A 144,179-nucleotide genomic window follows, 5' to 3' on the forward strand; every position below is an offset into this window, starting at 1 on the left:
AACCACACACTGATGTTTCTCTCTCTCTCTCTCCCCCCCTTCCTTTCCTTTGCCTAAATATAAGTCAAGTCTTTTTTAAAATAAGTAAATAAAATATTTTAAATAAACATATAGACTTTATTGTGAGTTGATGAAGGCTTTGTGTATAGAACTAAAGATAAAATAGGGAGGTTAGTAAGAAGCAAATTCATGTTTAAGGCATGTGTTTGAAATGGTAGGGAAACGGCTAAATGGAAATATCTAACAAGTAGGGAAGCAGTACTACACATCAGCAGAGAAGTCAGGGCTAGAGATTTGGTTGTCTATACCAAGTACAAGCTCTAAGTTTTTTTTAAGAACTTGCAAGAGAATATCAAAAGGTCAATGACTAAACCTTGGAGAAAGGCAATATTTGGGGAGCAAGAAGAGATGCTAGTTACTCAGAACCAGAAGAATGCAGAGGTTGGAGACCAAGGGAGATGCCTTTCAGGAAGGCACTGACACATCCAGTAAGTCTTGAGGCCAAACAGAGAAAGGAATTAAAACAACAGGAAGTGATAGACAGTAGGGACAAATGAGTTTTCAGATCTCAGGCACACAGACCCTGAAGTTAGACAGACTTTGGCGGTCAGTTCACCAGCTCCTTCACTTACTACCTAGGTGGTCTTTGACAAGTTATTCAGTTCCTCTGATCTTCCATTTTTTATCTGTAAAATGGAGATAACGACAGTAACTATTTCATATATTGGTTGTAAGAGTTAAATAAGGAATAATTAATAAAATACTTAGCAGAAGATTAAATCATAATAATGTTTGTAAAGCTCTAAGCAGTGTCAGGTACCTCGCAAAAACTCAGTACTGTCATGATGTTTAAAGACAGTATGGGACTAAGTGGCAGTGGCAAATACTGAAGGAAGGCAGCAGGGGGAAGGAACAGTGGGAATAACTGAGGAAAAAGCTGGAAAAGTTACAATGGTGGGGGACACTTTGGAAAAAAGGAATCTCTCTGCCTCCAACACAGGATTTTGTGTTGTAGCCCATTTACCTTATATTGCCTAATCATTCATTGCTGTGGACTTTTTTCAGTACCCAGGACATGTGAATGGACTTGACCAGATACCTTACTGATCTGCTGTGAAACTTCCTTTTGCTCCTGCACTCTACCTTGATTTAATCCCAATACAAGTCATACCTTAATTCAGAATATCTATTTAAAAGTCCAACATATGTAATGGATTTACTAACTAAGATTTGTCCATATCTCCCTCTGTTATTCTGAAATTAGTATGCCATGATCACTAGGTAACTTAGAGGATGCTGACAAGGGTGCTATAATACTTTGCCCATATACCATTTTGTATGTTTATAAAGTACTAAAAAAAGTAATTGTCATAATATGAAAGCACTTAGGGGGGATTTAAAATTTCTAACAGAATAAATTTAAGCTGTCACAGAGTTCAGATGTTATTGATACCATCTTCCACCCAACTCCCAGGAAGAGGCAAATCATTAAAAACATGGATTTTGAAGCCATGTTGCAATCCTAGCTCAGTTTTTCACTACCTCTGTAACTTTGTGCAAGTTACTTAAGCACTATGACTCTCAGTGAGACTATCTATAAAAATAGGACTGATAATATCTACCTTTCAGGATTGTGGTGAGAATTAAACACAGTCATATATACAAAGTGCTCAGAATGTGTTGAACAAGGAAAGCATTCAACATGTGTAGCTGCCCTTCCTTAGATTCTGATGTGAAGATGTCACTTGACTTCTTTGTGCTTCAACATGTTCAACCTGCAAAACTGGAGATGTAATAAAATATGTAAGTGGTACAAGGATAAGTACAATTATGTAGGAAACTTAAAAAACAACACACGCACACACACACACAACCCTTCCTAACTTTCTGCATTAGTGCCTGCTGGAACATGGTGAGGGTGAGCTTCAGGCCTTCCCTGGACCACCTGTTAATACTATCAAAAGTGTGTGACTTATGATAGACATTTTCCCAAAGTGAGAAAAATGTATGTACTTAATATTTTTAAAAAAACAGCAAAATCCTGAAAGGAAATGAGTGAAGAGGCAGGGGACAAATAATAAAGAATATTTTTCTTTGGTGGGTGGGGTGCAGGCAAGAAGGCCCAGACTGGAGGGAGAGCAATTGGTTCTGGTCCAGGAAAGGGTCTTATCCCTCCAGCTGACAGGGAAGGATGAAGGGAGCTCCAGGCCCATTTGGGAGTTGACAAAGAAGAGACAGGAATGGTGAGGAATTTATAGACAGTTGAATTTAGACTTTGAGACTTTTTTGTGAGTGTGGGGTGCTCTCACTGGTAACTGCCACCATGAAACTGTGCTCTACTTGCCCTGTACCCCAGCAGAAGACCCTTTCTTGACATAGGTTTCTTCCTCCACATTATCAGACATTGTCTAAAATAGGATCCCATTATTTTAGGGTGCCAACCAGCCATTTTTCCTAGTAAAGGGCCTTTCATTATATATAGTAAATTCTACAGTGAGATACATTTTTTCAAGGCAGCAGAGTAATACTAGTCAAAGTGAGTTATGTTTCTTTGTTTCATGTCGAGAGGACATTTGTTCACAATGGTTTTTCATGTTTTAAATAAATACTTGGACAAATTTTTAAAAGTGTGTGACAACTGCTCTTTCTTCTTCAGGGATCTGAAAGGGACCCAGAGTCCAGAGATGCTAGTTAGAAAGATAGGCTAACTTTCTAGGGCTGGAATGGCTAACCTACCTGAAATGCTCAGAGAAATGCAAATCAGAGACTATGTGGTGGGTAGATCCGAAGAGGTCCAAGGATCTCCGTGGAACAAAATGTTCAAGTACAGGCAAAGTCTTGCTTACACTCTTTGTTCACCCTTTCTTTAGTTGGCCTCACTCTAGACAAGGTTCCTGGCTAAAGAAGACAGGTATATATGTTTACTGCTTGGTCTTGACTGCAGCCCACGTGCAAGTCAGTCAGGTCCTTCCTTTCTCCACCAGACTATTTCATCAGTCCCTCCATCCCCCTCTCCTTTGGGCAAGCTCTTCCCACCACATCTGTAGGAAGGCTTCACTAGGAAAGGCTGCTACTGAACCTGGGCGGGGTGCAGGGCCCCGGGAGGTCTGGAAGAATCTGATGGAAGAGTTGGGAAGGAAGTCAGAGGACAGGGGTACTCTAGGCTAAGGGCGACCTTGTGCAGCCAGCATCGAGTCTGTCCGGACCCTGTTGCCACCGCTGCCAGCCTTTTGATCGCGCCCCCCCCCCCCCCGCCCGTCGGCAGGGCAGTTTGGCGCAGTCAGCAATTTTCAGTACAGTAACAGTTAAATTGGGTTTTCCAGACTCTCCCTGTATCCCCTCACTTTCGTAACCAGTAAATCCGCTTACAGACGGCAAAGAGAAAAACCAGCAAGTGTCCCACAGCGCTGCCACCAGGTAAGTCATTTCCTGGTGCGCAGGCCACAAGGAACTCTGAAGGCAACCGCAGCCAACCCCCTCGCATAAGCGTGGCTCCTCCCAGGAGCCCGCTGGCCCAACCCGGCAGCTAGTCTCTGAATGCCTCTCTCTCCACTCTGTTAGGGGAGCTTCTCTAGAGACCTTCTTCAGAAGCACTCCTCGCCCCATTCCCCTTCCCTTCGTTCCACCCTCCCCGAGACCCATCTAACCACCTGCACTTCACACTGTCCTGTTGGTGGATTTGGCTAAACCTCGAAAGTCACAAAGAAATTAGCTTTAAAGTGTTAATACCTACCCCTGGGTGCTTGTGATTTAACTCTTTCAACTAAAAGAATATATTTTAATGGTAGAATTGCAGGCATCAGAACCACAATGGTTTGAAGATGAGGGTTTTCTCAAATCGCAACCTTTTATAAAAGGCAGCCCTATTTGGGGCCATAGGCTTTTTTCAGGCATTCCTTCTCCCTCTATTTGATATTGCACCCTAAAAGTATTATGCTATTATGGCAAGGTAAACCTAGTTTCTTAAGTAGACCCCAGGCAAGGCTACTAAATACTAAAACCTCAGGGAAAGAATTCTTTTCTTCAACTACAGAATTCAGAAGGAGGCCAGAAACCACTAGTTCATTTACCACCTCATGTACATTCATTCAATGATTCCTCTAATTTTTCAAGGGTGCATGAGGCCAGCCAAATGGGTAAGAGAACATTGAAAGATGCACACATGTATGTGTTTGAAAAAATGTTGCTTTAATAGAGTAAAATTTACAGCACGTGAACCTACATGTAATTACACTTGCCATTCCTGATAGTAATTGGGCTTAAAAAGAAAACTCTCTATAGTCAACATTTCAGTTATTTATTTATTTGGAGCATAAGAAGCCTGTTATATGCTAGGCAATGCATTAGCTCTAGTGAGTACAGCAGTAAATTAAACATGGACCAGTACCTCAAATAACAGCAAACATTAAGTCACCTAGACCAAGGCTCAAAGCCCAGATCTGCCACTTATAAGCTGTGTGAACTTGGGCAAGTTGCTTAATTGCTCAGTGCTTCAGTTTCCTCATCTGAAAAAATGTCCATAATAATTGCACCTGCCTCACAGAGTTGTGGTGAAGATTAAATAATTTAATACATACAAAGTGCTTACAATGGAGTAAGCACACACAGTAAATGTTGCCTATTATCCTTCAAAATAATTTTATATACTATGTGTATTTACACACATGCAGATACATGCATATATACCTTTTAAAAAGGCAGGGATCCTTTGCCCATTCTAAAGCCTGGAGCTGGCAAACTGTGGCCTTTCTAACTGCCCTCCTGGCTCTTAAGCAAAATATGAGCTCAAACCACTGCTTTGGGTTTGTTAGCCTGCACAGCTCTGTCGAGTGAGAACACACTAGATTGCACTTTGGTTCTCTTTTCCCTTTCTGCTCTTTTAGTTGCCACTTACGGGAATAGCCAGCTCTACTCTTTTCCTTGCCTCTTCTTTCCCTTTCTTCTCCCCCTTCCCATCTGCTCCTTTATCATTTCTTTTTTAAGATTTTTATTTATTTATCTTTAGAGAGGAAGGGAGAAAGAGAAGGAGAGAAATATCAGTGTATGATTGCCTCTCATGAGTCCCCTGCTGGGAACTGGCCTGCAACCCAGGCATATGCCCTGACTGGGAATCAAACTGTGATCGTGTGGTTTGCAGGCCGGTGCTCAATCCACTGAGCTACACCAGCCAGGGCACATTTCTCATCTTGGCTTTCTGTGTTTCTCCTAGCACAGAGCCAGGTGCCAAGTAGGAGCTCAATAAAGATCTGATGAGTTAAACGGACTACCACCTTGTCTACTGAAAGGGAGAGAGCTTATCTTCACTCATCCTACCACCACCTATTCTGAGCATCCAAGCAAACTGATTTAAAGCAGGTCTATAATTGGAGAAGGAAGACCCTAAAGAGAGAAAAGAAATTAAGGAAGCTATAATGTAATCATTTAGCTACTAACCCTTTTATATTTATTTAATCTGATGAAGTATGTTCTTCTATAAAAGAGAAATCATTGCATATGTAAGAGGGGAAAGAACTATCCCATATTAAAGAAAAGGTTAGACTCTTCAACCAAAAAGTTAATAAATGGATATGTCATAGGTGAGAAGCAGTGTTGTTGAATACAATAAGAACTGAAAACAAGGTAAACTTTGCTTAACTTTATCAAGCAAATAAAATCACAACAAAATGAAATGTCTATAAATTTGTCATTCTTATTTTGGTCCAAGCAAAACATTTCCAAGAGGCTACAGCATTAGCTCTCAGGAATGACATGTATTAAAATCACTTGGCAGTTAGGGCTGGTTTGGTTCCATTAACCACATTCTTCATGTATGCTTTCCTTTCATCTAGGATTGTGATAGAGGCTCTGAGGGATACACACACAGACCATGTCCTTGAGATTGTGTAACCTGGTGGGAAGATAAAACACATAAAGTGAGAATACATAAAAATGGGCTTTGGTAATTCTAGGAAAGCAGTGATCTTGGAAGAGAATGTGAGAAGTGACTTAATGCATAGGATTTGAATAACCTGAAAGGAGATTGAGGCTGAAGCATGAAAACATAAATGAGCAATATGTGTTGCAGGTCCATGAGGAGGCAGGTCTAGCTAGATGGGGGAGTGGTCTGGAGTCACTGGAAATGCAGCTGATCAGATCAACAGATTCAGAAAGATGATGAAGGTCCTCAAGTGCTGGGATGAGGGGTTTGGTCAAGTTCCTTTAACAATGAGCTACTAATGAAGAGTTTTTTCATGAGATGTTTCCAGGAGAGAACTCTAGGAGCCATGCGTAGGATGGATTTTAAGGTGCAGTAACTTGGAAGCTGAGAAAGACTGTTGCAGTCATCAAGATGGGAGGTGCCAACTCTATGAACTATGGCAGGTGACACTACATTCTACATAAATAATTTATGTAGATTTTACTACATAAACCATATTAAGGTTTATTTCTCTCCCTCTCTTTCTCACTCCCTTCCTCTCTCTCTAAAGTAAATAAATAAAATCTTTAAAAAATTTAAAAAGAATTCCGCATTCAGTATGATCTGAAATTTGTGAATAAACCTTAATATGGTTTATGTAGTAAAATCTACTTCCATGATAGATTTTTTAAACTGCTTTTCAGTTTAGAAAGTCCTCTTCCATCCAAATTTCAGAATAACCATCTTTATTTTATTTTAAGGCTTTTACAACTTGATATTTTTGACTTTCAACTAATTCATCTGGAATTTCAGTTGATGCGTGGTAGTAAGGCTGAAATTTGAATGGGCATCAACTGGGGTGCTTGTTACAAACCCAGATATTCCTGAGCCTTAGCCCCTGAGATTTGGATTCCATAGGTCTTAGGTGGGGCTCAGGAACCTTCATTTGTTACAATCACCCAGCCAATTACATTGCAGATGAGCCCCATCCACATTTTGAGAAATTATTTATAGAATAATTTGGATTTTCTGCCTTTTGACCCAGCAATTCCAATGCTAGGATTATATCCTAAGAACCCTGAAACACCAACCCAAAAGAACCTATGCACCCCAATGTTCATAGCAGCACAATTTACAATAGCCAAGAGCTGGAAGCAACCTAGGTACCCATCAGTAAATGAATGGACCCATAAACTATGGCACATTTACACAATGGAATTCTATGCTGCAGAAAGAAAGAAGGAGCTCCTACCCTTTGCAACAGCATGGATGGAACTGGAAAGCATTATGCTGAGTGAAATAAGCCAGGCAGTGAAAGACAACTACTATATGACCTCACCTTTAACAGGAACCTAAACAACAAAACAAACAAGGAAGCAAAATATAACCAAAGACACTGAAATAGAGAACAGGCTGACAGTGACCAGAGGGGAGAGGGGAGGGAATTTCGGGGGAAAAGGTGAAGGGTTTACAGGAACATGTATAAAGGACATGTGGACAAAAACTAAGGAAGATGGAAATGGGAGGGAGGTGGGGAGCATGGGTGGGTGAGCTGGGGTGGGAGTAAAGGACAGAAAACTGTATTTGAACAACAATTAAAATAAATAAATTTAAAAATAACCTCCATATAACAAAAAAGTAATTAAATTAAATCATAAGCAACAAACAAACAGAAAAAGATATACAGGTATGGAAAAGGGTCATTTACTGTATAAAGATCTTACATAAACTGATATGAAGAACACAACCTCAACAGAGACCTAGGCAAAGACATGGAGAGATGATTCCCAGGAAAACAAATGTAAGGTAGGCGTGCCCTCATTGGGACATAGCCACTTGAATCTCCTTTTCAAATGAATTTTCTTCCTCCTAAACTCTAAGGGTTCCCATGAGACTTGCAACCGGGGAAGTAATGGGCAGTGGCAGCTCACCCCGGGCTTACCTCCTGAACCTGTCTCCAAAGCCCCCTTTCTTTGACTTTCTACTGAGCTGACAGCAGTAGCCCAACCTGGGGTCTCTTCTCCTGCTTCTATCCTAAGCTATTCCTTGTTTCACTGTTCCCAGCTTTAAAAAATGTACTCTCAAAATAAAATTTTAATAAAAGGAATATAAGGTAAAAAAAAAGAAGTGTTTTGTTCTACCTCACTGGTAAGGACAGAGCATGCAAAGTATATCAAGTAGATAGTATTATTTTACCTATCAAACTGGTGAAGATTTAAAAAGCACTGATAGTCCTCAAAGTATATAAACAGTAAGGCAGGCTCTCACACACTGCTGGCAAAGTTGGAAATTGATACAGCCTTCCTGGAAAGCAATTAGAAGGAAGAGCCTTTAAAATTTTTATAACATTTGCCCCCACAATTCCATCTCTAGGAATCTATTCTAAGAAGTAGAGATGTAAACAAAAACACATGTGAAAGTGTTTCATGATTAAAAATAAAAAGCGTTTTTAAGGCCCAACATTAGAGAAATGGGGAATGGTTGCAAAAATACGGTCTCTCCATAGACTATTGCAAAGCCACTAAAAATTACATTCATAGTATTGTGTTAGAAGTTAGGATGTCATTACCTTAAGGGTTTGAGGGGTGGATGGCAGAAGGCATTATGGAGCTTCTTAGAGCTCATAATATTCTATTTCTTCATCTGGGTGCTGTTCATACAGGTGTGTTCACTTCGTGAAAATTTATTGAGTTGTATGCACTCTTTGGATATGCATACTTCTCTGTACGTATGTTATATTTCAATAAAAATCTAGCTTAAATTTTTGTCTTTTAAATGTTTGTAATGATCTGCAAATATGTGAAGAAGGCAACTGTAGGGTAGGTGGAGGCAGTCTGGCTTCCTCACCCAGGTGTCTGCATAGCTAGGGGAAGCAGTATTCCCATAGCCTTGGAGAGGCCTGAAAACTGATGTTCCTATAGCCTTGAGACTGGGTCTGATAAACTGTTCCCATAACATGAAGTGGGCTCGCATGCACAGAATTATGTTATGTTATGTAATGTTCTGGCATCTTGTGAGCTTCGTTCCCCTCTAATACTTAAACAGGTAGGGACTCCCTGCTGGGGCCGATGATGATGAGAGACACAGAAGGGGACAGGTGCCATGATGGGTGCCACACTGGGGAGCACGGGCCATGACATGAGACATGCAGATAGACACACAGCTTGCAGCATGTGTGGGATGTCTGGCATAAAGGCATGCCAGACATCCCAACGGCTCTGTGAATATTTTTCTGTCTGCATGAATACCATGAACCTGCCTGATTTTGAATGGTGGCAACACAGCATCCTTAAGTGAAAAGGGTAGATTAAAGAATTGTGCATTCAGCCCTGGCTGGTGTGACTCAGTGGATTGAGTACTGGCCTGTGAACCAAAGGGTCACCTGTTCGATTCCCAGTCAGGACACATACCTGGGTTGCAGGCCAGGTCCCCAGTAGGGGGCACATGAGAGGCAACCACATAGTGATATTTCTCTCCCTCTCTTTCTCACTCCCTTCCTCTCTCTCTAAAGTAAATAAATAAAATCTTTAAAAAATTTAAAAAGAATTCCGCATTCAGTATGATCTGAAATTTGTGAATAAAAATGCATTCAAAGGCAATATGCCAACTGTTTAATCTAGGTACTGTTTACTTTAGATAGTGAGCTTGGGGGTGATTCATTTGTCAGCTTATTTTCCATTTCCACACTTTCCAAACTTTTACAATGGACAGGCATGACACTGATAATATAGAAAAAAGTAAAATATCGGAGAAAAAAGTAAGTTGATGAATCTTGGTGAAAGTCCCATAGACCAGACTGTGAAACTGAAAAGTAGATTTTATCAGTTCCCATGGAAGTGATTTAGACTCTTAGAGACTAATCTACACTAAGAGGTTTTATAGGAAACTGGCTTACAAGCCAAGTGCTGGTGAAGAATGTAGTTTCTAGTGACTGAAATAATCTTATCTCCTATCTGGGGTTATACCTACCAGCTATTAATGTACCTGTGAAACCAAACTAGAAATCAAAAAAGGTCACTTGCAATTTGAGCATATGGAGCTGAATAGTTTTGAAGGCTCTTTGAGTAGGTTATTTTAGGGTTTGCAGGGGTTTAAGATTTTATTTATATACTTTTTTAGAGAGGGCAAGGGAGGGAGAAAGAGAGAGAGAAATACACCAATGTGTGTTTGCCTCTCATGTACTCCCTACTGGGGACCTGGCCAGCAACCCAGGCATGTGCCCTGACTGGGAATCAAATCGGTGACCCTTTGGTTTGCTGGTGGGGGCTCAATCCACTGAGCCACACCAGTCATGGCTGACTAGGTTATTTGTAACACATCTACCAGATCACTGTTCCTGTTACTTGAACAGTACTGGATAAACACTGACTCTCCCATGTTCTTTTTTCCACCATCTCTAACTACTTAACAGAATCATCTATCATTACAATATTACCTGACTCCTTTCCTCATTATATGTTACAGTTGCCAAACAGCTCATCTTATATGAATTGCATTCTAGATTGGTAGCTCCTAGGTGAGATGCTGGAAAGCATCTTAATTTCATCTGCAATATATCTACAAATTATATTTCCAAAAAGTTACTTCAGAGAAGAATTAAAGATGGCTAGTTTCATCCACTGTTGAGCTTTAAAATTTTTTTCAATTGAAGCATCTATCATTTCTTGATTTATGTGTCTAATATTTTGTGAAGTATAACTCTTCAGTTTGGAAATACATATTACTTTTGGGGCCCTTCAGTTTATGCTAAACATCAAGGGTTTTGTCAATAGTACTTAAGAGAATGGCACTGGCACTTAAAAATAGGAAAGTCAGAAGGGGAGTCTTTCAGGAGAGGGAGATGATAGTGGAGCATCAAGTGAAAGACCAGTGGGCATGTGGAGAAAGTGTTAACATAATAGGAAAGCTCTAATGTTTTATGTGGGAGGTATTACCCTGGAAACTGTTACCAAACTATCTAGCTACCTTTATGTTCTGGTTGCTAGGATAACAGATACATCAGATTTACATGGCTGGTGCTGATGTTCATTTTTTCACTTAATAAGGTACCAACACTTTGCTTTTTATAACGTTGAAATTTGCAACTCAGTGTCAATAGCATTCCAATTATGGCTGCTCATCCTTCAGAGCTATATATAGAGAAATAACATGGGGCACCTATCCCATGTTCTGCTCCACACCAAAATGCCATCAGTGCATGAACTTCAGCTTCATTCCTGGATTCAGCATCAAGGGCACAAATTCTAGAACTACCAAGAGGCTATAATTTCAGTCCTCTCCAAATCTCCATCCTCAGCCACTCTTCTCTGCTTTCTTACCTTATACTATGCACTTGTATATTTTAAGAGCCATTATTAGGTTCAGTGGAGTGGTAGGACTACATTGTTTTCAAGGTGTCCCCCCTTATGTTCAACAATTCTGCGAAGGAACTGGTAGGTGAAATACTTTCTGCTCTATAGCCATTGAGTTGTTTAAGATGTACTATTTGGTTTCTGATCTTGTAAATAGAATATTTTCTAAATAAATTCAATTACATTGGAAATGAAAGTGATTATCCAGACAGCCCTTATAATAAATACAGATTAAACATTTATCAAATCCTTACTCTCTGTTCTTTGCATTGAGCTCAGTGCTCCATGTGTGCTATCCCATGTAAGTACCTTTTACAGATAAGAACATCAGTAACTGTATTTTACAGATGAGGTAACTGAGACTTAGGAATCAATAGCTTGCCCAAGGTCACATAGTAACTGGTAGAACTAGAACTTGAATTCAGCTGTCTGATGCCTGTGTCTCCACTTTTAATCTTTTAATTTTTAACCAGCAGTTCTCAAATATAACTGCATGTCAAAATTCCCTGGAGGGCTTGTCACAGCAAATTTCTGGCTCCCATCTCCAAACTTTCTGATTCATCTGGTTCTGGGCCAGGGCCTGAGAATTTGCATTTGTAACAAGTTCCCAGGTGATGCTGATGTTGCTGGAGTGAAGGACCTTCACTCTATAGTCTGTGGCCTTTAGTCACAGGCAAGAGAGATTACAGTTATAATGAAGCACCCAAGGGTTGCTCTCTCCTCATGGCTCAGTAATCAGGCATCCTGGGGGTAGGGTAAGTGGAGGCAGTCTGGCTTCCTTTGCCCAGGTGTCTGGTTAACTAAGGGGAGCAGTGTTCCCATAGTCTTGGAGGGGCCTGAAAAGTAGTGTTCTCATAGCCTTGAGACTGAGTCTGATAAACTGTTCCCATAACATGAAGTGGACTTGCATTTGCAGAATTACATTATGTAATGTTCTGGCAGTTTTCTGGCTTTGTTCCCCTCTAGTACGTAAATAAGTAGGGGCTTCCCACTAGTTAGACACTCAGTTTGCAGCATGCATGGCTCGCCCACCCATGAATAAAGGCATGTCAAGCATCCCTATGGCTCCGTGCATTTTCTTCCATCTCTGAGGCAAGATCGGATCTGCTTGGCCTTGATCAGTTGCAACACACCAGGTAAGTTCTGAGGTGTCAGTTTCAGTTACTTTTCCTGCCTCTCCAGGAAAGCCAGACAATTGGCTAGAAACACACCATGGAAAAGAACACAGCACATAAGGAGTGCTCACGAAACATAATATATGTAGAAAGAGCTGGATACATCTGGGTTAAGCTCAGATTCCAACTTAGTCCCGACAGCTACAAAGAGCTGATGCATGTATAGTATCATCTTGGTTTTCTTTTGGAAACAACTCAAAAAGCTAAAGTTGAAGAGCAGTGTTCACTGAGTTTAGCTACTTATCAGTTGGGGTTATGATATAACTGACACATTCAGCCTGATGCCATGTAGTGTCTTGATTAGCACTAATTGTGAAGCTGAGGAAAAAGCCATTACTGAGCAAACTCTTTTTAGGGATTGTTGTTTAAGCTGTATGTTGCCTTCAGGAGACAGAGAGAGGCATACATTGAACATAACACCCATCCCACCATAACCTTGTTTCTCTTTTCACATTTCATGCATTTTCCACCACGTGCCTTGTACTTCCCTGAGATAGAGTAGGTTTTGAGGCAACAAAGCAGAGTGCAGTGCTCATTAGTGTGGCTGCACAGTAGAATCTCTTGGAAAGCTTTTCAAAAATACATGTACTGGGGACCCTACTCCAGACCAATTAAATCAGAATCTCTGCAGATGGGCCTTGCTTATATGCATTAAAAACAAATTTGCAGTAATTCTAATGTCAGACAAGGTTAAGAATCAATAATGGTCCTAAAATAGGCTCTGCTGTTGTGCACACTTCATTTCTAGCTCTGCCATTCATGAGAAAATGACCTTGGGCAAATAGCCTAACCTCTCAAATTCTCAATTTTCCCATCTGTAAAATAGGCATAATAATAGAACCCACTGGACTTGTTTCATAGGGCCATCTTGAGGATTCAATTGAGTGGTGTATATAATGCACTATAATTCTACAATGTCCAGCACGGAGTCATCACTTGCTACATGGTAGATACTGACAAAATTAAGGCATCACATTTCAACCTACAGAGCCATTCATGAGGCTGTGACCCTATGGGAGGTCTGGGCATTGTACCAAATCTGCTGTGGATCTCACAATCTTTCAGTTAGGACCACTGTGACAAGGCAAATGACTCTGCAGAACATCTACCTTGCAAACATCTGCCATAACAAATGGGGAAAATGATTTTTATTTGGATAAGACACCAAGTATAAGCAAACCAAAAATAAAGTAACATTAATACTCCAAGAGACCAGCCCACAAGGTAACTCAAGGAAATAATAGACCACTTGGTGTTTTCAGGACATATTTTGAGAACTACCAAATAATCCAAGATGGTCTGCACTGTAACTGATGGCCTCACTAGCTGTTACCCTAGAATTTCTAGAGTATTCAGGGGTAACAATCCAAAAAACCTTCATACCTGTTGCCTAATGTCTTACAGGTTCACACATTTATATTAACTCTTCACCCTTTGTAGGCATGTGAGTTCATGATTCCTAGTGCAGAAACCACCCAGAGAACTTGACACTTGAAGCAAAAAGGTACAAACATCCAAGTGGTAGGAAGGATGTAAGGAAAGAAATGTATCAAACAGAAATTCTCAGGCCCTAATAGACATTAAAGAGGACCACTTCTTTGTAGGGACCAGTTATTAGATCTCAGTTAAGTTTTAAGTCAAGTTTAAAAATCTAGTATTCTATTTCACCTCGAGAGCCAAATAAAGATAAAATTTGCAATCTCATGGTGAGTCTCTGTTAGCAGCCAAAGATAAGACACATGAGACTCATATTCATTGCACCCTGGTCAGTGTTTTTCAAAACAGATAAGGTTCACATCTATAAGCATAATTTACTAATGTAATGATAAAATGATCCATGGGAAATGTAGAAACTCCGGGTGAGGGAGATGCAGAGAGAAAATGAAAGGAAGCTGCTGGAGAAAAGACAAGGCACTCATTACCATCCCCACCTGCTTGTGGAATGGGATTCCCTTTTATTCTTACAGAACATAAGCAGCTATGTATATATCTACCCTATACAGGAGCCCCACCTTCTAGTCCCAGCATGTGGTCTTGTAATCAACCAGATCAAGGGTTGTCCACGTGGAGTCTTGATGCATGATCCAATAATTAGTGTTGAAGGAAACATGTTTTTATTTACAGGATTCCAACCTCAGGTCGGGTGGAGGGGTGCTGAGAGTACTACTGCTTAGAGCCCTGTTCTCCAACTAGATCCAGCATTTCCCTTCCTCCCCACAGGCTAAAGCCAAAACCATGCCCAGAAGTTCCCCATATCCTTATCTGCTTTTAAGCTGGATGCACAAACAGATCTCCATCCTCTCTGGAAGGTGCTCTTGTGTGTTTCAGAGTCACCATCCTCTTGCAAAAGCTCTACTCTTCAGGATCTGAGGTGTGCTGTTCTCAGCCTCCATGCTGTGGTTCAGGGAAACATGTGCCATGTTACACTGGGTCATGGTGGAATCCAGGGAGGCACACATCCTAAGAGAGCGGCTTCTTCATGAGTCCTTCAGAGAAGCAGAAGTCTGCATTCCTGGTCACAGTTCAATTCAGTTCAACTCCAAGCATCTCCCACAAATCTATGCTTGGTTAGGCTGCCCCCCACCCACAGCTCCATTGGCTCTCTCCTTACACCCTTTCCTCTTACGTAGCTTCTACTACTTCACTACAGACCACATGCCTGCTGCTCTTCCTACACCAGGCCACATGGTGGAATCCCCTTCTCTTTCAGAGTGCCCTAATTTTAAATGCTCAGCCAAGAATTTCTTGTGTGACCTCATATCCAGCACCTCCTATGATGTGCTACTTTTGCCAGTCCCCCTGTATCTTTCATCTTCTTGCAGCTGCCATCTTTTTTCAGGGCAAGAGTTCCCCATGACACAGGGACATCAGCCTCCCCTGGCTATGTCACATCACTATACTTTCTGAAAGTCATGTACATCTTTTGCCTAGGGTGGGAGCAAAGCTATCAATTTATCATTGTTAGGCAAAGTATCTTAAACCATATCATCCACTTGTCCTTCCCCCAATCAAGGTTTGTGGGGAATATTTCAGAGGATCTCTGTGCCATACCCCATTACAGCCTGAGTCTGGTGGCTACAAACAAAACCATCAATAGCACAAGAGTCTACACCACCCCTTACCCCCCTCACACAAGCACACCCCACTCAGTGATAGGTTGGATGCAAGGAGCTGCAGGATCCAGGGGTGAACCCTGATGATCCTAAAGCACAAGGGTTCACCTTTACCCAGGTAGAATCTTGAGCTCTTGAGATGAGTAGGGGGAAATATTTGCGTGAAGGAATCAGAACAGATAAGGAGTGACAAGGACAAGTAGAAAAACAGACAGGTGAGGGAGGGAGTGGGAAAATGACTGCCTGCTCTATCACTCACTTGAGGTAGGGAACTTTATTGGGTGAAATTGCTCTTTTACTACAGTCAAAGACAATACTAGGTTGCTTCCATTTACAAGTGCTTAGTAGTGTTCTGGGTAAAGAATATTATTCTTAACAACTAGGTAAGCAGGGCTTCTGTTCAGGGCTTAAGGGACTCATTCTTTAGAGCAGGGGCATCCAACTTTTTGGCACCTCTGGGCCACATTGGAAGAAGAGTTGTCCTGGGCACACATTAAATACACAAACACCAATAAAAACTGATGAGCAGGAAAAAGGTCCATACATAATTTTCATGATATCCACCACCACAGACAAGCAAAAAACGCATCACGTAATCCTAACTATGCAGCGGCTCTTTCAATAATCTTTTAAAATCATTGAGCAGGTCCCAAGTTTGTGATCACTATATAGAAAATGTACATTTCTAAGTAATAAAACTAAGTAATGTTTTAAGTAAATTTACAATCTTGTGTTGGGCCACATTCATAGCTGTCCTGGGCCACATAAGGCCCACAGGTCTCAGGCTGGACACTCCTGCTTTAGATGATCCATGGTATTGCAATTACGCAAAAATTAATTCATTAAATGACACGTGGGCACTTGCATCACTCAGGATCCAGTACACAACACATAACCCTAAACCTATCATGTCATGATTAACATCATTCAACTATAAGGGCAATATTTCACATCTCTTGCCCCATGTACTTGAAACAAAAGGCAAATACATCCAAGTGACATGAAAGTTTGTCAGTTATACTGCTGCTGATGTTAGACGCCGCTTTGACATGCAGGGAGAACTTAAGCAGAAGTGTTTAGTAAGAGAAAAAGACAGATTGATTTGTCAAGTTCTTCCTCTCTCAATAGTGATAGACTCTCCCATAACAATGATTATTTCCCAATAGTAACAAGCTTTGGCACTGCTTCTCTTTGTGTTCCAATTCATGGTTCCTTGACAGTGTGGTAAGTGGGCAACAATTTGTATTCTTTCCCTAGGCCAGGGAAATGTTAGAAGCTGGCCTGTAGCTAACACAGTAAGCTGTGAAAGAAGAAGTGTGGTATAACTCCTGGAAGGGAGACAAAAATCATCATTATTTGCAGCTGATTCAGTTGTCTATCCAGAGAACACCCAAGGGAATCAATTGAATCATAGATTTAACAAGAGAGTTCAGAAAAGAGTTCAGCAAAGTGGCTGAATACCAATCAATAATTTTTTGTAAGCCAAAAACAACCAGTAAGAGATATAATACAAACAGAGAAAAAAATTCCATTCATGATGAAGAGAAAATAGCATAAAATCCCTAGGAATAACTTTAAAAAGTGAATAAGCTATACAAACAAACAAACAAAAAACCCAAGTATATCTGTATATCTCTCAGCAACTGGGATTTGAGTAAATGGAAATTGATGCCATATTTCTGGATGGAACATGTATGAAGGACACATGGAAAAAGCCAAAGGAGGTAGGATTGAACGTAGGAGCTGGGGATGCTGGGGTGGGGGAGAGTTCAAGGGGGAAATGGAGACAACTGTACTTGAACAACAATCAAAAATAAAACTAACAAAATGATAATAAAGTAAATAAATAAATAAAGGAAAAAAGAGATCAACTTTTAAAAATTAATTATATGTTTAATTCAATCCAGTCAAAAGTCAAAGTTATTTTACCTTGATAAAGTTATTTTAAAGTTGACCTAAAAGAATAAATATGGGAGAATAGAAAATAATTTTTGAAAAAGAAGAATAATGATGGGAGACTTGGCTTATAAGGCATTAAAATATATACATAAGTTATAATATCTAAAACATTATAGTGCTGTCATAAGAATCAACAAAGAGATCAGCAGGACAGAAAAGAAAGCCTTGAGACTGACCTAGTAAAAAGATAAGAACCTGATATACAATAAAGGAAGCATCATGAACAAATGAGGACTGAATTAGTCATCAGTATTAAATGTAAAAAAAATCACACAAGATAGCTTTAAGAAAATGTAGGCAAATGTTTGATCTTGAGAATGGGAAAAACTTTCTAAGCATAAAATATGGAAAAATCATAAAAGTATTGCTAGAGTTGACTCCATCAAATTTAGTGGCAAACAAAAACTGGGACAAAAATTTAAAACATGACTGATGTCAGTATGATATAAAGAGTTCTTATGAAATAATTTAAAATACCAATACTCAAAATAAATGGAAGATATATATATATATGTATATATGTATATATATATATATATAACTAATAAATGTATAACAATGTTTTAACACACAAATATTCCATGAAATACAAATTTTTAAATGAATGAAATTAGTGAAGGTGAAAAATTGAAATTCTCAATGCAGATCTGATATGGTGAAGCACACACACACTTCTATACTGCTGATGGGAGTGTAAATTTCCTTTCTGAAAAGCATTTAAGTAATATGTATTAAGAATTTTTTACACCCTGGCCACATAGCTCAGTTAGAGCATTATACTGATACACCAAGGTTGTAGGTTCAGTTCCCAGTCAGGGTACATATGAGAATCAACCAATGAATGCACAAATAAGTGTAACAACCAATTGATGTTCCTTTCTCTCTCTCTCTCTCTCAAATTAATAAAAATTTAAAAATTTTAAAAAGGGCCTCTTAAATATTCATATCCCCATTTTTGCTGGGGTCCACATCAGCCTCATGGTTGCCTTCAAAGGGCCAAATGTACTTTCAATTCCTTTTTTAAAAAATTTATTTATTCAATTGTTGTTCAAGTACAGTTTTCTGTATTTTACTCCCATCCCAGCCCACCCCCACCATGCTCCCCACCTCCCTCCCATTTCCACCCTTCTTAGTTTTTGTCCATGTGTCCTTTATACTAGTTCCTGTAAATCCTTCCCCTTTTCCCCTGAAATTCCCTCCCCTCTCCCCTCTGGTCATTGTCAGCCTGTTCTCTATTTCAGTGTCTATTTGTTTATATTTGGCTTGCTTGTTTGTTTTGTTGTTTAGGTTCCTGTTAAAGGTGAGATCAAATGGTATTTGTCTTTCACCACCTGGCTTATTTCACTCAGCATGCTTTCCAGTTCTATCCATGCTGTTGCAAAGGGTAGGAGCTCCTTCTTTCTTTCTGCTGCATAGAATTGCATTGTGAAAATGTGCCATAGTTTTTGGATCCATTCATTTACCGATGTGTACCTCGGTTGCTTCCAAGTCTTGGCTATTGTAAATTGTGCTGCTATGAACATTTGGTGTGCATAGGTTCTTTTGGATTGGTGTTTCAGGGTTCTGAGGATATAATCCTAGCATTGGAATTGTTCGGCCAAAAGGCAGATCCATTTTTAGTTTTCATGGAAAATTCCATACTGTTTCCCATAGTGGTTGTACCAGTCTGCAATCCCACCAACAATGAACTAAGAAATCAAAGGCATTTTTGTATACCAACAATGAAACAGCAGAAGCAGAAGTCAAGACAAAAATTTCTTTGATATAGCAAAAAGAAAATAAAATACCCAGTAATAAACCTAACCAAGGAGGTAAAAGACCTGCATGCAGAAAACTACTCAAAGCTGAAGAAAGAAATCAAGGAACACACAAACAAATGGAAACATATACTGTGTTCATGGGTTGGAAGAATCAATATCATCTAAATGTCCATACTACCCAAAGCAATTGACAGATTCGATGCAATACCTATTAAAGTACCAATGGCATATTTCACAGACATAGAACAAACACTTCAAAAATTTATATGGAACCTATGCATCCCGATGTTCATAGCAGCACAATTTATGATAGCCAAGAGTTGGAAGCAACCTAGATGCCCATAGGTACATGACTGGATCAAAATGCTATGGTACATTTACACAATGGAATTATATGCAACAGAAAGGAAGAAGGAGCTCCTACGCTTTGCAACATCATGGATGGAACTGAAAAGCATTATGCTGAGCAAAATAAGCCAGGCAGTGAAAGACAAATACCATATGATATCACCGTTAATAGGAATCTAAACAACAAAACAAACAAGCAAGCAAAATATGACCAACGACACTCAATTACGGAACAGGCTGACAGGGTCCAGAGGGGAGAGGGGAGAGAACCACAGGAGAATAGGGGATGGACTCACATGAACAAGTATAAAGGACACATGGACAATAACTAAGGTGGGGGGCGGAGATGGGAGGGAGGTGGGGAGCACTGTGGGGTAGGGCTGGAAATGTAAGACAGAAAACTGTACTTGAACAAGAATTAAAAATAAAAATAAAAATAAAATAAAAAATAATAAAAAAAGATTTAAAAATGTATGTGGAACCATACACAATCCCGAATAGCAGCTGCAATTTTGAGAAAGAACAAAGTAGGACGGATCGCAATACACGATACAAAACTGTATTACAAGCTCTCTGTGATCAAAACAGCCTGGTACTGGCATAAAAACAGGCGTATAGACCAATGGTACAGAATGGAGAGCCCAGAAATAAACCCAGTCTCTACAGGCAATTAATATTCGACAAAGGGGGCAGCAACATAATTTCAACTCTTTAACAGTTAAGGAGTAGTTACAGTTATACAGTCCTAAAATTATTTCGGCCCTTTGAAGGCAACTGCGAGGCTGATGTGGCCTCTGGTGAAAATGAGTTTGACACCTCTGTCTTAAATGAACTAAAGGAACAGCAGCAGAATACTGAACAACAACACAGGTTTAGGTTGAATACCCCAAAAGGTGACAGCCCTGATCTGAATTCAGGGAACTGCTTCAGTCCTTTCTCCATTTCCTTATGCATAAATGGCAAGAATTAACAGTAGTAAACTGACAATATATGCAAGTCACTGAGCATACTTTCTGGCATCTTCTTAGTAATAAGTAAATGTTAGCTCTTAATATATATTTCATATATATGAAATAAGAAGTTTGTAATTTGGATCCATTTTACTTCTAGAAATTATCCTAAGGAAAAATTCAGGAATTCAGAAAAATTATTATATACAAGAATATGCATCACATCTTCCCTTGCACAAGGAAGAATCATAGAAACACCAATATTTAACAAGAAGAGAGCAGTTAAATTAATTATATTACATGAAAATGATGCTGATGTATTATGTAATCATTTTAAAAGATTTTGTTTTTAAACACGGTCTAATGATATGGCAACATACTAATACGTGAAAAATGGTATAAAACTGACTCTATAGTAGGTCAAATTTTGAAAAAATTATTTATATCTATTTTGTACTTACAGAGATACTTAAGAAAAAGGTAAATTAAAACATTGACCAAAATATTAACAATGTTTATCTTACTCCATGTTGGGATCAAGAGTTATTTTTCCTTCTACTATTTATTACTCAGTATTATATACCTTTTATAATGGGTAGTATTATTCCCATTATCATATAATTTGAAAGGGAAGAGTATGTACTCTGTGTGTGTGTGTGTGTGTGTGTGTGTGTGTGTGTGTGTATAGATCAGTTGCTGGACTACATAAATGGACTTCTCTCTTTTTTTTAAAGATTTTATTTATTTATCTTTAGAGGGGAAGAGAAGGAGAGCGGAAGAGAAATATCAATGTATGGTTGCCTTTCGTGTGTCCCCTGCTGGGAACTGGCCTGCAACCCAGGCATGTTCCCTGACTGGGAATCAAACCACGATCATGTGGTGTGCAGGCCCGTGCTCAATCCACTGAGCTATGCCAGCCAGGGCTGGACTTCTCTAAGTGCTCACTTTACTGCAACAGTCAATGCAGGACATTCAGAAGACAAATTATTTTTAAAAATTGCATTTTGGTTTATTCTTTCCAGTCTTTCCTGAATGTAAAAAAATTCCCTCCTCTCTAATACACCTTACTTTCTTCTACACAACAAGCACATTGGGAACAGGGTCTATAACTCATTTATTTGTGTATTCCTACAGTTTCTAATTCTTTGTATGCACATTGTATATGTTATAGGCTGAATTATAATCAGAAAAGGGTCTGAAATTCTCCCACCATACGATATATATGATTGCTAGTCTTAAAGTATTACCACTCCCAGTGATATTTGCATTTAAAATCATCAGTTTTTCCCAACAAAGATTTAAGATCTGGTGCACAAAAGGTGTTGCTCTAGGTACTATGAGAATGTGTGTGTGTGTGTGTGTGTATTTCCTACCTTTTAAATGCTTATAATCCAAACTAATTACAGACTGGATTTGGAAGCCAGAAGAAGGAAGAAGTGAACTACATCCATTGAGGAATCAAACATTAGACACTTGGTAGGCAATTGACTAACATGGAATTCTTACAACAAATCTTTGAGGCAGAATTTTCACCCATATTTTATAAATGTGGAAATGGAGGCTCAGATAAGTTAAGTGACTTATCCAAGTTCACAGATTTAATGGCAGAGTGGGGATTTAAATCCTAACCCTTCTGAGTCTGACTCCAGACTGTTCTCTTCTCCTTAATGAACGCTGCTTTTCAAAAAAGGTGTGTGGGCATGTACATATAATTACAATGCTAAGCAGTATCAGTTAAGTGCCATACTAATGATGTAAATTGTTATACAAAAAGGTGGTTAAGATCCCAGGCTCTGGAAATAATTACTTCGGTTTGAATTCTGGCTTTCCATTTATTAGTGTAAACTCTTGGGTAAGTTACTTATTTAACTTCCCTGTCCTTCAGTGTTCCATGAATGAAATGGGAGCTCATACCTTGCTCACGGTGTTGCTGTAAAAGTAACTCTGTTATACAAGTAAAGGGAAGTGTCTAGCATTTAGTAAACAGTCAATAAATATTGGTTATTATTTCAGGAAATCAGAAGAAGAAGAAATCAAATCCAGCTGGGAATGGATCAGGTAAGGGTTTATGAAGGAGGTGATATTGAAGAAAAGATTGAATGTTAGTGAAGAGTGGTGGAGTAGGGAAAGGTATGTAGTGGAGGTGGGATAGCTCAGGTTTGTATGGGGCCACGAGTAGATAGGACATGAAGGGGTGGCATGTGGCAATAAGAGCTATTGGAAGATAAACTGAGGGTCATAAATGCCAAGCTTAAAACACTGCAGTTAAACTACTGGGCAATTCTGAGGACTAACTATTTGATAAAGGGAAAGAAAAAGAAGAACATGAGAGAAGTTAAAAAAAGGACTGATAATTAGAGGATTACATAGATGAAAAATGAGCCTGATGGGAAGTGGTAGAAATGAGGTCTTCCCTAATCCTCAATTCAGAGGTAGCTCAAGGAGTGAGCTCCAAACCTAACCTACCTTTTCCCCATTTAAAACGTGAAGTTTCCATCTCAGTTAAGGGATTCTTCTAACTTTGAAGACTGTGATTTTGGCCCGTGAGGAGCGAGCGTAGGGCATTAGGACCCAGCGATTGTTACAGTGGGAGAGGTAGAATCTCAATCTTTCAATTTGTCTTTCAAGCTCCCTCCTCTCCCTTTGTCATTCTAGTTGCCTGCTGCTTCCGCAGCTTCCCTCTAGCTTTCTGTGTTAACTGCTAGCCTTAGACAGACACACAGGGTGGGCAAAGCAGAGGATTATTTGGGACCCACCTTGGTGACTCCATGGCGTCCCCCAGAACCGTAACTGTCGTGGCCCTCTCAGTGGCGCTGGGACTCTTCTTTGTTTTTATGGGGACTATCAAGTTGACCCCAAGGCTCAGCAAGGATGCCTACAATGAAATGGTAAGTGAAGCAAACGGGTGATGAGGAGCGCACCCCCAAGGGATAGCGAATACCTCTCCCCTTCTTTCCTTCGGAGGCCACGGTCCCATCTCCTTGACCCCCACCCCCACCTGGACCCTTCAGTCTCCTCAACAACTTTGCGGCTCGGAAGGAGCAGCTGGACAACAGCGATTTCATTTGTGGGCCATGCTGAGCAACTGTTCTGGAGCCACTGAATGCCAGTTGGGGGAGGGGTTGCCCAGCGAGTACCCCACACCCGCAAGTAATGCAGAAGGCTGAGACCTGCGTAATACCTGTCAGTGGCAGTAACCCTTCCCTTCTTTCAGCATAACCAAAGTTGGGACAACCAGTCTGCAAATTTGATTCCTTCCCTTGGAGCTAAATGTTTAGCAAGCTGGAGAGTTTATTTGTCATCAGGAAGAACAAAGGGGAAGAAGGGAAAGGGCTGCGGGAGAATGGGCTACTAAAATGAACAGTTTTTAGGGGAAGGAAAATGTACTCCTCATCGCAGGTGGAGAGCTGATGGTATTCCCTTAGCAGCCTGCGTGTGTGTCTTTATCCTTGAGATAAAGCAGTCTTGGCCCAAATAAGGTCACCAAGAGCTTGCTTCCTCCTCTTCTCTCAGGGGGAGAGCTGGATGTTTTACTTTGATTTGTTTTGTGTGCTAATCTGCACAATCTGCAAAGCCTCCCTTTTCTCTCTAGTAATAGCCCATAATTCCCACCTTGCCTCCTGTGGTTGCCCAGGGCCAGGCCCTCTCACAGAGTTAGAATTACAGAAGGTGACTGGTCAAAACATCTCCTCTGAAACCTGGGGGCTGGGCTGTTCTTCCCAGTTGGGTGCGAAGAGGACTTGTTCCTTTGCTGTGGAGTATGAGGAGATGGCAGGTGATGTTTCCAGCACTCTAGCCTCTTTCCATTCCATCACTTTGCCTCTTTATTTTCCCATTCCAGCTGAAGGGAACCTGCTTCTCAGTGTGTTTTTTTTGTTTGTTTTTGTGCCAGAATGCCAGTAATAAGAGGGAGCCCATTACTGGGCTCTCAAGATCAAGAAGGAAAGGAGCTTAGGGGAGGAACAGGAAGGGAGAGAGAAAAGAGGCATGAGGAATTCCTCTTTAGGGCTGTGGCAAAGAGGAATAGCTGCACAGATTGATAGGAATACACAGCAATCCTGAAGCCCACTGCAGAGCCTTCCAAGGCCCCTCAACGTGAGCTGCAAATGACTGGAGACTGGCAAATTATAAATGCTCAGAAAATGTTAGTTGGCAGGTCTGGCTTCTATCTCAGGGTTCCAGGTGGTGCTTTCCATGTCTCCCTCACTGCAGGATCACCCTGGGGTGGGAGAAGGTGGGCTGCTATTCAAGGGCCTAGGTCTAGTCCTAGTGGCAAATTCTAATGTGTTTTTTTTCTCCTTTCTCCTCCTCCCAACATGTTTGACCAGATGAAATTGAAATCAGGTCAAAATGAGTATCCAAGGTAGCCTGTATTGTGTATGTGTGTGTGGGGGGCGGGGGTGGGGGGGGCAGGTAGCAGAAGCCACCAAAGGCAGAGGGACTAGGTCGAAGGGAAAATGCCACTACATTTTGTCTTGGCAGTAGTAGTGTGTGGTATTAGATTATAAATAGATGAATATGGTCTTACTTTACTTTTCACATATTTATATATTTGTGTGTATGCACCTTAGGTATTTTTAAGCTTTCTTTTTTCTTGGGGACACAGTACCCTTCCTCAGTATACTCCCTGTCTCCCAGACCCTGCTCAGCTGATTTACAGCACCCCCAAGCTTCACTTCAAGCGCAGTGTAGGCTCCAACTAACATGGAGTCACTGGGAAGCTTCTACCAGCTTGGCAGGAGCTCACAAAGAAGACCAACCACAAATGGGTTTACAGTAGGTTTCTTCCTAGGGAGTGGAACTGTCTACTTCAGTTGAATAAAAGGCAGAATAAACATATATGAAGACTTCATATCATACAAAGGAACACATTCAAGTAGGTATAATCTAGTATAGCAGTATAGAACCTTTGTGTGTGTGTATTCACAATTCCATGCTTCTGTGCTCAGGGCCATCTGGAGGAAATGGAAGAATTATATTTAGCTGGGAAGTAGATTTCACAGTAGTATGAAGCTTGAGGGGGATTTTTAGATTACCCTTTTCTAGGGTCCCCTCCTGCATTGAGCACTAGGCCTCAGGCTGGAGATGGCTATCTGGGATAGGGCCCACTGAATAGTGCTCAGGCTGGCCCAGCTTTATTCTTGAACCCATAGTAAATAGGTAAAATTAAGTTTTTCAGTTCTAGTCCAAAGAAGGTATTCAATTTATATTTATTGAATGGATGGATAAATGAATGAGTCATTGTAGCACTATTTTGGCTGGTCATCACCCTTCAGAATTCTCTGGTTGACTCTCAATTATAGTCTAGAAGCTATTTCTGGATTCCTAGAAGGGAGCTACAGCCCCTCAGGATCCCAACCCTAGATCAGCTGACATATTATCTGGGATTTTCTGTTTTCCATTTAGGAATGATTCCTCTGCACTGATGGAGTTAGTCTTGTATTGAACTGCAGGGCTTTTCTTATAAGATCTCAAATGTTGTTGAAATATTATTCTTTAAAACATTTCTGTGAGGTAGATGCATTTTATTATTTATTCTTATTTTACAGATTGTTAACTGATCCAAGATCATAGGTAGGCTGTTGTTGGAGCAGAGATTAGAAACCAAGTCTGTGACCCAGCACTCTCAGAAAAGACATTAAATGGTTACAGCTTTTTGGATGTCAGGACTTACAACTGAAATTTTTAAAATATTTTATTTATTTATTTTTAGAGAGAGGGAAAGGGAGGGAGAAAGAGAGGGAGAGAAACATCAATATGTGGCTGCCTCACACATGCCCTCTCACTGGGGACCTAGCCCACAACCCAAGCATGTGCCCTGACTGGGAATTGAATGAGAGACCCTTTCATTCGCAGGCCAGCACTCAACCCACTGAGCCACACCAGCCAGGGAAAAACTGATTTTTAAACATATCTGGCATATTCTCTCTTCTTTTTTGTATCAATTCAACTGCCCCAATCCATACCTTGGGGTTTCATTTTACTTTGAAACCAATTTTTCAAATTCAGATTCTTTCCATTTCTGCCAACTTTTTTTTCTTGTTCTAAAGCCATTAGTGCTATGCTTAGGTGTTATCACCTCTCTGAATAATCACTATTAAAAATCAAACAGAGAAGCAACTATGAATTTCTTTCCTGTCTCTCTCCACTGGGGAAGCCAAGAGAAATTATTGGAAATTGAGTCATACAGGTTTGGGTTCAAATCCTGACATTCTCAGTGTCTCGGTTTCCTCATCTGTAAAATGAGGATAATAATACCTACCTCAGAAGTTTGTTGTACATATTAACTGACATTACATGTGGAAGCATCTGGTTAGCTGTTCAAAAAATGTTGAGTGACATGGTAGTGATAATAAATTGTATTTTATGTAGTGGATTCCTGACTAAGTTGAGGGATTGAAATCAGGCATCTAGACTAGTTTAAAGGATTAAAATCAGGCATTTAGAAGAGCAAGATGTTATTTTCATTTGTCCTGATGAACAGACGATGCAATCAGCTAATATTGACAACTCCACACTTGCTGCTGGGTAATGCACATTGGATCCCATGAAGAATTTGCAGGCACCTCTCTTGAATAGCCCATTTTGTGTGTGTTGTGCCATATCTCCTCCAGATTTAGCAAGTTGTCATTAGAATATTCTAAATTCCATGTGAATTCAACAAGACCAACCACTTCCTCAACTAAATAAATGCCTTCATTAATTCACTTGAAATTGGGAGAGAGCTCTTACAACTGCTGCTAAGCAGTTTCCTGTGCAGTGTTAAGAAAAATATGAATGGTTCACTTGCTGTACATTTAGTATTAAGCTCTTTCTAGGAGACGTTCCATCCTATAAGCACAAGGGGCCACACATAGAATAGTAAGAAAACACCAAAAATCCTGCCACAATGAAGCCAAGGGATTTTTGGCCTTCAGAAAGACAGAGCAAGTCTCTGCTTCTTTGCATCCCCTCACAGGGAGGGTTTGTTGATTTGATTGATATGCTTAGCTATAGTTAAAGTGCCCTCTTGTTTGTGTAACCCTGGGGAAACACTCCAGATATGTTTGGGCAGTTTATTTAATGTCTGTAGGTAATATTTTATGCCTCCAATCACTGCCACTAATTGTTTTCCAAATAGGTAATATGATAGTAATTCACTGATGCTTATACTGCTTTCTGAGGCTTCATAGTACATTTATTCCCTCAAAGAGGAAGGTGACCCTGAGATGTAAACTGACTGCTTATTTCACACAGCTAGCCATCCTAAGCTAAACTACATTGGTGCTTATGCCAGGGAGCGTATAGCCCCTTAGTGGTCAAGAACTGTGCTTGTTTCAGAATGATTTTTGACTGACAGTAGAAGTCAGACTCTTTTTGCCCTATAATGCAATCAGGGTGATGTCCACCTTTGTTAGTAGGACCAGATTTCAAGCTTCCTCTTTAGGTGAGCATTATATGACAATGGTTATATATCACATATTATATATAATATATTTTATATAGTGCTTTAAAAGCATTTACCATTCATATACATATTTGGCACTTAAACATGTGATAGCTTTTTATTGCATTTAAGACATGAGCTTGCTCTAGCTGTGTGGTTCAGTTGGTTGAAGTGTCATCCTGCACAAAGATTGCGAGTTTGATTCCTGGTCAGCGCACATACTCAGGTTGTGGGTTCTATCCTCTGTGCATATGGGATGCAACTGATCCAACTGATCAATGTTTCTCACATCAATGTTTCTCTCTCTCCCCGCCCCACTCCTTCAAATCAGTAAACATATCCTTAGGTGAGGATTAAAAACAAAAACAAAGGATCCCTGAGTCACATGTGGCTTGTTCTCCAACAGAGATTCAGGGAAATCATACTTGAGTCAGTAAATATTGCAGCACTTATGTAGGCTTTATGGCTGAATTTTTTTAAATTAATGAAGTTTATTTTGGGGAGAGCAGTTATAGGTTATAGAAAAATTGAGCAGAAAGTACAGAGTTGCCATATACCCGCCTTCCCCCTATTATTAATATCTTGCATTAGTGTGGTACACTTGTTACAATTGATGAGCCAATATTGATACATTATTATTAACTAAACTCCCTAGTCTACACTAGGTTCACTCTTTTGTGTTGTACATGAGATTTGATGAGTATTTAATTATATGTATGAAATTTTTAGCAGTACCCTCTTCTGCTTTCATATAGTTTTTTCCCTGTAAAATTTATTGAAGTATAACATACATACTGAAATGTACACATTAAGTGTACAGTGCAAGGAATTTTCAGAATACTCCTGTGTAACCAGTACCCATATTAAGAAACAGAACATAATCAGCACCTCAGAAATCCCTCTTATGGCCTCTTCCAGTTACCACTTCCCCAAGGGTAATTTGTATCCTGACTTCTGACAGCATAAATTAGTTTTACCTGCTTTTGACCATTTTATAAATGGGATGATGCAGTATACCAGCCAAATTATTATTACTTTTACTTAACTGGCATAAGTGAATTAAAGTGGACCAAACCACTTGCCCCCATTCCCATTTTATCCTGGTATCTGGTTTGGATCTATTATTAATTATTATCAAAGATAAATATTATTAGACAGTTCTGAGCTGTTCAAGTTTAATGTCATTAATATGAGATCATGGACCCTGGGGCGTTGTGAAGAATAAATGACAAGCCCTGGCCGGTGTGGGTCAGGGGATTGAACACCTACCTACAAACTGAAAGGTCAATGGTTTAACTCCCAGTCAGGGCATGTGCCTGGGTTGTGGGCCAGGTCCCCAGTTAGGGGCATGCAAGAGGTGACTGATCCATGTATCTCTCACATATCAATGTTTCTATCCCTCTCTCTCTCTTCCTCTCTTCTTGTCTCTCTAAAAATAAATAAATAAAATTGTTAATTTTTTTATTTTTTAAAAGATTTTATTCATTTATCTTTAGAGGGAAAGGGAAGGAGAGAAGGTGAGAAATATCAATGTGTGGTTGCCTCTCGTGGGTCCCCTGCTGGGAACTGGCCTGCAACCCAGGCATGTGCCCTGACTGGGAATTGAACCACGATCATGTTGTTGGCAGGCCCGCACTCAATCCACTGAGCTACACCAGCCAGGGCTTTTAAAAAATTTAAAATAATAAATGACAAAAAATTGTATGACTACAGAAAGACTCCATATGCTCTTGATTCATGTGTGAAACATATCTCCTCCTACCACAAGAATGGACCTGCCTGATTCAACTCTATTATCATTAAAATAATTACTGTGGCTTGCAAATATATGGATTTCTAATTGTGTATTTTATTAATGATAAAATGTGTGCCTGTGGACCTTGATTGAATCTATGATGCTATGATTCTTTCACTAAATCTCCAAAATGCTTATTTAATTTACAAAAGGGGAAACTGAGGTAATAAAATACATAGTAATTTCCTCCAAGCAATTTAGGGACAAAAGGACGATTGGAATTTAGCTTATCTTAAGAATCCCAGTCAAGGATGTTGCTGGATAATTGCCTTTGATTAAGGGACTTGAAACATTCTCTTTCCTGCTTCCTTCCTCTGAAGGAAATTATAATTACAGGGTCTGGGTCATTGCAATGGAAAAGCAACAGACCTAAGGAAGTGAATTGCAAGAGCTTTTTGGGAAAGTCACTCATTTAACTCTCTTTATTCTTATCAGAACAATGAAAGATCTAGTTACCATAGACTCAAGATCTGTGGCCCTTCCATTGTTAGAACTGAGGTGGCCCAGACTAAACATTGATGAAACTGGCAATCCTTTGATGTCTCTATCCTACCCTACAGGAGCAAGAATAAAGGGCTTCCTATGATGTCAAGACTCCATCTAAACTTAGTTCTATCTCTAACAAATTCAGAATTCCCTGTCTGGAGCCTGGAGTCCTGGAGAATAGATGCTATCTGTACCTACTTAGCTTCGAATTAAACATTTCATGACATGACTTATCCACATGCAGTTTCTTCTTGAGAAAAGGAGGAAAGAAGAAACAGCTAGCTGCATAAGAATATCCATAAGCTGCAGTTTAAACAACTGAAAAAGTAATACCCAGTAGCACCAAATAGAGAGAAAAAGTTCACTAGGGTTATAGGAATTCAATTTAAAGGCCCAGAATTTGGTCCCAGGCTATAGATTTCATGACAGTATAGATCATAATCTATTCTTGAATAATGAGTGGTTAGCCCTAACCAAAAAAGGAGCACTTTCCAAAAGCCATTCAGCCAGCATCTGGAAGGCTTGGTTCTAAAATGACAGTAAGAAATTCTTCTTCCCTCCTGTGTTCATCATGTCAGAAACTTACACCTAGGATTTAGGAATCGCTCCTTGGGAAGCTTTGTGTTACTAGTGAGTATGGTCCTTACTTAAAAGTGTTAAGTAAACCCCTTGAGTCTAGATTTCTTTCCCTAATGTCCCCTTGTTACTGTCACCAGAATGCAGAGGCGGAGAGAGTGGGCAAGTGGCATCTAGATTAACAGTGATGGAAAATGGGCAGGCTTCTCTCCACCACCAAGTGACCTAACCCTCAGCTCTGCTCTGCTCCACCCATGTCGGTCTGGCTCAGTTCAGCCCAGGGTTTTACTCTGCCTACTGGTCATCCTCTTTCCTAATTTCTCTCTGAAAATCCCTGATTTAAACTAAAATGGAAAGAGGAAGGAAGAATGAATAACATTTTGTATTTCCTTACATGCTCAGGAACAGGATAGGGACTGGGGTAAGGTGATTTTAAATAAAGACAGGATCTGACAGGAATGTAATTAGGAAGAGGTGAGTGAGGCAGTGTTGGGCAAGTGCAGAGTTGGATCCTGTCTTTACTTAAAAATTCGACATTGTTTGTCATGGATATTATATCTTTATCAATCAGTATTTTTGGTACTGTCTTAAATTTTGTATGCAAGGCAAATAGCTTCACTTACGTCACCTTAGTCACAGCCCTGCTAAGCAAAATGAAGCTCAGAGAGGTCACCTAATTTGCCTATGGACACTCAACTAGAAAGTGGCAGAGATGGGATTTGAACCCAGGTCTCTTTGAATCCAAACCCACACTTGTTTCACTAAACTATCAGTCTTTCTTTCTTTTTTTTTAATCTTCACTGGAGGATATGTTTATTTATTTTAGAGAGATAGGAAGGGAGAGAGGTGGACAGAGAGAAACGATGTGAGAAACATCAATCAGTTGCCTCTTGTAGGCGCTCTGTTCAGGGATCCAATCCACAACTTAGGCATGAGCCCTCACGAGGGATAGAATCATCAACCTTTCCTGGTGTATGGGAAGATGCTCCAACCAACTGAGCCACCTGACTAGGGCTAAACCGTCTTTTTTCATTGCTTTTAGAGAGAAAGGGAGAGAGGAAGGGATAGAGAAAACCATCGATGACAGAGAGAAGCATCGATTGGTTGTCTCCCACATGCGTCTGGACTGGGAATTGCACATGCCCGGACTGGGGATGAATACCAGATTGAACCCGAAACCTAGGTATGTGCCCTGACCAGGAAATAAACACACAGCCTTTCAGTTACTGGATGACGCTTCAACCATTTGAACCACGCTGGCTGGGGCTAACCCATCAGTCTTTTACCAGTCCTCACAGAGGATTATCTTGTGCCACCCATGTTAATTAATCCATGAAATAAGGGTACATTCATTTGTCCAGAAGTGAGAGAAATGACTTAACATTTGTTCCAAAACTAGAAAATGTGAAACTATTCTAAGTGCCAGATGCCACTGAGAGGTCAGTTTGACTTTCTGCCCAATTCTCATAGTATTTGTCTTGCATTTGGCACATCCGACTCTTCTTTTTTTCTTTTTTTTTTAATTACTAAAATTTAGTTGGCATACACTATTACATTAGTTTCAGGTGCACAACACAGTGATTCTACATTTATATACCTTACAATGTGATCATCACAATAAGTCTAGTAACCGTCTCTTACTGTACAAAGCTATAAACAATATTATTGATTATATTCCCTGTTCTATACACTATATTCCCATGGTTTACTTATTTTTTTAACTGGAATTTTGTACCTCTTATTCCTCTTCACCTTTTTCATTTATCCTCCCACCACCTCCCTCTGGCAGCCCTCAGTTTGTTCTCCATATTTATGAGTCTGTTTCTGTCCTACATGTAAGTGAAATCACATGGTATTTGTCTTGCTCTTGTTTCATTTAGTATAATACCCTCTAGGTCCATCCATGTTGTCTCAAGTGGCACGATTTCATTCTTTTATATTGCTGAGGTGGGATGAGAATCATCTTTATCCACTGATATATCAATGGACACATAGGTTGCTTCCATATCTTGGCTGTTGTAAATGAACATAGGGATGCATATATCTTTTCAGACTAGTGTTTTAATTTTGTTGGTGAGGATGTGAAGAAAAGGAACCCTTGTGCACTGTTGGTAGGATTGTAAATAGGTTCAGTCACTATGGAAAACAGTATGGAAATTGCTAAAAAATTAAAAATGGAACTTCCATATGATGTAACAATTCGACTTCTGGATATTTATTTGACTAATCTCTTCCTAAAACCTCTCTTGGTCCCCATGCCCCTGTCTCTGCTAGTTTTCCTTATACTTTTCTGACTACACTCCCTTCTACTTTGTGGACACTCTTCCTCTCCTCATTTCTTAAATGTCTGTCACACATTTTTCCACTGTATACATTCTACCTTGGCATGCCAAATGACTATCAATTCTATATTTTTATCCCAGACCTCACTTACTTACTGCCTACCAAATAACTCCAGTTTGTTGTCTTCAATACAGAAAAACCCAAATTGAATTCCTCACTCCCTTCTGCCCCCTGCCCCCCACAACCGGTTCCTCTATGTGTACTCCCAAACTTCTATTCAGGCACCCAAGCCAGAGACCAGATAATCTTTCTTGACTTCTCTTTCCCTCAATGTTCACATCCAATAAGACATCAAATTATGTTAAATTTGCATCCAAAGTATCCTTGACTTTGTTCCCTTCCCTCTATTCTTACTGTTATTACTCTAGTCCAGGTCTCTCATCTGGTTTCCTTGCTCCCATCCTTCACATTTTTCCCAGAGGGAGTTTCCTTAAAAGCAAATTATGTTACTCCTCCTGGATTATAGGATAAAGTCCACCTCCACAAGATAACATATGTGATCTGATTCATATCCATCTACCCTGTCTCATGTCTCCCCTCTCTACCCCAACCTGTGCTGAACTGGGGCAGTATTTACAACAAACCAATCTAATTTGTTTTTAAAGGTCTTAGCTCACCTAGCTTCCTGTGCCTATAACAACCTTCCCTTATCAGTCTTGCAAACACCTACTCTTCTTTTAAGATTCTACTCTAGCTTTTCTCAGTCTCCATCTAGGAAGACTTGACCATTTCCTCTGGTGCACCTCCACTGTACCCACTAACATAATTTTATTCAGCACTCATAATACTTTGTTGCACTTATGTATTTGCATAACTATTTTTCCCCTTATGAACTTAAGTTTCAGGAAGGCAGGGTCTTTGAATACTCGATACCTGTATTCAGAGTACCTAGTCCAGTGCCTAGCATAAGGAGACAATAAATATTGAATGGACTAATGGATTCTTAATAAAAGCAAAGCAGTGGGGCAACCTAATAAGACACTTAATAAAATCTCATCAATTTACTCCAAAATAAGGATCAGGCCATTCTGAATAGTGAAATATATGATTATCTATCACTCTAAGATCCATATAATTCTATTACTTTGTAATATATCCAGTGACTCCTTCTTCTGTCCTATGATGTCTCCCTTTGGGCTACAATTATATATTGTACAGACTTCTATTATACAGCACTAATAATGATGCTCTATAGTGCTGTTTATGTATCTGTTTCCCCAAACTAGACCAAGAGCTTCTTGACCCAGTCTTAATCATCTGTGTATCTCCATCAAATAATCTATTGTAGGTCTTCAATAAATATTTGTTGAATTAAAATTAATGAACTTGAACCAGGCAAATCAAAATAGTAGCTTGTAAAGGCCTGGGGATTTATCTCAATGACCATGAGAATGACTTCTGTGTTACTATATTTTAAAGATACATGAGGGGCTAACATTTACATACATTTTTAATTTTATTCTTGCTTAGGACACACTCTTATTTTTTTTTTACAAATTCCAAAAATATAAAGTCCAGCTCAGCCGAAGTTTCTGAATTATCACAGATTCCAAATTAGGGAAGCCCAAATTAGTGAGGCTTTACCATACTGTGTCTTGCCTTGTTTCATTTTTCCTGATATTCATATGCATCTGGGTTTGGGCAAGGTAGGCACTAGAAAATATGGACATGGTTAATCTGTACCCATTTTATGGGCCTGGTGAATTTTCTTTTAATTTCTTAATGTGGTTCATGATTTATAATCAGAAAAGTTTTAAACTATGAAGTCAAATGCTCTTAGCTTCCATGCTGTTACTATGGTTTAAATCACAGGGATCTCAGCAGATTACTTGCTTTTTTCTTTATCTTAATTACAAGGCTTTTATTTAGGGGAACAGTAAAAATGGGACACCCTTGGCTGGTGTGTGAAGGGAATGGTGTTTTCTGCATTCTAATGTTAACATCATAGTTAATGCAGCGATTTCCTTATGGTATTCTACTCCAGAAACGTGCTTACAAGACCTATGTCCGAGCCCTTCCTCTGCTGAAGAAAATGGGGATCAATTCCATTCTCCTCCGTAAAAGCATTGGTGCTCTTGAGGTGGCCTGTGGCATTGTCATGACCCTTGTGCCTGGACGTCCCAAAGATGTGGCCAACTTCTTCCTGCTCTTGCTGGTGTTGGTTGTGCTCTTCTTCCACCAGCTAGTCGGTGATCCTCTCAAACGTTATGCCCATGCCCTGGTATTTGGAATCCTGCTCACCTGCCGCCTGCTGATTGCCCGCAAGCCTGAAGACCGCTCTTCTGAGAAGAAGCCCTCACCCCTTGGAAGCGTGGGAAATGCAGGGAAAGCTGAGGAGCAGCCCTCTTTATATGAGAAGGCCCCACAGGGAAAAATGAAGTTGTCATAGGAAATTGGAAGTGAAAAAGTGAACCTTCCAGGCAGTTGCCTCCATGACACCCAGGAAGATGTCAGCGTGTGTTTTTCATTTGATTTATTTATCTTAGGAGAAAGGGAAAAATATAATCTACAAGTTCATGGCCCTGTTGGCTTGTGTACACCTATACCCTAAAATGACCTCCCCACATAGACATATATATGCCACCTTTAATCACTCTTGGGCAATTCTCACATCTTGCTGCATGTACATGTATATGGCTAACTATTGAAGTGCTTTTGTGAGATGGACTCCAGGGAGCATGTGACTATGAGATAGTATGTGTGGGAAAATATATTTACTGTGTGTGTGCATGCACGAGTGGAGGAGAAGGCTCTGACCTTGAACTAATCCTGCATAGGTATCATCCCCTTTATAGATTTGAGTCTAGTGAAGACAATAAAATTAACCTCCTGTAAGGAGAATCCTACTTTTGATATAAAACAAATTATGAATTCCCATGGGATGGGGGAATCCCCTCAATAGATCAAGCTGAAAACTTGAACCTACCACTTTAAGAAAAATTTCCTTCAATTTGAGGTAGTGAGTTATGTGTAAAATTAATTAGCCTCTACTTTCAACAGTTGTTTAAATTTTAAATACTCCATACTGAGTTTAATTAAAATAGGAATATATGCAGTCAGTAGATAATCTAATTCTTTAGGTGATGAAACTGGAAATTTCACCTTGCTTTTGTCCATCTCCAACCTACAAAACTCCTTTACCCACAGTTTGAAACTGAAGCAATAAACTTGGAGGGTTTTTTGTTTGTTTGTTTTTTCTTAAGCCAAAAGCTGCCTCATTTCCACCATTCTCAGCAACTACCCAGGATTTGGCAGCTTCTCCAGTGTTGTGTTTGAGGGAGCAGTGATTATTCCTGATAGAAGTCTGAATCTCAAACTGTTCTCTTAAATCATCTGAAATTTGATCAAAGAGCTATACCCAGTGTTTCCCTGGCAAATAGATTTACTACTCCTGTTGAATCTTCGCTTGAGTTTGCCAGTGTAAGCACAGATATAAGTTACCCCTCAAAGTTGTCTCCTCTACACTTCTTTATCATTCCGGTGGGTGGAGTTTAGCCGGGGGAAAGACATTTGATATGGGTTAATTGGATCCAGCAGTGTGAAAATTTGCTTTCTTTATTACTTACTGGTGTTTCTCCTTGTTAGATGTGCTTTGATGGATTTAATGTTATTGTGCCAGGGATGGGAAAAGGATGGGGGTGTTGTGTGTGTGTGTGTGTGTGTAGTAAAATTATTGTATTTCTTCACTGTCATTGTTCTCATTGATTGATACACGTGTCTTATATCTCTCATTCTTTTAAAATAAAAATTGAAATTTGGAGGAAACTGTTGGGACAAATAATGGAAGTCTGGAAAGCAAGAGTCATATCAAGGGATTCGGTCTCTTTTTCTCTCCCTCTCTCTCCAACTGGATGAGGGAGAAGAAAGAGTATAATTACTTATACTAATGAGGCTACCAACTTTCCAATCTCATTTAAGTTCCTCCACACCTCTGTGATGTCAGCACATAAAATATTGATAGAAAGCTATTGAATTAGTATCCCAATACAATTTCCAGTTTTGGGGAATTCTGCTTCATTAAGTGATGCCAAGGGAAGGTAGAAGAATTAGTTCAGAGAAAATTTCAGGTATATTAAATAAAGGTGAGCCAGTATCTCTCACTATATGTGTCCACAAAGTGGCACAAGCTCTAGTGCCATAGTCTTGTCACATTAGGTGAGTTATTTTACCACTCAAGGTCCCAGTTTCATCATTTACAAAAAAGAAGAGGATTGAAGGATTAAAACCCTTTCCAATTTACAATTGAGTCTATAAAATGCTTTAAAGTATAAATGACTTGAGAAATGTTCAGTTAGTAGAAAAAGCAAGATCAACTACTATGAAAGTATTGAACACTCAGTTTTCATGCACGATTAAATAAGAGTTCATGAAAGTGCACTGAAAAACCATACAAATATAAAATGTGGTAAAAAGTCATTTCCACTGTAGTCTCCCAAATACACCAACTTAATCTTTGATTCCTCATCCCTCCCTAAGATTCTTCCTATAGTTTTGCCTACAATATTTGGGTATATTTTGGCCTCAAACAATTAGCGAGAGCTGTTTATATCTGTCCTCTCTGATTCCTACTCTAGTAGGAGATTAAACTAGGGACTAAGTTTAGGTCTCACACTAAGCTCATTACTGTTTTCACCAATTTCTTCTAGGTTCATCACCCCTCAAAGTTAGGAATATTTACATACATGTCGACTGGCTGGTTATATGCAAGTTACCACATCTGGTTTAAGACACATGTTCTTAGCAAGCCCTGCTAAGGGTACCCATCCTTGGTAAAAGGAGGGCAGATACAACCGTTTTCCCCTCCCACCTCCTAGTTCACATCCGGAAAAGGACAGCTTTAGAGGTCACAGGCCCTTTAACCTAAGTCTATTGCCCAGCACGGGAGGTGGGGGGGGGGGGGCGGTCTTTACTGCAAAATTTGCAGTTTCATGTTTTCCTATCAAGTATCGAAATTTGGAGTCAATTTGGGCAAAATGGTCACTATAACTAATCATGTTAAATTCAAGAACCTACACGCTGATTGTTCTGTTTTAAGCAAAATGACGAATGCAAACAGTTTTTAGAACAGCAGGAACGCCAGCCAATCAGCTGGCTCCCGCTGCAAAGGTCAATTCACCACACGCCCTGGGGGCCCGAACGGTGGGACAAAGGACAAAACGGAATTGGGTCTGCGTCAGTCTTGGCGCGCGAGCCGCCTCGCGACGTTAAACTTTAACCTAACCAATCAGACTTCAGCAGAGCTCTCAGCTCTGCCAGGCCGGCTCCCGCGTCACAAGGGAAGAGCATGCGCATGGGAGGCACGCTTATTTGAATCCTGGAGGGGATCTTTGAACTCCGGAGTTTCAGGGATAGAGGAATGCTTTGGGTAAGGTACTTTTAAATACCGCGCAAAAGGGGGACTCTGAGATCAAAGGGGATCTCACTGACTTCCGAGCAGGACTAGCCTGCAAAGTGTGGCTGGGGTTGAGTCTTCTCCCCAAACCAGGAAGAGCCAGGGGGAGTCTTGGGAAGCTATGGGACCGGTCAACCGAGTGGGGTCAGAAGCTATTTGCCTGCCCTTCGGTAGGAACCTAGACAACTGCTTAAAACCTGGAACCTTCCACTGGGTTTGGTACACATATTGCTCTCCTGCTTTGGCCTCATCTGTTCTAGGGAGGTGGAATTGAGTATTATTCCAACTATCCCCTTAGTTTTTCTTATTTGAAGCCAAAGATTTAGAAGAATTCTGTGTTCCTCTCTTCCCTTTTCCCCACCTACATCCAGTATTTTATCATGGTCTTGCCCAGTCTATCTCCAAAACATATCACGATACTATCATTTTCTACCTCTTCCACCGCTGTACTTTAGACCTAGTTCAGATTACAGTTATATTTCTTCTGGACTTCTGCAAGGCCCTTTTAATTGATCTGTTTCCACTCCTTGACCCCTAGCATTCTATTCTTCACACTGTAGCTAAAATAGTCTTAAAACCTAAGCCAGATTGGTATCACTCCCCCTGCCTAACACTTCTCCTTTCCCCAGTAGTTCCCATGGCACTTAAAATCCGAACTCTTTACTCTGGTTTCCTTTCTGACTTTATCCCCCATTATTTTCTGCCTCTTTCGTGTCGCCACTTCTTACCCCCGCTGGTGCTGCTGCTGTTTTTCCAACACGCAAAGCTCTTGCTTTAAGGTCTTAGCAAATCTTACTCTTCCCTCTCCATGAAATACTCTTTCAGGACATCTTCAAGTAGCTGGTTCCTTGGCATGCAAATGTCAGTTTAAAGGTCAACCAGGGAAGCTTTTTCTGCACACTTATTCCAAAGTAGCTTCTCACCCCTACCTCGTTTCTATCACATCATTGTATTATATTCCCTATTAGCTATGTAGCGCATTGTGCCATATATGATGTGCATTTTTTTGCCCAAATTTTTGCGGGGGGGGGGGGGGATGAGNGCCGAGATGAGCATTATACATGGGTAGTACCTGAAATACCCTGTATCTCTTCTTGTGTTTTGTAACTATTTGTTACCTAAAATATCTTGTACCATGAAATGTTCAAAATAAATACTAAAATTCCTTTATTATAAAAGACAAGTATCTAAATATAAATAAATAAATTGAATTAAAAATTAAAATGAAAGATTTTTTTCTGAATGTTTGGGCCAAAAATGTGGGTGCATATATACATGGTAAAATAAGGTACTTATTTAGTATTGACTGTCACGCTCCTCACCACCCTTATAAGTCTTATGAGAGCAGAGACCTTGACTATTATTTTATACTGGTAACTAGAACTGTGCTTGGCATATAGATGATGTTCATTAATTATTTATTGAATAAGCAAATTAATTAATGAGGAATTTTTTTGTTCTTAGAATCCTTAGTTTGCCTACCTGAAGTTTGACTTTTGAACTACAGTTATAACTAAGCACTGGCAAAATAGGGAGTATAAAAGATAAATGCAAAATCAAGGAAGGGTGGAGAAAAATAAGAGTGATTGGAGAAAGTAAGATTGAGTTCATAAGATAGTCTAGTTTTGGACTCGTTTATGTCATATAGCCATTTTAAGAGAACTTGCTATGTTACCTGTATTCGTACTGTTTTTTCTCCCTCTAAAGGAAGGCCAGTTCATCTGATGAATGTTACCCTGGAGAGTTATTTCTCTCTATTCCCATTTAAGTCAAGGGCTTTCTGAGAAAGCTAACCTATAGGTTTTGTTGCCCAGATTTTTGTCAGGTTATTTGTTGTGTACTTGTTGTATGTTAGGTACTGTGTACTGAATTTTGGGAATATAGGAAGATACTGTTCCTGTCTTTGTGGGGTAAAAAGGGACAGCTTGGTTGATTAATGGTAATGACACTTGTTTCTGTATAGAACATGCACAATAATGTCACCTCAAAAGAGAGTTAAGAACTCTCAGATACCAAAGAGAACTTCACGACGTAGTAATAGTTATCAGACTAATCTCTTGGCCTGGAAATTGAAAGAGAACCTAAGCAACTCAAAGAGCATCTCGAAACATGGACAAAACAGTCCAGTGGAAGATTATGAACATGCTGATGCTGATGAACTAACAGAAGATGCTCTGAAAATAGCGATGAGATACTTTGAGAAAGGTAAGACAGATTATTTTCCTTATGAAAGTCCTGTTTCTGTCAAAATATTCTAGACTAGTTAAAGAACTTTAATGGAGAGCATATATTTTTTAAGATTTTATTTATTTATCTTAGAGGGGAAGGGAAGGAGAGAGAGAGAGAAAGAGAGAAATATCAATGTATGGTTGCCTCTCATGTGTCCCCTGCCGGGAACTGGGAACTGGCCTGCAACCCAGGCATGTGCCCTGACTGGGAATCGAACCGCGATCATGTGGTTCGCAGGCCCGTGCTCAATCCACTGAGCCACACCAGCCAGGGCGGGGAGAGCATATTTTTGCTCCTTCATGCTTTTGTCTGTTTAACAGATGTTTAGTGAGCACCTACTTACCGCATATCAGTATGCTTGGTACAAGGTATATGATAGCAAAGCACATTTCTGGCAGAGCAGTTTCCAAACTGCTGCACATTGGAATTACCCAGGAATCTTTCAACACACTAATGCTTGGCATCTACTCTTAGACAATATGATTTTTTTGGTACGAGATGCAACCTGGGCACTGGGATTTTTTAAAGTCTCCTTAGGTGATTTCAAATTTTGGGAAACACTGTCCTAGTATTGACACAACTTATAGTCTAAATTCAATGCTTTTAATTAGTTTAGAGCAGAGATGTCAAGGCATAATTTAGTTTTCCTCACTGAAGGTGCTATTGCTGTTAAATATTCTAGAGTTTTAAGGCTTTGAAGGGCTTTTAGGAGGGCCTTTTATACATAAAGATATTCCTTTAAAATATCCCAAGTTGTAATTACTGAGGCTGGAGACTGAATTTTAAACTTCTCATTAATATGGTTCTTTTTCCAGGTTCCTTTAAAACTTCATGGAATAAAGATAAAACCTTGGAAAAACACCTGAAAACTGTGGAAAATGTGGCTTGGAAGAATGGGTTAGCTCCAGAAGGGATTGACATTCTATTAAATGTGGCACTTAGTGGCAAATTTGGTATGTCAAGGGGATACATTTGTCATAGTTTGTTACTAGTTTCGCCCCCAGACTTTGAATTAGATGGCTCATTAGAATCAGTTGCAATTCTTTTTTACTATTCTATTTACAGCACCAAAATGGAACTTTCTTATATTCAAACTATCTTATGTGCCAAAAGTTTCTGTATGAATGATGAAAATGGCTAGTTATCATATAACTTTACAAGTAAAATGTAAACACTCTTGTCACCAAATGCATGGGAGCCATTTTCAGTATTTCTCTTAAGAAGCGTAGATATAATTTAAGTAATGTTGCTGGAAGGCACCTTAAGAGATCACTTGGTCTACTTCTTCACTTTTAGGTTCACTTATCCAGCATCTGTGACCATAACAGTCAAGATGGGTTTTATTTTTTTGTACAAATGTTTCCTGTTCTAAATTAATTTGGAATGGGCATGGGGGTGGAGTTCTTAGGAAGAAATAACATCTGGCCAGTATTGTTTTTACTTGAGAAAGATGGGTTTTTTTTATTTTATTCATTTATTTTTAGAGGGGAAGGGGAGGAGAGAGAGAGAAATATCAATGTATAGTTGCCTCTCGTGGGTCCCCCGCTGGGAACTGGCCTGCAACCCAGGCATGTGCCTTGACTGGGAGTCGAACCATGATCATCTGGTTCGCAGGCCTGTGCTCAGTCCACTGAGCTACACCAGCCAGGGCTGAGAAAGATGTTTTAAGCTACTTGTATCCACATTGCAACTTAGAAGGTACTTTAGATCCTGTACATCTTCATTTAAAAATGAGGAAACTCAGGCCCAGAGTGGTTAAAGAAACTTGGTTAAACATCAGAGCTAGAACTGGAGAATTTAGATCTTCTAACTCCCTTTCTAAGGTTTGTACTGTGCCACACTGCTACCGGGTTTTCTGCCTTTTTTTAAAAAAAAATTAAGACTATCAAAACTGGCCCTTGCATATTGCGTTTCTTTGTGTATACCCTAGTATCATGTTTACAGGTGTGTGTGCATGTGTGTTTAAAGCAACAACACATTACCAGCTGAATTCAGTATGAGTCCCAGGTATTTTATTTCTCTGCTTTTACCTGATGAGTTCTCTGTGTTTTCTAGAAAGTTAAATTTGACCTAATAAGATTGGCTCTTCTTGTTTTAAAGATTTTATATATACATATTTTTAGAGAGACGGGCAGGAAGGGAGAATGAGAGAGGGAGAAACATCCATGCATGAGGGAAACGTTGATTGATTGCCTGTCCCATGCCTGAAATTGGGGACCTGGCATGCAACCTAGGAACGCGCTCTGACCAGGAATCCAGCTGGTGACTTTGCAGTTTGCCGGATGATGCCCAACCCACTGAGCTATACCAGTTGGAAGGGCAAGGTTCTTCTTTTAAGTGGTTTTAGATTGTTGGGTTCTGATATCTTCCCAGGAATCCGTGTTTAACTGATCAGTGTCTATCAAGAACAATTCTCTTTCTCCCTTTTCCCCTTAAAACATGTATGGAAGGTACAGGTGTTTTCTATTTTGGAATTTCTCTTTTCTTTCTTGATATCTCAGAAATTAATGGTTAGAACATTTCTGTGATGTTTGTCAGGTCTTGTGGCAAATATATGCCTCTCTCAAAATGCATGCCCCAGATTTAGAAACTTGAATATATGATTTATAAAGCAGTCTCTGGCTTTTTAGTATAGCTTTTAATTTTTCTATTAAGGTGGAACTTGATGATGTGAAATGTGACCTCCTTAACTGCTTTTTCCCCTTTTAGTTATTTCTATGATATCCCTCATCACCACTAGATTTTTACATGTAGCTCTTTTGCTGAGCTGTAATGCATATTCAGGGGCAGGTGTGCTACAAATGTTGTAATTAGGTACAAAGAGACTAGACTCTTTAGAAATTAGTTAAACAGTCATTGGGAAGTAAGAATACAGCCTACTGAATCCCCCCTTTGAATCTGGTTCATGTGTAAAGTGTCACAGGGTCAGACTGTTTTAAACTTTAGAAGGGTTAGAGGGTGAAAGTGTGGGAGAAAAGAGAAATAAAAACAAGAACCATAGGAGTGGAAAGCAGAGGTTTTTATTCCTGTGATTCATTATCTGTTTTCACTTCTTGCTTCCTTCTCTATAGAATGATGAGGTAAAAATTGATGAGATACATTATTGTAAATTATGCAGGATGAATAAATCTAGAGATCTGTATGATAACTATAGTTAATAATACTGCAGTAAATACTGGAAATTTTCTGAGTAGATTTGAGGTGCTCTTACCACATGCAAAAAAAGGTAGCTATGTGAAGAGATAATGTTAATTAACTTGACTGTGGTAGTCATTTTACTCTGTATATGTATATCATATCATCATGTTGTACATCTTAAATATATACCACTTTTATTTAAAATGTAAAATGATATGTGTGTCCCTTTACACTTTAAATAAAGGTATACATGCATTATAACACAGTGATCACATCCATTTGCTGAAATAATGTAAAATAAACTTGTATGTTTCTGAAAATGCTACTTACAGGATTATTAAGAACAGCATTATTTCAGTGAATGAATGTGATCACTGTGCTATAATACATGTGAAATAGTGTTTAAAGATGTGTTAAATGTACCCAAGAATGCTACTTGTGGGACAAGTTGAGAACGGTGTTATTATAGTGAGTGGAGGTGATTGCCACACTTTTAGCCATATAAAACTGTGGTTAAAAATGCATGCATCCAAGATGCTTTTGTGAATTCTACTTGCATAAGTGGAGAACAGTGTTTTTTCAGTGAATGGTTGTGATCACCACAGTAGAATGCAAATAAAACAGTGTTTAAATACAAAAAGGAGTTAATGAGATGCTTATTTAAATCTTGAAGTCTTAATAAGTAGAAGTTGATACAGGATGTATACAAAGCTACTTGCAACATCACTTCTCTTACCAGATGGAAGGATATCATAGAAGCCAGAGAGTATGATGGAATAATTGGACCAGTGTAGAATATTACTGCCATCTAATTCCAAAAATAGCTGTTCCATTCTATCCTCTCCCCTTTTGGGGGAGGGATGGAGAGTCCAAATATATTTATTTGTTCTTAAATAAATAAATATTTATTTAATAGCAGCTCGTGTAAGATGTCTGTCAGTTTTAAATAAATCAGAATCTATTCTGCCATTATAAAATATAATAACAAAAGAATAATCCTTGAAATTTTCCTGTGAGTAAAGACTTCTTTTGAGGTGTAATTCACATACCATAAAATTCACACTTTTGAAGCGTGCATCAGGGTTTTTTTTAAACATTCACAGAGTTGTGAAACCATCTCCTCTCTCTAATTTCCAAACATGTCTTTAACCCAAAAAGAAACCCCGAACTTATCCTCATGTTTTAAATAGAAATATCAGAGCCAAAGATTTTGCTTTATAGTTTACATTAGAAGTTTAAGGTACATTTTGATTTCAAAATGTGGTAATAATGGTAAGAGATGTCAAATATCTCTTTGCCTTCAATGTAAAGTGAGGTGTTTTTTTTTTAGAACGGAGAGTGAATGATAGTAAGGTAAGTATCAAGATACCAAAATGCAGTTTAATTGAGAGTTTGTCTGCTTCCCAGGGAGTGCTGTAAACTCTCAGATATTGAGATGCATGATTCCAGCAACTCTAATATCAGAAGAATCTGTGGTTAAGGCGGTCTCCTGGCTTTGTACTGGCAAGTGTTGTGGTAGCACCAAGGTAATCTTTTTGTTTTTATTTTTCCTTTTTTAAGTTATTTTTTATCCATTATGCTATTACAGTTGTGCCAAGTTCTCCCCCTTTGCTGCCCTCCACCCAGCATCCACCACTCCCTCAGGCAATCCCCACACCTTTGTTCATGTCCATGGGTCATGAGTATAAGTTCTTTGGCTCCTCCATTTCCTATCCTGTACTTTACATCCCCATGGCTATTCTGTAACTATTTGTATTTCTTAATCCCCTCACCTTGTCATTCATTCTCCTACACCCACCTCCCATTCGGCAACCATCAAAATGCTCCCTGTATCCACGATTCTGTTCTTGTTTGCTAAGTCTATTTTTTAGATTCAGTTGTTGATAGCATGTTTTTTGGACTATAAGATGTGCATTTGTACCACATTTATTGCTTCAAAAAAATTTTTTTTCCATTTTCCTCCTCTAAAACCTAGGTGCATCTTACGGTGTGGACCCCAGACACACCTAGGTTTTAAAGGAGGAAAATAGGGGGATTTTTTGAAGCACAAAAAATATGGTAAAAAAAGGGTGTCTTATACTCCGAAAAATAGGGTTGGTATTTATTCCCATGTTATTGTTCAAAGTTTTGATCTTCTTCATTTTCTTAAATAAGTCCCTTTTACATTTTATATAATGGTTTGGTGCGGATGAACTCCTTTAGTGTTTTCTTGTCTGAGAAGCTCTTTATATGCCCTTTGATTCTAAATAATAACTTTGCTGAGTAGAGCAGTCCTGGCTATAGGTCCCAGCTTTTCATGACTTTGAATATTTCTTGCCACACCCTTCTAGACTGTAAGGTTTCTTTTGACAAATCAGCTGACAGCCTTATGGGAACTCATCTGTAGATAACTACTGCTTTCCTCTTGCTGCTTTTAAGATTCTCTCTTTATCTTTAACCTTTGTCATTTTTATTATGATGTGTCTTAGAATGGGCCTCTTTGTGTCTATCTTATTTGGTACTCTATGCTTCCTGGTCTTGCATGTCTATTTCCTTCACCAAATTAATGAAGTTTTCTTTTCTTCTATTATTCTTTCAAATAGTTTTCCAATTTCTTGCTCTTTCTCTTCTACTTCTGGCACCCCATTCATGCAAATGTTGGAGTGCCAGGAGTGCTCCCAGAGGCTTCTTACACTGTCCCCATTTTTTTTTTTGGATTTTTTAATCATCTTGTTGTTCTGATTGGTTGTTTTTTGCTTCCTTGTGTTCCGAATCATTTATTTGATTCTTGGCTTCATCCACTCTACTGTTGTTTCCCTGTAAACTGTTCTTTATTTCAATTAGTGTATCCTTCATTTCTGACTGGATCTATTTTACACTGTCGATGTCCTCACTAAGTTCCTTCAGCATTCTTATAACCAGTGTTTTGAACTCTGCATCTATAGATTGCTTATCTCCATTTTGTTTAGTTTTTTATGCAGTATTTTTTAAAGATTTTTATGTATTTATTTTTACAGAGAGGGGACGGAAAAGAGAAAAAGAGGGAGAGATACATTGATATGTGAGAGAAACATCATTCGGTTGCTTATCACAAATGCCCAACTAGGGACTGGACCCACAATCCAGGCATGAACCCTGACTGGTATTTGAACCAGCGATGTTTTGGTTCACAGGCTAGTGCTCAATCCACTGAGCTACACTGGCCTGGGCAGGAATTTTGACCTGTTCTTTCATTTGGGCCATGTTTATTTGTCTCCTCATTTTGGCAGCTTCCCTGTATTTGTTTCTATGAATTAGATAAAGCTGCTATGACTCCCTCTCTTGGTAGCATGGCCTAATGTAGTAGGTGTCCTGTATGGTCCAGTGGCACAGCCTCCCCATCACCCAAGCTGGGTACTTCAGATGGGCCCTTTGTGTGGGCTGAGTATACTCTCCTTTTGTAGTTGAGCCTTGATTGCTGTTGGCAGGTCAATGGGAGGGATTTGCCCAGGCCAGTTAGCTGCAAGGACTGGCTGTGACCACTGAATACCAACCTTCTCACTTTCAGGGGAATCAGCTGTGCAGGGGCAGGGTGGTGGTTCTGCAACGTGGTCTATAGCTGTCCACTGGGTACGCTGGCCCTGGGGTTTCCCGGGTGTTGCAGGCTAAGATCAGCACTGGTGCTACACTGCCTGAGTTATAAAGCATTCTGAAATGGCTGCTACTTGTGCTGGGATTGCAGATTCCCAGGTGAAGCCAAGCTATGAATCTAGGCTGACTGCTACTGGTACCAGGCCTTAGCAAGATGTATAGGGGCTTGCGGCTCACTGAGGCTGGCTTTTGCTAGTTTGAGAGGGTTTAGGAACTTGTGAAGCATGAGCCAAGACCAGTCATTCATATGAAAAAGTACTGTGAACAGCTTGGGTAGCCCTGTAATTTGGGTGGAATGGAGTCCCGGGGGATCTCCAGGGTGGGGCATATATTGTTAGCCAGGTTGATGGAATTTCAGATATGATGCCTGCCTATTGGCTCTGTGGCTCTGTATAGGGAGGGTTCAGAAAAGTGACAGTGCCCTCTGCCTGCCTTTTTGTCAGGGGGAAGCTGACCCCAGTTCATGCCTTGATGTGAGACACTTTGGTTCCTCCCTATATGCCACTGGTGCCTTTTAAGCTACTAACCTGTTGCTGGAGCTCAGAGGGAGTGAGTCTGAGTAGGTGAGTCTGTGTGTGGGTTCTTTAAGAGGAATTGCTTGGGGCTACAGAACTTTCTTCCACTAACACAATCCCTTCTGATTTTTGCATCCAGAAGTTATGGGGACTTATCTTCCTGGCAGTGGAACCCTAGGCTGGGAGACCTGGTGTGGGGCTAGGATTTCTCACTCCTGAGATATCCCTCCTGAATTTTTATCCACCACACATGGATGTAAGATAAGCCTGTCCTGTGTCTCCACCCCTCCTACCAGTCTGAGTGGATGTGGTTTCTTTAATTCTGTAGTTGTCGGACTTCATTTAACTCTAGTTCTGATAGTTCTAAGTGATGGTTTTTCTATAGTTTAGTTTTAATTTTGATGTCATTGTATGAGGAGGCGAGCCATGTTTACCTGTGCTGTCATCTTGACTGGAAGTTGTCCAAGGTAATCTTTTTAAACACTTTGATGATAAGTTCTTGAGAGCCACTTAAGGACTGGCAAGGAAGAGCCACTTAGAGAGTAATGGCACTGACCTTTTGTGCAAAGCCTAAGGATTTGGAGCAATGTAGCTTGATGCAAGGACTCTGTTCAAATGGAAATTATTACTGAGAAATAAAATCTATTATCCTGCTTTGTGCTAGGCATGTGTGTCCATCCCTTTGGCATCTCTACGACACAATGGAAGAAGAGTTGTCTTGGGCCACACATTAAATACATTGCAACATGTAATCACAAAAACAAAAAACAAAAAAAATCTAATGTTTTAAGTAAATTTATGACTTTGTGTTGGGCTGTATTCACAGCTATCCTGGGCTGCATGCAGCCCACAGGCTTTAGGTTGGACACCCCTGTTAGAGACTTCTAAAACAGCCCTGAGTGGAGAAATAAGTTCTATTGTGCCAGTTATATTTCTCTAAAGATAAACATTTTGTCTCTTAATAGATACTTTTTTATCGTTGGCTGGTTGCAATGTTTGACTTCATTGATCACAAAGAGAAAATTAACTTGCTCTATGGCTTCTTTTTTGCTTCATTGCAAGATGATGCACTGGTAAGTACAAATTGGACATCATGCATCGATCAAATGGTATGTGCTTATATATTGATGTACCACATGTCCTTCAAAGTGCCACACAATGTTTTTTTACTTATTTGAAAAGGTGTCAGACATAGAAAAGTATTAAGATAACATTACACCCTTGCTCTTGTCTCAGATGAACAAATATAATTTTCTACCATATTAACTTTATATCTTTGTTCAAGGAAATAAAATGTTACAAATAGATAACTCCACATTAGAGTTTTTTTTGCAATGATTGCCATCTTTCCTGTTTTGAACCACTTCCATGGGGTCCTTTGGGTCACTTATTGTATACTTTCTTTTTTAAAATGTATTTTATTGATTATGCTATTACATTGTGCCATTTCCCCCCCATTGATCCCCTCCACCCTGCATACCCCCTCCCACCCACATCCCCCCCTTTAGTTCATGTCCATGTATCACAAGTTCTTTAGCTTCTACATTTCCCACACAACTCTTGCCCTCCCCCTGTCTATTTTCTCCCCACTATCTATGCTATTTATTCTCAGTACCTTCTCCCTGCTTCTGCTCCTCACACTCCCCAGTTGCTAACCCTCTATGTCATCTTCATTTCTATGGTTCTGCTCCTAATCTAGCTGTCTTCTTAGTTTGCTTTTGTTTTTGTTTTTGTTTTTGTTTTTGTTTTAGGTGTGGTTGTTAATAATTGTGAGTTTGCTGTCATTTTACTATCCATGTTTTTTTTATCTTTTTCTTAGATAAGTCCCTTTAACATTTCATAAAATAAGGGCTTAGTGATGACGAACTCCTTGAACTTGACTTTATCTGAGAAGCACTTTATCTGGCCTTCCATTCTAAATGAAAGCTTTGCTGGATAGAGTAATCTTGGATGTGGGTCCTTGTCTTTAATGATTTGGAATACTTCTTTCCAGCCCCTTCTTGCCTGCAAGGTCTCTTTTGAGAAATCAGCTGATAGTCTGATGGGAACTCCTTTGTAGGTAACTATCTCCTTATCTCTTGCTGCTTCTAGGATTCTCTCCTTCATTTTAATTCTGGGTAATGTAATTATGATGTACCTTGGTGTGTTCCTCCTTGGGTCCAACTTCTTGGGGACGCTCTGAACTTCCTGGATTTCCTGGAAGTCTATTTCCTTTGCCAGATTGGGGAAGTTCTCCTTTATTATTTGTTCAAATAAGTTTTCCACTTGTTGCTCTTCCCCTTCCCCTTCTGGTACCCCTATAATTTGAATGTTTGAATGTTTAAAGGTGTCCTGGAGGTTCCTAAGCCTTTCCTCATTTTTTTGAATTCTTGTTTCTTCATTCTTTTGTGTTTGGTTGTTTCTTTCTTCCTTCTGGTCCACTCCATTGATTTGAGTTCCAGTTTCCTTCCCATCACTCTCAGTTCCCTGTGCATTTTGCTTCATTTCACTTATTGTAGCCTTCGTTTTTTCATCTAACCAAATTCAACCAATTCTGTGAGCATCCTGATCACCAGTGCTTTGGACTGTGCATCTAATAGGTTGGTTATCACTTCATTGCTTAGTTGTATTTGCTGTGGAGCTTTGATCTGTTCTTCCATTTGGGCCATTTTTTTGTCTCGTCCCACCTGTTACATAGGAGGAGGGGAGCCTTAGGTGTTCACCAGGGTGGGGCATCCCAGTTGCTGGGTTGAGATGCTGTATGTGGAGGAGGAATCAGAGGGAACAATGGTGAGAGAGGGAACAAGCTTTCTCACAGAAAGATTGCTCTGCTTTCTGTGAGATTTCAGTCCCTTCCCCACTTCCCCCAAGCAAACTGGGCCTTTCTGGTGCTGACTCCCAGGTGAGTGGGCTCGTGTATGGTCTAGGACCCTGTGGGTCTCTTCATTGAACTCTCCTGTGAGGCTGGGAGTCTCCCCTGGCACCTCAACACCCACAGGTATTTTCAATTGGTGTTTTGAGGCTTTATTTCCTGGTGCTGGGACCCTGGGTTACGTGGTCTGTGTTGCTCCCCAGTTTTGCATGGTTTATCTGTGCATGAATGTGGGAATGCTGGGTCAGCCAGCTGTCTTGATTGTAGTGCCTTGCTTCACAATCGCTGCCTCACTGGGTCTGCCTGTTGCCACCCTGTGCTCAAGGTCTGCTAGCCGCTGCCTGCACACCCAGCGTCCACCTACTGCCATCATGTATGCCCTGGGTGCCTTGTGTGGCCGGTGCCACTGCTTTTTGTGCAGCAACCCCTCTGTGCTCGGCTGCCCAACTCTGCCCTGCCTACCGGTCTGGATGAATGTGTCTCTTTTAACTCCTTGGTTGTCCAACTTCCATACAGTTCAATTTTCTGTCAGTTCTGGTTGCTATTTTGTTTCTAAATCATTGTTGTCCTTCTTTTTTTTTGTGCGAGGAGGTACAGTGTGTCTTCCTATGCCTCCATCTTGGCCAGGAGTCCTCTACACATTTTTTTAAAAAAATTTTTTATTGAAGAGAGAGAAACATCAATTTGTCATTTTACTTATTTATGTATTCATTGGTTGCTTCTTTTTTTCTTCTTTAAATTTTATAATGGCCTGGAAATGGTATAGAATAACTACCAAGTCACATAAATTATCTGTTAATGTTTGTGATCCCCAAAAGAACTCTATTGGCCCATGCAAACCACATGTGAGTTTTCATCCACCATCATCTGGGCATGTGACTGTGTGGGGGCTGTGGACCCATCTTTTTTTTTTAGATTTTATTTATTTATCTTTAGAGAGGAAGAGAAGGAGAGAGGGAGAGAAACATCAATGTATGGTTGCCTCTTGTGTGTCCCCTATTTGGAACTGGCCTGCAACCCAGGCATGTGCCCTCACTGGGAATCGAACCTTGATCCTCTGGTTCACAGGCCTGCACTCAATCCACTGAGCTACACCAGCCAGGGCTGTGGACCCATCTTTATATGGTCCAGAAATAAAGGTGGCTGCCATGTTTGGCAGGCTTCAGATCTCCTTTTACCTCTGGGGAGGGCTCTGGTCTTGGTCTTGAGTGGTAGGGATTCTCCCATAAAAGTCACTCTATTTTCACTTTGGTGACCTTGGACAGCTCTCTCAGGTCAGGTTGCCCCCAGCCCAGCTTGTCAGCACACACTTGTCAAACTTTGCCTACTGTTTACTATAGCAACATAATGGCTAGAGGCTGAAATAATTTATGCAGATTCAGTATTCTGTAAAAGGTTCTGCACAGTGATGCTATATCTGCCTCAAGAAGTCAAGAGTACAGTTGTTGACAAGCTTGCCTTCCTCTAAGTAGTGCTGCAGGTCTTTCTTCCCAGCGGCGCAGCATGAACTCCTTGTTCCATTTATCACACTGAGCTCCATAGTAATGGGCCGCAGCTTTAAGCACAGCAGAACTGACTTCACCTCCTGCACTTTCAGATCCTCCAGAGTAAAAGCTCCACTATTTCTGGCATGATGTTGGTGACGAGGCAGCCACAGCTGCATTGCCTCCATCTCCTTCATTGGTTGCTTGTTGTATGTGCCCTGACTGGGGATCAAACCTGCAACTGTTATGTATCAGGATGACACTCTAACCAACAGAGCTACCTAGCCAGTGCTACATTTTCTTGATTAACAATGTAAAATTCTCATAAGAATTAATAAGCAGAGGATTGCTTTTTGTGAGATGCCAGTAGACTGATTTTTTATTAGAAAGAATAACTACTCACATTAAAATCCTTAATAACTACAAAAGCAATGTACTGTTCAACTGGAAGATTTTCAAGTACTATCTTTGCAGACCATGAGAACCTCATGAGAGGGGAAGGGAGGGAGAAAGAGAGGGAAAGAAACATCGATGTGTGGTTGCCTTTCAAATGTCCCCCACTGGGGACCTCACCCACAACCCAGGCATGTGCCCTGACTGGGATCAAACTGGCAACCTTCTCATTCACAGACCAACACTCAATTCACTGAGCCACACCAGCCAGGACTGATCTACTATTTTCTGATACTTTCCCACTGTCTTATTTTGGGTTGATTGTAGTTTTCCTCCTATTCTAGTTTTGACATTAACACATTCTGTGTGTGTTATTATACCTATTTTAACATGCAAATTTGGGAGTCTAATGTAAAATGTAAAACAGCCTCAGTCTTTTTACTGTATTTTCCTTTTTGGAAAATATTTACATTTTATAAAATATATCAGTTATGACCCTGGCTCGTGTGGCTCAGTGGGTTGAGCACTGGCCTGTGAACCAAAGGGTCACTTGTTTGATTCCTGGTCAGGGCACATGCCTGGGTTTTCGTCCAGGTCTCCAGTAGGGAGCACACTAGAAGCAACGACACATTGATATTTTTCTTCCTCTTTTTCCCTCCTTTCCCTTCTGTATAAAAACAAAATGAATAAATAAATAAATAATTTAATTAATTAATTAAAATGTATAGCAGTTATGTAATGAGTTTATTATTTTGATGAATTAAACATTAGATTTTTTCTCAGTTTTAATTTTTAATGTTTTTTACTTAAAATCTAAAGGTAACCATTATCTTTATCTTCATCTAGAGTGATACAAGGACCTTAGAATGCTTTAATTCTGAACATACCCTTCTCTAATTTGAGTTAATCTAATCTAATATGTATTATTGTCTCATTTTAGTTCTTGCTCTTTCTTCTTCATCTTCCTCCACATACACATAAAGTAGATATTATTCTTATCTTCATAGTCGATGTTTGTTTATATTTGCCTGCATATTTACCAGTATCTTTGCATCTCAGACCTTCAATCTAGATCATTTTCCTTTTTCTAAAAAGTATAACCTTTAAAATATTCTTTCAGTGAGAATCATTTGATGTTAAACTCTCTGTTTTTGTCTGGAAATGTCTTTACTATGCCCTTGTTCTTGAAGATTGGTTTTGCTGTGTGCAGGACTCTGGGGGGACAGTTAAATTCCCTAAAACACTGGCAATGTTATTCCACAGGTGTCTTTCCATTCTTGAATCAGTCTAATTTTAATCATTCCTTTTTTTCCTCTCTGGATACTTTTTTTAAAACAACTTTATTGAGGTATAATTCGCATGCAATAAAATCCATTCTAGTAGCATATAGAATTCACTGCTTTTTAGTATGTTCACAGATATGTGCAACCATGAGCATAGTAAATTTTAGAACATTTTAATTACCTCAGAAAACCCATACCTTTTATCTGTCACCCCCTATCTTTCTATTTAAGGTTTCCTAAGGAACTTCTAGTCTGTTTTTTGTCTTTAGAGATTTACCTATTTTGGAAATTTCATATAAATAGAATCATAATATGTAATCTTTTATGACTGATGTCTTTTACTTAGCATAATGTTTTCAAGATTTTATCCATGTTGTAGCATGCAGAAGCACTTCATTTTTTAACCGCTTATATTTTTTCTATAACACCAAATTTATCATTTTAAGTATTTTAAGTGTATAATTCATTGGTATCAAGTACACTCACAATGTTGTAATATAATATCACTACTCTTTCTGGAACTTACTGCTCTAAACAGAAACTCTTTATCAATTAAGCAATAACTCTGCATTCATTCTCTTCCCAGCCCCTGTAACTTCTAATCTACTTTCTGTCTATGAAATTGCCTACTCTAGGTACGTCTTACAAACTGAATCATACAATATTTGTCCTTATGTGTCTGGCTTCTTTCGCTTACCATATCTTCAAGGTTCATCCATGTTTTAGCATGTATTGGAACTTCATTTTATGGCTGAATAATATTCCATTGTATGAATATGCCAAGCTTTGTTTATTCATTCATCTGTTAATAGATTCTTGGATTATTTCCACTTTTTGGCTAAAATCAATACTACAATGAACATTGGCATACAAGTATATGTTCAAGTCCCTGTTTTGGATATATACCTAGGAATAGAATTGCTTTATCATATGGTAATTATATGTTTAGCATTTTGAGGACCCACCATACTGTTTTCCATGGTAGCTACACCATTTTACCTCCCCACCAGTAGTGTATGAGGGTTCCAGTTTTAACACATCCTAACTAATACTTATTTATCTGATGTTCTTTCTCATTATCCCCATCCTAGTGAGTATACAGTGGTATTTCATTGTGGTTTTGATTTGCATTTCTCTAATAATTAGTGATGTTAAACATTTTTATTATTGGGTCTTATTATTATTATTTTAGATATAAGTCCCTTACAGATATATGATTTATCTGGGTGGTACAATGAAGCTAGAACCACATTTAACTCTTGAATTGATGTTTTGTCGGTCATATCACTAGTGTAAATTCAAACTGCAAACCTACATAGGGCCTAGCATGTGGTTTATAAATTCTTGTGAGAAGAATGTACTGTGGTACACAAGAGTGAAAAAATGATGATTAGTATGTATTTGACTCTTCTTTACTTTTTGAAAAAAGTTTTTCTTTATTGATTTTTTTAGAGAGAGAAGAAGGGACAGAAAAGAGGTGAGGGAAAGAGAAATGTTGATGAGTGGCCTCTCACATGCACCTGAACTGGGGACCAAACCCACAACCTAGGCATGTTTGAAAAAGTAGAAATATTTGTTCTATATCTGTGAAATATGTCATTGGTATTTTAATTGGGATTGTGCTGAATCTATAAATTGCTTTGGTAGTATGGACATTTTAATGAGGTTAATTCTTCTTATCCATGAAGATGGCATGTGCTTCCACTTATTTGTGTCTTCTTCAATTTTCTTCATCACTGTTCTGTAGATTTCTGAGGACAGATCTTTTACCTCCTTGGTTAGGTGTATTCCTATGTACTTTATTTTTCTTGTTACTATATCAGATGGGATTTTTTTTCCTGATTTCTGTTTCTGATATTTCATTGTTGGTGTACAAAAATGCCTTTGATTTCTGAGTACTGACTTTGGATTCTGCTCTTTTGCTAAATTCATTTATTTGGTCAAGAAATTTTTTTTGGTGGAGTCTATAGGATTTTCTATGTACACTGTCATGTCATCTGGAAAACAGTGAAAGTTTTTTTTTCTCCTTTTCAATTTGGATGCCTTTTATTTCTTTTTTCCTGTCTGATTTCTGTAGCTAAAATTTTTCATATTGTGTTGAATAGAAGTGGTGAAAGTTGACACCTTTGTCTTGTTCCTGATGTTAATGGGAAAGCTTTTAGATTTTGCTCATTGAGTATCAAATTGGCTATAGATTTCTCATATATGGCCTTTATTATATTTTGGTATGCTCCCTGTACTCCCACTTTGCTGAGTGTTTTTATCATAAATGGGTGCTGAACTTTATCAAATACTTTTTCTGCATTTATTGATATGATTATGTGGGTTTTGTCTTTCCTTTTGTTTATATGCTGTATTACATATATTGATTTAAAATACTGTACCATCCTTCCATCTCTGTGATGAAGTCCACTTGATCATGGTGTATGACCTGATCAATGTATTGCTGGCTGCGGTTTGCCAATATTTTGTTGAGGATTTTAGTGTCTATGTTCATCAGCAATATTGGCCTGAAATTTTCTGTCTTTGTTGTGTCTTTATCTGGTTTTGGTATTAGAATGATGCTGGCTTCATAAAAAGAGTTTGGAAGTCTTCCATCATTTTGGATATTTTGGAATAGTCTGTGAAGAATAGAGGTTAGCTCTTCCTTAAATGCTTTGTAGAATTCTCCTGTGAAACCATCTGGTCCAGGGCTTTTGTGGGATGGGAGTTTTTTGATTACTGCTTCAATTTATTCTGCTGTTATTGGTCTGTTCAGGCTTTCTGCTTCTTCTACATTGAGTTTTGGAAGATTATATTTTTCTAGAAATTTGTCCATTTCACCTAGGTTTTCAAATTTCTTTAAATACAGTTCTTCATAGTAATTTCTTACAATCCTTTGTATTTTTGTGGTGTCAGTTGTAATCTTTCCTCTTTCATTTCTGATTGTGTTTATTTAGGTTCTCTCTCTTCTTTTCTTGATGAGCCTGCTTAAAGGCTTGTCTGTTGTTTTTTTTTTATCTTTTAAAAAACCAGCTCCTGGATTCATTGATCCTTAGAATTGTGCTTTTAGTCTCTATGTCATTTAATTCTGCTCTGATCTTTGTTATTTCCTTCCTTCTACTTCCTCTGGGCTGTCTTTGTTGTTGTTCCTTGAGTTCTTATAGGTGTAGGGTTAGGTTGGTTTTTTTTGAAATGTTTCTGTCTTTTTTAGGTAAGCCTATATTGCTATGAACTTCCCTCCCAGGACTGCCGTTACTGTGTTCCATAAGTTTTGGGTTGTTGTGTGTTCATTTTCATTTGTTTCATTACAACTTTTTCATCACTTTCTTGTTCTCATTGTTCCACCATTCATGGTATAATAATATGTTATTCAGTATCCATGAATTTGACTGTTTTTGAATTTTTTCCTTTGGCGTTGGTTTCTAGTTTCAAGCTATTGCGATCTAAGAAAATGCTTGGTATGATTTCAATTTTCTTGATTTTGTTAAGGCTTGTTTTGTGTTTTCATCTGATCTATCTTTGAAAATGTTCTATGTGCATTTGAAAAGAATGTGTATTTTGATCCTTTGGGATTAAAAGTTTCATATATGTACATGGACTTCTAGAAGGAGTTTATGAATTTTTGTTAGGTAGAAGTTTTTCTGTTTTTCAAACTGCAGTGTTTTATATTTTAAAAATAAAATTTAAAATGGCATCACAGGATACCAATTAAAATTTGTTTTTTATCGCCCCGGCTGGTGTGGCTCTGTGGACTGGGCACCAGCTTGCAAACCAAAGGGTCACTGGTTCAATTACCAGTCACGGCACATGCCTGGGTTGCGGGCCAGGTTCCTCAGTCGGCGATGTGAAGAGACAGCCACGCACTGATGTTTCTCTCCCTCTGTTTCTCCCTCCCTTCTTCTCTGTGCAAAAATAAATAAATAAAATATTTAAAATGTGTTTTTTATCACTACTGTGTAATATGAAAAAGACAAGCTTTGTTAAACTATTTTCCAATGATATCCTGAAGCCTTTTCACTTAATCAGTATAAAATTGACATTTGAGGAGATTTTGTTGCTCTTGTGTTCAACATATATTGTTATTTCTCCCTTTTTAAAAGTTTTTTCTCTTTTAACAGTGCCCTTATGTCTGCCATTTCTTATATTTACTTACCAAAAAAGATAATGGTGAGTATTTTTATCCCAGTTATATTACATTCACTGTGTTGAACTAGCATTTGTATTGCCTTTATAAAGTTAACTACTAGCATTAGTTCTATGACAGAGTTTTGTGGGAATTGTTTTTTAGTACTTTTATCTAAGCATTTGCTTAATTGTTTAACTGGGGTGTTTATATTCTTGTGTAGTAACAAGGAGGTGTATGAGCCATATCCATAGTATTTTTTTTAACCTTTTCTAGTCAAACCATTTCGTGTGAGAAAACTGCTTGATCTTCAGGCAAAAATGGTGAGTACCACAAAGGCCCAGAACTAGCCAGTGATAGTGATAAATATTGGGCTAGGCTTTGGAGATAGAAAAGGGAATGAGTCATTACCTTCAATCAACTTTTTGTCTAGGCAACTCAGTCAACAAAATTAAACTGAATCAAACTATGGTCAAGGAAGAGAGGTGATCCTTGAGAGACATTTTAAGGCAGGAGTGTCAAACTCATTTTCACCAGGGGCCACATCAGACTCGTGGTTGCCTTCAAAGGCCTGAAATAATTTTAGAACTGTATAACTGTAACTATCCTTAACTGTTTAGGAGTTGAAATTATATTTGGCCCTTATCGAAGGCAACTTTGAGGCTCATGTGGCCCCCGGTGAAAATGAGTTTGACACTCCTGTTTTAAGGGATGAATAGTGTTTAACTAGGTCATGAAAGAAGAGCAGGGCACTCCTGACAGAAGGAATAGAATGAGCAGATGTGTAGATGTAAAGCTGTTTGGGGAACTGGGTTGGTGTGGCTGGAAAATAAGCGTCAGGGTATAGTCAGAAACAACTACTTTATTTTATTAAAATAAAGTGACCAGTTTATTTTTGGGTGCATGTATGGGTGTAATCTAGGAAAGTGGTCTCTTATGGATACTTACACTTCAGTATATCCTCCTGACCGTTATCTCTTGCCCTTATAGCTGTCTTGCATTGTTATTTCCACTATGCCTGTAAGGTAACAAAAGTCTGTGAAGCTTTGGGTACAACGCACTAGGTAGTTGTAGTGCGTATGCCTAACTCCTGAAACCTTCATGACCCACCTGAAAACATTCAGATTTAATGAAAAACACAAACACATGTCCACATTTATGCTTCTCCAGTGAGAGGTTTCCTGTTGGTACAATTCAGTGATCTTCTTTTATAGCTTCCTGTTTTGGTTCTGTGGATACCGTATTTTCTTTTAGCTCTGAGAGGATATTAATAGTAATGTTTTTGTCCAGATTGAATCTTACTTCACACTAACAAAAATTGTGAAAATGATGTGCTTTTTTGCATGTTAACACCAAAACATTTTAATAGAATAAGAAAATTCTTACCATAAATAAGATCTTGCGGATTTGTATTAAGTGGAACAAAAACCATATGTTCAAATGAATGATTTTGTACATTAGTGTGTAAAAATTTTAAACCCATAGTTTTTCAATCCATTTATTTACTGAAGTGCAGAAAACTGTACTTGAACAATAAAATAATTTTAAAAAATTTAAACCCAAACATTAATTATATGGCTTTATTATCAACATTCTGTATAGTACATTACTAAATTATTCCATTATCAATATTCATTTATAAAGACGTATGCATAAATGGCTTTGATTTTGGTGAATTTGTTCAAATTCAATAATGTCAAGCCAAGAAGACATAGCCATGCCTCCCATGTAACCTAACATATAGAATGGCAATAGCCATAATGAGCACATGTTAACAAATGTATTGGATTTGTTGGAATTGTCCTTGTGTTGGTGAACATGGATGGTGGGAAGCAGAGCAAGCATGTCAGTATTTTATAAGTGCCAGGACCCAGTGAGAGCAATCTTTGCAACAGGAAGGAGGGGGAGTTGGATCTATCTTAAGGGTTGGTGAGGGTGGTTTCTAGGATTCTCTCTCTACCAGGCACAAGCCTGTGTGACTTGGGCTGTGATTTTTTTTTCTGTTCTCAAATTTGTCTCTGTGACCTCAAGAGTTCCTTTCTTTAGTTTATTTCATGGTAGAGGCTTCTCTCTAATGCCTGGTAAACATTTTTTTGTTTATATTTAATTGTAAAGCGCTAAAATGGTGATTGGAAACTGGTGTGTGTGAGAAGGACTTGTCTATTGCAGGATCTTAATATATCTTTCATTGGGGAGCCACACCCCCAATGATTGTGTCACTTTTCCCAGAAATGAATTCTGTCTCCTGCCTAGAGGTTGTATTAGTTAGGCTTCTCTAGAGAAACAAAACCAATAGGGGGTGTGTATGTATGTGTTATTTGTTTATTTTAAGAAATTGGCTCAGAAGATTATAGATGCCAGTGAGTACAGAATCTTCAGGGTGGGCCAACAGTCTGGAGACTCAGTAGAGCTGCTATTCCAGTCCAAGTCCAAAGGCAGTCTATTATAGAATCAGGAAGAACTGTTGTTTCAGATGCAGTCTGAAGGCACTCTGCTGGAGAATTTTCTCTTGCTTCCAGAGGCTCATCTTTTTATTCCATATAGGCTTTCACCCGATTGAATGAGACCCACATGCATTATGGAGGGCAATCTTATTTACTCAAAGCTTATAGACTTAAGAGTAAATCATCAAAACACCTTCACAGAAACACGCAGAATACTTCGGCACCCCATGGTCTAACCAAGTGGGACCATCACAAGGATAGGAACCTGGCTACTAAAACTCTGAGACATAAGCAGTGGAAGGGGATGGAGAGAAGTCCTGGTACACACTATCACAGTTGTGCCTGCTGTCTAAGTCCAGCTTTATTTTCAGAGAGTAAAACCCTCATGTTTGCTTATAAGTGTAGTGAAGGAATTTGTAGTTCTAACTGCTTCTTATGTAGGCTTTCAACCGATCCTCCTGTTTTTTGCCACTCTTGCAGCTCTACTTTTCAGAGGCATCTGGTTCTACAAATTCCTGAGCCTTTCTGGGAGTTCTCAAGCGTGAATCTGCTGCTTTTGAGGTTTTTTCCTATTGCTGCTTTAGGCTTCGTTTTCTCTGTTCTGCTAAGCTGATTACTATTTGTTCATCTTCATTCTAGGTTCCAAAATCTTTTTGAGATCTCTCATTTGCTATTGTCTCATCTCTCATTCACCTAAACTTGTGTTTATGCCTTCTTAATTCCTTTACTTTTTAGTGGGGCTTTAGGAGGGCTCAGAGTTAAACATGTAATATGTTTAGTATACCATATTTAACTTTTTACAAAAATAATTGACTTTTAATAAAAGGTTTATTGAAACACAATTCACATACCATACAACTCACCCATTTTAAGTGTATAATTCAGTGCTTTTTAGTATAGTCACAAAACTATGGAAAGTCTTTTTAAAAAGAAAAAGGTGTTCACTTTGTAACAACAAAGACAGTTTCAGTTAAGTAGGCCATAAATTCTAAAGTTCTCTCCACTACTAAGTAATTGCTCTATCAAAAAAGCATTTCAGCTGAAAGCAAACACTCTGATACTAATTGATGAGTACAGAGACCAGAAGATGCTTCAGCATAGACAAATTAGGCCATTTTTGTTTTGTTAAAATAAATTTAATTTTAAGAAGCTGTTTTTTTAAGCCCCATTTTCTGCCTTCTTTATTTTGTATGGTATTTGAGTTAACAAAAGTGTAATGTAACAAAACAATTGGGTTACTTCCTTGGAATTCATTTTGGTGGTATGCTTTCTCTAGATAGCCAGATATATCAAACATAAGTATCCAGCAGTAATGACTTCTGTCATTGTAAAATTAATGTTTTTCATAAGACTTGTTTCAGTTATAGGAAGCAGCTTGGCTACCACATACCAATTGTTAGATTTCCTAATCCATTATTTAGGAATTATGGTAACAGTAGATTAATATTTCCTTTGCTCTATTTTCCTGGCTTCCCTTTTTGACTTCTCACATTCCTGTTCAAATCAAGAATGAGTATCCCTGACTGGTGTGGCTCAGTGAGTTGGGCATCTTCCTGTGAACCAAAAGGTCACCAGTTTAATTCCCTGTCAGGGCACATGCCTGAGTTGCTGGTCAAGTCCCTGGTTGGGGGTGTGCAGGAGGCAACCGATTGATGTATTCTCTCCCTCTCTTTCTCCCTCCCTTCCTCCCTCTCTAAAAGTAAATTTGAAAATCTTAAAAAAAAAAAGATTAGTGAACTTTGAATCCTGAATATGCTCCAAGTGCGAGTAAGCTGTTCTAGCAGGTATCGCTGGTAACCTTAAGGCATAGGTAAATAAAAGAGAGAAAATATAAGGAAGAATTAAAATAGGGACAAAGCTCATAAAAGAGAAGATAATAAGTTGGTGAAGGTTGTTTTATGATAGTTGTTTTAAATGCCTGGTTATTTATTCCTTGATTTTCTGTAGCATCTTTCCATAATGATATTGCATAGTAAAATGAGGGTCTGAATATGTGTTTAATTTGTTTATTCTGTTGTTACTCTTTTTTCTTACTGACCACAGAATTGAAAATTGAAAACTCTCATTTTTATTTCAGGGAATGCAGCCTTATCTCCATGCTTTGTTGTCACTGTATAAGTTCTTTGTTCCCACTTTGATTTCTGTCTCTTTGCCTATAAAGAAGAAGGTAAGTGATTGAGGAGTGATCAATTATATTGAGATTGAAATATGTTATTTTTTATTAATTTACCAATTTGGACTGAACTGTTTATATATACTGTTTTAAGATCTAGCATTGTGGCAGTGTTTCTGGGAAGTTTTTTTTTTAGGGATGGGCACTTCATTTTGATTCCACTTAATGTATTTAATAGATTCTTAATAGATAAAAAAACTTTAAATGGATTTGCATGGGTACAAAGTATTTTATAATCAATATACTTTCAATTAATGAGTTTTAGATTTTATGTTGCTTCAACTTACAGGTACCTACTCTCATATGTACTTTACGTCCAAATTTATAGATATATTTTAAGAATTCAGAGAACCTGTGGAAGACAGCTCTAGTTGCTGTGAGGCAAAGGAATCAGGGACTTTCTTCAGAACCTCTAAAGCTGATGTTAGGTTCAGCCAATGTCCGTCCTGGAAAAAGAGTAAGTATCTAAAACCTCAGATGAGTTTGTGATGAATTTTTTTTATTAAATCCAAACAATAACCATTTGTATGTTATAAGAGATTATAGATATTTAAATATGGTTTTATTACTTAAGATTCTATGCAACCCACATTCAGACTTCATTCATTGAACCACATTAGCAACTTCTTTTACATTTATAGTTTGTAGCCTGTTTAGTCCATTGATAGATTATTTTATTGTCTTTCTCCTTTAGAAATGGAATTCTCACTCACTTATACCAGTGCTAAATTCTAGTAGCCACAGCAAAGAATATGGAAAGAAAGGAATGTGTCTTTCTGATTATCTCTGTAGTAATACACCATTTCCAGTAGAACAGCTTAAAAGCTTCCCTCAACTCTTGCAGAACATTCACTGCTTAGAGGTATGTGACTGAACCATGTGCTGATTTGCATTTTCCATTTGTTCTACATGGCCTATCCTTCTGTTATATATTTCCTATCTGATGATTTGCTTGTTGCTCTGACCTATAGTACATTACTTTTTGCATACTTAAGTTGACTAATTTTTCTGTCTTTGCAGCTGCCTTCTCAGATGGGTGCAGTGCTGAACAATTCTTTGCTACTTCACTATATTAATTGTGTCAGAGATGAATCAGTTTTACTGAGGCTGTATCATTGGTTGAATCAAACATTACAAGAAGGTAAAAACTGCCCTGGCTGGTACAACTCAGTGGATTGAGCGAGGGCCTGAGAACCAAACAACTGCGGTTCGATTCTCAGTCAGGGCACATGCCTGGGTTGCAGGCCAGTTCCCAGCAGGGGACACACAAGAGACAACCATTGATATTTCTCTCCTTCTCTCCTTCCCTTGCCCTCTAAAGATAAATCAATAAAATCTCTTTAAAATGTTCAAAAAAGAAGGTAAAAACTGATATTTAAAAGTTGGATAATTAAGGAAGGAACAACAGTTTACAAATAGGTTCCTTTTATAATTGTGCCAAATCCTAGACAGGAGGAGATGTAATTATTACTTGGATAATAATCGTAAAATTACAACAGTGCTTCCATTGTTGCAATTTTAACATCAGTAAGAAGGGAGGTGTGTTGGTAAGGAAATACTGCTGGATGGCCACCAAAACTCATTGGGTAGCTCCACTTTGATGACCATCACAGTCCACAGCTTTTTTATCTTTCTATGTCCAGCCATTAAGCCACAGATTCTACAGATCAGTGCTAACCAAACTCAGGAGACTGTTGTATAAGCCAGAATATCACCTTATTATTTCATACCAGAAGTGATTCTGGTGACCAAAATTGTTCATGTCTCTCAACTAGAGTATCTCTTCTTTGCTATGAGTATATATGGGAGCAAAATGAGTCATTAGATGATTTCTTAATTATAGAATTGAAGGAAAGGGCAGCGAGGGAGTTTTTCATCCAGGCCATAGTAAATCTTGATCATTTCATTCCTCCACAGAGTCAATTTCTCTGAAGATAGTATTTTGTTCACCAGATTGTTTCTTACCTGAATGAGCAATTCCTGACTCTTGGAGTGTTTAAAAATCAGTTTTAGTCAATTCCATATTAACTCTCCCTTTTCTGCTCGAGTCTTGTACAGTTAATTGGATTTCTACTTACTAATGTCCTACCACTCTTAGATTTCCCCAGGTCACCCTAATTGAAGTTTAGGGCATTCAAAAATTTAAATTCATATATTTATAGTTCTTGGATCACTATGTGACATAAAGTTGTTCACATTGCTTATATGTAAATTTTAGCAGTTCATTTTTTTCATTATAAGCTTTCCCCCTATATTACCAGGTTTTTGAGGAATATCTCACTAGTACCTCCACATACTTATTGCAGTCTGTAGTGTGAGTTGGCTAAAGTGTAAAAGATTGATGGCTTATTTATATTTATTTGCCATGTATTTGTTGCTTTATAGTTATGGTAATTATGTTTTGTGTAGTTTTAATTGCTGTGCTGCCAGATACTTATGTTTAATATTTATGCTCCAGAATGCCTTTGGTACAAGGTGAATAATTATCAATGTGAAAAAGAATTTACCAGCTTCCTGGACACTATCATCAAGGCAGAGTGCTTCTTACAAGTAAGAGTCCACTATTGCAGACTCCACCACTTCTTAATAAAATGTATTTGGTTATGCATTGAAAATCTTTTCTGCAGTGCTTGACATCTTTTGTAAGCCATATTTGCTCAATTCAAAACTCATAAATAGAGCTGAATTGAGTTGACATTTGTCTCCATATGGTTGAATTTGAAGAAAATTATTTGTTAAATAATGCAAATAAGAGAGAATGGCCTATAATTTAAAAGAACAAGCTGAAGATGTAAATGGATATGTTCAATTAATTGAATTAGCCAGTTATGATCAACCTCATGGGGTCACTTCTTGTGTTCTTATAATCAACAAACATTTTTTAAATGTTGAGATGTTCCAGCTAATTAATTATTTGGCCTGGATAATCCTGAGTTGTATTTGAAGCTGCAACTCAGGTATCAGCTCTATGAGGAAACCTCTACCCAGTGCCCCAGTATACGGGTTAAATGCTTGTTCAGTGTGCCCCCTTAGCTCTCTTGTGGTTACCTGTATTATGACTTTCAGCATCTATTTTTCTGCACATTATGACCTCCTGGTGGGTTGGGACCATGTCTAAATTTTCTTCCTGTACGAGTGTTAAGCTTGGTACCTGGTACAAAAGAGATGCTCAATAAATGTTTGCTGAATAAATCTTTAGGATTGGGCATGAAACTATTGAATTGGAAATTGGGGGTGGATGATGCTGGTGCGGAGAAAGGAATAAATTTAAGTTGACTTTTTAGGTTTGCTGCTTGGGAGGATGATGGTGGCATTCAATGAGAAAGGGAATATAGGAGAAGCAGGCTTGGAAGGAAAGATAAATTTGATTTAAAAGATACATGTGGGGCATCTGAGAGGTCGTAAGTAGTAGACAGTTAAATAAGGCTTCTAGAGTGCAGGAATGAGAATTGGGCTTGAGATGCAGATTAGGATTGACAATATAGATGGTAGCTTTAGCTGTTATGGATAAGATTGTCCAGAGAATTGATGTCAAGAGAAGGTCTGGAAGAGAGTTCTGGTCTATTAAGGCTCTTAAGGCTCAGGGCAGCAAAGGACAAAAGGAAAGCCTTATCCTCACTTTGGTGGAAATGTAAACAGCATAGACAGTCCAGGTGGAGCTGCCTAGATTTTGGATATGATCCATGGTCTCTAATGAAGGTTCACTCTTATTATATAGCATTGCATACATTTTGTTGACTGTTCACATGACTGCGTGTACTCCAAAAGAATACATTTTTTCTGTCTTTAAAACTACTTCATAAGTTGACTTTTTGCCATCTTTCCAATTGATGAAGTTTATGGTATTTGAAAACTATGTTCATTAAAGATGGTAATATATCCAAATATTGATCATCTGAGCCTTATTATGGGGAGGTCTTATACCTAACACAAGGATTTTAATTATGTTGATGACAAAATTAGTCTAAGAGTAAAACTGCTGTATCGAAGAATATAGCAGTTTTTGCTATATTCTTCTCTAAACTGGTTGTTTAGAGAGCAGTTAAGACTAAAGAGTTCCATAAGAGGTTTTATAATGAACTTGTGTTACAGGAGGGGTTTTATTCTTGTGAAGCATTCCTATACAAGAGCCTTCCTCTCTGGGATGGCTTCTGCTGTCGATCACAGTTCCTTCAACTTGTGAGCTGGATCCCTTTTACTAGCTTCTCTGGTATGTATCATGAAAATTTGGAATAATATGTAATTCAATGTATTAATTAAAAGGCTTCTGAATAATCTTTTTTTTTTTAATTCCTAGAGGTGAAACCATTTATTTTTGACCATCTGGCACAACTCTTTTTTACATCAACCATTTATTTCAAGGTAAAAAAAAACTATCTTGCTTACATTCAGTAGGGAATATTATCCTATGACCAGTGGTACATGATTCCAAACCCACATTATGTCATGGTTTTCTAATAGGATTCTGTTGGACCTAGATTTGAGGTACTGCATCCCTGAAATCAAAGTTAATGCATAGTTTTCTGTTTTTAATGGTTTTGTTGTATGTAGTTTTCTTAAACTGTTTCCTCTTGTAGCAGATGACAAAGGGAATAAACAGGTTGCAAATAAGTATTAGGAAAAACAAAGTGGGAAATACTTAAGCCTGTTTAGTTCGATTGTTGTTGTTGATATATTTGTGGATACACTTATTCATTTCACCATTATTTATTAAGCACCCATTATGTGGTAGACACCCTTTTTGACTTTGGGAATACAGTAATGACCAAAGAAAACAAAACTTCCTCTGACATTCATATTATATATTTATAATATAGTTGTTTTCTGCTAATAAAGTTATCTCAACCTTATATGATAAATTATGTTACTATTTTGGGGAATTCTCAAAAAAAACCATGTGGCTTCCAGGAGTTCTACCAGAGTTTGAGAGCCACTTTCTTATAGAATGGTTATTCCTATTCCAAAAGAGTGACAGTATAACTAATATTTCCTTTATAAATTTTTCTTCACCTTAAATCACCTATTGTTGGCCACATTTTGAGGAAAAAATATGTTATTCTGGAGTTTGTCATAATCAAATGGCATTTTACAATTTCCTGTCACATTAGCTTGGATTTGAAGTTACTTATATTATTTGTGATTTACTATTGGGCCAATAACATTCATATGACAATACATACCACTTCTTCCAGCTAATATAGTTTCAGGGTTTAATTTTACAGATGCTGTGATTCTCTTCTGAACTTCTAGTATGGTTATCCTTTGTTTCTTATTCCATCAGTCTGGAGAGCTACTTATCTATAAATATTAGGTTGAACCATATGAAATTGCCATTTTTGTAGATAATGGATATTTGACAATTAGCAATTTTATATGGTCCAGCCTAATAAGTAAATGGACATTTATTCACACACACACACACACGCACACACATACACACATACATATGTATTTATATTTGAGAGTGGGAGGTGGGGAGAGGAAGGAATGGAGAAAGGGAAATAGACAATGGGCCAAGGACAGAACTCGAGACTACTCATTATTTAATTTTCAGCTGAAAAAGAGAGTCTAATGAAGGAACATTTTCAAGAAGTGCTAAAATGTAATGTCATCAACCAATGTTACTCAAATAAATTTAATTTTTAAAAAGTATGTAAAGAACCAGGACAGCAGTAGTGCCAAGCAAACAATACAGGATATCAAGGAGAGAAATACTATTGCTATATATTCAAGGCCCAGAAAGATAAGGACCAAAAATTTTTCCTTTGCAATTGAAAATCCAGAGATTTTAGCTGCTTTTATGAACAGTTTCATGGGAGTGTGGTAGAGGCCAGAATGTGAAAGTTGAGGAGTCAATGAGAAGTGAAGATAAGTCAATGAGTATAGACTGTGTTTCAAAAAGTTTGGCTAAAAAGATGAGGTATAGAGATAGCTATAGTGGGACTTTGAATCAAGGGAAACTTGTGGGTATTTTTGTCTTTTGTTTTTGTCTCCATAATGTTAGAATCCTGAGCATGTTTATTGATAGAAGGACCCAGTTGAGAAGAGGGAGAGTTTGAAAATGGAGGAGGGATGAGGAATAAATGGTGGTGCAGGGATTCAGAGAATACATGACAGTACTGGTTTAAGAGTAGATAGAGGGATTTGCTTGAATGGATGTTGAGGGGTTGGCAGATACCACTTATTCTCTAAGCCTGTGGACAAGGATTTACACATAGGAGGGTATACCCTCATATATATTTGTATAGTTGGAAGAAAGGGCAAAAAATTGAAATACTTCGTGTCTAAAAATGTTAAATTTCTCAAAATAATAAGTGAGTTGTAGAGGTCATAAATGAATAGTGTGTTCACAAAGGTATTATGTGCCTAGAACAGCCACTGAGAAAAATAGGGGACAGAACCGACTGAAGACAGATGAAAGGATTAAGATTCATTTAGGGCTCAGATGAAGTTGGAGGCCATAAATTTGGAGTGGTGCCAATCTGTATAGTTGTGTATTTTCCTTCAGCTCAGATGTAAGAGCAAACTAAGTTATGAGGTTGAATCAGTTAGGGTTTTGCTAGTAGGTACAGTGAATGGCAGTTGTGATGGATAAGTATGATAGATAGAGATATGGATAGAGTAGATAGGTAGATGAGGCCAGGAAAAAACTGGAAAGTGACATTAACAATCAGGGGATTGAATGCCTCTGAAGTTAAAGAGCAAGAATAACTAGTTGGAGTTGATGGAGTAAGAAAGCTGGAAAAATAGGAGGTCATAACAAAGAAAGGATAATAGTAGATTTTGGTAGTGGTTCCATTTGCATTATGATAAAGTTTAGTGTGTGGGTGTATAACTAAGGTCGACTGACGGTGAAGGTTATTTGTTTTGAGGTCAAAGAACTGTGAAGCTGAATGAAGTATTGGTTGGAACATCTTCATGGACGCTGACAACTGAGGTGTTGATGCCAGGACTTGAGGCAGAGAGTGCCAAGGTTTTCAATGAATGTAGATGACTTACCAACAGATAGATAGAGATAATTCAGTTTTAGGAATGAATTAGTAAAAGTAAAAGTTAGTATAGTTGGATAGTGTAAACATCACGGGAGAAAGGGATTTTTATGTAAGGAAGGAGGATTAATAACTTGGAAATAGTGTTGAAGATGGATAGCTTTTGTGTTGTATTAAAAAACCAAAGTAAGTGTACTCAAATTCATGAGAAAAACTGACTATAGGAAAGTGCAATCTGAAATGGGGCTTTGATAGTAGCCTAACAAATTTAGCTAATGTTACTGCTAATGAGATTCTGTAGGTCAAAAAATATTTGTAAATATTCTAAAACAAAGCATTTTTTTTTCCTGTGGCGCCTGATTAAATTGAAGATCCATTTATTTTTTATATCTTTTTAAAGCTGACTCTCTTTATTTATTTATTTTTTAATCCTCACCTGAGGACTTTTTTTCATTGCATTTTTAGAGAGGAGGGGAGAGAGATAAACATTGATGTGAGAGAGAAGTGTTGATCGGTTGCCTCCAATATGTGCCTGGTCTGAGAATTGCACATACATGAACCCACAGTCTAGGTGTGTGCTCTGACTGGGAATTGAACCCACAACCTTTTTGTTATAGGATGATGCTCCAACCAACTGAGCTACACCAGCCAGGACTGACTCCCTTCTTAAAGAGCGATTTATTTCTGATTTTATATTTACCTTTTAAACAATAAAGTAATTTATGAAAAATAAAAAATAAAATAAAAGTTAAAAAATGAAAGAAGGGCTTATATTTTGTTTTCATATCAGCAGTAAGGAGCTGGGGCACTGCTTACCTCCAAGTGTTGAAGTGGGATGTGGAAATGTGTTTAGAGGAAGCAGTACCCTGGCTGGGTGGAGAGGGAGAGTCAGAATGCGATGAGAGTAAGAAAGCAGAGAAAGCATTCTTTGAAGATAATGAAGGTGTAGGTTTAGATTACCATGGGTTAGAGGTTCTGGAAACTGCAGTTGAAAGATTTGGGAAGGATGGGATCAGTGAAAGGGGGAAAGAAGCACAGAAAAGTATAGAGTACAAGAAAGGATAGGTGACTAAAGGAGCTTTCATTCATACCTCAAAGTGATATGCCAATTTCTTTTTGTTTGTTTTTTTTAATTTTTTAGAATATTTATTTATCTTTAGAGGGGAAGGAGAGAGGGAGAGAAACATCAATGTATGGTTGCCTTTCATGCATCCCCTGCTGGGAGTTGGCCTGCAGGGAACCAGCCTGCAACCCAGGCATGTGCCCTGACTGGGAATCGAACCGCGATCCTCTGGTTCACAGGCTCGTGCTCAATCCACTGAGCTACACCAGCCAGGGCGCCAATTTCTTTTTGAAATGTCCAAACCTATAGAGAATTTGTGTAAGAGTTTATGTGAGCCAAACTGATGATATGCTGGGAAGCAAGATCTGATGCTCCAAAGTGACAATCGGTTTATTTTCTGCATTCAGAATTAATGAGGGAACATAAAGAAGTTTACATGAAGGTGGGAGAAAGCAACATAGAGATTGGATTACAGGATAATTAACAAGATTATGTGCTTTCTTGAGAGTGGTCTGGAAAAGAGTATAACTTCTGGCATTTTGAAGATATGTTAACCTAGATGTGTAAGAATAATAGTCAGTACTTGTTTAACCCTGTGGAGATTGCTGTCAAAAAATTGCAGCACACATCATATGTATCTGAGAGATACATTCATTACTAGGATGTGCTGAAATGCAAAAAAAAAAAAACACCTGCAAGTTTGCATTTATTATATTTATATAATAAAATGTATGATTTTTAAATTTATTTTCAGTTACAATCTAGAAATTATTGAAGAAATATAAAAACATAAAGGTTAAAGATTTTTCTTTTCAAATAATGGAAACAGGGATATTGCTAAAAATACATTAATTAATCAGAATCTTCAATTGGCTTTGCAAAACCTTTGTAACAGTTATCGCAAACAATATTTCTATCTATGCTCAAGGAATAAATACTTTTTACCACACTTGCAAAAATATTTCAATAAGCAACTCTAGTAGTATTCACTGAAGTTCTTCAACATCTCTTGGATTATCGAATTGATACATTTTTTCTAGCCATTTTCAACTGTAAATGAGAAAAAAAGCACAACACTGATTTCAGAGTTTGTAATATCTCAGATACAATTTACTATCGAGTATCACACACCCTTATGAAATATGTATTACAAACAAACTGAGGACTTAAACATCACGCCTTAACATTAGTCACATATAAATGCATAGCTAGTCATGACTTTGAATCTTTGCAGCTGATATATGTAACAATATTTAAGAAAAAAGTTTATTTGTATTTCTCAGATTAGCCACGACCTCTGCGGGATTAAAAAAACTTTTACTAATGAGCCCTGGCTGGTGTGGCTCAGTGGATTGAGTGCTAACCTGCCAATCAAAAGGTCGCTGGTTCAATTCCCAGTCAGGGCACATGCCTGGGTTGCAGGCCAGGTCCCCACTAGGGGGAACACGAGGGGCAACCACACACTGATGTTTCTCTCCTCTTTCTCCCTTCCTTCTCCTCTGTCTAAAAATAAATAAGTAAAATCTTTTTTAAAATTTTGCTAATGAAATTATAGGCCTGGGGTGTGACTACTCATCATGACCTGCATAATTAGGAATTTGTGATAGGATCACCCTGTGAGGTTACTTTCAGTCACTGAACTTATATTGGGTTTGCAAAAGTTAGTTTTTCCCATAGGATGACTCTACCAGTGCTTAGTTGTCTGTAACTTCATTTGAAACAATTTTGTTAGATTGTATTGTGACAGCTGTCATATCAGTATGCATTAAAAAAACTTACTGAAATTGGTGAATTTTTGTGTTGCCATTTTAATATTGAAGATGGAAGAAAATATGCAACATTTTCAGTATATTATGCTTTATTATTTTGAGAATGGCAAAACACAAGTGAAAAGCCAAAAAAGATTTGTATGTTGTATGGAGAAGGTGCTGTGACTGATTGAATGTAGCAAAAGCAGTTTGCAGAGTTTCTTGGTACTATTGATATTTTGGCCAAATAATTCTTTGCTGTGGAGCTGTCTTATGCATTGGAGGATGTTTAGCAGCACCCCTGTCCTCTACCCACTAGAAGCCAATTGTTGGAGATAGCTGACATACTTAGAATATCCAAATCAATACAGTTAGTGGTCAAAATGAAAAATGTGTCTTTTACTTTACTGAAAAAACAAAGCGGAGTTTTTGGCCAACGCAATACATATCCTTTTTCATTTACCTTCTAAAAATACTAATTGAACTGTTTCTATGAAGTGTCAGTGAGCACACTATTGTTGAAGATGCTTAGGTAGTATCTAGGTGATTATTTATTAAGGATGTTTAAGAAAGCTTTTCTGTATTAGTTTTTGAGGTTGTTTGGATTACTTTCAAATTTGTAAATATTAGGATTTATCCTCATGAATGCCATAAACACACTTCTGTCCAAGCTATTTATGTATGTCAATGAGGTCTTGGAAAATCAAGGCAAAGCCAGAGAAAAGAAAGACTAGAATTGTTTATTTTCTATCATCACAGAAGATGAGATAAATTTTATCACCATGAACAAAGGAGTAAATTGTAGCTGTAGGTACAAGGTGAAAAGAGTAGGAAACTCTTACCTGTAGCAACTTCAAAGGATCTCTGAGGAGACAGTAAGGAATGGGGGTGATGTTGTATTTGATGATGTAATATATGTTATAAATGAATGTAATTTAGAAAAACAAGAGTCTATTCCTTGGCTGATAAGCTAGGGACAGTCCAGTAGAGCAAATAGCAAAATAAACTTGTACTATATTTGCATTTATCTGTCTCCTGGAAACTAAACAGGTTTGAGCAGCAGTATTGAGTTCTGAATTGTATGCAGTCATCTCCATGTCCCTTCCACTTCTAAGTATCTGTTTTAGATGGTTAATTCTCAACACTATGGTATATGGTATGTCAGAATGGTTTTACAAATGATTTTTTTTTGTTTTGCCCCCTCAGTGTAGTGTTCTTGAGAACCTTAAAGAGCTACTGCAGAATTGGCTTTTGTGGCTTTCTATGGACATCCACATGAAAACTGTGATGGATAGTTCTCTGTGAGTTATCTTACAAACCTCCACAAGAGATGGTCTGTATACAAATGTTTGTATATAAAGTTTAATAGTATAGCATGAGACCTAATTGTTTTATGTAAATGCTTAGTCCTGTTCTTCTGAAAGACTTTGTTATTTTTCATCTTCCTCTTTACAATCCTTAGAGGAAGTATAATAAATCAGAAAGCAAACCCTAAGCAAGAGTTAATGTAGAAAAACAGTGGAGAGCTGATGTTAGAACTTTTGACTTTGGATTCCATTCAGTTTGGCTCACTTTATAAAATGTATTCTTGTATATGTAAAGTCAATTTTGATGCTGGCTAGGAAAATCTGTAATTTTGCTGTACAGTTTTGTTTTTTATGTCTCTCTGATGTATTTTGGTGATATACATTAATTTATTTTCACTTTGGGATGAAAAAGAGCATCGAATGTTTCATTATGTTGTTTATTGTTAACACTGTGTGCTTCACTCTCAAAGTGAAAGTAAAAGACTGAGCTTCAAGGAATTGCCTAATTAGGTTGTTTTTATTATACCTAAAATCTTTGGCTTCTCCTATGTTCTGTTATCAGCCACATTATTGTTTTAAAAACTTTGTATTAAAGAAAATAGTATATTACTCCTATGTGCCTATCACAGTTATCAAAACATGGTTAACTTTTTTTTATCTGTAACACCTCTCACTTGCCTCCTCATCCATGTTAGATTTTTTAAAGCAAAACCCAGACATAATTTCAGCTGTTGAAAAATGATACCAGTATAACAGCTAAGAAATTAATAGTTCTGAATATCTTCAAATATCTAATCAGTGTTAAATTCCCTACATTATCAGTCACATTCTTTATTAAATAAGGGCCCATAGCTTCAATTATAAAAAGCTGGTAGTTAGCTTGGTTAAAAGAATATCCCAGACTTATTGATATGAGAGTAGAGAATAGAGAATAGAAGCTTCTTGGAAGTAGCTTGGGAAATTGTTTTTAATTCTTTATTTTCATTACTGCAATACTTCTGTATATCATGTATCACTTTTAGAAGTAAATGGAGCGTTTGTGGGTAGTGAAAGTGTCTTGTAAAGCAGTGCTTCTCAAAGTGTGGTCTGTGGACCAGCACATCAGTGTCACTTGGGAACTTGTTAGAAATTCAAATTCTCAGGCCCTACCCTAGACCTCCTGAACTAAAACTCTGGTGGGAGGGCCCAGTAATCTGTGTGTTAATAAATGTTTCCATAATTTTGATGCAAGCTAAAGTTTGAGAACCACTATCATGAAGAAATTTCATTTAAATGCTTAACTTTTTTGAACACCTGTATTCTATAATCTTTGGTCAACTTGCAAGGTAAGTCTTAGACACCCTGATATAAATGCTTTACAATTTCTGTATTTTCTTTTCAAAAATCCTAGGATCCTTTTTTTAAAAGCAGAAACATCAATGTGTGGTTTCCTCTTGCACGTTCCCTACTGGGGACCTGGCTTGAAACCCACATATGTGCCCTGACTGGGAATCGAACCAGCAACCCTTTGGTTCATAGGCTGGTGCTCAGTCCACTGAGCCACACCAGCCAGGGCCTTGGATCATTTTTTAATTAGTGTCGTACATTTCGGGAGGGCATTTAAAAAAGAGCTCTGCTTTCCAAAATTCTTAAAACAAGCAAATGGTCATAAATGTAAGTAACTTTGCTTGTTATAGTACTACTTGTCATTATATAATATAGCTCTTATAAGTTCTCAGTAATTCCTTCTATTTTGGCGATATGGATGTAATGAAATATCTCCATCATATGACCATATGACATTACTGTCAAAGAGGGAGTAAATTGTAGTTGTAAATCACAAGGAACAAAAGGTAGGAAACCATTCTCAAAAGTGGTTCTGGCTGGGGGGACACATTTTTGGTTGACAGTGGCTGAGATGAGTGTTCCCATTAGTAGTAGATGGGAGCAAGAGGTATTAAACATGCTGCAGTGGGTGGGGAATAGGAGGCAGTCCTGAACATCAAATTGTTTCATCCGAAATGCCAGCAGTGTCCTATGGAGATACACTTCAAAGGATGCTTTTCTAAGCAGTCTTCATTGTTCAAATTATTTCAGTTGCATTCAACAACTGCTGCCAAAATTCATAGTTAAGATACAATTTTGCAAATGCCTGGTTGACTATATGGATACCTGCTTATTTGAAAGATCTCCTAGCCTTTCCCTGCTCTCTCTGGCACTGAGGATCATAGTGGTAGGAAATGGTAAAGTCATTATTATCTTTCAAGATCTAAGATAATATACTATTCCTTTTTCTATCTGCATAACTGTTGTTGGCCACCTAGATCAGGGTGTAAAGCTATGAAATCACATTTCTAGGTTTTTTCCTAACACACTCAACAGTGAATTGAAGGACAGGAACAATTAGATGGATGAATTGAGCAGTTATACCCACGATTTAAAGAGACACAGTTCAGTGATTTGGAAAGAATATAAAATATACAAAAATGGCTTTTACTAAAACAATGTAAAATGCCCAAAAATTATTAATTCAGTTTTAGGAATGAATTAGATTCCATTTAATTAAGATGAAAATATTCCTAATAGCATTTCAGGTCAGGAATTCAGGCAAAACTAAGTTTTGATTTGTGTACTTGGTAACTAATTTGCTGACAGCTATGGTTGCTGGACAATATATACTAACTACTTTGGCTTTTATTTAATATTGTATAAGGTCTCTCTGGAGCTTAATCCTTTATCTCTCTGGTATTTACTAGATTGATTGCTGGGGATCTTCTATGAATTAATTTTAATGGTTCCCTAGAACGCTGTGTAGTTTTGTGATTAATTACTGTGATTTAAAGGTGAATTATATATTGAAACACTGATCATTTTCTGAAATACCTAACAGTTTTTTGTTATATATTATTCAGCTTTGCCTTGGAAATTGTTAGGAATTTTGCTAATATGGCTCTGATTGTCATGATTTCTTGTTGCAGAGAGACAACTTTCAGTGGATCCATGAAGTCTGTGTTTGAACTAATTCACTATGTAGGGTGGCTGTCCACCAATGCATTGCGCTTGGAAAGCAACAGTACTTTCTTGCTGCACTTTGTTTTGGATTTCTATGAGAAGGTAGTGTATATCCCATTTACCCTGTTTAGATTTTTGGGATGGCTTTCTGCTTCACTTCTCTGTTATTTCAAATTTTATTTACAGTCCTTAATTTGGGCTATGACATTATTAGCATAGTTAAAATAAGCTACACATTTTAAAGTTAATGATTATATTCTCACCTGAATAAGTGACTTTCATAAAACCTAGTGGGAAAACAATTTTTTTTTAAATTCCAGGTACCTCTTTAGTAGAAATTCTCCTGAATAATGCTGGCCTTAGACAGAAGTCTGTCTCTAGCATCACTTTTTGCTCATCCTTTATATGTCCCCATCCCCTGGAAAAGGTCAAAAGTACCCTCTTGTTTCTTGAGCTCTCTACCCCCCACCTTTCAACTGTGTTTTTTTCTCCCAGTACTTATTATTATGGTACTCTTCTATTCTATAGTATTCGGCCTGGACAGAACTAATATCCAGGAAGTAGCCACTAATCTGTTTTCCTGGCTTCCTGCATGCTTTTGTTTTTCAGGTTGACAGCTACCTAATAGGATAAATCAATATTTATGGAACTTAAAGAAATGCTCTACTTTCCCCCAACTCTAAGATCTCTCCCCAGAAAAAAAAACTTTTTTAATATAGTTTATTGATTATACCATTACAGTTGTTCTATTCCCCCCTTCATTCCCCTCCACCCGCACACTCCCTCCCCCACCATTCTCCCCCCCACTTAGTTTATAACCACGTGTCTCAAGTTCTTTAGATTCTATATTTCCCCCACTATTCTCGCGCTCCCCCTATCTATTTTCTACCTACCATCTATGCTATTTTCTGTGCCTTCTCCCCCCTTCTCCTCCTCCCACCCCCCTGTTTCTAACCCTCCATGTGTTCTTCGTTTCTATGGTTCCACTCCTGATCTAGCTGTCCTCTTGGTTTGCTTTTGTTTTGGGTGTGGTTGTTAATAACTGTGTGTTTGCTGTCCTTTCACTGTTCATATTTTTCATCATCTCTTTCTTATATAAGTCCCTTTAGCATTTCATATAATAAGGGCTTGGTGATGATGAACTCCTTGAACTTGACCTTATCTGAGAAGCACTTTATCTATCCTTCCATTCTAAATGAAAGTTTTGCTGGATAAAGCAATCTTGGCTGTAGGTCTTTGAATTTCATGACTTGGAATACTTCTTTCCAGCCCCTTCTTGCCTGTAAGGTCTCTTTTGAGAAATCCGCTGACAATCTGATGGGAACTCCTTTGTAGGTGACTGTCCCCTTATCCCTTGCTGCTTCTAGGATTCTCTCCTTCATTTTTATCTTGGCTAATGTAATTATGATGTGCCTTGGTGTGTTCCTTCTTGGGTCCAACTTCTTTGGGACTCTCTGAGCTTCCTGGATTTCCTGGAAGTCTATTTCCTTTGCCAGACTGGGGAAGTTCTCCTTTATTATTTGTTCAAATACATTTTCCACTCGTGGCTGTTTCTTTCCCCCTTCTGGTATCCCTATAATCCGGATGTTGGAACGTTTAAAGATGTCCTGGAGGTTCCTAAGCCTCTCCTCATTTTTTTTGAATTCTCATTTCTTCATTCCTTTTTGGTCGGATGTTTCGTTCTTCCTTCTGGTCCATTCCATTGATTTGAGTCCCATTTTCCTTTCCATCGCTATTGGTTTCCTGGATATCTCTCTTCATTTCAATTAGTTTAGCCTTCATATGTTCCTCTAATTTGTGACTGTACTCTACCAATTCTGTGAGCATCCTGATAAATAGTGTCTTAAATTGGACTTCTGAGAGGCTGGCAATCTGTTGGTCACTTAGAGTTATTGGCTCTGGGACTTTGAGTTCTTGCACCATCTTTTGGGCTGTTCTTGCCTGTTAAGTAGCAGGAACGGAGCCCTAGGTTTTCACCAGAGCAGAGCAACTCAGTCGCTGGGTTGTGACATTGTATGTGGGGGCAGGGTCAAAGAGGGAGAATGGCTTCCCTCCGGGGCCTGCTGCGGTGACCCCCACAAGCACCGCATCCACCACCCTCACCAGGGCCACGCGCCTCGCTCCACTGCACGCGAGTGTGCCACCACTGTCAGCCCTCCACCACTGGGTTCGCCCCCTGGGGCCTGCGTGGTCCGTCTCACTGTGCGCGAATGTGCGACCTTGGTCAGTCTGCGCCGTACCCCGACTAGGTCTGTCCTTCCCGACCCTGCTCCGCTGCTGGCTCTGCCTCTCTTACCGTCCCCGTTGAACAGTTCGTAGCTGTCGGACTTCCGTATAATTCCGTTTTCTGATCTCTGGGTGTGTGTTAGTTCTCCAAAACTTTTGTTGTATCCAAACTTGGTTGTGGGAGAAGGCACAGTGTTTCCACCTATGCCTCCATCTTGGCGGAAGTCCCCCCCAAAAAAAACTTTTAATGATCTAAAAATAATCCACTATCATAAGGTTGATATTTGGTGAGGTACATTTTTAAGCAGGCTTGTGGCTACCCTATTGATGAATCAGGCACACCCCAACTTGATGTCATATTCATGCTTATTCTCTACTGGTGATTCTTTTAGTAAACTTGTTTGGAGCTTCTGAGGGATAATCCATATACTGATGTTATATTCTCTCCAAAAGGTGTGTGACATATATATAAATTATAACCTTCCATTAGTGGTGTTGTTTCCTCCTGGAATTTTCTATCTTGCACTCCTCAGTATGGATTCGAGTATCCTGAACCAACTCTGTTACATTATGCACAGGTACAAAACCTTTTTACCATTTTGTGAATTAGTACATTATAATTTTATCTTTATTTTTGACTATATAATTAATTATAATTTGTAAATACACAATAAATTTATTGCATATAATGCATTAAACATATAATGCAATAATACATTTAACAAAATAAAATTATTATCTATCTTTTCTGCTAGGGAGTATGAAATAGGAAACATGGCTTTTTTGGGGGGAATGACCTTCCAGTATAAGCTATTTTAACTGTGTGTTTTTTAATATCACTGTGGGGCATATAGATTAAACATTTTTAGTTAAGGATCTTTTGTGCAATGGTACTGCTGCACTCACCATTGTTAAATTCATCACTGTCTTAAAAATTAGTCATTTGCTGACATCTGATTTAGCTTTTCTGGTGAAAAGAACATTTTTCTGGGAGATATAGGGATCTGTTGCCAATTATATGAAACTAAGTATTATTCCTTTAACTTATGGACTGAAATTACTCTTTTTAAAGTCCTTAAGTGTAGACTTCTTTGACATAACTTGCAGGACTATGCCAAAGTTAAAGTGTTTAAAAATGAATTAGATAATAGTTCTCAAGCATGATAAAAAAATTACATTTTAAGTTTCCCCTTTTTTCTTCTGTACCTGTTTCTACATTAATATAATATGTTTTGTATTAGTGACTGACTGCTTTTGATTCTCTATTAACTTTTAATAGTGAAACATTAAAAGAATTTTCTTTATTTTTCCTTTTCATTGAAGTATAATCTACATACATTCAAGTGCATATCTTAAATATACAATACAGCTCATTATTTAAGCCTTTGATGGTTTTTATTTCTTGAGAAGAATGTATCATAAAAGACTTACAACCTTAACTACACAGCTGGATATTTGTGTGTGTGCACATGTACATATTTAAAGTGTATGCTTTTGTTTATGTTTACATTTCAAAGGCTTTTAATATTAAACATTTCATTTTTTTCATCCTTTTAGATACCGTAATAATTTAATAGCTGCAAAGAAAAATGAGTTGGTACTAAAGGTATGGATGATAAACCTGTGTGGTCACCATTGTTTAAAAATCGAGTGTAGATATATGTGATCTTTGGGGAATAAGAAGGGAAGGGAGAATAAGTGATGATGACATTTTTTCCCTTTCCCAACAGATAAAATCAGAGTTCATATTCAGCAGCAAGACCTATCAAGAATATAATCACTATTTGACAGCCATGGTTGGTTGCCTATGGACATCCAAACCTTTTCAGAAAGGATCATATTTCGACCCAGAAGTCTTTAAGAAAATTGGAGTTGCAAAGTATAAAACCAGTTTAAATTTAGTCCATCACCCTGCTCTATTGAATTACGCTATTTCCTTTTTGCTAAAGGTAAGGATAATTAAAAGATTTTTATATTTTGTATAGGAATACTATGATGGCAGAAATAGAAAATGCCATAATTTTAGTGTGTTTGAATTGCAAAATGTGTTTAGTCATTCCTTTTTTAGTTCCAGCTAAATTTTGGGCATTGTGGTAAGCTCGGGATTCAAAGTTAAGTAAGCCCCTATCCTCCAAAAGCTCCAAGAGCAGGGACAGACTTGTAAATATTACTACATTACAGTGTGGGAGGTGAGAAGAGGTACAGTTGTGAGAAAGATGGGGGAGTGATTATTAGTTCATTTCTGCTTGGGTAGAGGTGGTACCAGGTAAGAAAATGCTGCAGAGAAGTGGAAACTGTTATAAAATCTGTTTAGACAAGATGGAAAATGTAGGATGGTAATATCATAATTAGAGTTGGAGTGTTAATCAAAGACTACTAATTTAATGGATTGATGTCAATATGCAGGCAGATTTAGGTGAGGCTCTTCTTAGGCCTTGATCATCAGCCCTATCATTTTAGTACTATCTTAGTGTTATTTGAGTATTGACTCACGAAGAACTCAAATAGTGTATACATATCCAATGGGTGGGTGACACAAGGTGAGATTCCAAATACACCCACATATTCTGGATTTAAAATTCCCTTAATAGACTGGGACATCGACAAATCTGACAAAATGGGGGACAATGTACAGAATGGAAGAGATATTCATTGAATAAATATTGAATGTATGCATGTGATGAACCAGATATTGTGGTGAACAAGATAAATCTGTTGTTGCCCTCATAGAGCTTCCAGCCCAGTGGAGGGGCAGTCATTACAGACATCTTAGAATTAAAAATGCTGGGTAATATGGGGAAAGTATTGAAGATGATAAAAAAATTTATAAGGGTGCCAACCCAGTTCAAGCTTTACAGAAGTGATGCTAATTAGAGTTTTTTGTTTGGTTGGTTGATTTTTCTTTCTAACTCATTTGTTCTCTGACACTGAATTAGATATTCCAGGTCAAAATCAATTCCCTTAAATCAGAGCTTTTCTGACCTTGACACTATTGACATTTTTAAAAAGATTTTATTTATTTATTTTTTACAAAGAGGGGAAGAGAGGGAGAGAAACATCAATGTGTGGCTGCCTCTTTTGCACCCCTCACTGGGCACCCAGCCCACAACTCAGGCATGTGCCCCAACTGGGATTGAACCAGTGACCTTTTGGTTCTCAGGCCAGCGCTCAGTCCAGTGAGCCACACAGGACTAATTGGAGTTTTGAAGGATGAGCATGAGCTTGTCAAGGCAGAAGCAGTATTTGAGGTAAAGTGCAGGTAGAGGAGGAGACAGCAAGCTTCTTCCATAGAGGGCCAGAGTGTATATATTTTAGGCTTTGCAGGCTATGTGGTCTCTGTCAAGAATATTCAATCTTGCCATTGTAACATGAAAGCATCCATAGATAATGGATAAACAAATGAACATAGTTGTGTTCCAATAAGGTTTCTTTACAAAAACAGGTGGTAGCCTGGATGTGTGCTGTGGACCCTGGAGTGCTTGTTAGAAACTGCCATGTTGGAGGAACTTAAGTAGAATTATAGGGCTTGAGCAGGGATTTTACCCTGAGTGGCAGCAATACCTAGGGTGCCTCTTCAAAGTATACTTTTTTTTTGTCATTGTCCAGTTACAGTTGTCCCACATTTTTCCCCATCGCTGAGCCCTACCCCATCCCACCCACTCCCACAGTCAGTCCCCTCCCATTGTCCATGCCCATGAGTCCTCTATTCATGTTCCTTTTCTTGTCCCTTCCCCTTTCTCCCCCCAGTACAATCCTCCCCCGACCCCTCTGCTCACTGTTAGTTTGTCCTTTATTTCCAAGTCTACACTTCTATTTTGCTTGCTTGTTTGTTTTGTTGGTTAGGTTCGACTTATAGGTGAGATCATATGGTTTTTGTCTTTCACTGTCTGGCTTATTCCACTTACCATAATGCTCTCCAGTTCCAGCCATGCTGTCACAAAGGGTTGAAGTTCCTTCTTTCTTTCCACTGCATAGTTTTCCATTGTGTAAATGTACCATAGTTTTTTGATCCATTTATTTACTGATGGGCACTTAGGCTGTTTCCAACATTTGGCTATTGTACGTTGTCCTGCTATGAACATTGGGGTACACAGGTTCTTTTGAATTGATCATTAGGACTCTTAGGATAAAATCCCAGCAGTGGGATCCCTGGATCGAAAGTCAGTTCCATATTCAGTTTTTTAAGGAAATTCCGTAGTATTTTCCACAGTGGCTGTAGCAGTCTGCATTCCTACCAACAGTGCACTAGGTTTCCCTTTTATCCACAACCTCGCCAGCACTTGTTGATTTGTTGATTTATTAATGATGGCCATTCTGACTTGTGTGAAGTGATATCTCATTATGGTTTTAATTTGCATCTTTGTGATAGCTAGTGATGCTGATCATCCTTTCACATGCCTGTGGGCCCTCTGTATATCCTTCTTGGCAAAGTGTCTGTTCAGGTCCTTTAGCCATTTTTTAACTGGATTGTTTGTCTTCCTGGAGTGGAGTTGTTTGAGTTCTTTACATATTTTGGAGATCAAACCCTTGCCTCAGGTATCATTAGCAAATATGTTTTCCCATACAGTTGGTTCCCTTTCCATTTTGTTGATGTTTTCTTTAGCCATGTAGAAGCTTTTTAGTTTGATGTAGTCCCATTTGTTTACTCTTTCCTTTATATCCCTTGCTGTAGGGGATGTATCAGTGAAAATATTGCTGTCTGGGATATCTGAAATTTTACTGCCTATGGTTTCCTCTGGGACTTTTATGGTATTGCAACTTATAGTTAAGTCTTTTATCCATTTTGAGTTTATTTATGTGTATGATGTAAGTTGGTAGTATAGTTTCATTTTTTTGCATGTACAATATCAGACCTTCCAACACTATTTGTTGGAGGGGCTATTTTTACTCCATTTGATGCTTCTGCCCTCTTTTTCAAATATTAACTGACCATAGAGACATGGTTTATTTCTGGGCTCTCTCCAATATTATTTTGTACTAGTTGCAGGTGTTAAGTTCACCAAACATTGTTTTATAATCTGTGTCTGGTGATTCCAATATTTGGAGTTTTTGTGTGTCTGTCTGTGTTACCTCCTTTTTCTGTTGCATCTTCATCATGTTGCTTAATTTCTTTGTGTGCTTGGTTATATTTGACCATGTACTAGATACCTGAAGTATTTTTGTACAAGGGATTAGAGATTAGAATGATATCTTCCTGTAGAGATATCTTTCATTTGTTTTTCACAGGTACCTGAGGGTATTCTTCTTCTGCAACTAGTCTCATCCAAGTTCTATGCCCAAGGTTCCCATACCTTTGACAGACTGCAAATGAACTCTTACCTTGAAAGCATTGGACTTTGCATTACTAGTTCAAGGTGGGGTTTGCTTTATACGAGTTCCCACTTTTGGCAAACCCTGTGCCTTGACTTTAGTCAGCTTAGTCCTTCAAGGCTGTAGAAGTACAGCTCAGTTTGCAGCTGATTCCTCTGGATTGACAAATGCCCTTAGGCCAAGAGTGATTTTGAGTATTAGGTTTACCTCTCTGGGTTCCATCTTCCACATTTTGGCTTACTTAACCATAGATTTTGGCATTCATTACATTGTGTTATCTCTATTTCTTTTTTTACATTTTTTTATTCTGTGAATTTTAAACATAAAAAAGTGGAGAAAATATTATAATGAACTCCCATGTACCCATCATTCAGTTTAGTCTCTACTCCCACCCAGTTTTATACTCTTCAACATCCAATTACTTTGAAGCAAATATCAAATGTTACAGACTTTTACTGTAAATGCTTCATTATATACCTCTACATGATATGGGCACTTGCAAATTTTTCTGCCTTGGCTAGTGTAGCTCAGTGGATTGAGTGCCAGCCTGTGAACCGAAAAGTTGCCCTTTCAGTTCCTGGTCAGGGCACATTGCCTGGGTTGGAGGCCAAGTCCCCAGTTAGGGGCATGCGAGAGGAAACCGATCACATCGATGTTTCTCTCCATCTCTTTCTCCCTCCTTCCCCGTCTCTTTGAAAATAAATAAAATTAAATTCAAGATGAAATTTTTTTAATCTTTTTTAATTTAATTTTTTCATTTACATTACTTTTATTGTGTATTTTCTATTACCATTTATCCCCCTATACCTTCTTTTACCTCCACTTTTCCTGCAATCACTACACTGTTATCCATGTTCATGAGTTGTATTTTTTCCTTTTTGCTCCATGTCTTCTTCCTTTTTGAAACAACTGTCTTAAGATATGTAATTAAAATACCATAAAATTCACTCATTTAAAGTTCACTGACTTTTAGTAGAGCTATGTATCCATCACCAGTGTTTTAGATTATTGGCATTTTCCCCAAGAGAAACCCCATTCCCTTACCCATCATGCCCTTGTCTCCCCATCCACCCAGTCCTAGGCAAGCAGTAATCTCCTTTATATCTATGCAATTTTTCTTATATTGGCAATTGATAAAAATAAACTCATATAATGTATGTATTTTTTATGACTGGCTTATTTCACTTAGCACAATGTTTTCAGAATTTGTCTGTGTCATAGAATGTGTCAATACTTTGTTACTTCCAAATATTTCTTTGTGCGGATATTCTACATTTGCTTATCCATTCTTCAGTTGGAAATTTAGGTTATTTTCACTTTTGGCTATTATCAGTGATTTTTTCTATAAAGCTTTGTGTACATCATTTTATGTACACCAATATTTTCTTTTCTTTATGCACTTAGGAGTGGGAATGTTGCAATTTATAGTATCTCTGTTTAACTTTTGGAGTAACTTTGAGACTGTTTTCAAAGTAGATGCATCATTCTACATTCCTAACTAGCACTATGCTAGGGTTTCATTTTCTCCATATGGTCCCTAATATTTGTTATCAGTTTTTTATTCTGACAATCCTAAAGGATGTGAACTGGTATCTCATTGTGGTTTTGATTTGCATTTCCCTGTTGGCTGTTTATGTTCAGCATTTTTTCATGTGCTTACTGACCATTTGTATATATTCTTTGGAGAAATGTTTATTCAGATGCTTTGTCCATTTTTATTTAGGTTATTTGGCTTATTACTATTGACTTATACAAGTCATTTGCATATTCTAGATTCAGTACACTTATCAGCTATGTTATTTGCAAGTTTTCTCCTATTCTGTGGGTTCTTTTTGATATATTGTTGGTACCTTTTGAATGATAAAAATTCTTAGCTTTAGCCTTCCAGCCAATATGAAGGCATAGGTAGAAATACTTAGCCTCCTTGCACAACCAAAAGAAGGACAACATCAAATTTAAAAACAAAAAGTAACCAGAACTGCCAGATTGAACTGTACCAAGGAGTTAAAGAAGAAACATTCATTCTGATTGGGAAGAGGGACAGAGATGGGTAACTGGATTGGTGAGGATACGTGGCAAGGCCGTGGACTGGGAGGAACAACTGGGAAATGAAGACAGACCACACAACCCAGGGTTCCAGTGTGGGCAAATAAAGCCCCAAAACCTCTAGCTATAAAAACCTGTGTGGGTGGTGGCGGTGGCATGAGAAATTCCCTGCCTCACAGGAGAGTTCACTGGAGAGACCCATGGGGTCATGGGTCTCTCCAGCAAACACAACCCATGCACCTGGGAATAAGCACCAGAAGTGCCTGATTGGCTTGTGGGTAGCAGGGGAAGTGATGGAAGGCTCACTGAGAGCTGAGGAATTGGCACTGTTCCTTCTCTGACCCCTTCTGCACATACAACACCACAACGCAACAACATGGGTTGCACAACCCTGCGGAATACCTAAGGCCCCTGTTACATTGTAAATGTAACAGGCTTGCCGAAACAAAAAAAAAATGTGACCCAAATGAAAGAACAGATCAAATCCCCAAAAAGAGAACTAAACCATGAAGAAGTAGCCAAACTATCAGATGCACAGTTCAAACCACTGGTAATCAGGATGCTCACAGAAATGGTTGAGTATGGTTCCAAAATAGAGGAAAAAGTGAAGGCTATGCAAAGTGAAATATAGAAATATATAGAGAGAATCAACAGTCACAGGAAGGGAACCAGGGCTCAAATCAATGATTTGGACCAGAAGGAAGAAACAAACTTTCAAACACAACAGAATGAAGAAAAAAGAATTCAAAAAAATGAGGAGAAGCTTAAGAACCTCTGGGACAACTTTAAGCATTCCAACATCCAAGTCATAGTGGTACCAGAAGGAGAGGAGGAAGAGCAGGAAATTGAAAACTTATTTGAACGAATAATGAAGGAGAATGTTCCCAATCTGACAAAGGAAATAGACTTCTAAAAAGTCCAGAAAGCCCAGAGAGTCCCAAAGAAGTTAGACCCAAGGAAGTACACACCAAAGTACATCATAATTCCATTACCCAATATTAAAGATAAGGACACAATCTTAAAAGCAGAAAGAGAAAAGGAGACAGTTACCTACAAAGGAGTTTCCATAAGACTATCAGCTGATTTCTCAAAAGAAACCTTACAAGCAAGAAGGGGCTGGATAGAAGTATTCCAAGTCATGAAATGTAATGACTCTATCCAACAAAGCTATTATTAAAATGGAAGGGCAGATAAAGTGTTTCCCAGGTAAGGTCAAGTTAAAGGAGTTCCTCATCACCAAGCTTTTATTATATGAAATGTTAAAGGGACTTGCCTAAGAAAAAGATGATAAAAAATATGAACAGTAAAATGACAAGAAACAACTATCAACAACTGAACCTAAAAAAAAAAAAAAAGCAAAAATTGAAATAGGAATGGAATCACAGAAATGGAGATCACATGGAGGTTTATCAGCAGGGATGGACAGGGGGAGAATGTGGGAAAAGGTACAGGGAATAAGAAGCATAACTGGTAGGCACAAAATAGACAGGGGGAGGTTAAGAATAGTATAGGAAATGGAGAAGCCAAAGAACTTATATGTACGACCCACAGATGTGAACTAAGGAGGGGATGGGATGCTGGTGGGAGGGGTGTGTAGGGTGGACAAGAATAAAAGGGAGAAAAACATGCAACAACTGTAATAGCATAATTAATAAAATATATGTAAACATTTTTTAAATTCTTAATTTTGATGGACTTCAATTTATGAATTTTTTCCTTTTATTACTTGTGCTTTTTTTTTAATGCCTTCCCATTTCCTTCTCCTCCCAGTGCCTGGCAACCACCACTCTGTTATCTGTTTCTCTGAGCTCGGTTATTTTATTTTCATAATATAAGTGGTATCATATGAATAGTTCCTTCTACGTTCCACTTATTTCACCTAGCATAATTCCCTTTGGGTTTATTCATATTGTTTTTAAGTGGCAGGATTTCCTTTTTTAAGTCTGTATAATATTCCATTGTAGGTATATGTGTGTGTGTGTGTATATACTACATTTTCTGTATTCATGTATTGATGGATATTTAGGTTGCTTCCATGTTTTGGAGGCTGTGAATACTGCAGTGCAGATATCTTAAGATCCTGATTTCAGTTTCTTTGGGTTTGACTCTGCATCATATGGTTGTTCTATTTTAATTTTTTGAGGCAACTCCACACAGTTTTCAGTTACACCAATTCACATTCCCGCTAACAAGCTTACAAGGGTTGCCTTTTCTCCACATCCTCACCAACACCTGTTGTGTGTGTGTGTGTGTATAGTTTTTTAAATTTAATCTTTTTTGTAGTCTTTCCATTACCCTTTAGTTTCCTTATATTCCTCTCCCTGCCAGCAGTCACCACAGTGTTATCCATGTCCACGAGTCTTTTTCCCTTTTTGCTCACTCCCTTTACCCTTCACTTACTCCCCCCACTAGCTGTCATCATGCTCTCCATCTGTGAGTCTGTCCCCATCCTCACCTGAGGATATATTTATTAGTTTTAGAGAGAGGGGAAGGAAAAAAGGAAACATTGATTTTAGGGGGAAACATTGATTGGTTGCTTCCTGTATGCATCCTGACCAGGAATTGAACCCTCAACTTAGGTATGTACCTGGACTCAAATAGAACCTCACGGCCATTTGGTGTATGGGATCATGCTCCAACTGAGCCACCCACCCAGGGCTTTTTTGTTGTTGTTTTTATAAGTCGTTTTAAGTGCCCTGGCTGGTGTGGTTCAGTGAATTGAGTGCTGGCCTGCAAACCAAAAGGTTGCCAGTTCAATTCCCAGTCAGGGCACATGCCTGGGTTGTGGGCCAGGTCCGCTATGGGGCGTGCATGAGAGCCAACCATACATTGATGTTTCTCTCTTTCTCCTTCTCTTCCTCTTTCTCTAAAAGTAAATAAATAAAATCTTTTAAAAAGTCATTTTAGCAGTTTTAAGGTGATAAATACCTCATCTTAGTTTTGATTTGCATTTCTCTGATGATTAGATTTAGTGAAGTTTACTGTCTTTTCATATATCTGTTGGCCATTTGTATGTCTTTGGAGAAATGTCTCTATTTCCCTTGCCCATATTTAAATCATCACCATTTTCTTTTTTTATTTTTTGTTGTTAAGGTGTAGGAGTTCCTTATTTATTGTGAGTATTAGCCCTTTATCAGGTATATCGTTTGCAAATTTTTTTCTCATTCAGTATGACTGCCTTTTTATTTTTATTTTTTTCCTTTGCTGTACAAAATTTTTTTAGTTTGATAGTATCCTTCTTGTCAATTTTTGCTTTTGTTGTCTGTGTGTTTGGAGTCCAAGAAAACATTGTCATGCTCAATATCCAGAAGGGGTTTTTTTATGTTTTCTTTTAGGAGTTCTATGATTTTAGGTCTTATGTTTAAGTCTTTAACCCATTTCAAGTTGATTTTTGTGAGTGCTGTAAGGTAGGGGTTCAATTTCATTATTTTGTATATGCATACCCAGTTTTCCCATCACCATTTATTGAAGAGACTATTTTTGTAATTGTGTGTTCTGGGCACCCTTGTCAAAATCAGTTGACCACCTATGCAGGAGTATATTTCTGAGCTCCCTATTCTGTTCATGGGTTTATACTGTTTTTGATTACTGTGGCTTTATCTATTTTCTAAATAGATAACACCTTTATCTAAAGGTGTTTTGTGGTTATATCCAACTTTCATGATTTTTTTTTCTGTTTCTGTAAAGAATGCCATTGGGGTTTTGATAGAGATTGCATTAAATCTGTATATAGCTTTGGCTAGTATGACCATTTTAGCAATATTAATGTTTTGACCTACGAACATGAGATGTCTTTCCACTTATTTGTGTATACTTTAATTTTTATCAGTATTTTATAGTTTTCAGTGTACAAGTCTTTCATGTCCTTGGTTGAGTTTATTCCTAAAGATTTCATTCTTTTAAAAACTATTGTAAATGATATCATTTTCTTAATTTCCTTCCTGTTTTATTTTTTAAAGATTTTATTTATTTTTAGACAGAGGGGATGAGGGAAGAAAGAAAGGGAGAAAAACATCAATGTGTGGTTGCCTCTTATGTGGCCCCCACTGGGGACCTGACTTGCAACCCAGGCATGTGCTCTGACTGGGAATCAAACCAGTGACCCTTTGGTTCTCAGGCCAGCACTCCATCCGCTGAGCCACACCAGCCAGGGCTACTTCTTGTTTTATTTTATTGTACCTTTTTCCATTGCCATTTAGTTCCTTACCCTCCTTCCACCAAAAATCACCACACTGTTATCCATATCGATAAGTTCTTTTTTTCTTTTTGCTCAATTCCTCCACCCCCTATCTTCTCCTCCCCCCATTAGGTGTCATCCTGCTCACCATCTATGAGCCTGTGTCTGTTTTCCTTGTTCAGTTTGTTCATTAGATTCTATATATGAGTGAAATCATATGGTATTTGTCTTCCTCTGACTGGCTTATTTCACTTGGCATAATGTTCTTCAGGTCCATCCATGCTGTCACAAAGGGTAAAATTTTCTTCTTCTTTTTACAAATGAGTAATATTCCATTGTGTAAATGTTCCATAGTCATTTTATCTACTCATCTACTGATGGAGATGTGGACTTTTCCCATATCGTGCCAATTGTAAATATACTGCACTGAGCATAGGGGTGCTTATTTTCTTTCAAATTAATGTTTTGTGTTACTTCGGGTATATGAGGTCTGTCTAGAAGGTATCCAGCCATGTCATATGAAACAGTTATTTATTGAAGAAGGTACAAGATACAAGAAACACTGTACAAAGACAGTGATGCCTCAGTCCCCTTGAAAGTAGGCACCTTGGGACCTCACATAGTTCTTCTAGCGTCTCTTCCACTGTTCAAAACACTCTGCAAAATCCTTTGTTGAAATTGCCATCAGCTGCCCCATGATATTTTCCTGAATCTCCTTGACAGTCTGAAATCTCTTCCCTTTCAAAGGTGATCTTAGTTTTAGGAAAAGCCAGAAGTCCCAGGGTCCCAAATCTGGGGTGTAGGGAGGTTGAGTCACCTTGATGATGGAATATTTTGCCAAAAAACTCTGCAGGCCTTCCAGAATGTGGATCACTTTCAACAGATTCTTGACCATCTTTGAAGCATTTGTACCACTCTTTTTTATTTTAATTTAATTTTATCTTTATTTATTTATTTTACTTTTTTATTGTTCTTCAATTACAGTTGTCCCAATTTTTCCCCCATTGTTCTCCCCTGCCCCACCCACTCCCCACCTTTCACAGTGAATCCCCGCCCTGTTGTCCATGTCCATGGAACCTTTATACATGTTCCTTGACTAGACCCTTCCCCTTCCTTCCCCTATTATGCCCCTCTCATTGCATCGTCTCCCCACAAACCTTCTGAATCATCCAAATAGTTTCTGCATAGGAATGTTCAAGCTTAACACAAAATTTGATACAAATTAGTTCATCTACTCATTCAGTCATTTTGAATGTGATACCACTCAGTACACATGCTCACTTAATGGTGTCTACTGCCCCCACTGACTACTACAGTGAAGTTGACATTGTTCACACATGAGCATTCCAGTGTACTGTTCTTGGCTGCCAGGTTATATCAGTGTCTTGCAAACTGTTCTCATTATAGTAACAATGGCTGGACTTTTTCCGGACAGACCTTATATTCCCAAAAGTGGGATTGCTGGGTCAAAAGGTGGTAGTGTATTGCTTCTGCTTTTTCATGTCAGAGCTAAGAAATCACTTCCTAACCTTAGATCATAAAGATTTACTTCTATGTTTTGTGTCAGAGTTTTATAGTTTTAGCTCTTATATTTAGGATTTTGGTTCATTTTATATTAATTTTTGTATAGGATGTGATATAGGTATTCAACTTTGTTTTCATTTGGCTGTTCAGTTGTCCCAATACCATTTCTTGAAAAGACTATTCTTTTGTTGAATTCCTAACTGTTTATTTGTTGTTATTGTAAATAGAATTGCTTTATTAATTTCATTTTCAGTTGCTTATTGCTGCTGTATAGAAATAAAACTTATTTGTTAATATTGATCATATATCATGAAACCTTGTTAAACTCATTTATTAGTATTTATTGCTTTTCACTGGATTCCTCGGGGCTTTCTGGCAGCAGATAATTTTATTTCCTCATTTCAAGTCTGGATGCCTTTTATCCTTCCTGTTGCCTAATTGCATTCCCAAGAGCCTCAGGCACAATGAATGTTGAAGAAAGTAGCAAGAATGGACAGGTTTACTTTTTTCTTGATCATGGGGAAAACAATTCAGTTTTTTACTGAAGTGTGATGTTAGGGGTTTCTGTGGATGCACTTCATGAGGTTGAGGAACTTCCCTTCTATTTTTTAGTTTGTTGAATGTTTTTTTATTATGAAAGAATTTTGGATTTTGTGAAAGACTTTTTCTACTTCTACAAACATGATGAAGAGGGTTTTCCCTTTTAATCTGCTGATAGGGTATAGTACATTAGTTGATGTTCAAATGTTTAACTCTACATTCCTGGGATAAATCCCACTTGGTCATGAAGAACAATCCCTTTACATGTTGCCAGATTCTGTTTCCCAGCAGTTTGTGGAGGATAAGGGTTATTGATTTTTCCTTGTAATGTCTTTGTGATTGGTTTCGGGTTAATTCCATCCTCACAGAATAAGTTAGGAAGTGTTCTATTTACTACTCTTTGGAAAAGTGATGGGCGTTGATTCTTTATTTTTTATTTTTTTAATATATTTCATTGATTATACCATTACGTTTGTTCTATCCCCCCCTTCATTCCCCTCCACCCTGCACACCCCTCCCCCTTCCCCCCCTTTAGTTTATGACCACATATCTCAAGTTCTTTAGATTGATTTTTTAAGTGTTTGGTAGATTTTACCAGAAAAACCTTCTGGTCCTGGGCTATTTTTAGTGGGAAGGTTCTAAATTACTGTTCAGTCTCTTTTCTTGTTGGAGGTCCATTTTAGATACTCTGTTTTTTTTGACTCAGTCTCAACATTTAGTTGTTTTTCTAGAATTTGCCCATTTCAGATAATTTATCTGATTTATTGGTATACTTTACAGTGCTTTTTTTTTTAAAGTTGTTCAAGGTTTTCCTTTTTTTATTTCTGATTTAAGTAATTTGGATTTCCTTTTCTGTTTCTTTCTCTTTCTCTCTTTTTTTCTTATTTAGTTTAGCTAAAGATTTGTCAATGAAGTTGATCTTTTCAAAGAATCAGCTTTTAGTTCATTGCTTTTTCTCTAAAAATTTTTTTAAAGTTTTAAAATTGTGATTAAATATACATAAAATGTAAAATTTAGCATTTATCGTATTTTTCGGACTATAAGATGCACTTTTCTCTGCCCAAATTTGGGAGGAATAATGGTTGTTAATGTTGCTGTTGAGTTCTATTTACATTTACATTGGTGAAATATTATGTCATTTATGTTATTAAATATTTTACTACATTTTTGGCTTTTTTTCCTATTTTCTTCCTCTAAAACCTAGGTGCATCTTATAGTCTGAAAAATATGGTAGCCATTTTAAGTATACAGTTTAATGATATTGAGTACATTCACACTGTTGTACTACCATGCATAGAATTCTTTTCATCTTACAAAACTGCCTGTATCTATTAAATAATATCTCCCTATTTGTTCCTTCGCATAGCCCATTGCAACCTTCATTCTACTTTAGTCTTTATGAGTTTCACTACTTTAAGTACCTCATATCAGTGGAATCATACAGTATTTGTCCTTTTGCAAATAGATAAATTCATTTAGCATAATGTCTTCAAGGTTCGGCCATGTCATAGCATGTGTCATAGTATCCTTCCTTTTTAAGGGTTGTGTGTATATACCACATTTTGTTTGTCTGTTTAGCCTTCAATGGGCACTTGTGTTGCTTCCAACTTTTAGCTATTGTAAATAGTGCTTCTGTGAACATAAGTATAAAATTATCTTTCCAAGTCTTTGTTTTCAAATTTTTTGTGTATATACCCAGAAGTAGAGTTGCTGGATCATATGGTAACTGTTGGGTTGGCCAAAAAGTTTGTGTTTTTTCCATAACATAAAAGATACATTTGTTATTTTCACTAATTGTTTTATTTATTTGGATACTTTGAGTATGTTGCTTATTTCCCACATGGTAGCATGTTGATTGTTCTCAATTAATGTCTCTATTTGATTGATATCAACTTCAGCTGATCTACCAAACTGTAGAGTATCGTCAAGCGAAAACTCTCCAGCACAGAACTTCTTAAACCACTTTTGACACATTCAAACAGTCACGGCACCTTCTCTATACACTGCACAAATCTTGTTTGGTGTTTCAGTTGCACTTTTGTGTTTCTTGTAATAATAAAGCATAATATGACAAATATGTTACATATTTTCTTCGATCTTCAATATTAAAATGGCTACACAAAAATTCACAAATTTTGATTAAGTTTTTAAAATGTATACTGCTGTGATAGCTGTCATAATACAATGTAACAAAATTGTTTGAATGAAGTTAGAGACAACTAAGTGCTACTAGAGCCATCTTGCAGAAAAAAACAGCTTTAAAAAATATATATTTTATTGATTATGCTATTACAGTTGTCCCATGTTTTTTCTCCCCTTTATTCCCCTCTGCCCTGTACCCCTCTCCCACCAGCATCTCCCCCCTTAGTTCATGTCCATAGGTCATACATATAAATTCTTTGGCTTCTTCATTGCTTATACTATTCTTAACCTCCCCCTGTCTATTTTGTTCCTGTCAGTTATTATTCTTATTCCCTCTACCTTTTGCTGCTTTGAATATTCTCTCCTTATCTTTAATCTTGGGTAATATAATTATGATGTACCTTGGTGTGTGCTTCCTTGTGTCCAACTTCTTTGGGACTCTCTGAGCTTCCTAGACTTCCTAGAACTCTATTTCCTTTGCCAGATTAAGGACGTTCTCCTTCATTATGTTTTAAAATAAGTTTTCAATTTCTTGTTCTTACTCTACTCCTTCTGGTACCCCTGTGATTCAGATGTTGAAATGCTTAAAGTTGTCCCAAAGGATCCTTAGCCTCTCCTCGCTTTTTTCAATTCTTTTTTCTTTTTTTGAAGATTGATTTATTTATTTATTTATTTATTTATTTATCTTTAGAGGGCAAGGAGAGAGGGAGAGAAACATCAATGTATGGTTGCCTTTTATGCGTCCCCTGCTGGTAGTTAGCCTGCAAGGAACCAGCCTGCAACCCACGCATGTGCCCTGACTGGGAATCGAACCGTTATCGTCTAGTTCACAGGCCCCGAGCTCAATCCACTGAGCTATGCCAGCCAGGACCCAATTCTTTTTTCTTCATTCTGTTCTGATTGGATGTCTCTTTCTTCCTTCTGGTCCAAATCATTGATTTGAATCCCGGTTTCCTTACCCTCACTGTTAGTTCCCTATAGATTTTCTTTTATTTCATTTTACATAGTCTTTGCTTTTTCCTCTATTTTGGGACCATACTCAACCATTTCTGTGAGCATCTGGAGTACCATTAATTTGAACTATGCATCTGATAGGTTGACTGCCCCTTCATTATTTACTTCTCTTTTTGGGGATTTGATCTGTTCTTTCATTTGGGCCTTTCTTTTTTTTTTTTTTTTTTTTTTGTCTTACTGAGCCTATTACATTGTAAGGGACAGAGCTTTAGGTATTTGCCAGGATGTGGTGAACCATGTCACTTTATCATGGCACTATATGTGGAGGAGGAGCCAGAGAGGGAACAATGCCACTTGCTCAGTTCTTGATAGGGGGCCATTCTGGTGCTGATTCCCGGGTGCATTGGTTTGTGTACATTCTGGGACTCTGTGGGTCTCCCCAACAAACTCTCCTGTGAGGCTGGAAGTTTCTCCTGCTTCCATAGCCCCTACAGATTTTTATAGCCAGAGGTTTTGAGGCATTTTTTTCCTGGGCTGGAACCCTGGGTTGTGTGGTCTGTCTGGCTCCCTAGTTTTTCCTCTCGAGTTATCTGCACACTAACGTGGGACTGCCTGCTCCACCAGTCGCCACCTTACCATAAGTCCTCTCTGCCCCTGCTGCCTGTTTCTAATCCTTCTTACCAATCTGAAAGGGTGTTTCTTCTTTAACTCCTTGGTTGTCCTACTTCCATACAGTTTGATCTTTTGGCAGTTCTGGATATTTTTTGTTTTAAAATTTGCTGTTCTTTGGTTGTGTGAGGAGACAAAGTGTATCTCTCAACAAATTATTTGTCCAACCCAATATTTTTACTTTCTAGAGGAAATAACATATTGTTTTCCATAGGCGTTTTCATATGAATTTACATTTATACTTGCAGCGTACAGGGGTTCTAGTTTCTCCAAGTTCTCATCAGCACTTATTTAATTTTTTGGGTTTTTTTTGTTTTGTTTTTTGGGATGATAGCTATCCTAATGGTTATGAGATGGTATCTCATTGTGGTTTTAATTCTCATTTCCCTAGTAATCAGTGTTGTAGAGAATCTTTTCCTGTGCCCGTTGTCCATCTGTATATCTTTGGAGAAATGTCTATTTGAGTCCATTGCCCATTTTCAAAATCAGGTTATTTAAGTTTTTTTGTGGTTGAGTTGTAGGAATTCTTTATGGAAAAAGTTTGGGTATTACTCCTTCATTAGATACCTGATATACAAATATTTTCCCCCATTCTGCAGGTTGCCTTTTCATTCTGTTGATTGCTTCCTTTGATGCATAGAAGTTTTAAGTTTGATGTAGTCCTGTTGCCTAAGTCTTGTCTATTTTTGCTTTTGTTGCTTGTGCTTTTAGTGTTATATCCAAGAAATAACTGCCATAAAATTCAATTTCATTAAGCTCTTCTCATATGTTTTCTTCTAGGAATTTCATATTTTCGGTCTTATATCAAGTCTTTATCCATTTTGAGTTAATTTTGTATATGGTATAAAGTAAGGGTCCAACTTCATTCTTTTGCATGCTGATATCCAGTTTTCCCAGTGCCATTTGTTAAAGAGACTGTTTTTCCCCATTGAATGGTCTTGAAACCTTTGTCAGTGATCATTAAACCATATACATGAGGATTTATTTCTGAGCTCTCTATTCATTTTCACTGGTCTGTATACCTGTCTCCATGCTAGTACCACACTGTTTTAATTACTGTAACTTTTTATTAAGTTTTCAAATCAGGAAGTGTGAGGCTGTTTTCATATTCTTTCTTTTAAATTATTTATTTATTTATTTTTAGAGAGGGAAGGGAGGGAGGGAGAGAGGAAGACAAACATAAGTGTGTGGTTGCCTCTCAGGTGCTCCCTACTGGGGACCAGGACCTCAAACCAGGCATGTGCCCTGATGGGAATTGAATCAGCAACCCTTTTGCTCAATCCACTGAGCCATACCAGCCAGGGCTGTTTTTATATTCTTGATTTCATTTATTTTTGCTGTAATCTCTATTATTTACTTCTTTCATGGTTTGGGTTTAGTTTGTTCTCCTGCTTCTAGTCTCTTAAGGCAATAGGTTAGACTATTAAACTGAGATCTTCCTTTATTTTTTATGTAGGCATTTGCCTACATTTCCTATTACTACAAAGGAATAAGTCATGGCTTACATGCACCAAACACTTGCTTTTCTAGTGGAATTTTAGTAGATTTTCCTAAATGAATATTTTTATATTAGCTATATTCCTTTAGGACAAGTTCCAGAGACTTTATTTATTTATTTTTAAATATATATATTTTATTAATTATACCATTACAGTTGTTCTGTTCCCCCCTTCATTCGCCTCCACCCACACACCCCCTCCCCCACCATTCTCCCCCCTTAGTTTATAACCACGTGTCTCAAGTTCTTTAGATTCTATATTTCCCCCACCATTCTTGCCCTCCCCGTATCTATTTTCTACCTACTGTCTGTGCTATTTTCTGTACCTTCTCCCCCCTTCTCCTCCTCCCATTCCCCTGTTGCTAACCCTCCATGTGATCTTCATTTCTATGGTTCCACTCCTGATCTAGCTGTCCTCTTGGTTTGCTTTTGTTTTAGGTGTGGTTGTTAGTAACTGTGAGTTTGCTGTCCTTTCACTGTTCATATTTTTTATCTTCTTTTTCTTAGATAAGTCCCTTTAACATTTCATATAATAAGGGCTTGGTGATGATGAACTCCTTGAACTTGATCTTATCTGAGAAGCACTTTATCTGTCCTTCCATTCTAAATGAAAGCTTTGCTGGATAGAGCAGTCTTGGATGTAAGTCTTTGGATTTCATGACTTGGAATACTTCTTTCCAGCCCCTTCTTGCCTGTGAGGTATCTTTTGAGAAATCTGCTGACAGTCTGATGGGAACTCCTTTGTAGGTGACTGTCCCCTTATCTCTTGCTGCTACTAGGATTCTCTCCTTCATTTTTATCTTGGCTAATGTAATTAGGATGTGCCTTGGTGTGTTCCTCCTTGGGTCCACCTTCTTTGAAACTCTCTGAGCTTCTTGGACTTCCTGGAAGTCTATTTCTTTTTCCAGACTGGGGAAGTTCTCCTTTATTATTTGTTCAAATAAGTTTTCCACTTGTTGCTCTTCCTCTTCCCCTTATAGTACCCCTATAATTCGGATGTTGGAACGTTTAAAGAATGTCCTGGAGGTTCCTAAGCCTATCCTTATTTTTTTTGGAATTCTTGTTTCTTTATTCTTTTCTGGTTGGATGTTTCTTTCTTCCTTCTGGTCCACTCTATTAATTTTAGTCCCAGTTTCCTTTCCATCACTATTGGTTCCCCGTGCAATATGCTTCATTTCACTTAATGTAGCCTTCATTTTTTCATCTAATTTGTGACTAAAATCAACCATTTCAGTGTGCATCTGATAGGTTGGCTATCTCTTGGTTGCTTAGAAGTATTGGCTCTGGGGCTTTGAGCTGTTCTGCTTGAGCCATAATGTTTTGGTCTGTTTCTGCCTGATATATATGAGGGGTGAAAGCTTAGGTGTTCGCCAGGGCGGGTCAGCCCAGTCGCTAGGTTGTGTCTGGGGGTGGGGTCAGAGAGGGAGCTATGGTGTTTGTTTTGCTCTCTCTTGGAGAGAGAGCCTCTTCCCACAGGCAAATTGGGCCCTTTTCATGCTAGTTCCTGGGGGGGTAGGCTTGTGTTCATTCTAGGACCCTGTGTGTCTCCCCAATGAACACTTCTGTGAGGCTAAGAGCCTCTCCCAGCACCTCAACCCCCGAAAGTTTTTTCAATCGGTGTTTTTAGGCTTTATTTCCCATTACTGGGTCCCTGGGTTGCACGGTCTATCTCACTGACAGTTTTTAAACCTGCCTGGTTTCTCTCCACGTGAATGTGTGTCCGCAGTCAGCCAGCCACCGTTTAAGCCTTACTGGGTTTTCATCCCACACCTGCCCAGGTTACCAATCACTGCCTCCTCCTGCGAGGACCCCTCTCTGCCAGCCGCCAACTCCACCCCTCTCACCAGTTTGGATGAATGGTTCGTTGTTGGACTTTGGTACACTTCACTTTTCTGTCTGTTTGGTTGTCTTTTGTTTCTAAATCTTTGTTGTTTTTAAATTTGGTTGTGTGAGGAGGTACAGTGTTTCCACCTATGCCTCCATCTTGGCCGCAAGTCCACTCTCAGTTTCTTGAATATCCTTTTAGGAACATATTTTATAGTATGTAAATGATCTTTTTCAGCACCATTCACTATACATACTTTTCTTTCTCTTCATTTTTTGATTCAGTGTCTTGACTTTTGCTTCATATCTGTACATAAAGGGCTACCTCATTTTTTTTTGATGTGTCTGTAGTATTTCATTATGTAGATTTAACATAAGTTAAGCAGGCATTTTATAACTTGAGCATTTAAGTTGTTTGTAATCTTATTGTTAAATTATTCTCTAATGAATGTTCTTGAACTATATGTATCATTTCAAATATATATGTAAGTGTGTCTGTTGGTTAAAATTGCTGCAAGTGGAATAGCTTTCAAAAAGGTATAAATTTTTGAATTTTATTCAGTATTGTCAAATTGCTTTCAGTAGATATTATCCCAATTTACATTACTGCTAACAAAAAATGGTTCTCAGTTTCTCCATACCCTGTCAACCCAGTTACATCGAATTTAGAAAAGTATGTAATGAATCATAGACTAGAAGTGATTTTTATACATCAGTTCTTTTTTTCTCCCCAACTATGTGTGTGTCTTAGTTATAAAACTCAGTCTGTATAGTAGTAAATATCAGGTTGCACATAGGTAAGCAAATTTGTTTTGAGTGATCAGGAGTTAATGTATTCTTTTAAATCAGAAAATGTTTTTCAAAAATAAGGAAAGTTGGTTCTGGAAGGATAAATTATACTAGCACGGAGCACATTAGGGAGAAGGTGAAATTTCCATTTTTGTAAATGATACTTTTTTCTTTTTTAAAATTTTTTTAGTTTAATTATTGTTCAAGTACAGTTTTCTGTCTTATATTCACAGCCCTGCCCACCCCTCAGTGCTCACCACCTCCCTCCCATTTCCACGACCCTCCTTAGTTATTGTCCATGTGTCCTTTGTATTGGTTCCTGTGAATCCTTCCCATTTTCCCCTGTGATTCTCTCCTCTCTCCCAACTGGTCCCTGTCAGCCTGTTTTATATTTCGGTGTCTTTGGTCATATTGCTTGGTTGTTTGTTTTGTTGTTTAGGTTCCTGTTAACGGTGAGATCATATGGTATTGGTCTTTCACCGCCTGGCTCGTTTCACTCAGCATAATGCTTTCCAGTTCCATCCATGCTGTTGCAAAGTATAGGAGCTCCTTTCTTCTTTCTGCTGCATAGAATTCCATTGTGTAAATGTACAATAGTTTTTTGATCCAGTCATTGACCGATGGGCATCTAGGTTGCTTCCAACTCTTTGCTATCGTAAATTATGCTGCAATGAACATTGGTGTGCATAGGTTCTTTTGGATAGGTTTTTCAGGGTTCTTAGAATATACTCCTAACAGTCGAATTGCTGGGTCAAAAGGCACGTTCATTTTTATTTTTCTTAGAAAATTCCATACTGTTTTCCATACTCGTTGTACCAGTCTGCAATCCCACCAACAGTGAACTACGGTCCCGTTTTCCCCACACCCTCTCCAACATTTGTTTTTTTGTTGCTTTGTTTATGGTGGCCATTCTGACTGGGGTAAGGTGGTATCCAATTGTGGTTTTAATTTGCATCTCTCTGATAGCTAGCAATATTGAGCATCTTTTCATGTGTCTCTGGATTCTCTATATGTTCTCCTTCGAGAAGTGTCTGTACAAGTCCTTTGCCCTTTTTTTAATTGGTTCGCTTGACTTCTTAGAGTGGAGTCGTGTAAGTTCTTTGTATATTTTGGAGATTAAAACATTGTCTGAGGTATCATTGGCAAATATGTTTTCCCATACAGTTGGCTGTCTTTTTATTTTAATGCTGTTTTCTTTAGCCATGCAGAAGCTTTTCAGTTTGATGAGATCCAATTTGTTTATTCTTTCCTTTATGTCCCTTGCTCTAGGGGATGTATCAATAAAAATATTGCTGCCTGGAATATCTAAGATTTTCCTGCCAATGTTCTCCTCTAGGGCTTTAATGGTTTCATGGCTTATATTTAAGTCTTTTATCCACCTTGAATTTATTTTGCTGTATGGTGTAAGTCAGTGTTCAAGTTTCATTTTTTTGCACGTAGCTGTCCAGCTCTCCCAACACCATTTTTGGAAGAGGCTATCTTATTCCACTTTCTGTTACTGCCCCCTTTGTCGAATATTAATTGACTGTAGAGAGTTGGGTTTATTTCTGGGCTCTCTCTTCTCTTCCATTGGTCCATGTGCCTGTTTATATGCTACTACCAGGCTGTTTTGTTACAGTCACCTTGTAATACAGTTTGATATCAGGTATTGTGATCCCTCCTACTTTGTTTTTCTTTCTCAACATTGCAGCTGCTATTCGGGGTCATTTATGGTTCCATATAAATGTGTGAAGTGTTTGTTCTATGTCTGTAAAATATGCCTTTCGTACTTTAATAGATATTGCATTGAATCTGTAAATTATTTTGGGTAGTATGGACATTTTGATGATGTTAATTCTTCCAATCCATGAACACGGTATATGTTTCCATTTCTTTGTGTCTTCCCTGATTTCTTTCTTCAGTGTTCTGTAGCTTTCTGCATGTAGGACTTTTACCTCCTGGGTTAGGTTACCTCCCAGATATTTTATTTTTGTTTTTGCTATATCGAATGGGATTTTCTTGATTTCTACTTCTGCTGATTCATTGTTGGTATACAAAAATGCCTTTAATTTCCGGATATTGACTTTGTAACCCACTGTTTTGCCAAATTCATTTATTATGTTGAACAGTTTTGGGGTAGAGTTTATAGGATTTTCCATGTACACTATCATGTCCTCTACGAACAATGACAGTTTTGTTTCCTCCTTTCCAGTTTGGATGCTTTTTATTTATTTTTCTTGCCAGATCGCTGAGGCTAAAACTTCCAATAATATATTGAATAGAAGTGGTGAAAGTGGACAACCTGGTCTTGTTCCTAATCTGAGTGGAAAGATTTTACTTTTTGCCCATTGAGTATGATGTTGGCTGTAGGTGTCTCATATTTGGCCTCTGTTATATTGAGGAATCCTCCTGCTGTTCCCACTTTTTTGAGTGTCTTTGGGTGTTATACCTTATCAAAAGCTTTTTCCGCATCTATTGATATGATCATGTGCATTTTCTGTTCGCTTTTGGTTATGTGATGTATTACATTTACTGATTTGCGAATATTGAACCATCCTTGCATCCCTGGGATGAATCCCACTTGGTTGTGGTGTATGATCATTTTCATGTATGGTTGGATGCGATTTGCCAATATTTTATTGAGGATTTTAGTTTCTATGTTTTTCAGAAATATTGGCCTGAAGTTTTTTTCTTTGTTGTGTCTCTATCAGGTTTGGGCATTAGGATGATGCTGGCTTCATAAAAAGAGTTTTGGAGTCTTCCATCATTTTGGATTTTTTGGAATAGTCTGTGAAGAATAGGTGATAGCTCTTCCTTAAATGCTTTGTAGAATTCTCCGGTGAAACCATCTGGTCCAGGGCTTTTGTGTGATGGGACATTTTTGATTAGTGCTTCAATTTCATCTGCTGTTATTGACCTGCTCAGGTTTTCCGCTTTTTTTTTCATTGTGTTTGGAAGATTATATTTTTCTAGAAATGTGTCCATTTCACCTAGGTTTCCAAATTTCTTGGCATATAGTTCTGCATAGTAATTTCTTACAGTCCTTTCTATTTCTGTGGTATCAGTTGTAATCTTTCCTCTTTCATTTCTTATTGTGTTTATTTGGGTCCTCTCTCTTCTTTTCTTAATGAGCCTACTTAAAGCTTGTCTATTTTATTTATCTTTTCAAGAAACCAACTCCTGGATTCATTGATCCTTAAAATTGTGCTTTTATTCTGTATGTCATTTAATTCTGCTCTGATCTTGGTTATTTCCTTCCTTCTACTTGCTCTGGGTTGTCTTGTTGTTGTTCCTCGAGTTATGGCAGGTGTAGGGTTAGGTTGTGTTTTTGAAATATTTTTGTCTTTTTTAGGTAAGCCTGTATTCCTGTGACCTTCCCTCTCAGGACTGCATTCGCCGTGTCCCATAAGTTTGGGGTTGTTGTGAGTTCATTTTCATTTTTTTCCAGAAATTTTTTGTTTTTTTCTTTAATGTCATTCTTCACCAGTTTGTGTTTAATAGCATACTATTCAGTCTCCATGATTTTGGGTGTTTTGAATTTTTTCCTTTGGGGTTGGTTTCTAATTTCAGTCCCTTGTGGTCAGAGAAAATGCTTGGTATGATTTCAATTTTCTTAAATTTGTTGAGGCTTGTTTTGTGACCTATCATGTGGTCTCTCTTTGAGAATGTTTCATATGCATTTGAAAAGAATTTGTATTTAGGTTCTTTGGAATGAAAGGCTCTATATATATATCAGTTAAGTCCATTTCATCTATGGTGTTTAATGCCGCAATATCTTTGTTGATATTTTGTTTGGAAGATCTGTTCATTTTGTGACAGTGTGGTGTTAAAATCTCCTACTGTAATTGTGTTGCCGTCAGTATCTTTCTTTAGGTCCTCTACGATTTTCTTTATATATTTGGGTGCTCCTATTTTGGATGCATATATATTTATGATGTTAATGTCTTCTTCGTGATTTCTTCCCTTGAATATTATGAAGTGACCTTCTGGGTCTCTCTTTGTGGCCCTTTTTTGAAGTCTATTAGGGCTGATATGAGAATTGCTACCTCGGCTTTTTTTTCTTTACGTTTGCTTGGAAAATTTGTTTCCAGCCTTTCACTTTTAGTCTGTGTTGGTCTTTTGTCCTCAGGTGGGTCTCTTGTAGGCAGCATATGTATGGGTCCTGCTTTCTTATCCATTCAGCTATTCTATGTCTTTTGATTGGAACATTTAAACCATTTACGTTTAAAGTTATTATTGAAAGGTACTTACTCCTTGCCATTTATGTACCAGTGTTCCTCTCTGTCACTCTCTTTTCCTTCCTTTCCTTAAAGCAGTCCTTTTAGTATTTCTTGTAGAGCTGGTTTGGTGGAGGCATATTGTTTTATACTTCTTTTGTCCTGGAAGCTCTTTATTTGGCCTTCTATCTTGATTGAGAGCCTTGCTGGGTCAAGTAGCTTTGGTTGTAGGCCTCTGCTTCTCATTACTTGAAATCTTTCTTGTCATTCTCTTCTTGCTTGGAGTGTTTCCATTGAGAAGTCAGTAGCTAACCTTATTCGGGCTCCCTTGTATGTTACTTCCTTTTTCTCCCTTGCTGCCTTGACGATTCTCTCTCTGTCGTGGAATTTTGCTATTTTAATGATGATGTGTCTTGAAGTGGGCCTCTTTGGGTTCCTCTTGGTTGTGACTCTGTGATTCCTGGATTTGTGTGACTTTTTCTCTCATCACATTAGGGAACTTTTCCATTGTTACTCCTTCAAATAGGTTTTCTATCCCTTGTTCTTCTTCTTCTCCTTCTGGTATTCCTATTATTGGGATAGTATTACGTTTCATATTGTCTTGCATTTCTCTTATTCCCTCCTCATTCTTTCTGAGCCTCTTTTCCTTTTCTTGCTTTTTCTGGGAGATTCTTTCTACTTTGTCCTCCAACTCACTAATCTGATCTTCTGCCTCATCAATCCTGCTTTTCATTCCTTCTACTGTGTTCATCAGTTCTAAAATTCTATTCTTCATTTCCTCTTGGCCTTTGCTGATATTTTCTATTTCCTTTTTCATGTTGATATAGTTTGGGGTGAGTTCATTGTAGCTCCCCTGTAGTTTCTGGTAGCTTGTTGTGAGCTCTTTGAATTTCCTGAAAACCAGTGCTTTAAATTCAATATCTGATAGTTGACTTGCCTCTATTTCATCTAACATTCTTTCTGAGACTTCCTCCTTTTCTTTCATTTGGGCATTGTTTCTTTGTCTTCCCATTGTTTGTGAGACTCTTCTTGTTAGCCTCAGGTTATTAAATTGATCTCTTCTGTTTCCCTGGGTTTGTGGTGTGAATTCCTGTGTTAGGATACCTGTGAAATTCAGTGGTGCAGTTTCTTGTAGGTATCTTGATGTTCTCTGCTTCCACCTACTCCTTTTTGTGTGCGTGTGTGATCAGTTGAAGGGGGAGGCAAAATGGTTAATGACTGCAGAAGTGTATTTCATGTTATTTACATTCACAGCCAGTAGAGAAGAAATAGAAACTCTTTAGGCCCTTCAACCCAACTTGCCACTTTTAAGAAAGGATGGAATGAAGATTAAGTCTCTTGTTGGGAAGGGAAGGCTTGTGAGTTGGATCTAGAAAGCAGTGAGGTTGCGTGCGGTCCGATTTTGAGGTAAAGTGAGAGTGAAGAATAGTAACTAGTTTTAGTGTCTGAGCAAATAGATTTAATCACTACAGTAATAGAATTCAAGAACCTGTAAAGTGGGCTAATATCAGAGAGATGTGTTATGAAGTATTTACAGTTGTATAAAATAGTTATTATTTACAATAATAATAGAGCAACAATCATATTACAGACTCCATGTGATCTGTCTGAATGGGGTGTATAGAGCTTTGGGTAGTGTGCCAGAGGAAAACATGTGGCGTGAAGAATAGAAGGTTAGCAAAACACTGTGGAGGAAAGAACCGGGGAAATCTGTCAAATAATACAATATAACCAGCGAAGACTAAGAAGCTTATGCAGAAAAAGGAGGAATACAAAGATACTATTAAAATATAAGAGAAATGAGAATAATGAAAAAAATAATAATACAACTATGCAGCAACTTGAGGCTTCTCTGCTATAGTAAAGTGAAATTTGTCCCTCTATCTCTATTGTGGAGATTCACCCTCTCTGAGTCCCACTCTGGTCCTTTCGCAGTTCCCAGTTATTTGTGTCTCTTATGGATAAAGAAAACAAAGCAACAAACAAAGAAACACAAAAAACGGCAGGAGAAAGGAGGAATAAGTGATAAGTTTGAGAAGAAAGGAAGAGGGATTAAATCAGGAAAAAGAAAGGAGAGGAACAAAGTATTGAAAGATAAAGCAATAAGCCTTGGCTGGCATAGCTCAGTGGATTGAGCGCGGGCCTGCGAACCAGACGATCGCGGTTCAATTCCCAGTCAGGGCACATGCCTGGGTTGCAAACCGGTTCCTTGCAGGCCAACTACCAGCAGGGGATGCACAAAAGTCAACCATACATTGATGTTTCTCTCCCTCTCTCCTTCCCCTCTAAAAATAAATAAATAAATAAAACCTTTAAAAAAAAGAAAGAAAGATAAAGCAATAATGAAATTAAAAATATATAAGATGACTTAAAAAATTGCAAAAAAAAAGTTGCTAAAAAAAGAAAAAGAAAAAAAAAACAGGGGAAAAAAAACCCTTCCCTTGTTGGTTTCAAACTGTCCAAACCAGTTTTTCTAACTGCAACAGGACCTCTCTGTGGGCTGGGATGCAGGCTCGCATGCACCAGCACACGTGCCAGCCAGGCTACCAGACTTGGGTGTGGTTGCCCGCACACCCCACATGCTGCCTGTGTCCTGGGGATCTGGCATGGTCTTTCCCAATCCTGTGGCTGGACTCAAGTCCTTCCGCCCCTCCTCTGGCTTGCTGCTGGGCTGGGTGGTAAGTAAGGCAAGCTGCTATAGCAGGAGAACACCTCAGTTTACTTTCCAATAAAGACTTCTTCACAAAGCCTGCCTGTCAGCCCAGCCCAATCCCCAGGAGACTGGTGACGACAATGCTATTCTCAATTCTCCCAGGCTGGTGGACTGGCAGGCTGGCGACCACAGACTCTGCTGTTGAACACAGCCCTCTGTCCTTATTACCCTTTCTGTAAAGTTAAGCAGACATGTTTCTGCCTGGTATTGCCCAGCCTTGCTTAGACAGGGAGGGCAGGAGTCAGTTCTCTCCCACGTACCCTGTAGCAGGCCCAAGGCTCCCCACAGAGTCTGCTGTAGATACTCCAGGTGCAGGGCTTCTGAAGCACCCTCCATAGGAGATGCCCCTGGTGTTGGACCCAGACCGAAGTCTCTGTATTCCGGCGTCTCTGTATCCCTGCCACGGCAGCGGCACTGAGGCTGTTAGGCGCTGGCCGAGAGTGTTCTTCTGTCTTTTCTCATGTCTTGGAGTCCCCACTGACCTGTAGCTGTCTGTCCCTCTGTCACATTCTCTGGTATCTTATTTTCTTTTTTAAAAAATATATTTTATTGATTATACCATTACAGTTGTTCTATTCCCCCCCTTCATTCCCCTCCCCCGCACACTCCCTCCCCCACCATTCTCCCCCGCCCCATTCTCCCCCCTTAGTTTATAACCACGTGTCTCAAGTTCTTTAGACTCTATATTTCCCCTACTATTCTTGCCCTCCCCGTATCTATTTTCTACCTACTGTCTATGCTATTTTCTGTAACTTCTCCCCCCTTCTCCTCCTCCCACTCCCCTGTTGCTAACCCTCCATGTGTTCTTCATTTCTATGGTTCTACTCCTGATCTAGCTGTCCTCTTGGTTTGCTTTTGTCTTAGGTGTGGTTGTTAATAACTTTGAATTTGCTGTCCTTTCACGGTTCATATTTTTCATCTTCTCTTTCTTATATAAGTCCCTTTAACATTTCATATAATAAGGGCTTGGTGATGATGAACTCCTTGAACTTGATCTTATCTGAGAAGCACTTTATCTGCCCTTCCATTCTAAATGAAAGTTTTGCTGGATAAAGCAATCTTGGCTGTAGGTCTTTGGATTTCATGACTTGGAATACTTCTTTCCAGCCCCTTCCAGTCTGATAGGTACTCCTTTGTAGGTGACTATCCCCTTCTCTCTTGCTCCTTCTAGTATTCTCTCCTTCATTTTAATTTTGGCTAATGTAATTATGATGTTCCTTGGTGTGTTCCTTCTTGGGTCCAACTTCTTTGTCACTCTCTGAGCTTCTTGGATTTCCTGGAAGTTTATTTCCTTTGCCAGATTGGGGAAGTTCTCCTTTATTATTTGTTCAAATACATTTTCCACTCGTGTTTGTTTCTTTCCCCCTTCTGGTACCCCTATAATCTGGATGTTGGAACGTTTAAAGAATGTCCTGGAGGTTCCTAAGCCTCCCCTCATTTTTTTGAATTCTCATTTCTTCATTCCTTTCTCGTTGGATGTCTTGTTCTTCCTTCTGGTCCATTCCATTGATTTGAGTCCCATTTTCCTTTCCCCCGCTATTGGTTTCCTGGACATCTCCCTTCATTTCAATTAGTTTAGCCTTCATATGTTCCTCTAATTTGTGAGTATAATCAACCAGTTCTGTGAGCATCCTGATAAACAGTGTCTTGACCTGTGCTTCTGAGAGGCTGGCATTCTCTCGGTCACTTAGAGTTATCGGCTCTGGGACTTTGAGTTCTTCTTGCGCCATCTTTTGGGCTGTTCATGCCTGTTCCGTAGCAGGATCAGAGCCCTAAAGTGTTCACTAGAACAGGGCAACTAAGTCGCTGGGTTGTGACGCTGTATGTGAGGGCGGGGTCAACGAGGCGCAATGGTGTCATGTCCGCTGCCTCCCTCCACTTCCCCCACAGGTGCAGCAGCTGCCACCGTCACCGGGGCCCCCGCATTTCGTCCCACTGCACATGATTGTGCCACCGCCGTCAGCCCTCACCCCCCTGGGGCGTGCTTGGTCCGTCTCACTGTGCGACCGCAGTTGGTCTGCCCCAGACCCTGACTGGGCCCGGGCCACTTGCATGCCTAGGTCAGGGGATCTTTCCTGCCCGACCCTGCTCCGCTGCTGGCTCCGCCCCTCTTACCCTCTCGGTTGAACGGTTAGTTGTTGTCGGACTTCCATATAATTCAATTTTCTGTTCTTTGGCTGTGTCTTTGTTCTCCAGTCCTTTGTTGTATTCAAACTTGGTTGTGGGAGAAGGCACAGTGTTTCCACCTATGCCTCCATCTTGGCAGAAGTCTCCTCTTATTTTCATAAATGCTGGGGAAGTGTTGGTTGATTACGTTGTTCATTAATAGTTCTGCCAGGACTTTGTCCCAGGGGTACGGGAACTGGAATCTCTCCATCCCACTCCGTCTCCATCTTCGAGCATCTCTAAATGATGATATTTCTTTACGGTTCTGAAAATACTAGGCTTAAATGCCAGCCTTAAAATAGTTCCTTTTGAGTGTAGATTATCACGAACAAACATCTCACTATCTAAGTATCTTACATTTGAGATGGTAAAAATAATATTAATACTGTATTAATACAATTTAATTCTGACAGTTTTACAGAATTATCACATTGTAAATATTTCAAATTAGCCATATTTTAGAGATAATTCAGTAGATTTAATTTGACCAATCAGTTCTCAGTATCAAAGAGCTAAGCTCACCTTTTGAGTTGGAATATTTTGAATATTTATAGAGCCTACATTTCAGGAAATTCTGAAACTCTAGGCTTTTTTTGAATCATAAATTACCTTTGAATTAATAGCTACTTGTTTGTTTATTCAGTCAACAAATATTTATTTAGTGTCCACTATGCTTCTGGCACTTGGAATACAGTACTTAAGAAGATAGGTACCATCTCTATCCAAATGGAGTTTATATGCTAATGGGAACAAACAATAAGCAAGAAATGAAATAAGTAGACATAATTATTTTAAATTTTGAATAAGGCTATGAAGGACATAAACAGGGTGGGGTGAGAGAAAGTGACTTGAGAGTTGTTAGGGGTGGGTGTTCAAGAAGGAGATGACATTTGATCTGAGATTTCCTCTAGAAAATAAGAATAAGTCAGCCTAGAACAGATGTAAAAACAGCATTCCAGGCAATGGGAATAGTAAAATAGCTCAAGGAGTTGAAGAAAAAAAAGGCAGCCAGTTTAACTTAGAGCTTAAGTAACAAGAATTAGAATGGAATGAAATAAGGTTGGAGAGACACAGATCTATTAGGACTGTTATGGAAAACAATCAAAAGATTTTCGACAAGGGGTGTAGAATGGTCTGAGTTGATTTTCAATATAGATCACTTTGGCTTTTTCATGGAGGATAGAGTTATTTTAGAAAAGGAGGTCCCAGTCATAGTAGAGGCACCAACTGGGAGAGAATGTTGGTGGAGTCTAGACAAGAGATACTAATAATGATTTGTATGTAAGTGGTGGTAGTAGCAATGGAGAGAAGTGGACTGACTTGATATATTGCAGAAGTACAACAGACAGTACTTGATAGTTTGATTGGAAATGGAAATGGCAAAAAGAAAAGGACTTTTGGGTTTTTTTAAGTTAAGCATTGGGTTGATGGTGGTTCCATTTTTAAATAAGAGGAATACTGATAAAAAAAAACAGGAGATGTTATTTGGTTTGGGCAGAAGGCAAATTGAGAATCAAGTTCTGTTTTGATTTTAAATTTGAGATGTCTGCAAGACATCCAGGAAGAAATATAAGTAATGTAGGTTGTTTGAAATAGGGGCTTGGAGCTCAGGAAAGAAGTTGGAACTAGAGAAATAAATACGGAATTCATCAACATGGACTATATATCATCAGTTAAAAAAGCAATTTTTTTCTTTTTATAACTTCTCAGGGATCAGATTTTTTCTTCTGATTGATGTCAGACAGACAGTAATCAAGATACAGTTTTCATTTGCTGTTTTGGAGTGTGTGCAGGCAGATTGCCATAATCAGACCCTGCAGAATGGATGTTAGCAGCTTTAGGGAAAAATTGGAGACTATTGGAGCACAGTTTTCAGTTTCAAAAACCAAATGACTTGGAGGAAGAGGGGAAGCAGCAGGGAAAAATGTTTTGGACTTTTCTTGAAACAGGAGCCAAAAGTATGTTAGCTTTATATAACCGGCACCCTGGCACCAGTAGCTTTTAGTTCTTTTGACAAATGTTGCATCATCGCCACTCTGGTACAGCAGGTGCTATGTTAAAAAAAAATTATATATGATTAAAATCTACCTATATCTAACACTGTTTAAATCAATATAAAATAAAAAATTCTAAGTATTCAGAAGGCATTATGTTATATATACTTTGATAGGCAAAGTTTCCTCTTAGTAGTGTATAAAATATATTGTTTGTTAGAATTGATAACTTTTCAGTGAAATATAGTAAGTAGGTGGTAGATAGTTAAGACCAGGGACACAATGGTCTGAATTTTCATAAAGAATTACAGAGTTTTATAGAATCTACTGTGTACATAGAGAGTCTTACCACACTTCCTCCTCATCCTTCAAGATTCAGTTTGGGCTGGTGTGGCTATGGATCGAGTGCCAGCCTGTAAACCAAATGGTCGCCTATTCTATTCCCAGTCAGGGCACATGCCTGGGTTGTGAGCCAGGTCCCCATTAGGGGGCATGCAAGAGACAACCACACATTGGTGTTTCTCTTCCTCTTTTTCTCCCTCCCTTTCCCTCTGCCTAAAAATAAATAAATAAAATCTTTTTTTAAAAGCTTCAATTCAGGTATCTCATTCCTCAGAAAAATTCTTCTCTCTGATACTTTCTGTCTCCACCCCAGTGGCTGAACACAGATTTTTTTTTTAATGAGGCCCTAGGTTGGCAAAATGGTACTCAACTTTATCCGCTGTCGTTTCATTTTCCTTCTGTTAGTGCTTCTAGGAAAAAATATGAAAGGTTATATTAAGTATTCAAAAGGAATCTAAGAATGATGATAGGAACACAATATAGCAATGAATCAGTGAAGAGCCATCTTAATTTTCTGGTAATTTTTGCTAACTACATATTTCTATCCTCATATGGCCTCACATCTTTATTTTTTTATTTTTTATTATTTTAAGGAATGGCCAGAAGAAAGGACAGTAAACCTGAGCTCCATTCGGGTAAATGAATTTATTTTATCATGTTTAGGGATTTCATACAGCTTCATTTCATCTAAAGATTTCATACTTTAACTGTTCCCCAAATCTTAAGTCTGCTGCCTCCACCAAGTCAAAGTGAAATGTTTATCTTCTGAATTCATTCCCATGACTTCTATGTTAATTTATTGGCACATACCTTTGCATGGGTGTCCAACCTTTTGGCATCTCTGGGTCATACTGGAAGAAGAGTTGTCTTGGGCCACACTTTAAATATACAAGCACTAACAAAAACTGAGCAGCAAAAAAAAAAAGGTTTTAAGTACATTTATGATTTTGTGTTGGGCTACATTCATAGCCATCCTGGGCCACAGTTTGGATACTCCTGCCTATAGTCTTCTCTAAAAATATAACTATTGGTAATTAGACTCTTCTTGGTGTGACCGTGTGTCTCATTTTAGAGTATAGTTGATGTGTTCAAACTGTAATTATAATAAGGTTGATTTAGCAAACCCAAACACAGTTGTCTCATTATTATAGAAACTCTAAGCTGTATGTATTTAATATAGTCAGTAATATAATATGACTACTCTTATGTTATCCATTTTACATGCTAAATTCCTAACATCTAAATGGGTGCTAAATTCCTAGCATCATTCCCTAAGTGGAAATGATGATTCATTTCCATTTCCTTACTCAGTTGAACAGCTAAATTTTTTGCAAACTTAGTAAAAGAAATGTGTAGCCCTTAAACTTTGGGTACTTTCTGATTTGACTATAACTTAATGACTGAGTTCCAGTTATGAATATGTGTCCTCTGAGCTAACCCTTGATTTGTGCATCTGGGTATTGGGACCTTTTCCTAGATAAAAAAAAGACAAGGTAGAAGATATGCATCATGAATATTCAATAAGTAATTTCCTCCTTTTTGTGCCTACAGGGAAAGAAATGGAATGGGTATTTGGACTATTTATTTTCAGAGGGCTTACAAGGCTTGAAACATTTCATACAAAGCAGTATTTGTCATTCCTCTGTCCCCTGATGAGACAGCAAAAACCCTATGATCAACATGAAATGAATGCTGAGAGAAACAAACCAAGCATACTGGACTAAATTCCTTCATTGTTGCTAAAGAGGCCAAGTGGCTCAACTTGAGTTTCCATATTGTTTTCATCAACAGACTGCAATCCTCAGGGAGTGATTGGACTGGCTTTCAATCATGGCCCAGGAGAGCTTTGATGCGGCTTTGTCAAGATCTAGATTCTTTAATGCACTAGTGAAAAATGATTTAATCGTCAGGCTCTGATTTTTACCAAATTATATATAAAGATATGTCCATTATGTGGTGGGATTTTTCACATTCTTGTGGTATATAAGCTGCCTTGATGGATGATGACAGGCAGTAAACAGTGGCATTTAAGCCACAGACACAATTATGCAAAATACTTTGCTGCCTCTATGAATTTTGCCATTTTTCTGACTGAACAATAACACCAACACCAAGTTAACAAGTAGTTGGTTGATTCCTTGGCCTTCACTGGTAGCAATTTGATGAAAGAAGGAAGGAAAGAGAATTATGGGGTAATCAAGACATTCCTATTTATTACTGCTTTGATTTCATGAAACTGCTCTATTTTGTGTATGTATATGTATTTACTCCATTTTGTGTATTTAAGCACTAACTGCAACTTTATTTTCAGGGGTGATTCTGAAGCTTTTTAAAAGTTTTATAATAGCTAGAATATCTTGTTGAAAATGCTTCAGTGCTACTGAATAACTCTCCTTCTTTTAATAAAATTCATATCATTTGAGAGAAATCAACCCGGAGGTTTTTTTTTTTATTTTAGGACACATTTTTTTATTTCTTTGTTTTTCTTTTAAAGGAAAACAAAACCCTAAAATATATTATTGGATAATATTCAGCATCAAATCCCATGTATTCATTCATTTTTGGATTCAATACATATTTATTGTACTTGCTATATACCAGGTACTCCTGTTTGCTGGTTATGCAGCTGTGACTAATATAAAGTAGCAGTTTTTGTGGAATTTACTATATCCCATTGGAAAAGACATACAAAAATGTAAATAAATATAAAGGTAAGGCACTGTAAAGAAAAAGCAAGGAATGGGGACAGAATGCTGAGAGGGATGCTATTTTAGATAAGGTGGTCAGAGAAGGCCTGTTTGAGAATGTGACTTATGCAGAGGCCCTAATGAAATATGCGTATGAGCCAAGTGAATATTTGGGGAAATAACATTCTGGGCAGAGGTAAAGGCAAGTGAAATGGCTTAAAAATATTAACATACTTGGGCCTATTTGAAGAATAGCAGAGAGGCCAGTAAGGTTAAAACATAGTGACTAAAGAAGACCAATGGTAAGAAATGAAATGGGAAAGCCAGAGAGTAGTTCATGAAGGTCTTTTTAGCCCAGAATGGATAGGTAATAGGAAGCCATTAGAAGAATTGAGAACAGAGGAGTGACATAAGTTGACTTACCTATATGGAACTGCAGTGTGAAGATTAGACTGACGAGGATTTACGGTGAAAGCAGAGAGACTAGGTAGGTTATTTTGCTATTCCAGGCAAGGGTCTTAGGTTAGTGTGGTTGATGAGGAAGAGCTGGTTAGATATTGGCTTTTGCCTCTACTTGAAAGACAGAGAAGGTAGAATCTGCTGATAACTTGAGTATTGGGAGGGGGAAAGAGGTGGGTAAAGGATGACTCCTAGGTTTTGACTGAGCAACTGGGTGAGTTCTGGGATGCAGAGATGAGGCATACTGGAAGAACAGATGTGGAGGAGTGTGGAAACAGGAGTTCTTTTGTGGCTATGTTAGGTTGGAGGTGCTGAGTAGTCAGTTGAATATCCAAGTCTAGATTTCTAGGTGCAAGTTGGGAGTCGCGAAATTAATTTGAGACTTACTGATTAATCACCATGACATTGGATGAGATCACTTAGTACAGCTGGAATACAGAGGGTGACAAAGGACTGATCCCTGGGGGTGTGCCAATGTTAGAAAGCAGAGAAGGGGAGGAGCCAGCAAAATATTGAGAAGGACCCTCCAGTGAACTAGAAGAAAAGTAAGGAACTGGTGTGCTGGAAGGCAAGTGAAGAAAAGGTTTCAAAGGAGTATTTAATGATGTGGAATATTGCTTGTATACCTAGGAAAAAGAAGCGTTAGCTGCTTCAAAGTAAGTGTGATAGCTTCCCCAATAGGTAACCTCATAGAGTTCTATTTTTTATGTTTGTGCTTCAAATAACTTTCCATATTGTTTTCAGAATATAATATTTTGATTTTTAGATCAAAATGATGTTGAACTTGCAGTTGTGAAAAGGGACCAATTTAACCACTAGTGATCTTCAGATTATGAAGGAAATTTTTCTAAACTTATGTTTCAAAACAAAATTTCCCTTCAGTTTGTTATTTGTTCAATAATTATTCCCTGGAAATAATTGCCCAATTATTTTTTGCCCCAATTTTTGTTCTTGATCAATGTTTTAATTCATTTAAGATTAGATATATGGCTATATAAGCCATACCTAGTTATCTGAAAACTCTTTTTTGAAGATACTGCATGGCAAAGTAAAACAAGATTAATGTAAGAATAGCTGTTTTCCTTTGGTAGAAAAGATGTTAGAAAAAATAGAAAAATTTTATTTATTATCCCAATTGTATAAAAGAATATTTTCTTTAACTAGTATTTGTGTAAAATTGTCGAAGTCATCAATATTGACAATGTTCAGTGCTAAAGTTGTTCCTATATTTGTAACATTTATTTTCCTTTTTAACATCACTTCTTTTTCCTCTTTGTCTTTGGAGTGATCTGGAAAGGAAAGTAGATAAGTCTGGTCCTCACATAACTTTTATTAACATAGTATAAATTCTCTTTACATTTTATATCACAAAGTGGTTTACAGGAAGGAAAATATTCTCTAAAATTTGTCATGTGAAAAATTCTATTTCTAATAAGTGTGGGTGCTGTGGATTAAATGTGTCCCTCCAATTTCATATGTTGAAGCCCTAAACTTCAATGAGATGATATGTAGAGAGAAGGACTTTGGGAGGTAATTAGATTGTGAAGGTGGAGCCCTCGTGAATAGGATTAGTGACTATAAGAAAGATTCGGTCTTTCTACCATGTGAGAACATAGCAAGAAGGCAGCCATCTACAAGCTAAGAAGAGGGATTTCAGTAGAACTTGACATGCTGGCACACTGATGTTAGACTTCCATCCTCCAGAATTGTAAGAAATACATTTGTTTTTTTTTTTAAGCCACCTAGTCTGTGGCATTTTTGTGAAGTAGTGGATACTACTTCACACACAGTTTTGTTATAACAACCCTATCTAAGACAGTTAGCAACAGTATATATTCCTGACCTGAATTGTCAGTGCTCTCTGAGTGTTTTTAAAATACTCAAAAGAGGATATTTTCCCAAGGAGCAAAATAGGACATGTGAATTAAGGTCTACTTTTGAATATGTCATAGGAAAACAAAATTTTTCAGCTTACCAGGAAGATATTAATTTATCTAACTAGATTTGGTATACAGAGCTAAAGGCTTAATTTCAAGGAGCCCTTCTGTTGCTTCCAGTACTAGGTTTGTTGTTAATGAATTGTATGACCGTGGAAGTCACATAAGTACTTAGCTTTTTTATTCTTTCATTGGTAAAATTTATATTTTAATATCTATTTTCAAAGGTTTGGCATATAACATGGTAGGAAATCTATAAAATTTCATTGAGACACCAAAAAGGGGAAAAAAGGTATAAAAGTTATTCCAACTTTTCAAGTATATACAATCAAAGTACAACTTACAGAAATGTAATGAAGACTATCCAGAAGGTCACTGAGGTAATGTGTTTTCTATACTTTACTTTCTGGGTGAACAGAGGATGCCTGAGCCTTTCTTGAGAGATTGCTGAAAGTAAGAATGAATAAATACCTATTTAATAATTTGACATCCTGGGAACTTATGAGTATTTCAGCCTTGGTTATAATAGCACAGTTAATATCATGTGTGTTCATGTATTATTTAATACTCAGTTTTTATGTGTTATGCTTTCCCATTGTATCTATTGGTTGGCAACTTTTTGGTACCTGAGGTAATGAGGGAAAACAAAGTATATAATTTAAAAAATTAGACATTAATTTCAACTTTTAGAAATTAGAACCGAATTATTTTTCTATTATAATCAGCTATGCGGACCAATTTAAATGCACAAACTTGATCGCCAGTTTGCGAATAGTCATTTGAAAATTTTAATGTGACGACTTTCTGAATGGCAATTTGTAGAGCCCAGTGGAACTTCTCCCTAGAGAAGTATCTACTTGGTCAAAATTAGGAAAGATAATCATTCAAAATCTCTGGAGAATGCTAAAAGGATTTGCAGTGAATTGAAAACAATTCACAATCTGTAGAACCAGTAATGGTAGTAGGAGTGTGTAACTTCTGAGCTAGTGGCTACACCCATCTCTGCACCCAACTGTGTGTTGCAAAAGAGGTATTCCAGTATTCTTAGTAGCCAAGTGACAGCTCCCGTCTCTCCCAGATACTGTTCCATAATAACAGAGTTTCTGCCAAGGAGGGGTCAGAGAACACCTAGAAGACTGGCAACACCCTAGCTCTGCCTAAGAAGCCTAACTATTTGGATTATGGAGCAGTTTATGTCTCCAAGGAATTGTCCAAAAGGATAATCAGCCAACAATTAGTAGAGGCCAGAAGCATAGTATGATATCAATAGAGCCAAACCAGCCAGGGAGCTTATCAGGGAAATCAGAGAAAGAGATAGCAAAGGAAACCCGGTGATGTGGAAGAATGTGCACATACCTAAAGTGACACTCAGAGGAGCAACTGGAGAGGAAACTTTTGCTATTAATCTTTGACTAAATGTAGGACAAACTTGAAAGTTCCTGAAGTATAAAAGCAGTATCTAAGCAACAAATAACAAACAGCAATAAATGAAAATCTTATTGATTCAATGGCTTAATCACAATGTTGATCAATCAGTGGCTGATGGCTAAACTAAGGGATGACCCATAGGGAGCCAGGTTTAAAGATAAAAACAAGAAAAAAATGTAATAGGAAAATTGGAGGTTGCACACCTGTTGGGGAATAGATTTCACAGATTTAGACCAACCAAGTTACTAAACAACAGCAACAAACCTCACGGCAGGGACAATCAGTATCCAAAGTTGCTACAATATATTACCTAAACTGTCCAGATAAGTAAAAAGTTATGAGACATGCAAAGAAAGGAAAAAATACATTAGGAATTGCCTTTGATGAGGATCAGATGTTGAAATTAATCTTGGTAGACAAGGACTTTAAAGCAGCTATTATACATATGTTCAAAGAACTTAAAGAAGCATTGTTTAAATTAAAGGAGTGTATGATAGCAATGATTTATCAGAAAGAAAATATAAGTAAAGGATAGAGTGCCTAAACCCCAGATGGAAATTATGGACTTGAAAAGAGTCAAGAAAAAATGGACAGTGCCTTAGAGAAATGTGATACACCATTAGGTACACAAAGAGTCATAATGGGTCTAACAGGAGGAGACAAGGCACAGAAAAAACTAGGAAGAAATAATGTCTGATAATGCCCCAAATTTGATGAAAAACAACCTACACATTAAAGAAGCTCAAGAAAATACTGGCAAGTCAAATCCCACAACATATAAGAAGGATTATACTTGATGATGAACAGGTTTATTCGAGCAATGCAAGGTTGGTTTAATATCAATGTAGTATATCAAAGCATTTGAAGAAAGTAAAAGTACATCTAATAAATGCAAATACATTTCATATCATAGATGAGAAGACTTCCTAAATTGATCTATAGTTTCGATGCATCCCTATATACTCCTAGCTGGCATTTTTTCCAATTTTTTTAATTTAATTATTTTTCAAGTACAGTTTTCTGTCTATTACTCCCATCCCATCCCACGCCCATGCTGACATTTTGCAGAAATATTCAAGCTGATCATAAAATTAAAATGGAAATGCAGGTTGCCATAAATAACCAAAACAATCCTGGAAAAACAAAATTGGAGACCTCACAATTCCCAATTTCAAGGCTTAATAAAAAGTTACAGAGTGCTGGCCAAGATGGAGCCATAGGTAGAAACCTTTTGCTTCCTCTCACAACCAAAAGGAGGATAACAACCAAACTAAAATCAATAAACAACAAGAAGTGCCAGAAAATCAAACTGCATGGAACTCCAACGACCAAAGAATTAAAGAAACAGTCAACCAGACTGGTAAGACAGGCGGAAGAAGACAACCTCTGGCAAGGTGGTGGACCACACAGGCAGGGCTGCCTGAATGGAAAACTAAGACTCAGAGCTGACAGTAGACTACAGTGGGAGTTGCCATGGTGGGAGAAACTCCTGGTCTCATGTGAGAGTTTGTTGGAAAGTGGGGCTAGAGCCCAGCAAGTGAGCTGCATTGTTCCCTCCCTGAGCCCTCCCCCACAGACAACACCACAACACAGCAAAGAGGGCTGCCCTGCCCTGGTGAATACCTAAAGCCTTTGCCCCTTACAACTTAACAGGTGCACCAAGGCAAAGAAATATGGCCTATATGAAAGAACAGACCAAAACTCCAAAAAAAAAAAAAAAGCTAAGCAATGAGGACATAGCCAACCTATCTGATGGAGAGTTCAAAGCCCTGGTAATCAAAATGCTCACAGAACTAATTGAGCTTGGTCACAAAATTAAAAAACAAATGTAGGCTACCCAAAGGAAATAGAGCAAAATATTCAGGGAACCAACAGTGACAGGAAGGAAACCAGGACTCAAATCAACCATTTAGAACAAAAAGAAGAAGTAAACATCCAACTGGAACAGAAAGAAGAAATGAGAATTTTCTAAAAAATGAAGAGAGGCTTAGGAACCTCTGGGACAACTTTAAATGTTCCATTATCTGAATTATAGGGGTTCCAGAAGGAGAAGAACAAGAGCAAGAAATTTAAAAACTTATTTGAACAATGAAGGAAAACTTCCCCAACCTGACAAAGGAAATAGACTTCCAGGAAGTCCGTGAAGCCCCAGAGAGTCCAAAAAAAGTTGGACCCAAAGAGGAATGCACCAAGGCCCATCATCATTAAGTTATCCAAGATTAAAGATAGAGAATCCTAAAAGCAGCAAGAGGAAAGGGAAGAGTTACCTACAAAGGGGTGCCCATAAGACTATCAGCTGGTTTCTCAAAAGAAACCTTGCAGGCATGAAGGGGCTAGAAAGAAGTATTCAAAGTCATGAAAGGCAAGGACCTACATGCCAGATTACTCTATCCAGCAAAGCTATTATTTAGAATGGAAGGGCAGATAAAGTGCTTCCCAGATAAGGTCAACTTCAAGGAGTTCATCATCACCAAGCCCTTATTATATGAACTGTTAAAGGGACTTATATAAGAAAAAGAAGATGATCAAAACTGAACAGTAAAATGACAAGAAACTCACAACTATCAACAACTGAACCTTAAAAAAAGGAAAGCAAAACAAAAAGTAACAACTAGAACAGGAATAGAATCAGAAATGGACATCACATGGAGGGTTTTCCATGGGGAGAGGGGAATAGGGAGGAAAAGGTACAGGGAATAAGAAGCATAATTGGTAGGCACAAAATAGATGGGAAGAGTTCAAGAGTAGTATAGGAAACAAAACAACATGTACAACCCATGGACATGAACTAAATGGAGTGAATGCTGAAGGGTTCGGGGTACAGAGCAGAGGGGGCATAAAGGGGGAAAATTGGGAAAACTAATAGTATAATCAAAGTATACTTTTAAAAAGCTACAATAATGAGACCATGTTGTACTAGCATAAGGATACATATAGACCAATAGCATAAAATTGAGAGTCTAGAAATAAACCCACTCATCTAGGGTCAATTTGATTTTCAACAAGGATGCCAAGACCATTTCAATAGGGAAAGAGCAGCCTTATGAGAAAGTAGTACCGGGACAACTGGGTATCACAGGCGAAAGAATTGGGTTAGACCCCTGTGTCAATCATATATAGAAATTAAATGAATTACAAACCTAAATGTAATATTTAAAACTCCTAGACAAATTATAGGAGAAAGTCTTCTTGACCTTAAGTTAGTGATTTTGTAGCTATGTAAAAAGCAAAAACAATAAATAAAAAACTTAAATTTAACATCATCAAAATTTAAAACTGCTACAAATGAGACCACTAAGAAAGTGGACAGAAAATACACAGAATTGGAGGAAATATTTGCTTATAGTATCTCTGATAAGCGGCTTGTACCCAGAATATGTAAAAAGTGCTTAAAACTCAATAATAAAGTCTACCTGATTAAAACTGGCAGGATCCAAATACATATTTCTCCTAGATATTTCTCCCCAGAAAAGTATGTGAATGGATAATAACAACATGCAACAAAGCTAATGTCATTAATTATTAGATATATTCAAATCAAAACAACAATGAGCCCTGGCTTAATGTGGCTCAGTGGATTGAGTGCCAGCCTGTGAACCAAAGAGTCGCCATTTCGATTCCTAGTCAGAGCAATTGCCTTGGTTGTGGGCCAGGTCCCCAGTAGGGGGCATGCAAGAGGCAATCACACATTGATGTTTCTCTCCCTCTCTTTCTCCCTCCCTTTCCCTCTTTCTAAAAATAAATAAATAAAATATTTATAAAAATAAAATATATTTATCTTGGAAAAAACAGTGAGATACTACTTCACACACATTAGAATGGCTATAATAAGAGAGACAAGTGAGGATGTGGCGAATTGGAACATGCATTGCTGACTATAAATAGTGTAGCCACTTTGGAATACAATTTGGCAGTTCCTCAAAAATCTGAACAGAGAAATACCATATGACTGACCAGTTTTACTCCTGAGTATACCTAAGAGAAATAAAAACCTGTCCTCATAAAAACTTGCACAGCAATGTTCATAGCATTATTTATAATAGCCCAAAGTGGAGTCAACCAAGTGTCAATGGATGAATAAATAAATAAATAAAATATGCTATTTTCATATAATGGAACACTGTTTGCCACCCCCCCAAGTGGACTAAGGTAGTGTCTGACAATGGATATGAGGTTTCTATTTAAGGTGACAAATGTGTTATTAATGATATAAATATAATAAAAATCACTAAGTTTGATTTTAAATGGATGAATTTTATGTTATTAAATTATATCACTGAAGTTAAAACTTGTATGAACTGTGGAAAAATAATGAGATGAGTAATATTACAGATCTTGTGTTTGCATAATGACTATCTTTTATATAATGACATTATTTTATTTTTTAAAGATTTCATTTATATACTTTTAAGAGAAAGGGGAAGGGAGGGAGAAAGCGAGAAAGAAAGACCAACGTGCAAGAGATGCATTCATTGATCACCAGCTGGTGCTCAATCTACTGAACCATACCAGCCAGGGCAATGACATAATTTTAGAAAAATTATAGCCATAAAATCATTGTTTGCTTCTCTTCTATCTCATACTTTGTCCTCTTACAGTCTAGGACATTGTGAATACGCAAGGAGCATTATATGGTGTGATTGTGCAGCTATCAAGTACTTTCAAGAATTCTTTAAGGTAAATATCAGATTTACATTTTTTAGATAGTTTAGAGTCAGTAAGGAAAATAGATACAGTGTAATGACTTTCTAAAATATAGATAAATAGCCCTGGCAGGTGTAGCTCAGTGGATTGAGTACAGCCTGTAAACCAAAGGGACACTCCTAGTTGGGAAGTTCGATTCCCAGTTGGGGCACATGCCTGGGTTGTGGGCCAGGTTCCCAGTAGGGTGGCACATTAGAGGCAAACACACACTGATGTTTGTCTCTCTCCCTTCCTTACCCTCTCTATAAAAATGAATAAAATCTTTTTAAAAATATAAATAAAGGAAAGTAGGTATTGAATTTGTGGGGAAAAAATCACTGTAGTATTATTTCTTTTTTAAAAAAGTATTTGGGGTGATTTAGAGGTATTTCCATATTTTTCTACCAAAAATAAAATATATAATATAGCTATAATGGCAATATCCAAGCAAATAAAACATAATTATTTTTCTTACAAAAAAGTTGACACATCTCTGTGTGTTGAGCACAGGCTGTGAACCAAGGGGTTGCCAGTTTGATTCCCAGTCAGGGCACATGCCTGTGTTGTGTGGGCCAGGTGCCCAGTGGGGGCCACATGGGAGGCAACCACACATTGATGTTTCTTTCTGTCTCTTACTTCTTCTCTTCCTCTCTCTCTAAAAGTAAATAAATAAAATCATTAAAAATTTTGTAGTTAATTTTCTCTATTCTAAATTGACGATAGAGCCAAACTGAATATTTTAAATAGAATTTGGAAGTATTCACATTTTAAATGGATAACTGTAAAAAATGTATTAATCTATTTAATTTCAGGTGAGAATGGTAAAGTTTAGATTTATTTCAATAACTTAACGAGCTTTTAAGATGCTCTATTTAAAAATATTAGTCATGTTTACAATTCCATGTTGCTGCAGAATCTAGGATAACCTAACATCTTCCTCTGCTGGACATTGACCTCACTGCAAACAAGTAAGTATCTTGCCTTTCCTACAACCTTTAGAAGTCCAGAGAAAACCAGAGTAAGGAAAATGAGTAAGGTGTTGACCTGAATGGGGAACTGGAGTATAATTCTGCTTCTCTGCCCTTCCTGACTTCAAAGAGCCATTTCCTTTGTGCTGGGAAATGAATTGAGCTGAAGGAAATTTTTGGACTATGAATTAGATTCCAGGCATTGGACAGTAATTGAGTCTTGCTGGGATTCTACACTTCTTGAAAAACCCTCTCCCTATGTAAGAGTAGACATATCAACTAATAACTAATTATATTAGCTCCTTTTGGCCTGGATCTTGTATTTTTGCTTAATATTAATGAACATTAAACTTTTTTCTTAGCATTTTTTCTTTTTCTGTAACCAATAGATTTAACTTTGATTTCTTAAATGTTTCATATTTTGTATTTTTATATTATTAGTTCTTTAAGCACTTTATAAGACTAGTTTTGATAAGACAACTGTTTTACATTTCATTACTTTTTCGTTTTTATTTAATTTAATTTAATAATTTAATTTTATTATTAATCTATTACAGTTGTCCCAATTCTCTCCCATTGGTCTCTTCGGCCCTGCCCACCCACCCTCCACAGTCAATCCCCACCTTGTTGTCCACGTCCATGGGTCATTTATACTTGTTCATATTTTTATTTTTTTATTTTATTTATTTTTTATTTATTTTTAGACAGAGGGGAAGGGAAGCAGAATGAGAAAGAGAGAAACATCAATGTGTGGTTGCCTTCACATGGCCCCCACTGGAGACCTGGCCCGCAACACAGGCATGTGCCCTGCGAAACTTTGTTTCGCAGCCCACACTATACTTGTTCTTTAACTAGGCCCTTCCCCTTTTTTCTTCCCTTATCCCCTTCCACCCTCCCTTCTAGTCTCTGTCAGTTTGTTCCTTGTTTCCATGCCTCTGGTTCTATTTTATTGTTTGTCTTTTTCATTCATTAGGTACCTGTTATATGTTAGATCATATGGTGTTTATTTTTGGCTGCAAGACTTATTTCACTTAGCATAATGCTCTCCAGTTCTATCCATGCTATCATGAAAGGAAGGAGTTCTTTCTGCTGAGTAGTATTCCATTGTGTAAATGTACCACATTTCTTTGATGCAGTCATTTACTGATGGGCACTTAGGCTGTTTCCAGCACTTGGCTACTATAAATAATGCTATGAACATTGGGGTGCATAGGTTCTTTTCAATTGGTGTTTCAGGATTCTTAGAATATAATCCTAGCGCTGGAGATGCTGAATCAAAAGGCAGTTCCATCTTTAGTCTTTTGAGGAAATTCCACACAGTTTTCCACAGTGGCTACACTAGTTTGCATTCCTACCAACAGTGTACTAGTGTTCCTTTTTCTCCATGGTATTGCCATCCCTTACTGTTTGTTGACTTGTTAATGATGGTCATTCTGACTGGTAGGAGGTGCTATCTCATTGTGGTTCTAATTTGCATTTCTCTGATAGCTAGGGATGTTGAGTCTACAGTCATATGTCTATGGGCCCTCTGTCTGTCCTCCTTGGAGAATTGTCTGCTCAGGTCCTTTGCCCATTTTTTCATTGGATTGTTTGTCTACCTGGTGTGGAGTCATGTGAGTTCTTTATATATTTGGGAAATCAAACCCATGTCTGAGGTGTAATTGGCAAATATGTTTCCCCATAATGTTGGTTACATTTTCATTTTGCTAATATTTTTTTAGCAGTTCAGAAGCTTTTTAATTGGATGTAGTCCCATTTCTTTATTCTGTCCTGTATTTACCTTGCCTTCAAGGATGTATCAGTGAAAATATTGCTGCATGGGATATCTGAAATTTTACTGCCTATGTTTTCTTCCAGGACTTTTATGGTGTCACTGCTTATGTTTATGTCTTTTACCCATTTTGAGATTATTCTAGTATGTGGTGTAAGTTGGTGGTATAGTTTTATTGTTTTATTATACTAAATTCCAGATCTCCTAGCCCCATTTGTTGAAGAGGCTATTTTTACTCCTTTTTATGCTTCTGCCCCCTTTTTCAAATGTAAATTGACCATAGAGACATGGGTTTATTTCTGGGCTCCTTATTCTGTTCCTTTGGTGTATGTATCTGTTCTTATGACCAGTACCAGGGTGTTTTGACTATAGTGAACTTTTAATGTAGTATAATATCATGTATTGTGATCCCTCCTACTTTGTTCTTTCTCAAAATTGCGTAGGCTATTTGGGTTTTTTATGATTCCATATAAATTTTTGAAATATTTGTTCTCTATCTGTGAAATACATCATTGATATTTTGATAGGGATTGCATTGAAACTATAGATTGCTTTGGGTAGTATGGACATTTTAGTGATGTTAATTCTCCCAATTCGAAGATTAGGGGAAAATTGGCGGCGGAGTAGGACGGAGCAACTCCAGTTCTCATACCCCTGGGAGAAAATCCTGGCAGATTTACTGAAGAACAGAGCAATCAATTCCCCAACCAACAATTCCCCAGCATTTATGAAAATAAGAGACCAGAGATAGTGACGAACCAGACAGCTACAGGTCATTGGGGTCTCAGGGACGCGAGTAAGGATGGAGGCGGCCAGGCCAGCGGCAGCCCTTGGCTGGCGCATATCAGCCCTGGAGCCATGGCTGCCACAGCTGTCGGAGCCCAGAGACTTCCTTCCATCTATGCCCAGCAACAGGGGCGTCTGCCACAGAGAACTCTTCCGGAGCCTGGCAACCCTGAGTAAAGTCAAGGGCAGCGGCAGCGGCAGGGCCAACTGCCCTAGGCCAGCCCATAACACCTCGGAGCTGCCGCTGACGCCGCACTAGGGGTGTAGAGGCTTCTGTCTGCGGCCAGTGCGACGGAGGACTCATAGGGAGCCCAGCACCCAGTGGAGCTTTGGGCCAGCTGCAGGGTCCTTGGAAGAGCTGGCTCCCTCCCTCACCATCTAGGCGGGGCTGGGTGGCAGAGACCTGTCTGCCTAGGTTTGCAGGGAGGGTGGCAAGGACAGGGGCCATGTTCAGTTGTGATCTCTGTGGTCGCCAGCCCACCAGCCTGCCAGCCCAGGAAATTTGAGAGGAGCATTGTCCTAACCAGTCAGGTTGGGGATTGGGCTGGGCTGAGAGGAACACTTTCTGGAGAATTTTTTACTGGAAATCGGACTGAGGTGTTCTCCTGTGAAGGCAGCTTGACTTGCTTCTCACCCAGCCACAGGACTGGGAAGGACCAGTCCAAGATCCTGAGGGACTCAGGCAGCCTGTCAAGCGGGTGGGTGTGCGCCTGGGCCTACAACCCAGCCGACAGAGGGGTCCTGCCAAAACCAGAAAAACTGAATTGGACAGTTAGAAAACAACAAGGGAGGAGTTTTTTTTTTTAACTTTTTGACAACATTTTTTTTTACTTTTTTTTAAACTTTTTTTCAGTAACTGTATTTTTTTTAATTTTATCATTGCTCTATTTTTCACTACTCTGTTCTCCTTTCTTTTTTCCTGTTTTAGTCCTTCTTCCTTTCACCCAGACTTACTGCTTTTTCCTCACTTCTCCTGCCCTTTTCTGGTGTGTTTGTTTGTTTGTTGCTTTCTATACCACTGTAAATACTTCACAACACATCTCTCGGGTCTTAGCCCACTTTACAGGTTCCTGAATTCTATTACTGTAGTGAATAACTCTACTTGCTCACATACTACGTCTATTTACTATTCTTTACTCTCACCTTACCTCAAAATCTGACCACCCGCAACCTAACTGCTTTCTAGATACAACTCAGAAGCCTTCCCTCCCCAACAACAGACGTATCTTTGGTTTATCCTTTCTTAAAAGTGGCAAATTGCGTTGAAGATTGCAAGTAACACTACATATATAGCCTAAGGATCTTCTATCTCTTCTCTACCGGTTGTGACTGTAAATATCATAAAGTACTCTCTTGCTGTCATACACCATTTTGCCTCCCCCACCAACTGATCACACACACACAAAGAAAGGAGTAGGTGGAAGCGGAGAATATCAAGATACCTGCAGGAGACTTCACCACTGAATTTCACAGGTATTCTACCGTAGAAGTTCACACCATAAACCTAGGGAGTCAGAACAGATCAATTTAAGAAGCTGAAGCTAACAAGAAGAGTATCATAAGAAATGGGAAGACAAAGAAACAATGCCCAAATGAAAGAAAAGGAGGAAGTCTCAGAAATAATGTCAGATGAAAGAGAGGCAAGTCAGCTATCAGATACTGAGTTCAAAGCACTAGTTATTAGGAAATTCAAAGAGCTCACAATGAGCTACCAGAAACTAGAGGGGAGCTACAATGAGCTCTCCACAAACTATATCAACATGAAAAAGGAAATAGAAACTATCAGCAAAGGCCAAGAGGAAATAAAAAATATAATTTCTGAACTGAAGAACACAGTAGAAGGAATGAAAAGCAGGACTTATGAGGCAGAAGATCGGATCAGTGAGTTGGAGGACACAGTAGAAAGAATCTCCCAGAAAGAGCAAGAAAGGGAAAAGAGACCCAAAAAGAATGAAGAGGGACTAAGAGAAATGCAAAATAATATGAAACGTAATAATATCCGAATAATAGGAATACCAGAAGGAGAAGAAGAAGAACAACAAGGGATAGAAAACCTGTTTGAAAGAGTAATGATGGAAAATTTTCCTAATTTGATAAGAGAAAAAGTTACACAAATCCAGGAATCACAGAGAGTCCCATTCAAGAGGAACCCCAAGAGGCCCACTGCAAGACACATCATCATTAAAATGGCAAAATTCCAAGACAAAGAGAGAATCTTAAAGGCAACAAGGGAGAAAAAGAAAGTAACATACAAGGGAGCACCAATAAGGTTAGCTACTGACTTATCAATGGAAACACTCCAAGCAAGAAGAGAATGAAAAGAAAGATTTCAAGTAATGAGAAGCAGAGGCCTACAACCAAAGCTACTTGACCCAGGAAGGCTCTCAATCAAGATAGAAGGCCAAATAAAGAGCTTCTAAGACAAAAGAAGTCTAAAAGACTATGCCTCCACCATACCATCTCCATAAGAAATAGTAAAAGCACTGCTTTAAGGAAAGAAAGAAAAAGAGAGAGACAGAGAGGAATTCTGGTACAAAAATAGCAATGAATAAGTCCCTATCAATAATAACCTTAAATGTAAAAGGATTAAATGCTCCAGTCAAAAGACATGGAATAGCTGAATGGATAAGAAAGCATGACCCACACATATGCTTCTTACAGGAGACCCAACTCAGGACAAAAGACCATCACAGACTAAAAGTGAAAGGCTGGAAACAAATTTTCGAAGCAAATGGTCAAGAAAAAAAAGCCAGGGTAGCAATTCTAATATCAGACAAAATAGACTTCAAAAAAAGGGCCATAAAGAGAGACCCAGAAGGTAACTTCATAATATTCAGGGGAAGAATCCACCAAGAAGACATTAACATCATAAATATATATGCACCCAACATAGGAGCACCCAAATATATAAAAAATATCTTAGAAGACTTCAAGAAAGATATTGATAGCAACACAATTATAGTAGGGGATTTTAACACCCCACTGTCAAAACTGGACAGGTCTTCCAAACAAAATATCAACAAATATACAGCTGCACTAAACAACACCCTAGATGAAATGGATTTAACTGATATATATAGAGAGAGCCCTTCATCCCAAAGAAGCTAAATACACTTTCTTTTCAAATGCACGTGGAACATTTTCAAAGACAGACCACATGATAGGACACAAAATGAGCCTCAACAAATTCAAGAAAATTGAAATCATACCAAGCATTTTCTCAGACCACAAGGGACTGAAATTAGAAACCAACCCCAAAGAAAAAAACCCAAAACACCCAAAATCATGGAGACTGAATGGTATGCTATTAAACAATAAATGGGTCAAGATTGAAATTAGGGAGGAAATCAAAAAGTTTCTGGAAACAAATGAAAATTAACTCACAACAACCCAAAACTTATGGGACATGGCGAAGGCAGTCCTGAGAGGGAAGTTCATAGGAATACAGGCTTACCTAAAGAAAATAGAAACATTTCAAACAACCTAACCTGACGCCTGCAAGAACTCGAAGAACAACAACACAGACAGCCCAGAGCAAGTACAAGGAAGGAAATAACCAAGATCAGAGCAGAATTAAATGACATAGAGACTAAAAGCACAATTCTAAGGATCAGTGAATCCAAGAGTTGGTTTTTTTGAAAGGATAAACAAAATAGACAAGCCTTTAAGTAGGCTCATTAAGGAGAGAACACAAATAAACACAATAAGAAATGAAAGAGGAGAAATTACAACTGATAGCACAGAAATAGAATGGATTATAAGAAATTACTGTGAAGAATTATATGAAAAGAAATTTCAAAACCTAGGTTAAATGGAGAAATTTCTAGAAAAATATAATCTTCCAAAACTCAATGAAGAAGAAGTAGAAAGCCTGAACAGACCAATAACTGCAGATGAAATTGAAGAAGTAATAAAAAAACTCTCATCACACCAAAGCCCTGGACCAGATGGTTTCACAGGAGAATTCTACAAAGCATTTAAGGAAGAACTAACTCCGATTCTTAACAGACTATTTCATAAAATCCAAAAGTAGGGAAAACTACCCAACCCTTTTTATGAAGCCAGCATAATCCTAATTCCAAGACCAGATACAGAAACAACAAAGAAAGAAAACTTCAGGCCAATATGGCTGATGAACATAGATGCTAAAATCCTCAACAAAATATTGGCAAATCGCATCCAAAAATACATCAGAAAGATCATACACCATGACCAAGTGGTATTCATCCCAGGGATGCAAGGATGATTCAGTATCCACAAATCAGTAAATGTAATACACCAAATAAACAAAAGCAAGGACAAAAACCACATGGTCATATCAATAGATGCGAAAAAAAGCTTTTGATAAGGTACAACACCCATTTATGATAAAGGTACTCAGCAAAGTGGTAATAGAGTGTGCATTCCTCAATATAATACAGACCATATATGACAGACCTACAGCCAACATCATACTCAATGGGCAAAAACTGAAAGCTTTTCCACTAAGATCTGGAACAAGACAAGGTTGTCCACTTTCACCACTTCTATTTAATATAGTATTGGAAGTTTCAGCCTCAGCAATTAGGCAAGAGTAGGAAATAAAAGGCATTCAAATTTGAAAAGAGGAAACAAAACTCATTGTTTGCAGATGACATGATAGTGTACATGGAAAATCCTAGAGACTCTACCAAAAAAACTGCTCGAACTAATAAATGAATTTGGCCAAACAGCAGGTCACAAAGTCAATATTCAGAAATCAAAGGCATTTTTGTATACTAACAATAAAACAGCAGAAGCAGAAATCAAGAAAAAAATCCCATTTGATATAGCAAAATCAAAAATAAAATATCTTGGAATAAATCTAACCAAGGTGGTAAAAGACCTGTATGCAGAAAACTGCACAACACTGAAGAAAGAAATCAAGGAAGAGACAAACAAATGGAAACATATACCATGTTCATTGATTGGAAGAATTAACATCATCAAAATTTCCATACTACCCAAAGCAATTTAAAGATTCAATGCAATACCTATTAAAGTACCAATGGCATATTGCACAGACACAGAACAAACACTTCAAAAATTGATATAGAACCATAAAAGACCCCGAATAGCAGCTGCAATGTTAAGAAAGAAGAACAAAGTAGGAGGGATCACAATACCTGATATCAAACTGTATTACAAGGCCAGTGTAATCAAAACAGCCTGGTACTGACATAAAAACAGGCACATAGACCAATGGAACAGAATAGAGAACCCAAAAATAACCCAACTCTCTACAGTCAATTAATATTGCACCAAGGGGGCAGTAACATAAAATGGGATAAGATAGCCTCTTCAACAAATGGTGTTGGGAGAACTGGACAGCTACATGCAAATAAATGAAACTCAAGCCCCAACTTACACCATACGCCAAAATAAATTCAAGGTGGAGAAAAGACTTAAATGTAAGCCGTGACACCATTAAAGCCCCAGAGGAGAACATTGGCAGGAAATATCAGATATTTCATGCAGCAACATTTTTATTGATATATCCCCTATAGCAAGGAATATAAAGGAAAGAATAAGCAAATGGGATTTCATCAAAATAAAAAGCTTCTGTGCAGCTAAAGAAAACAGCATTAAAATAAAAAGACAGCCACCTGTATAGGAAAACATATTTGGCAATGATACCTCAGACAAAGGTTTAATCTCCAAAATATACAAAGAACTCACATGACTTCACTCTAAGAAGACAACTAACCCAATTAGAAAATGGGGAAAGGACTTGAACAGACACTTCTCCAAGGAAGACATACAGAGGATCCAGAGACACATAAAGAGGTCCTAATATCCCTTGCTATCAGAGAGATGCAAATTAAAACCACAATGAGATACCACTTTACACCAGTGAGAATGGCTATCATAAACAAAGCAATAAACAACAAATGTTGGAGAGGGTGTGGGGAAAAGGGGACTCTGGTCCACTGTTGGTGGGATTGCAGACTGGTACAACCATTATGGAAGACAGTATGGAATTTTCTCAGTAAACTAAAATATGACTTGCCTTTTGACCCAGCAATTCCACTGCTAGGATTGTATCCTAAGAACCCTAAGACACCAATCCCAAAGAACATATGTACCCCAATGTTCATAGCAGCACAGTTTACAATTGCCAAGAGTTGGAAGCAACCTAGGTGCCCATCAGTAAATGAATGGGTCAAAAAACTATAGTACATATACATAATGGAATTTTATGCTGCAGAACGAAAGAAGGAGCTCCTACCTTTTGCAACATCATGGATGGAACTGGAAAGCATTATGCTGAGTGAAATAAGCCAGGTGTTGAAGGACAAATACCATATGATCTCACCTTTAACAAGAAGCTAAACAACAAAGCAAACAAGCCAGCAAAATATAACCAAAAACACTGAAATAGAAATCAGGCTGACAGTGACCAGAGGGCGGAGGGGAGGGAATTTCAGGGGAAATAGGGGAGGGATTTAGAGGAACATATATAAAGGATACATGGATGACAACTGAGAAGCGTCGAAATGGGAGGGAGGGGGGGAGCTCGCTGGATGTGATTGAATGGGAGTAATAGACAGAAAACTGTACTTGAAAAATAATTAAATAAAAAAAATTGGAAAAAAAAAGAATCTAAGATTAAAACTCACTTTGATGAATTCCTGAAAAAAAAATTCTCCCAATCCATGAACACAGTAAATACTTCCGTTTATTTATACTTCCTTAATTTCCTTCTTCAGTGTTCTGTAGTTTTCTAAGTAAGGTCTTTTGCTTCCTTGCATAAGTTAATTCCTAAGCATTTTATTTTTCCTGTTGCTATAGTAAATGAATTTTTTCCTAATTTCTAATTTTGATATTTCATTGTTGGTATACCACAGTTCCTTTAATTTCTGAATGTTGAATTTGTATCCTGCTGTTTTGTCAAATTCATTCATTACGTCAAGTAGTTTTTCTGTGGAGTCTATAGGCTTTTCTATATACACTATCATGTCATGTGCAAACAATGACAGTTTTACTTCCTCCTTTCCAATTTGGACACATTTGATTTCTTGTTTGATCACTATGGCTAGAACTTCCATTAGTATGCTGAATAGAAATACTAATACTTGTCTTGTGGCTGATCTTAGCAGGGAATGCTTTTAATTTTTGCTCTTTCAGTATGATGTTGGCTGTAGGTTTCTCGTATATGCCCTTTGTCATGTTGAGGAATGCTCCCTGGATTTCCACTTTGCCAAGTGTTTTTATCATAAATGAGTGCTGAACTTTATCAAATGCTTTTTCAGCATCTGTTGATATGATCTTGTTGTTTTTGTCTTTTGTATTGTCTGTGTCATGTGTCACAGTATTTGATTTGTGTATATTGTACCATCCTTGCATCCCTGGGATGTATCCCACTTGATCATGTTTTATGATCTTTTGCATGTATTGCTGGATATGGTTTGCCAATATTTCATTGAGGATATTAGCATCTATGTTAATCAGAAATATTGGCCTGTAGTTTTCATTCTTTGTTGTGTCTTTATCTGATTTTGGAATTAGGATGATACTGGCCTCATAAAAACAGTTTGGGTGTCTTCCCTCTTCTTTGAACCTTTGGAATAGTTTGAGAAGAATTGAAGTTAACTCTTCTCTAAATGTCTTGTAAAATTCTCCTCTCAATCTGCCCCATCCAGGGTGTTTGGGTGTTGGAGCTTTTTAAATTACTGTTTTAATTTAACTAGCTGCTATTGGTCTATTCAGGCTTTCTGCTGCTTCTTTATTAAGTTTTGGAAGTTTGTATGTTTCTAGAAATGTGTTCATTTCACCCATGGTTTCAAATTTCTTGGCATATCATTGTTTGTAGTAATTTTTTACAGTCCTTTGTATCTGTGGTATCTGTTGTATTTTCTCCTCTTTCATTTCTGATTTTATTAATTTGGGTCCTCTCTTTTTTTTCTTAATGAGTCTATTTAAAGCCTTGTTGATTTTGTTTATCTTTTCAAAGAACCAGCTCCTGGATTTATTGGTTCTTTGGATTTCTGTTTTAGTCTCTGTGTCATTTAATTCTGCTCTGATCTTGATTATATCCTTCCTTCTATTTGCTCTGGGCTATGTCGTTGTTCCTCTAGATTTTTTAGATGTCGTATTAGGTCATTTATTTGAAAATTTTCTATCTTTTTCAGGTCGGCCTGTATTGCTATGAGGTCCCTTCCAGGACTGCCTTCACTGGGTCCTATAGGTTTGGGGTTGTTGTATGTTTATTTTCACTTGTTTTCAGATACATTTTTATTTCATTCTTGATCTCATTGTTAACCCATTTATTATTTAATAACATGTTATGCAGTCTCAATGTAATTGGATGTTTCTGAGTTTTTTCTTGAGGTTGATTTCTAATTTCAAGCCATTGTAATCTGAGAAAATGCTTGATATGATTTCAATATTCTTGAATTTGTTGAGGCTTGTTTCATGTCCTCTCATGTGGTTTGTCTTTGAAAATATTCCATGTGCATTTAGAAAGAATGTGTACCTTGCTTCTTTGGGTTGAGAGATTCCATATACATCAAGTAAGCTCATTTTATCTAGTGTGTTGTTCAGTGCCAAAATGTCCTTCTTCATTCTTTGTTACGAGATCTGTCCATTGTTGACAGTGGGGCATTAAAATCCCCTACTATAAGTGTGTTGCTTTCTATATCTTTCTCGAAGTCCTCCACGATTTTCTTTATATATTTGGGTGCTCCTTTGTTGGATGCATATATGTTTACAGTATTTATAGCTTCCTGATGGATTCTTTCCTTTAGAATTATGAAATTATCTTCTTTGTATCTTTTCGTGGCCTTTCTTATGAAGTCTATTTTGTCTGATATAAGTATTGCTACCCCAGCTTTTTTTCCTGTCCATTTGCTTGGAATATTTTTTCCACACCTTTACTTTCAGTCTGTGTAGGTCTTTTGTTCTCAGGTAGGTCTCTTCTAGGCAGCATATGTGCAGGTCATATTTTCTTACCCATTCATCTACTCTATGTCTTTTGATTAGAGCATTTAATCCATTTACATTTAAGGTGACTATTGATAGGTACTTATTCATTGCCACTTTTTTATACCTGTGTTCCTTTCCCTGTCACTCTGTACCTTCATCTTCTTATACCACTCCCTTTAGCATGTCTTGCAATGCTGGTTTGGTGGAAGCATATTATTCTAGCCTTCTTTTCTGGGAAACTCCTTATTTCACATTTCATTTTGAATGACAGCCTTGCTTGGTAAAGTAATCTTGGTTGTAGGCCTTTGCTTTTCATTACTTGGAATATTCCTTGCCATTCCCTTCTGGCTTGTAGTGTTTCTGTTGAGAAATCAGCTGTTTTATCGGCGCTCTCTTGTATATTACTATCTGTTTCTCCATTGCTGCCTTTAAGATTCTCTCTTACCTTTAACATTTGGCATTTTAATTATGATGTGTCTTGGAGTGGTCCTCCTTTGGGTCCTCTTGATTAGGACCCTCTATGCTTCCTGAACTTGCCTGAATTTTCCCCTCTCCTGTTAGAGAAGTTTTCTGACATTATTTTTTTCAAACAGGTTTTCTATTCTTTGCTCCTTTTCTTCTCCTTCTGATATTCCTGTGATGTGTATGTTATGTTTCACATTGCCCTCAAGTTCCCTTGAGCTGTCCTCATCATTTTTAAGTCTTTTTTCATGCTTCTGCTCCACCTGGGTATTTCTTTCTACCTTGTCTTCCTGCTCAAAATTTAGTCTTTGCTTCATCCAGCCTACTTTTAATTCCTTCTGTTGTATTCATTATTTCTGATGTTTTATTCTTCATTTCTTCCTGATTCTTGTTTATATTCAAACAGGTTTTCTATGCCTTGCTCGTCTTCTTCTCCTTCTGGTATTCCTATGATGTGGTTATTAAAAGCTTTCATGTTGTTCTGCAGCTCTTTTAAACCCTCTTATTCTTTTTGAATCTTTTTTTGTTTTGCTGCTCTCTTGGGAATTTTTTCTACTTTGTCCTGCAGCTCTCTGATTCAATCCTCTGCTTCATCTAGCCTGCTTTTAATTCCTTCTACTGTGTTCTTCAATTCAGAAATTATATTCTTCATTTCCTCCTGGCTTTTATTGATAGTTTCTATGTCCTTTTTCATGCTTATGTAGTTCACAGGAAGTTCCTTGTTGCTTCCCTGTAGTTCTTTGTATTTGTCACTGAGCTCATTGAGCTTCATTTTAACCATGATTTTGAACCAACTGTCTAATAGTTTACTTTCCCCTATCTCATTTAGCACTCTTTATGGGAATTCTTTCTTTTTTGTGTGTGAGTTAATTCTTTTTCTCCCCATTTTAGGAACTTTTCTCATTTGTTACTTCTTCTTGAATTGATCTGCTTTGACTCCCTGTCTTCATGTAGAGACCTTCTATGCTAGGAGATCTGTCTGATTTAGTGGCAAAGTCTCCTTGATCTCCTAAATTTGATGCTCTCGGGGTGTTCTTTATGCTGTTTATGTTGGCTCCCTGGTTATAATAGGGTTTTGATCATTGTTTGGTCATTCTTCAGTGGGTCCTTCCCTCTAGCTGGCTGACTGAGAGCCACCCCACCTCTTCTATGTTGTTGTGCAAGTGCTGCCAGAACAAACCACATAGCCCAGGAAACAAACCCACATCTGCAAAAATAACTCCCACCCACAATCACATTATCAGCTGCAAGTGAGTCCATACTAATAATGGTATAAGGAGATTAAGAGCATTAAGAGAATTGAAACCAATATGAGATGACTAACTGAAAGTAAAATAATTTTGAGAGCGTAGAGGAAGGAGCAATAAAATGAGTAGGGGGTCAAGGCAAGGCAATAGGAGAACAAAAGTAAAATTGACATCAGAAATAAAAAGGGAACTGAAGAAGGTGGAATGGAGCAAAAGAAGGGAAATGTATAGTATTAGGTTTAAGTAGAATTTTAAAAAATATTGTGAGAGAGAGAAAGAAAAAGGAAAAAATAAATAAATAAAAAATTAGAACAAAATTGGAGAAAAAGATCCATCATAGTACTATCAACAACAAATGAAGTAAAATCACTATATGTGGGATGGGAATAAGAGGGGAAAAGGAACGAAAGAAAAACTTAAGAGATATCTAGCAGAAAAGGAAGTGATTTGAGATGCTATCAGAAGAGGGAATACTAAGAGTCAGGAATGAAAAACAGGATAAGACAGGGCAAAATTAAAACTTGAGACAAAAAAGGAAGGGCAAGAGGGAGGTAAAATGGAATAGATTAGGTGAACTATAAAATTCGAGATTTGAAATACCGAAATAGTGGAGATCTAGAGATAAAATCGAAGAAATACAAGAACAATCACCCTATTGACAACCAATGAGCAATGGCTGGTAAAGGTGGGAAGAGAACAAGGATATTTTAAGAGCAGAAAAAAGAATGTGAGATGACCATTACAAGAAAATTTGTTTTGACAATCGCAGTTCGATTCCCAGTAAGGGCACATGCCTGGGTTGCAGGCCAGTTCCCCACAGGGGCTAGTTCCCAGCAGGGGATGCACAAGAAGCAACCATACATTGATGTTTCTCTTCCTCTCTCCTTCCCTTCCCCTCTAAAGATAAATAAAATTAAAAATTGAAAAAAAAGAAAATTTGTTTTGAGAATCTGGGTGAGGGAGAAATAGTAAGAGTGCATAATAGAAACAAATCATAGCAAGAGAGAAAGCAAAATTTACAATGACAATAATAAGAGGAAAGATGAAGGTAAAATGGGTAAGAGAAAGTAGGGGCAAACTATGTGAATTGAAATAAACTGTAATATAAAATCTAGTGACTTAATATGTGCAAACTTGAAGGACAATAAATTAATGTTAAAAAACTGTGTGGGAAGGAAAATATTGCAAATCATGGAGAAGACCATGGTGGATTTTATCTTGGTAGCATGTAGTATTTACCACTGTTTTTCCTTTTTTTATCTACCTCTGGTGATGACAGACGGTGTCCCAGTCTGGCCTTAGGCAACCTGTTCAAGACTACCAGGGATCCACAGTCTATGGCTGTTACCTTCAGTTGTTGATCTAGTCACACAGTAATCAGCAGTCAGGCTTGAGCACCAAAGTGTGGGGCAGAGTTAATTCCTGTGGGCAGGGCTATTGCTTCCCCTCAGGCTGATGTCACTTGGAAGGGAGTGGTCTGCCTGAGCAGGATGGCTCCTGCAGTATGGGGGTTGACTTAGCATCAGGATCCTGACAACTGCTACCTCAGTTTTCTCCCCAAAGCCTCTGTTCCCTGACTCACAAGCATCTCTAGTCCACTCTGTCCCCTTTTTGCTGGAGCCCAGAATAAATGTCTTTGAAGGAAATTTTGTGCATTGGCCCTTTAAAGGGCTCTGTTTGACTCCAGCCATCTTAGTGACAGAGAGAAACCCTGCCACTTTTCACAGTAGGGTGTTATCTGAGTACATTTCAGGCTCTGGTGCTATAGGCTGAAGAGACCAGTTTGGGATTTAGATCCCACACTTCCCAGGGGGCACCCCCAGCCACTAAATTTTCCTCGAGCTCTTCAGTTACCATCCATGGGAGCCCAGCTAGTCCTCTCACATCTCTTGTGCACTCTATACCAGTCACATGGTAGTGAAGCTGTTTCTTCTGTCTGTCCATGGTCATAAGACCTCTCTTCAGCTATTGTTTATTTGTTTATTCTGGATGATTTCTGTACAATTTAGTTGCAATTCCAGATTGGTTCTTGTAGGTGGTTAGTGTAGCTTCCACTTATTCCTCCACAATCCCAGAAGGCAAATGGAAAGTACACAAGGAGGAAATGAACTACAGCAAAGGCTTTGTCATATGATAATGACCTTGCAGGCTCACCTGCCATGAGGGCATCTGTGTGTCTCGCCCGCTGTGGCCAGCCAGGGGTCCTCTATGGGAAAGTGGAGAGGAGTTCACAGAGCTGCTCTGCCTCCGCTTCACTGTACACTGCTCTACATTCCATTACTTTTTCTTTTTCTTGTAAAATGCATATAGTATAATACTTACCATTTTAAAATTTACAATTCAGTGGCATTAAATACATTTAAAATGTTGTATAACCATCACCAATATCTACTTCTACAACTTTTTCACCACACCACATAAGAACCCCATACCCATTAAGCAGTCACTCCACATTCCCCCCTCTATACCCATGGCAATCACTAATCTCTTTTGTGTATATGTATTTGCTTATTCTGTTTCATATAAATGGAATCATACAATATATGGCCTTTTGTATTTGGCTTTTTTCACTTAGCATAGTGATTTTAACATATGCAACATTCCTTTTTATGGCTGAGTAGTATTTCATTGCAGGAATATGCATCATTTTGCTATTCACTCATCTGTCGATGGACATTTGGATTGTTTCCACCGTTGACAGTTTTGAATAGTGCTATGAAGATTTATGTATACAACTTTTTTATCTGAACACCTGTATTTCGGTTCCTTGGGGAATGTATCTAGAAATAGAAATATAGGGTAATATGGGAATTCTGTGTTTTACTTATTGAGGAACTACCAAATTGTTTTCCAATGTGTCTGCATCATTTTACTTTCCTATTAGCGACATATGAAAGTTCCATTTTTCTACATTCTTGCTAACACTTATTATTTTTCATTTTTTTTAGGTTGTATCCATGCTAGTGGGTCTGAAGTGGTATCACATTGTGGCTTTGATTTTCATTTACCTAAAGACTATGATGTTAAGCATTTGTTGTGTCTTATTGGCCATTATATATCTTTTTTTTTTGTGAACTGCTTATTTGAGTCCTTTGCCCTTTTTCTAATCGGGCTGTTTGTTTTTTTGTTGTGTTGTAGTACATCTATATGTTCTAAATACAAGATGCTTACAGATATAAACTGTGCAAATAGTGGATTACCCTGACACTTCCTTAATAGCACCCTTTATTGCACAAAAATTATAAATTTTGATGAAATCCAGTCTACTTTTTCATTGGTTGCTCGTTTTAGGTGTCATGTCTAAGAAGCCGTTGCCTAATCCAAAGTCATGAATATTTACATCAATATTTTCTTCTGAGTTTTATAGCCATAGCTCTTTTAGGCCTTTTATCCACTTTTAGATAATTATTTTATGCAGTGTGAGTCAGAGGTTCAAACTTATTCCTCTACTTGGAGAGATATACATTTGTCAGAACACTATTTATTTAAAAGGCTATTATTTCTCCTTTGAATTATCTTGGTATCCCTGTCAAAAACCAGTTGGCCATAAGTTTATTTGTAGACTTTCAAGCCTATTCTGATGATCTATATATCTGTTCTGGTGTCAGTAGTGCATTTACTTGATTAGTGTAGTTTTTTTTACAATCCTTTGTTTTTCTTTGGTGTCTGTTGCTATTTCTCCTCTTTCATTTCTGATTTTATTTATTTGGGTCCTTTCTCTTTTATTCTTGATGAGTCTGGTTAAAGGTTTGTCAATCTTGTTTCTTTTAAAAGCACCAGCTCCCAGATTCGCTGATCTTTTATATCATTTTTTAGACTCTATTTCATTTATTTCTGCTCTGATCTTAATTAATTATTTCCTTCCTTCTACTCACATTGGGCTTTGTTTGTTTTTCCTTTTCAAGTTCCTTTAAGTGTGAAGTTAGATTGTTTATTGGAGCTTTTTTGTGTGTTTTTGAGATACCTGTAATGCTATGAATTTCCCTCTTAGGATTGCTTTCCCAGTATCCCACATATTTTGAATTGTTGTGTCCTCATTTTCATTTGTTTCAAGGTATCTTTCGATTTCTTCCTTGAACTTATTGGCCCATTCATTGTTTAATAACATGTTATTTAGCTTCCATGTTTTGGCATGCTTTTCAGTGCTCTTCTTGTGATTGATTTCTAGTGTCATAGCATTATGGTCAGAGAAGATACTTGATGTGATTTCACTCTTCTTAAATTTATTGAAACTTGTTTTGCATCTTAACATGTGATCTAACCTAGAAAACGTACCATGTATCCTTAAAAAGTATGTATATTCAGCTGCTTTGGGGTAAAATGCTCTAAAGATAATTAAATCTGTTTGATCTAGTTTGTCACTTAAGGCCACTGTCTCCTTGTTGGTTTTCTGCCTGGAAGATCTATCCATTGAAGTCAACAGGATGTTAAAATCCTTGACTATGACTGTATTTCTGTTGAATTCTCACATTAGGACCATCAAGATTTGCTTTACGTATTTGGGTGCTCCTATGTTGGGTGCTTAAATGTTTACTAGGGTTAGATCCTTTTGTTGGATTGTTCCCTTTATCATTATATAGTGTCCTTCTTTGTCTCTTACTATCACCTTGGTTTTAAAGTCCATTTTGTTGGATATAAATACTGATACCCTAGCTTTTTTTTCTTTTCCAATTGCATGAAATATCTTTTTCCATCCTTTTACTTTTAGTCTGTATGTATCTTTCTGTCTGTTCGGTCTCTAGGAGGCAGAATAGATATATGAGTCTTGTTTTCTTATCCAATCAACTACTCTATGTCTTTTGGTTAGCACTGAAGCCAGTTACATTTAAGATGATTATTGATAGATACATATATAGTGCCATTTTATTGTTACACTGTTTTCCTATGCTTATTTTTCTTTCTATTTTTCTTTTTCTTAAAGCAAGCTGTTTAATATTTGTTGTATTACTGATTCAGTGTTTACAAACTCCTTTAGCTTTTTCTTGTCTGGGAAGCTCTTTATTTCTCCTTTGATTTTAAGTGATGGCCCAGCTGGGTAAAGTATCCCTGGTTGTAGGTCCCTACTTTTCATCAGCTTGAATATTTTATGCCACTCCCTTCTGGGATGGAGTATTCCTGTTTAGTAATCAGACGACAGTCTAATTGGTACTTCCTTTTAGGTAACTACCTGCTTTTCTCTTGCAGATATTACGGTTCTTTTCTTCTCTTTAAGTTTCATCATTTTAATTATTTCTAGTTGTTTCTTAGTGTAGGCCTCTTTAGGTCCCACTTGTTTGGGACTCTCTGAGCTTCCTGGACTTTGTATCTTTTTCCTTCACCAGATTAGGGAAGTTTTTGGTCATTATTTCTTCAAATAGGTTCTTGATCCCTTGCTCATTCTTCTCCTTCTTGTATTCCATGATGCGGTTGTTGTTACACTTTATATTGTTCAAAATGTTTCTCAAGCTTCCTTCATTGTTTTAAATTCTTTTTGTCTTTTTGCTGCTCTGCTTGGGTGGTTTTATCTACCTTGTCCTCCAAATCACTGATGAAATCCTCTGTTTCACCTAACTCACAGTTTATTCCTTCCAGTGTATTGTTTATTTCAGATATTACATTCTTTATTTCTTACTGGCCATTTTAATGTTTTTTATGTCTTTTTTCATGCTTTTGAATATCTTTATAATCATTACTCTAAACTCTATGTCTGATAAGTTGCTTGCCTCCATTTCATCTAGCTATTCTTGAGAATTCTCTTGCTCTTTCAATTGGGGTCTGTTTCTTTGTCTTCCCATTTTTGCTGCTTTTTTGTATTTTCCCCCTAAGTTATTAAACTATAACTAAGTTATCATTTATTAAACTAATTATACTATAATCAGCAGCCCCTTATGAGCTCCACAGGGTGGGACCAAGTAATCCCTGTGGGTGGGGCTATTGCTTCCCCTCAGGCTGATGTTGCTTGGAGTGAAGTGCCCTGCCTAAGAAAGATGTCTTCTGCAGTATGGGGAATGACTCAGCACAGGGATCCCAGCAGCTGTTCCCTCAGTTCTCTCCTCAGAGCCACTGACCACAGAATCTCCTCAGGCATCTCTAGTCCACTCTGCCCTCCCTCCCTCAGAGCCCAAAGTAAGTGGCTGCAAATGAAATTTTGTGCATTGGCCCATTAAGAGGCTCTCTACATCTCCAGTGGTCTCTCTCTGGCAGACAGAAACCCTGCTGCATGTCACAACTGGATGTTATATGGGTTCCATTCTGGCTCTGGTGCTATAGGCTAGGGAGACCAATTTAGGATTTAGATTGTACATTTCTCAGTGGAACCCCCCAACTACTGAAATATCTGGCACTTCAGCTGCCTCCCTGGGAGCCAGGCCAGCCCCCTCACGTCTCCACATTCCCTACCAGTGCATCGTGGTGAAGTGGTTTCTTCTGTCTGTCTGTGGTTATGAGGCTTCTCTCCAGCTAGTGTTCAGTTGGTTATTCAGGATGATTCTTCTACAGTTTAGTTGTAATTCCAGTTTGGTCGTGGGAGGCAGTTAGTGTAGCTTCTACTTACTCCTCAGCCATCTTGGATCTCAATTAGTGTAGTTTTGTATTATGCTTTTAAATTGACAAGTGTGAATGCTCCAGCCTTGTTCTTTCTCAAGATTGTTTTGGATATTCTGGGTCAATTGCATTTTTATATGAAGGTTAGGATAGCTTGTTAATTTCTTCAAAGAAAGGTAATTGGAATTTTGAGAGGGAATACATTGAAACTGTAGTTTAGTTTGAGGAGTAATGCTCTCTTAAAAATTAAGTGTTTTATTGTTTTCATTCTGTTGTACTTTATT

At 38.0% G+C, this 144,179-nt stretch overlaps 2 protein-coding genes and 1 pseudogene across 3 annotated transcripts; 2 read left to right on the top strand and 1 right to left on the bottom strand.

The window, feature by feature from the left end:
• The first annotated feature begins 23,174 nt into the window (after positions 1-23,174).
• On the top strand, positions 23,175-36,550 carry TMEM35A (transmembrane protein 35A). Its single transcript, XM_037060187.1, has 2 exons — positions 23,175-23,440; positions 35,163-36,550. The coding sequence occupies exons 1-2, from the start codon at positions 23,321-23,323 to the stop codon at positions 35,565-35,567; spliced, it is 525 nt and encodes a 174-aa protein (XP_036916082.1). The 5' UTR covers positions 23,175-23,320; the 3' UTR covers positions 35,568-36,550.
• Positions 36,551-38,345: 1,795 nt separating this feature from the next.
• On the top strand, positions 38,346-115,395 carry CENPI (centromere protein I). 2 transcript variants are annotated; one of them, XM_037060188.1, is made up of 21 exons: positions 38,346-38,543; positions 40,534-40,775; positions 41,615-41,752; positions 45,345-45,463; positions 49,027-49,134; positions 58,173-58,221; positions 58,454-58,500; positions 62,699-62,788; positions 63,123-63,251; positions 63,489-63,656; positions 63,815-63,935; positions 65,253-65,344; positions 66,887-67,004; positions 67,092-67,156; positions 73,801-73,895; positions 76,859-76,994; positions 79,572-79,696; positions 80,676-80,724; positions 80,849-81,067; positions 112,596-112,637; positions 113,554-115,395. In XM_037060188.1, the coding sequence occupies exons 2-21, from the start codon at positions 40,547-40,549 to the stop codon at positions 113,653-113,655; spliced, it is 2,241 nt and encodes a 746-aa protein (XP_036916083.1). In that variant the 5' UTR covers positions 38,346-38,543; positions 40,534-40,546; the 3' UTR covers positions 113,656-115,395. The 2 variants fall into 2 exon arrangements, with proteins under 2 accessions (XP_036916083.1, XP_036916084.1); XM_037060189.1 differs by lacking the exons at positions 58,173-58,221; positions 58,454-58,500.
• Positions 52,101-52,544, bottom strand: LOC118996673 (NADH dehydrogenase [ubiquinone] 1 alpha subcomplex subunit 8-like; annotated as a pseudogene).
• Positions 115,396-144,179: the final 28,784 nt, after the last annotated feature.

The sequence above is a fragment of the Sturnira hondurensis genome, unplaced genomic scaffold (genome assembly GCF_014824575.4).
Source record: "Sturnira hondurensis isolate 20B ecotype Veracruz unplaced genomic scaffold, ASM1482457v3 Scaffold0011472, whole genome shotgun sequence".
Lineage (NCBI taxonomy): Eukaryota > Metazoa > Chordata > Mammalia > Chiroptera > Phyllostomidae > Sturnira > Sturnira hondurensis.

Coding starts and splice junctions, on each gene's coding strand:
- TMEM35A (XM_037060187.1), top strand. CDS start 23,321: ATGGCGTCCCCCAGAACCGTAACTGTCGTGGCCCTCTCAGTGGCGCTG. Junction 23,441..35,162: donor AGGATGCCTACAATGAAATG/GTAAGTGAAGCA, acceptor ATTCTACTCCAG/AAACGTGCTTACAAGACCTA.
- CENPI (XM_037060188.1), top strand. CDS start 40,547: ATGTCACCTCAAAAGAGAGTTAAGAACTCTCAGATACCAAAGAGAACT. Junction 49,135..58,172: donor CATTGCAAGATGATGCACTG/GTAAGTACAAAT, acceptor CTCTTTTAACAG/TGCCCTTATGTCTGCCATTT. Junction 65,345..66,886: donor AGGCAGAGTGCTTCTTACAA/GTAAGAGTCCAC, acceptor CTTGTGTTACAG/GAGGGGTTTTATTCTTGTGA.